This window comes from Artemia sp. Qi Xiang Cuo, chromosome 14 (genome assembly GCF_049724085.1).
Source record: "Artemia sp. Qi Xiang Cuo chromosome 14, ASM4972408v1, whole genome shotgun sequence".
Taxonomy (NCBI): domain Eukaryota; kingdom Metazoa; phylum Arthropoda; class Branchiopoda; order Anostraca; family Artemiidae; genus Artemia; species Artemia sp. Qi Xiang Cuo.
In genome coordinates this window covers 15,979,303-16,123,481 of record NC_142807.1, presented here as the reverse complement: position 1 = coordinate 16,123,481, position 144,179 = coordinate 15,979,303, and the positions used below count along the sequence as shown (strand labels likewise).

Sequence of the window (144,179 nt, the reverse complement as noted above, 5' to 3'; positions counted from 1 at the left end):
AATTGGTATTCGACCAGGAGAATTGTTTCCGGGGCGAAGTAATTAATGTCTTTGATGTATTTCCGGGCGAAGTTTATTAATGTCTTTGGAGTTCTTCCAGGAGAATTGTTTCCGGTTGAAGTTTGCAGATGCGCATTAACGGTGCGGAAGAGATATTTTGATCTTAGAGATGAAGAGATTAACGCGGGAAAGTGTTTCTTAGTAATTTCAAAATGTGACAGCGCAGGGAGGACAAAAACAAAAGGAACACGCAGAAATTACATTTAGGGGTTATTTGGGCGAAACCGTTTTAGACATTTTAGGGAACTATTTCAGCGAAATAGTTAGAGACATTTTAAAAGATGATTTTAGAAGATGTTTTAGAAGAGGATTTGAGGGTGAAACTCTGTGGTCGTTATAATACACAAGTTCCATTTGAACAGTGTCGTGAGGTCCCCTACCCCAACCCCAAATGGTTACGCTCCCCCCACCCCCACCCCGAAGGAAGCCCCCGGTCCCCAAAGGTCCCCCGGGCTCCCAAAGAGCCCCCGGCACCCAAACGGCCCCGGAGCCCCCATTTTTTAATATTTTTTAATTTGCACATTTTGGGACACGAAAGGGCCCCACCCCCCAACTTTTGACTCCCCCTCACAACATTAGTGTTTTGTCATGGTTTACCATGTCACAGTTACTTTCTCTTGATTTTTCAAAGTTCATTTTGGATTTGTTTCGTTGAAATGCAAGAGTTGGAATATTTCAGTAGTGTTTTGTCGTGGTTTACCTTGTCACAGTTACATTCTCTTTATTTTCTAAGTTCATTGTGGATTTCTTTCATTGAAATGCAAGAGTTGGATTATTTCAGTAGTGTTTTCTCGAGGTTTACCTTGTCACAGTTAGATTCTCTTGATTTTCAACTTTCACTGCGGATTTCTTTCATCGAAATGCAAGAGTTGGAATATTTCAGTAGTGTTTTGTTGTAGTCTACCTTGTCGCAGTTAAATTTTCTTGATTTTTCAAAGTTCATTTTGTAATTCTTTCGTTGAAATGCAAGAGTTGGAATATTTCAGTAGTGTTTTGTTGTGGTTTACCTTGTCACAGTTACATTCTCTTGATTTTTCAAAGTTAATTTGAATTTCTTTCATTGAAATGCAAGAGTTAGATTATTTCAGTAGTGTTTTGTTGTGCTTTACCATGTCAAACTTACATTCTCTTAATTTTTCAAAGTTCATTTTGGATTTCTTTCGATGAAATGCAAGAGTTGGAATATTTCAATAGTGTTTTGTTGTTGTTTACCTTGTCACAGTTACATTGTCTTTGATTTTTCAAAGTTCATTTCGAATTTCTTTCGTTGAAATGCAAGAGTTGGAATATTTCAGTAGTGTTTTGTCATGGTTTACCTTGTCACAGTTACATTCTCTTGATTTTTCAAAGTTCTTTTTGAATTTCTTTCATTGAAATGCAAGAGTTGGAATATTTCAGTAATGTTTTGTTGTGGTTTACCTTGTCACAGTTACATTTTCTTGATTTTTCAAAGATCATTTTGAATTTCTTTCGTTGAAATGCAAGAGTTGGAATATTTCAGTAGTGTTTTGATGCGGTTTACCTTGTCACAGTTACGTTCTCTTGATTTTTCGAAGTTCATTTTGAATTTCTTTGAAATGCAAGAGTTGGAATATTTCAGTAGTGTTTTGTCATGGTTCACCTTGTCACAGCTACATTCTCTTAATTTTTCAAAGATCATTTTGGTTTTCTTTCGTTGAAATGCAAGAATTGGATTTTTCAGTAGTGTTTTGTTGTGCTTTACCTTGTCACAGTCACATTCTCTTAATTTTTCAAATATCATTTTGGTTTTCTTTAATTGAAATGCAAGAGTTGGAATAGATCAAGTTTGGTTAGGTTAGGTTAGGTCAGCCTACGTACGCGCGCGTACGTAGGCTAACCTAACTTAACCTAACCTAACTTGATCTAGCCTAACCTAACCTAACCTAACAAAAATCAAGAAAATGTAACTGTGTCAAGGTAAAGCACACCAAAACATAATTCAACGAAAGAAATCCACAATGAACTTTGAAAAATCAAGAGAATGTAACTGTGACAAAGTAAACAACAACAAAACACTACTGAAATATTCCGACTCTTGCATTTCAACGAAAGAAATCCAAAATGAACTTTGACAAATTAAGAGACTGTAACTTTGACAAAGTAAACCACGGCAAAACACTACTGAAATATTCCAACTCTTGCATTTCACGAAAGAAATCCGAAATGAACTGTGAAATATCAAGATAATGTAATTCTGACAAGGTAAACCACGACAAAACACTACTGAAATATTCCAACTCTTGCATTTCAACGAAAGAAATCCAAAATGATCTTTGAAAAATCAAGAGAATGTAACTCTGACAAGGTAAACCACGACAAAACACTACTGAAATATTCCAACTCTTGCATTTCAACGAATGAAATTCAAAATTAACTTTGGAAAATCAAGAGAATGTATCTTTGACAAGGTAAACCAGGACAAAAAACTACTGAAATATTCCAACTCTTGCATTTCAACGAAAAGAAATTCAAAATGAACTTTGAAAAATCAAAGACAATGTAACTGTGACAAGGTAAACCACAACAAAACACTATTGAAATATCCCAACTCTTGCATTTCATCGAAAGAAATCCAAAATGAACTTTGAAAAATTAAGAGAATGTAAGTGTGACATGGTAAAGCACAACAAAACACTACTGAAATAATCCAACTCTTGCATTTCAATGAAAGAAATTCAAATGAACTTTGAAAAATCAAGAGAATGTAACTGTGACAAGGTAAACCACGACAAGAGTTGGTAAACCAACTCTTGAATTTCAACGAAAGACATTCAAAATGAACTTGGAAAAATCACGAGAATGTAACTGTGACAAGGTAAACCACGAAAAAACACAACTGAATTATTCTAACTCTTGCATTTCAATGAAAGAAATTCAAAATGAACTTTGAAAAATCAAGAGAATGTAACTGTGACAAGGTAAACCACGACAAAACACTACTGAAATAAACCAACTCTTGCATTTCAACGAATGAAATTCAAAATGAACTTTGAAAAATCAAGAAAATGTAACTGCGACAAGGTAAACTACGTCAAAACACTACTGAAATATTCCAATTCTTGCATTTCACCGAAATAATACCAAAATGAACTTTGAAACATCACTATAATATAAATCTGACAAGGTTAACCACAATAGAATGCCACTGAAATGTTCAAACTCTTGCATTTCAATTATTTAAATTCAAATGAACTTTGACAAATTAAAAGAATGAAACTGTGAGAAGGTAAACCACAACAAAACACTACTGAAATATTCCAACTCTTGCGTTTCAACGAATGAAATTCAAAATGAACTTTGAAAAATCAAGAAAATTTAATTGCGACAAGGTAAACTACAACAAAACACTAACGAAATATTCCAACTCTTGCATTTCAATGAAAGAAATCCACAATGAACTTTGAAAATCAAGAGAATGTAACTGTGGCAAGGTAAACCATGACAAAACACTACTGAAATATCCCAACTCTTGCATTTCAACGAGAAATCCAAAATGAACTTTGAAAAATCAAGAGAATGTAACTGTGATATGGTAAACCATGACAAAACACTAATGTTGTGAGGGGGAGTCAAAAGTTGAGGAGTGGGGCCCTTTTGTGTCCCAAAATGTGCAAATTAAAAAATATTTAAAAAATGGGGGCTCAGGGGTCTTTGGGGCACCGGGGGCCCTTGTGGAGCCCGGGGGACCTTTGGGGACGGGTGGCGGCCTTGGGGGTGGGGGTTGGGGGATCGGAGCCCTTTGGGGTTGGGGTAGGGGACCTCACGAAACTGTTCAAATGGAACTTGTGTATTATAACGACCACAGAGTTTCACCCTCAAATACTCTTCTAAAATATCTTCTAAAATCATCTTTTAAAATGTCTCTAACTGTTTCGCCGAAATATTTCCCTAAAATGTCTAAAATGGTTTCGCCCAAATAACCCCTAAACGTAATTTCTGCGTGTTCCTTCTGTTTTTGGCATCCCTGCGCTGTCACATTTGAAATTAGTAAGAAACTCTTTCCCGCGTTAATTTCTTCATCTTTAAGATCAAAATATCTCTTCCCTACCGTTAATGCCCATTTGCAAACTTCGCCCGGAAACAATTCTCCTGGAAGAACTCCAAAGACATTAATAAACTTCGCCCGGAGACAATTCTCCTTGGAAATAAATCAAAGACATTAATTACTTCGCCCCGGAAACAATTCTCCAGGTCGAATACCAATTTCTCAGAAACGTGTTCTCCCTGGGGATTCCATGCCCATATATGGTGCGGGATCGGGACTGACAGCACAGGTGTTCTCCCTAGGGACTCTATGCCAATATATGGAGCCTTCGTCACGTGCTCATGTGGTTAGGTTAGGTTACGCAATCAATTTCTCGGAAATCAATTTTCCCTCTCGAGTCCTAGATCAATATATCTCTTCCCCACCTTCTCCTTAGAAACAAGAAATTAATTCCCCTTTCTTGAATCAATAATTCCCCTTAGAAACAACAAATTAATTCCCATTTCATGAATCAATAATTCCCCTTAGAAACAACAAATTAATTCCCCTTTCGTGACAAATCAATCAACCTTTACATCACCTGTCAGACATTAATAAACTTCCGGAAACAATTCCTCTGGACGAATTCCAAAGACATTAATAAACTTCACCCGGAGACAATTCTCCTTGGAAATACATCAAAGTGAGAAATTTCTCCGAAACGTGTTCTCCCTGGGGATTCCACGCCCATATATGGTGTGGGATCGGGACTGACAGCACAGGTGTTCTCCCTAGGGACTCTATGCCCATATATGGTCTTCTCGTGGGACCTCCTGACCCCTTTCTACTTATGTATTTGTTTATAAGTAATTAGTGCAGTTATTAGAACACAATAAAGTTCGTATAATTATAGAAAACACAAGGAAAACAACTTAAAAATGGGCAATTTCGGTAAGAATATGCTGTCAACTTTTGCTTGCATTGCAAGAGTATCCATGGGCTGATATATGAAGACACTTTAATCAGAAATGATTCCCCTGAACGGAATGCTAAGAACTTCTCTATTTTTCCCCTGAACGGATACGTTTTTTGTGTTTTGTTATCATTTTTTTTTCTTTCTAGAAATGATTGTATTTATCTATTTTTCACTTTGAAAAAGAATTAATTTTTTACAGTTAAGAAGTACAAAGCTGTCAAATATAGGCTACTGACTTTTGGCATTCAAAATTAAATTAAAAATATATAATTAAAAATTTTTATTTGATTTTCTTAATCTTAGTTTTGATGTTTTACTTTGAAAAAAACTATTTTGATAATGCGATACTTTTTATAACACCCTGAGTCTAAAGGCATTAATATTTTGATAAAATGTATGCATACTTTCCAATAACAAATAAAACAAACGGCGATTTTCATAGCTTAAAAACCTTTCCCCAGGGGATGTAGGGGGTCATTTTATCTCCAAAGACATAGTTTAGATAATTTCGGAGACCACACTGCCTTTGCATGACGATAAATGAAAGTTCAAATAGGGATAAAATTCTTTCAATAGACAGCGTTTCACAAACAGTGATAGATATTGACAAAAAAACACCAGATATTTCGGTCACACATGCAGTGACCGTCATCAGTAGTAAAAATACTGATGACGGTCACTGCGTATGTGACCGAAATATCTGGTTTCTCTTGTGAGTTTCTATCACTGTTTGTGAAACTTTCTATTAAAAGGATTTTATCCCTATTTGAACTTTTATCTAAAGACATAGTTATTGGGCCTTTCAACTATGCTGAAGAAAAAAGATATCTCGAATTGTTAATCGGACGATTTTGGGAAAAAGGGGGCGTGGGAGGGGGCCAAATTACCCTCCAATTTTTTTGGTCACTTGATCATGACAGTGTTGCTCCTTAAATTTTAGTCAATAACGAGCAGAGATTAATTTAAAAAAAACGAAGTTTTTCCGAGGGAAGTAAAGAGCGAAGTTGAAACTTCAAGCAAAAAAAAAATTATTACTTAAGAGGCTCTCTAACATATATCAATAAAACTAGTGCAAATAAATTAATTGGTGATATTTCCCTATTCTTGTAGGATTACAGAAAACTAGCGCTTTACTGAAAACACAAAACAATAAGAGTTTTGGTATGGCAGAAATAAACATTTAAGGCCACTTTCAACAGTAAAAAAGTAAAGTGTTTTTAGATCCTTGCATTATTTATTTATTTTTTCGTTTAGTTTGGCATAACTTCTGCAAAATGAGCTCAGTTCAATGATTGACTGTTATTTTGGATCTGAAAGACATTTCATGATATTTTGTAGGCAAGTTCGAAGTGAAGGAATATTATTAGTATTAAGACTACAGACCCGCTTTAAAATTTGTATCACAACTAGAAATTCTCCGTTTTATAGAAAGAAATAACTGGATCTCCAGAGTCCATTATTGTTGATATGTTCTTCATTTCGAGTAATTCTGGGTGAGACCAAGATGTTACCCGATAAACCAATCCATTACTTCTTATGCTGTTTAATGACTTTGTACTTATTAAAATAATGTTTATTTTTATGCCTAAGATTTTAAGATAATTTTAATTGTATATTGAAAGTTACTGATATCACAGCTCCTGTAAGACTACGAAAAGCGTTATGGATTAGTTTGTTTTTGTGAGAAAACGTATTTACTTTTGACTCCTAAATCAATATTCTTGTTTTTATACTTGGCTTTTGTGTTTTCAGTAAAGCGCTAGTTTTCTGTAATCCTACAAACATAGGGAAATATCACCAGCTGATTTATTTGCACTAGTTTCATTAATATATGTGACCTCGGAAAAACTTCGTTTGTTTTAAATTAATCCATACAGAAATGTTGATCGTCATTGAAATGTTGATCGTTTTTTCTGCGTTGCCAAAAGTATTGTATTCATAAAACTTTAGTTTCATGAAATGTAATTTAACAAATAGAAAAAGTTTTTCAACTAAAGTAAGGAGCTAGTTTAAAACTTAAAATAAATATAAATTACTCTATATATAAGGGGGACTGCCCGCTTCTCGTTACCTTGCTCATCAAAAAAAGTGTTTTAGTGATTTGAAATAATTTTTGTTTTCCAATTTCAAATTTTCTTACAAACTTTGGAAAATTGCCAAACTTCACAGTAAAGAATAAGGAGCTAAGGAGGAGACAGCCCCCTTCATACAAAGAATAATTTTTTCAAATAGGTTTCAAATCTGTTCCGTACTTTCACTTGAAAAGTATTATTTAATTAAATTTATTATTTAATATATTATTTAATTTCTGATTGTTTTTCAAATCATACCCAGGCCTAACCAAAAAATAATTTGAGGCAACAGTCCCTTAAAATCCTGATCAATTGCTTTTCAAATGTGCAATTCAATAGTTTTACGTTGATTAGTAACGTTCTACGTTCAAATTTGCAATTTAAATTTTAGATAAAATTTGAATATACCTAAAACATTGACGATGAATAGTAATTTCGGTGAAAAGTCCTTGTTAATATTACAACTAAAGAATTTCGGTTGGATGAAAAGGAGGATTATTGTTTGCATGGATGGAAATTCTGTGACACTTTTTATATTCTACATAACTGAAGCCAACACAACCTCTACAATAGGATTTTCTTATCGATAACCCCGGCCGCCCATAAGAAAGGGCGGGGGGGGGGCGCCCACCTCCCCCTGGCTGAATGATGTTGCCTTATTTTTATATTTTTGTTCTGAGATTTCTGTTTTATAGCATTAAAAGTTCCCATTAGACGAGGTTTGCCCTCCCCCCCCTGAAATTCAGCTTATGGGCGCCCATGTCGATAAATACATTACATATATATATATATATATATATATATATATATATATATATATATATATATATATATATATATATATATATATATATATATATATATATATATATATATATATATATATATATATATATATATATATATATATATATATATATATATATATATATATATATATATATATATATATATATATATATATATATATATATATATATATATATATATATATATATATATATATATATATATATATATATATATATATATATATATATATATATATATATATATATATATATATATATATATATATATATATATATATATATATATATATATATATATATATATATATATATATATATATATATATATATATATATATATATATATATATATATATATATATATATATATATATATATATATATATTAAATACATTGAAGTATTTCATATATATGAAAAAGAAAGATATTACCATTTAACATTGCTGAAAACTAAGTTCCTAGCACTATTTGCCACCCCTCAGAAATTTAATGGCGGGGCTGAGACCTGCCTTGCCTTTCCCACCTCTGTGCTGGTAGATATGGAAATGCCATATTAGCTGTATAGAGAAACATTTTAATTAATTCCTACTCCCCCTTCCTCTCTCAACATTTATCTGAAGCCTCATGAAGAGTAAGCAGTTTGTCCATTAAATGTACTTTTGTAGGAATCTACCCTACCCCCGCCTAAACAATGACTCACATCCCCCTCATTATAGCTGATATGCAATTACAGATCACCAAACGTAGCATAATTTCATTACAAATAAAGCGAATCAACTTGGTTGAATCCAGTGCTACCGCCGTGTGGCATTGCTTCTTTTACAACTGGGAAGCCTAAAATATAGTTACTGATACTTTTAAATCAATTAGCTGCTCAGAATTTTAAATTGATTGCAAATTAGTCCTCGTCAGGGTAAAGTCGTAGTTGAGTGCCATAAACCACCTAAACTGTCACCCAACCACCACTGCTGTTTTGGCGTCTGCCCCCCCCCTCGAAAATCTTCTAACGGCGACCTTGAAAAAAACAAAGAATTATGGAAAGCAGGCCGCCCAAAACGCATTATCTAACCTTACCTAACCACCTCTATATATTAAATATTTAACTAAAATCTAGAAGTATCGTAGTTTTTCTCATTGAGACTAAGCTAATCATAACCGATTAATAACAAACAAACCGGTTTTTCTCAGATTAAACAGAGCAAACTTCCTGGTTGTTGTCAGGCTAACACGTAAGTACCTTCGTTTCTAACTATATAAACGTTATAACTGCATAGCTATTAAAGCAAACGTTTAAAGTATGGGACAGTAATCTCTTTTTTTTCTCTGAGGGCTTTACCTTAGATTTATGCAAATATATTTTTGCCAGAAAAAATACTAGTATTTGTGTTTTCAGCCACATGTCATTCCTTCAAGGGTGCAAGCTTATTCGTCATTTTGGTGAAATGGCTCTGATTATTTTGCCGGAAGTTTCAATGACACAGGAACTATTTTATAGCCGAATATAATACTTATTTGATTGGTGCCTTTTTATCACAGTTTATATAATTATCCAGCATGATCTTTCCCTATCTCACCCATTATAAAAATCCGGACTGAGGTGCGAGTGCACCAGAGAACGTTTTTGCAGATATAAACATAAGCGGCATTAGATCTTTTCACGAGTAGACAAAGAATAGTCACCTACGGAACAAGTACTGACAAAACCACTTGGCCGGCTCACCAATAAGTGGACAATAAGCGGGAGGAGCTTTTGTTCGCACCGAGAATGAAGGGCCAGAAATCATCTGCGGTAAACTTACTGGATAATTATTTAAACTGTGCTTTTTATGCACAATTGTAGAGCGTCAAAGACATCTATCTGTAAACGATTGAAACACATTTCCCTGTTTCGATTGGAACATGTTTATCGAAACACGAAACACGATACACGATTGAAACACGTTTACCTGTGTATCTGTAAACACGATAGAAATGGGTTGTCAAGAGCAAACACGAAACACGAACATTGAAACACGAAACACGATTGAAACACGTTTACCTGTGTATCTGTAAACACGATAGAAATGGGCCGTCAAGAGCAAACGGCCAATATATTAAAAACAAAATTTCTGGAAATAGTTACAATGTTAATACTGAATAGGGGCAATGGATAAATAAGGACCATGACTTTCATTTAGAATTCCATATTGTCTTAGTGTAACAAATCTTAAGCTATAATTCAAACACTGAGCTCCTTGTGGGGCAACCGTCTCGGGTCAAACGAAAAGCAGGTCACCCCCGCATGGGGCGGGAGAATGTCGTAATCTTTTTTTAAGGGAAATGGGAGCTTCTTGGGAGTGTGTAAAACGGAGACTTCAAATAGATTGAGAAGGAGCGTGCGAAGCTGTGACGGCTTCAGGCGGCTTGATGCTGCAGTGAAACGTTAATAGTAGTAGTAGTAGTAGTAGTAGTAGTAGTAGCAGTAGAGAATCTTGGAAAAAACAAGAAGGCACTGGAATGGAATAAACGTACGGATATATAGAGGATTAATCACCCCTAAATTAAAGTTATGCACAATTGTCTTTACAAAGCTCAAAAGTAGGACTCTAAAAAATTCAGCGCTTGAAGACAAATCATATTCTTTTGTTATGAAATATCAGACCCCTCCCTCGTCATAAGAAACCACTGTATCTAGCTAAATCAGTCTTTCATGAAAATATTATTTGCGCACATACGTTTTGTTTATAAATAACTATATAACGTGTTTATAAATAGCTTTTTAAAATAAATATGAATAAAATTCATGTACCATATGCAGACAGGAGAAGGGGCTCCATTAATCCATTCTCCTAGATATTAAAAAAAAAAACTCCTCTAAATACCAATAAAACAGGGCAACATAAATCACTGTTATCAACATATTATACCCCCACCCCCAGGTTAAAACCCATCTCATTTACCAAATCTTCATACAGATAGCCAGGTCTTAGGTAAGAATGTCCTCAGATTTTCACATATCTTTCATGTTCTTATGCTTACAGTTTTGTAATAACATTCTATGCATTGTTAGATAATTTCCTCACTTTCAGAAATTCCTTTGAATTTAGGTAGTCTTAAATCGACACCCTCCCAAAGTAAATCCATACAAGTCTACTGAATACTAGCCTAATTACTTTTTCGTAAAACCCAAAAGCTATGATATATTGTTTTTGGAGACAGTAGCATCAATTGGGGAAGGGACAGGGTTGGTCTGTGACCCTATATTTTTTGCCCCTGTTCAGAATTTGAAGGTACCTTTTGGGGTGTATTTTGGCTGAAGAATGTCTGTTTTTGGTTGGTTTGTATTGTTTTTGTACTTATCATCAATGGTTGGTTTGTATTGTCAAAGAATGACAATTTAAAAAAAAAACAAAAAAAAAAAACAACTCAATCAATAAATTTTTTAGACAAAGCCTAGGGCTATTTCCATGCATTAGGGGAGGAGGGGCCAGGATACAGTTAAACTGTGAGTGACTATACAATAAAATCAAATTTTCTAAGTAAAAGGAAGAGAGAATGTTGCTATTTTAGAGTGTAGTTCAAAGCAGGACATACACTCCATTGTTGCCTAAACATTTTCTGTGAAGCATGCAACAGCAAAAAAAAGTACCTTCAAGGCTCAAAACAGCTGCTTTTCAGGAAGTTCCACACAAATAACTTTAAAAACAACGTTAACAACTGTTAATCCAAACTAGAAATGCAGTAGAAAAACGCAAGGCTACCCGACTCCGCTTAATTTGGGACCAGTTTGCCAATCAATTAGGGAAAATATTTAAAGCTGTTTAATCTTCACTTCAGTAGGCTTACGTGCTTCCCACTGTATTACCCAATGAATCTGATAAAGCTATTGGTATTCGGTTCAGTTTTTAACATAAAGTTAACCCAAGGGCTCAGAGAAGGGAAGGCAAGAAACGCAAAATATTTTATATTATTTGGCTAGTTTAATTTTTTATTAGTATCTTGATAACTACTTTAAGTCAACGATAATAACATAATTGTGATTTTTATAGAATCGGTGAAATAATCAGTTTAAAAATTGCCTTTTGTAAGGCCAATTTTCTTAGGAGGGGGGTTTATAAAATGATTTCTTTAGGGGGTGGAGGATTACAAAAAAAAACTTTGAAAACGCATCAAAAAATTGTTTATATTCATTTTTTTTACGTTTTTACGAGTCGGGGTAACATTTCAGAGGGTGTTAAACCCCATAGCTCCCTTTGGATATGGCCTTGACTAAACTGTTTTTCCATTTCAAATTAAATTAATAAAAATTTACGAATAGCAAGTAGAACTTTTAACTAAGACAGTGACAAATTCACTTTAACTGACTTGATATTTCTACAGTAGGGTTCTCTGATATGCTTAGTCTGATTGTGGGGTTTTCACTAAGACCCTTTAAATTTTTGGGGATGTTCCCCATGTTCCAAAATGAGGCAAATGTTCTAATGTTCGTAAATTTTTATTGTTAACAGTTTAAACAGCTTTAAGAATTTTTTATATCACATAGTGGCTTTTTATATACCCTGCTTCTCAGACGTGATTATATTCTAATTCACAGTGGAACTTATTATGTAAAAGCTGTCAGGTGGATCGGAGACATAGCACTTTTAGCCGTTCATCCCTCTTCCCCCTCCCAATAAAAATATGCCAAGCCACTCCTAAGATATTGCAGATATGATATTTTGATAGCCTGGAAACCCGAAGTGTCTTCATATTTATCTCGGCCCACTCTTCCAAGCATGGGCGCCCATATGAGGGGGCAGGGGGGGCTCTTGCCCCCCCTGGCTGAATGATGCTGCCTTATTTTTATATTTTTGTTCTGAGATTTCTATTATATAGCATTAAAAGTAGCACTTAGACGCAGTTTGCCCCCCCCCCTGGAATTCAGCTTATGGGCGCCCATGCTTCCAAGTCACAGCTTGAGGTCCACTTGACTTAGCAACGTCTGAAACCTTCAATTAAATCTCCCAAGCCCATCCTGAAATGCAATGGATACCCTATTTGGTGGATACTCTTGGCGCAAAGCATTACAGGTCAATATAGGCTACTGATTGACAGGAAAAAAATTTTTGGCAGTTTTTGGGAAAGCTATACCTCTAAACTAAATTTTGTTTAAGGCATGAGAGCCCCTGACACGAAAACTCAAAAGTATTTCAAGCTGTTTAGACAAAAACGTCATTTGGGCATTAGGTACCCTTTAGACCGGGAATTTAGGAGGGAGGGGTAAGTCTCAGCTTGATTGGAAAAAATATTTCGGGCTTTTTTCTGGAGGAACTATTTTTATATCTTAATTTTCCTTCTGCATTTGGGGTGCCCTTAGACCGCGATTTGATGATTAGGCTGTAAGTTTCTACCCAATCGGAGAAAAAAGATTGTTCACGTTTATCTAGGGGGCCAGTAAACCCAAAAAAAGTGTTTGATACATTAGGTTGCTCTTGGTCCAAGGATTTATGGATACACGTTATAAATTAGAAATAGGGCAATTCTGTGACCCCCCACACCCAGCCGCTCCCCCCAAAAATGCGCCGTCGTCTTGGCCCAGGAATGATCCATGAAAGTTTTTAGCCAACTGGGCACCCACGAACAAACCTCCAACCCCCTTTTTATATTCTAAAATTTACCTGCCCTCAATTGGCAACTGGCCCAATTTAAAGCCCTTGCTTCAGAAGCTTTTGGGGCATAACATCCCCACAGACACAAATACTGTAGCTTTCGACTGCTTTGAACAAAATTACCGCCTTAATTTTGATTTGGTATCACGAAGTGTTACTGGGGGACCAGGAACAAAAAAAGGAACGGGAAGAGGGTGGCTGCCCTCCAATCACTTTCAACTCTTAGAAGTGGCACTGAAACTTTTAATTTGGAATCGAATGAGTCTTCTCTCAAGTTTCTGTGACCACGCCTTTCCTACAAGTGGCGTGGAAAGGAAAAAAAAGAACACATGATAAATGGAAAGCATATGGGTCTTCACTCTATTTTTTTTTTTTTTTCGTACTGCTATAACGTTGTCTCTGATGTCAGTCTATAGTCGTTTTGTATAAAAATAATAGGAACGTGTTTTGCTAACTAAGTGGTTTGTGGGAATGAAACCATGGCTATGATACTAAACAGGCTGGAGATACTAGGATGTCAACGATATGTTTATCATTTTCAAAATTTTATTTTATTTTCAAATTTTTATTTTCGTGTCCAATGCCCTAAATCCTAGTACAAAATATTAAGCGGTATTCAAAACATTGTTGGCTTTATCTATCTGAAGCTCAGGGGCGAATCTCCAGCATTTTTGTTGGGGGGGGGGAGGGTAAGAGGGGTTCATATCCGGATAATCAAGGGGCATTGGGTATATAATAATTTTCTATCCAAATTATTGGGGGAAGGGGGTAACTTCCCCCCTTGCCCCCAGGCCCACATGACACCCCCGCTGAAGCTTATCTATCTGAGTAGTCAGAAATTTAAAGCTTATGCATTTAATCTGCATCTTATTGATTAACTTTTAAGGCAATTCACACTAGTTATTTCCTACCAGACCATCCCAAAGGAGAGGAGCTTAGTATTTTCTTCCCAGGGTTCTGCACCAAGACAAAAAGTCCATTTACCTCCAGATGTGCCAATTGGAAGGCTGGGGTGAGTGATGGTCTCCTAGATTAAAAACACAACTTTTTAAATATTTATTTCGAAAATAAAAAATAAAACCCGTGCAATCTACGTTTCGTGAATTGACACCCTATTCACCTCAAACGGGCTAGAATTGTAAATTATAGTGTCAGGATTTAACAGCAAAGCTTCCTGGCTTATTGGTTAAGAAGGGCTGAAGACCGACGCCTAACTAGGACGTTTATAGGTGGGGGGGAGGAGGGCTCATAGTTACAGGGTAAGACCCAAATTCATATACATCCTTCCAAACAGGTTGGCTATGCAACGAATGTAGGGAAACCAAAAAAATCTTAAGAATGAGAGACTGGCCCGTTTGCGTTTCAGTTTGCGCTTGAGAGAGTTTGGAGAACAAAATTAATCCCAACTCACCAAAATCCCCTGTTTTTGGGCAAATAGCCAAACAAAATTCTTTTTGAGTTGCATCTTTGAAAGACAATCCTGTTTACTAGTCTAGATTATTGATGAGAACTTTCACTCTAATCTGTGTCATGGAAACTCTATGACAGATGCACTTTCGCTAAATTTTCGGATATGGGTATCGAAGAAAAATTAACAGAGCTCAAAGGGGTATATATTTTCAGCCTTATATTATTAAATACAAAAAAAAGAGTTTTTTCAACTGTAAATAAGGAGCAACTCTAGAACTTGAAGCGAACAGAAATTATTCCGTATATGAGGGGGTTTGCCCCTTCGTCAATGCCACGCCCTTCACGCAAATTTCTCTTTTAGGTTTCTTTTATGCCAGCTTTGCCTTTCACTCAGACTATCTGTCTGGGCTTTCTCTTCAATTAGTCATGGCTTGATGGCAACTTGATTTTAATTCAAAAAAAAATTTCTTGAATTAATTAGACGACCCTTGTGTTTTACGAATAGTTCTTAACGATTTAGGACAAAAGTGAAACTTCAGCGTAAAGAGCGAAGTTTTGAGTAGGGGAGAGCCCCCTCTTATATTGAATAATTTCGGTTCGTTTTAACTTTTAATCTTGCTCCTTACATACAGTTGAAAAAACTTATTTTTGTTTTTCTATTTAATGCCTGTTCTTTTCAAATAATGCCAGGAAATCCGGCTCCTCCTGCATGAAAACTTATCTCCCCCCACGAAAGATTTTTCTATGGAAAGTCCCTCTTACGTGAAATGCATCTCCCGAACAATTCCATCCCCGGTGAAAATTTCCCCCGGAACATTTCTTGCGGACGATTCCGCTTGAAAAATTCTTCTTAGTACACTTTCATTTGACAAATAATTGTAATCACTGACCTTTTTCAAATAATGCTGGACCCTCCCCCCTCAGTAGAAATTTCTTCTCGAAAATCCCCTCCAGTGGAAAGGTGCTCCAACGGACAATTCCCTCAGGGAGAATTTGTCGTGGAAGATCCCCCCTATAAAATCCTCCAGAGAATCCCATCTCAACTGAATATTTCCCTCGTAACATCTCAACATGAAAAATTTAGTCGACAAAAAGAAAGTAAGACACATAAAAATGATTTTCATATAAGAATTCTGACAAATTCCCACTGTGTAAAGTTTCTCCTGGAAAGTTCACCATCCGGAAAATTCCCTCCCCATAAAAAATTTCCAGCAGAAGATCCCCCACCCCGAAAATGCTTGATGTGAGTTTTGACCACGATTAGCGACGATTTTCCCGTAGCCTATTTGAAGCTTTTTTTTAATGTCGATATGAGCTTTTACATGGAGTTCTGACAGCGTACTACGGATTCGTACTACGAATTGGAATCGAAATACGGGTTTCAAGCCACTTAATAACATGAGCATATCGGATTGAAGGAGATCCACATTGCTTTGCAAAACTGTTGATGACGATTTTACATTAAAAGCTAGATATTCACTTTTACCAATATTCAGGGGTAATCCAATGTTAGAAAAAAGACGAGAAACAAGATTAAACGAGCGGACCAGACCCGATCTTGTTCTACTAATCAACAAAAGATAATCTGCGTAAGCAGCATGGGAGATATTGTTGTAGCCTAGAAAGCAGGTAGAATCTATATTAGTCAACACATGATTAACGAATATCTTGAATAAACACGGGAATAAAACTCCACCCTGCGGAACGCCTGACCTAACAGAGAAATTTCCAAAAGCACCTGACTGCATCTTCAGTCTATCATAAGATTCACCATACCAGAAACGCAGCAATAAAATAATTGACGAATTAACTCCTGCACCATCGAGAGAATGCCAAAGCTGGGCATGGCAAACAGAATCAAATGCCTTAGCTAAGTCAAGTGTAAAAATGTGAAGTTAATGACCATTGATCTTAACCTCTGTTGCCATGTTGGTCTATTTCCCGCCAATTGGGCTATTAAATTATCAGCTTCGCGAGACAAACGGCTAAGAACCCATGAGGCGGGTTTTTGGACCACAATGTTTTAAATCTCGCTACTTTTGGGCTAGAAATTGAATTCGTTTAACCCCCTCCCCCCCCCAAAAAAAAAAATCCTGTTTGTTACACAACAAAATCTTGGACTTGGACCACAATATAATTATAATGCGTCTTGGACTGTGGGCACCTCCTTCTCATTTCTCATTGTGGGTACCCCATCCTATATCTTTATCACCAATGCTTGAAAATAAAAGTATGTATACTGTTTACCGTCCCAATAAAGATAATAAATACGCATAATTCGGACACCTTTTTTTGTGAGCATTCACTTCTGGTCTCAGATTGAAAAGTTAGCAAAAATATAATGGAACTTCGCATTCTGAATTTTATCGAACCCCAACGAAAGTAGCAACTCAGACAGGGTGAATTTTGTTAGGTTTCAAAAATTCAATCAAACAGTTCGTGGTAACGAACTGTAAGTAAGGAGCGACCCGGCTCAATAGTAACCAAAACTCTAAAAAACGGAAATTTTGATACCAATAGATACATTGAAAAAAATCAGATTTTAATGCTGATTTCAAATATATAAGTTTTATCAAGTTTAGTCTTACCCATCAAAAGTTAAGCGCCTGAGAAAACTTGGCTGATTTTAGAAAAAGGGGGAAAGACCCACTAAGAGCTATAGAACCTTAATGAAAATCACACTATCATATTCAGCGTATTAGAGAACCCTACTGTAGAGGTTTCAAGTACCTATCTACAAAAATGTGGAACTTTGCATTTTTTTGCCAGAAGAAAGATCACGGATGCGTGTTTATTTTTTTTAATTTTTTTTTTTTTCCAGGGGTGATCGTGTCGACCCAGTGGTCCTAGAATATCATGGAACGGCTCATTGGAACAGAAATTAAAAGTTCTAGTGCCCTTTTTAAGTGACCAAAAAAATGGAGGGCAACTAGGCCCCCTCCCACGCTCATTTTTTCCCAAAGTCACCAAATCAAAACTTTGAGATAGCCATTTTGTTCAGCATGGTCAAAAATATGATAACTATGTCTTTTAGGATGACTTAATCCCCCGAAGTCCCCGGAGGGAGGGCTTAAAGTTATGAACTTGGGAGGGGGGTCGGGGTTTGTATGGGAGGATCTTTCCATGGAGGAAGTTTTCATGGGGGAAGGGACATTGCTATGAAGGGGGTGCCGGATTTCCCAGCATTATTAAAGAAAAAGATCAGAAATTAAATAAAAAAAAAAGTTTTCCTTAAACTTAAAACGAACAGAAAACATGACGTATATGATTGGGTTCACCCCCTAGTCAATACCTCGCTCTTTAAGCCAAAGATTTTTTAGTACTTTCATAAGAGCTATTTATTCCCAATTAACGGCCTTTGAGATTAAGGGGTCATTTTTAAAGAATTGGAACAAAATTCGAACTTTAGCTTAAAGAGCAAGGTATTGGCTAGGGGGCAAACCCCCTAATATACATATTAAAAATATATGAATATAGAAGTTCGTTACGTAAGTTAATTCGTAAGTAACGTATATTAATTACTAATGAAAAAGTTGGTAAATAAAATTAAACAAGTTTCGAGAAACCCATTTAACCAAATAAAAGTAAAATTAATATGCAAATTTTGTTTTAATTATTCATGTACGGTGAGCCAAAATCAAAACCTGCATTAATTCAAAAACGTTCAAAAATTAAATAAAAAAAACAAGTTTTTTAACTGAAAGTAAGGAACGACGTTAAAACTTAAAACGAACAGAAATTATTCCATAAATGAAAGGGGCTTTCCCCTCCTCAACGCCTCGCTCTTTACAAGAAAGTTTGACTTTCTCACAACTCTGTTTTTCTTAAACAATAAAAAACTTTAGCGTAAAGAGCGAGGCGTTGAGGAGGGGACAGCCCCTTTCATATCCGAAATAATTTCTGTTCTTTTTAAGTTTTAACGTCGTTCCTTACTTTCAGTTAAAAAAAACTTTTTGTTTTTTAATAAAGGAAAAGGATCTTGCAGCTGCGTGCACTTTTACACGAAGCTCGTCACAAGGTTTAGGTCTTCCTGACGTCCAGCAGCTTCGACATGGTGGTATGTTGAGGTTCTTTGTCTTTCGTGAGAGACGCGAACATATCAAGCTAAAACTTGTCCCATCTCTTCTGAATTGTCTAGTCGGTTCTACGTCAGCTTTAACGACACTTAGTGGAGTTTTATAACTCCACCTTTCCATTCGTCTCTTCTCCACCCGGATGGTGGAACCAACTTGGTAGCTTTTTTGACAAAGGTACTTTCAAGCCATCTCAGAACGTGGTCGAACCACCACAGTCGTCTTTGTCTGATCACGGTACCAATGTCAAACTCAGGTTTCTTTCGCAGGTTCGTATTTCTCATTAGATCATTAAGCGTTTTTTTTTTTTTTATTTAAGCGGGTCTGAGGATTTTTCTCAGACAGATGCAACCAAATACACTTAGAGGTTGCATATATTTAGAATGGTGTGCGCATAACTTAACTCATTCAAATCAACCCTCCTCACCCTCATTCAACTCAACCCCTATTCAGTTCAACCGTATATAATTCAACTTCTACCTGACTCGACCTCCCCTTCAAATAAACTCCTTTCATCCCAACCCAGATTCAACTCAACCTCTATGCAGCTCAACCCCCTTACAAATTGAACCAAATTTAATTCAAATCCTATTCAATTGAACCCTTTGTAACTCAACAACGGTTTAACTTCAACCAACTTCATTCTAATCAACCCCTGCTAAACTCACTCCCCGTCCACTCGTTTGCACAAAAACATGGTTCAATAGCTTTTGAAGAAGTATAAATTAGTGGTCGGCCTTTGACCAGACCTTTAACCTTTAAAGATTTAACTAAAATAAGTTTTTGCGGCAGAATCCTTTGGTAAAACTATTAAGACGAGAAAAAAATAAACAGAACTTGGAATTAAAAAGTATTAAGTAGACAAATAAAAATAAAATTAGAAAACGGAAAGAAATGGAGATGACAAAATCTTTTTCGTGTCTACAATGCGTTTTCTCTTTCTACGACTACTGTAAATCTTGACAAGTTCTTATGCCTACATATTTCATCGCATTATTTTTTTTTGTTAGGAGCACCCACAGGGGAAGGAGAGGGATACAGAATATTTTTACTCACATTGGAGCACCTAAAGGTGGAAAATTTGTCCAAATTCCGACGGATTCACTAGTTCAACCATAAACACACTATCCGGTTTACCATCGAACGATCTTTCCAATATTCTAAAAATAACAGTCCGTAGTTGCATCCCGAATTTTCTATTGGCTGGACTCAACACTATATAGTCTAGTCGCTTAGTCCACAAAACAGGATGGTTCGTGCAAATTTGGAAAAAAGGATGAAACTTGGTCAACATTGGCAGTTTGATGTACTCTTTCGAATGAGACACAATCGATCCGACAACCCTAAGGGAGGGAAACAGGGGGTAAAAGTCACCCAAAGGGGGAAAAATGCAAAAAAGTATCTTTTTGCCTATTTCAGCTTGGTATTTGGTAAGTATATTCTTTATTAGAAAGAAACTGAAGGGAATTCATGGGAAAAGTACTTGGATTGTTCCACCACCCTGGAGGGGGGGGGGGAGGGGTGAAATTCAACCAGCAGGGGAAATGGGAAATCTTTGTTTTAGCCATTTTTAAATCGACATTCGGTTTTTATTCTCGGGTATCAGAAAGAAAAAGAAGAAGAAAGTAATGGAAAGTTCTCGGATTGCCCTAGTAACTTACAGGGGGAGGGGGGTAAAGGGGATGAAAATGGTCACGAAGGGCTTCGATTTTTATCTTTTTCTTAAACAAATTTTCCAGTATCTTAAAAATTCCAATAGAATTACTTACTAAAATTACTTTCCCCCACGTCAACCGTTTGGTTTTGGGTGAATCATATTGATTTTTGTAGTTAATTTTTTGTTAAAGTTAATTAAATAAATATATCACTATATCACTAATGCCAGAAACATTACTGCTGTTTCTCCATTCACCCATATTTCTGAACCCAGGTCAGATCCCAGTTTTGACAGCTGATCAGCCGCTTTATGTGCTGGCCAAATTAATACAGTGGAACTTTTCAGAAATACATCCGGAAGATTCGTGTATCTGCGCTCTAAGTAGCCTGCACCTATAAACTAACATACGGATAGTGCTAGGGGTCATGATGAAAGGATTTAAATGGGACGAGTATCTCGTCGAAGGTGATGTCACAGCAAGAGGAAGCACAGATGCCATTCTTAAAGGGTCGCATGTTAATAGGTCCCGTTACGGTCACCAAGTACTGCTTCAGTCCTTCATATCCTTAGGTGTCGAGGATATGATGAGTATGCTGCTTAGAATGAATAGAGCGAAAATGAGGTGCTATATTTCGATGAATGGTATGAATCAAGATAAGAAGTCAGCGTACATTTTAATTACTGGTCAACTGTACTTGATATTGAACTGATTTTCTTGATGTTCGTACGATGCATCCGCCAGGCAAATTTTATGCTTATGTCGATGCTCTGCTAAATATTCTACCGTTGATGTTCTTCTTGGAGCGCACGAACTACGCCAGATGGCTGTCGGTGCACGTTAGAGACAAGATTGCCCTCAGTACACAGAACCCATCTGTATTTTGTGGGTTTATGAAAGGAAACTTCACAGTTCGAAAGACAAAACATACTTTTTCTTCCATGGCAAAGGATCAAGCGCATGAACACATGAACGAGAAAATGACAGGAACAGCCGGTTTGATTTGAATCACCGAAAACCCAGATGCCATGCTTCGATGGATTATATCAGCTCCCGATGTTCAAATGTCCGTTGAGGAGTATGGAGAAAGTTTCACAAACCCTTCTTCTGAAGAAAACTTGTAGCATCATGAGGACACACCAAAATCACAGATGCGATTCATGTACCATGTTCACGACTTTCTTCCAAGTCGTTGAAGGGCAATCCATTTGCTGAACTAGTAAAAGAACTTCGTACTCTCGAAACAAAGAAGATAATTCCCAGTTACGTAATACAAAGCACCAGGAATGCTTACAAAATAGGACTTAGACAATATCAAAAGTTTACAGAAGAGCGACTGACAACATGCTCCACGCCAGTTACAGAAGCTATTAAGAAAAATAATCTGCCACTATCCACAAGTGTGATAGCCAAGAAATCGTCAAAGGCAAAACAAGAGATTTCTAGCCTGAAAAACGGTTGATCTTTGTTTGTTAGATTGTACACTGCCTGCCAGTCTCATGACGGCGACATGGACGAGTTTTTAAAAGCACGAGAACCAGCCCACTCCCTCTGAACTGTCCGACAGTAGATTCTTCGGAAAAACAGTAAAATCTGACCTTAAAGCTTATTTAGAAGCATTGCTAGATATGCCATCTACTATTCTTCAAATCAGTGGAAAACCATTCAATGGGTCGGTCTCGGGTCATGTGCTTGCACAAGATTCTCGCAAATTTTTCAAAGATTACACAGACGCAGTTTTTCTACCGTACATTCATAGCCAACTAGAGACGGTCAGTCGGATCGACGTTATATGTGACAGGTACAACAAAAGCAGCTTGAAGAGAGTAGAAAGAGAAAGGAGTGTTTTTAGACAGCAGGTCAACCTAAAAGGATTAACTCCTATCCTTCGGAACTGTGCTGCTTTTCTCCGGAACGAAGAAAACAAAGAGCCACAGTTCTTGCTTTTACTACACCACTCGGCAAGCATGAATTTGGTTGGAAAAGATGTTTACAGCAGAAAGGATTCAGATCTTGTGCCTTCGGTGTCAGCTGCTCTAGATGATTTGGTCTCTTGCGATCATGAAGAGGCAGATACGCGAATTATCCTCCACGTTCGTCACTGCTACCTGTCTGGTCACCAAAAAGTTACGATACGAACCGTAGATACAGATATGCTCGTGATAGCTATGGCCGCTTGCTCATACGTCCCACTTATTGAGCTCTGGGTGGACTTAGGTGTGAGGCAGCAGCGCATAATCATCCCAGCTCACGAAGTTCATCATACACTTGGCCCCCAAAGTCAAAAGATTTGCCTGTTTTCCACGCGTTTACAGGCTGCGATACAGTATCTTCCTTTTCTGGCATTGGAAAGAAGAAAGCGTTTGATGTCTGGAGTAGTTATCCCGATGCTACTGACGCCTTCTTGGATTTGTCGTCTGCGTCGACTGCTACGAGACCACGAACGCAAGAGCTACTGGAGAGATTTGTAGTTTTATGCTATGAGCGGACAAGCGAAGTCCAGGGTGTTGACAAAGCGAGAAAATTGCTTTTTGCCAAGGGACGGCAGATTGACCGTATCCCGCCAATATCCGATGCCCTTCTTCAGCACACCAGACGTGCATACTTTCAGGCTGTCCGACTTTGGGGAAGAGTAGCCAACCCCATTCAGAATCCTCCTTCCCCCTCTGAATTTGGATGGAAGCTCGTAAATGATGAGTGGCATCCTGTCTGGATGACGCTACCTGAGACTTCAAAGGCGTACAAAGAACTGGTCAGATATGGCTGCAAGAAAGCCTGCAAGCCACCATACAAGTGCAAGAAGGCTTCACTACCGTGCACTGATCTGTGTGCCTGTAATGGAGCGTGCTACAGATCTGACGCCGGCAACGAATAGGCTGCTAAACAGGGCACCAACTGCGTACCAGTTTTTCTTTTTTTTTCTTATTTTTACCTCTTTTTATTTCTTCTTTCAGTGATGAAAGTCATATCTTTAAACGAAAGTTATAGTAGTACGTTTGACTCTTAAAGGAGGGGAAACACGGGGGGGGGGCAGTCGTAGTTTTGCGCGTCACAGCTGTCATCCCCGGTTTCCTTTGCCCAGTGTTTGCCACCTACTCTCAGTAGTCATCATAACCGTCGCAGCCAAAATTGAAAAGAAACTCTGTTTGGCATTTCCCCCCCCCCCAGTTTCCCTTATCCAGGATTTAGGATGTAACACTGTACCACTCGATCTTGAGAATGCCTCCTGAAATGACAAGAACAAACTTAGAGACAGCAGATCAGAAATTTCCCTTCTTTAGCATTTCCCCCGGGGTAAATATATACCCCTGTTTCCTCCCTCCCAGGACATCCTCTGCACTTTCGCCAAGGCATTAAATAAGTGACTATATAAGATTGAATAAAAAAACCGAATACCAATTTGAAAAAGGCAAAAACAATCATTTCCCGTGTCCCCCTGTTAGGTAAATTTCACCCCCCCCCACCCCTCCCTTTGATAGTGGGACACTACAAGCCCCTTATCCATCACTTTGCTACAATTTCTGTCTAATGCCGTGCAAACACACCGAATATCAAGCTAAAATAGGGAAAAAGACTTTTTTCGCTTTTCCCCCTTTTGGGTGACTTTTAAGCCCTGTTCCCCCCTCTTAAGGTGGTCTGATCGCTTGTGTACCAGTTTCATTCGAAAGAGCACATCAAACAGCCCCTGTGAACCAACTTTCACACTTTTTTCCAAATTTGCACGAACCTTTGACTAAGCGACCAGACTACTACAGTGTTGCAAGAGCTCAAAACAAACAACGTACACCTCAAAACAATGTACCACAAATTGCATGAAGAGGTAAAGTACTATCGACGAAGATTTTGCATAAGACATTTTCATTCACTTTCTTTCTCCATTCCTTTGTTTTTCTTTCTCTTCTAATGCAGTACATTACTCCTGATAGCACTTGAAAAAATTGTTCGTAATAACATATATTGCTACAGTAACATTTTACTACAGGCCAACAAAAGTCGTTGTTTTTCGGCCATTTACGACTATTTATAAACTTGGCATACTTTAACAAACTTTTTCAAACTCAAAACGAGCAGAAATTAACATGAATAGGGCTCAAAACTCCTATGCCTTCCCAAGGCCAAAGCATAGCTTGCACTTTACTGAAAAAATATAATTTTTTTAATTTTTATAACTTTAACAAATCAAATAATATTAATATTTTGACCACTAAATATCAGCATATGTATATTAAACTGACAATGCACATTCATTTGTATTTTTTTTTTCAGTAAAGTGTAAATTATGTTCTGGCCTTGGGAAGGCATAGATTATTTGATTTTTATTTTTGCTCATTTTTGGTTTAATGGAGTTCTTTAATTTTCTTTGAAACTTATTTTGTGGAAAGTTTTTTTTTTTAATTAATTTCTGTTCGCTTTATATTGACATAGTTTTTCAGAGAAAAAGAAAATGATAGTTTGAATCTTTTCGTTTTTTTAAGACTTTATAGTTTGGCCTTCTATTTGTATGCCGGAGAAATTTGTTTTAGCAATTTTTAACAACATACACCCTTTTAAAAATCTGGACACAAATAGAAGTGTTTAATTTAGTTTCATACCTCCTCTAGTTGACCTGAAATAGAAAACTTGATACCATTCGCAAAAAAATCTTTTTACTTTTTTTTTGGTAGCTTGGATACACTTACGCTATTTTGATTTGGCTAAATTTTAAGAGCAGAAGTAGCCCCGAAAGTTCGAACATAATACCAGTAGTAATCAAGATTATACTTTGCTTAGACATATAGGAATTACCATACTATTTGCTTAGACATATAGGAAATACCATGTTATTCTATAGAAGCTATAGGAAGACGTTTCTATAGAAGCTTTACACCATTTCAAAGAGATTCAGAGCTCCCTCACATGATGTTACGAAGGACAAGTTTTTCTGACACAATTTACATAGACCAGATTTCTAGTTCATATATTTTTTGATAACTTGATAGGTGATTTGAATAAAAGGAATTCAAATATTTTGCCTATGACATAGAAGCTAACTCAATTTGCGAAAAAGGTATTCCATTTGCACAACTCTGATCTGATTGAATCATCGCCCGGAAATGAGATATAATCACTGCTAAGCCTTTTGTTATTGCGAGAGGGTTACCCAATTTACATCTTAGTGTTAACTGACAGAGTTCCAAATACGAACATTTTGAAAAGCAGACAAAAAAATCGGACCCTATAATCGGAATTATTTGAATAACATTTAAAAAGGGGTAATGAGATATATGATCTGTATAATACACAAGTGATTTTTGATAAGTACTGCCAATTAAAATAGGATCTAAAGTTCCCTTCGTTCCCCCATTTCTGAAGGTAGGGAGGGGAGGGGTCAATTTTGGAGGCCCGAAGGAGTTGTTAACTCAGGTAATTTGTTACTACTCTCAAGATCATACAACAAGGCTTTCGAGGTTGACAGTTTTAGGGTTGTAAGTTTTACTCCAGGGGCATATGAGGTTTTTATGGAAGGGTGGTTCTACAAACTTTAGAGGAGGCTCCTTTAATTCGAAATTAAATAGTTCTAGCTCCTCTTTAAGAGTCGAAATTGATTGAGAGCAATTGTCGCCTCCTCCAATACCCTCTTTCTCCAAACGAATTTGATAAAAAAAATAGGAGTTCACGCTTAAAAAGTTCTATTAAGAGCTATTTTTATGGAAATGGTTCATTTTTGAACCAAAACCACGCTTTTCCGACTGAAAATATTCATTATAATCAGAGAATTATGTATTGAAGATGTTTTCTATAATTTCGTCTGAAAAATAGGAGTTCACGCTTAAAAAGTTCTATTAAGAGCTATTTTTATGGAAATGGTTCATGTCTTTAGCAAAGTTAGCCATAGCTAGTTGAAACTCTGCATAAATATCTTCTTTTTTAGCCTAATTGCGTAGGTACTAAAGGAACATTGAACATTTTTTCTGATTTTGTAAGTTTTCGCAAGAAAATAGCTGGTCTTTAGCAAACTTAGCCATAGCTAGTTGAAACTCTGCATAAATATCTTCATTTTTAGCCTAATTGCGTAGGTACTAAAGGAACATTGAACATTTTTTCTGATTTGGTGTGTGTTTTCGCAAGAAAATAGCTGGTCTTTAGCAAACTTAGCCATAGCTAGTTGAAACTCTGCATAAATATCTTCATTTTTAGCCTAATTGCGTAGGTACAAAACGAACATTGAAAATTTTTTTCTGATTTTTTGTGTTTTCGCAAGAAAATAGCTGGTCTTTAGCAAACTTAGCAATAGCTAGTTGAAACTCTACATAAATATCTTCATTTTTTAGCCTAATTGCGTAGGTACTAAAGGAACATTGAAAATTTTTTCTGATTTTGTGTGTTTTCGCAAGAAAATAACTGGTCTTTAGCAAACTTAGCCATAGCTAGTTGAAACTCTACATAAATATATTCATTTTTAGTCTAATTGCGTAGGTACTAAAGGAACATTGAACATTTTTTCTGATTTTGTGTGTTTTTTGCAAGAAAATAGCAGGTTTTTAGCAAAATTAGCCATAGCTAGTTGAAACTCTACATAAATATCTTCATTTTTAGCCTAATTGCGTAGGTACTAAAGGAACATTGAACATTTTTTCTGATTTTTCATGTTTTCGCAAGAAAATAGCTGGTCTTTAGCAAACTTAGCCATAGCTAGTTGAAACTCTGCATATATATCTTCATTTTAGCCTAATTGCGAAGGTACTAAAGGAACATTGAACATTTTTTCTGATTTTGTGTGTTTTTTGCAAGAAAATAGCTGGTCTTTAGCAAACTTAGCCATAGCTAGTTGAAACTCCGCATAAATATCTTAATTTTTAGCCTAATTGCGTAGCTACTAAAGGACCATTGAAATTTTTTTTCTGATTTTGTGTGTTTTCGCAAGAAAATAGCTGGTCTTTAGCAAACTTAGCCATAGCTAGTTGAAACTCTGCATATATATCTTCATTTTTAGCCTAATTGCGTAGGTACTAAAGGAACATTGAACATTTTTTCTGATTTTGTGTGTTTTCGCAAGAAAATAGCTGGTCTTTAGCAAACTTAGCCATAGCTAGTTGAAACGCTGCATAAATATCTTCATTTTTAGCCTAATTGCGTAGCTACTAAAGGAACATTTTTGTTGTATCTATTGGTATCAATATTCCGTTTTTTAGAGTTTCGGTTACTATTGACCCTTACGTGCCTGAAATCATGAATTAGAATATTTAATTAGCTGTTTGGGTTTTCAGACATAGTTTTTTAGATGTTCATGGGTGTTAGGTTCCTGGAGGGTTTTATGACTCCTCCCTCCAATAAATTCACCTGTTCTATAAACAAAGACATTCCATTAATAAAATTATGATAAAATTCAAAATAAGTACCAAACTGTTTATTGTTTACACGACATAAATACAAGATGTTGAAATTTGATTCAAAAAATTATAAAAAAATTCTTAGTATGCAAGAATTTGTTTCTTTAAGTCAACTCTTGGACACACAATACGGAAATTTCATTCAAGAAATTATGTAAATATTTGTAAGTAAGTAACAAACTCTTTATTAATTTCACCTCTTGAATATACAGTACAGATACTTACATATACACAGTACAGATATACAGTACAGATTCTCAGTAAGGATACACAATACGGAAATTTCATTCAAGAAATTATGAAAATATTTGTAAGTAAGTAACAAACTCTTTATTGATTTCACCTCTTGGATATACAGTAGATACTTCATTCAAGAAATTAAGAAAAAATCGCAAGTAAGTAACTTTTTTTTCTCTTTATCACAAACAATTTTCACTTAGCTACATGATGTAGAAATTTAATTCAAGAAATTATTAAAAAATTCTCAGTAAGTAACAATTTCTTTCTTGAAGTCTACTCTTGGATAGACAATACGGAAATTTCATTCAAGAAATTATGGAAAAATTGTAACTAAGTAACAAATTCTTTCTTGAACTCACCTGTTGGATAAACAAAAAGACATTTCGTTCAAGAAATTATGACAAAATTCTAAGTAAGTAACAAACTCTTTATTGTTTTCACGAGTTAGATATACGATGTAGAAATTAAATTCAAGAAATTCTGAAAACTTGCGATTTTTTCATAATTTCTTGAATGAAGTATCTGTACTGTATATCCAAGAGGTGAAATCAATAAATAGTTTGTTACTTACTTACAAATATTTTCATAATTTCTTGAATGAAATTTCCGTACTGTGTATCCAAGAGTTGACTTCAAGAAAGAAATGGTTACTTACTTAGAATTTTGTCATAATTTCTTGAACGAAATGTCTTTTTGTTTATCCAACAGGTGAATTCAAGAAAGAATTTGCTACTTAGACTGAGAATTTTTTCATAATTTCTTTAATTTAATTTCTACATCGTATATCTAACTCGTGAAAACAATAAAGAGTTTGTTACTTACTTAGAATTTTGTCCTAATTTCTTGAACGAAACGTCTTTTTGTTTATCCAACAGATGAAATCAAGAAAGAATTTGCTACTTAGTTACATTATTTTCATAATTTCTTGAATGAAATTTCCGTATTGTGTATCCAAGAGTTGACTTCAAGAAAGAAATTGTTACTTACTGAGAATTTTTCAATAATTTCTTGAATTAAATTTCTAGATCATGTAGCTAAGTGAAAATTGTTTGTGATAGAGAGAAAAAAAGTTACTTACTTGCGTTTTTTTCATAATTTCTTGAATGAAGTATCTACTGTATATCCAAGAGGTGAAATCAATAAAGAGTTTGTTACTTACTTACAAATATTTTCATAATTTCTTGAATGAAATTTACTTATTGTGTATCCAAGAGTTGACTTCAAGAAAGAAATTGTTACTGATAATTTTTTCATAATTTCTTGAACTAAATTTCTACATCTTGTATCTAAGTCGTGTAAACAATAAAGAGTTTGTTACTTACTTAGAATTTTGTCATAATTTCTTGAATGAAATGTCTTTGTTTATCCAGCAGGTGAATTCATTGGAGGGAGGAGTCATAAAACCCTCCAGGAACCAAACACCCACGAACATCTAAAAAACTATGTCTGAAAACCCAAAAAGCTAATTAAATATTCTAATTCATTATTTCAGGCACGTAAGGCTCAATAGTAACCGAAACTCTAAAAAACGGAATATTGATACCAATAGATACAACAAAAATGTTCCTTTAGTAGCTACGCAATTAGGCTAAAAATGAAGATATTTATGTAGATTTTGAACTAGCTATGGCTTAGTTTGCTAAAGACAAGCTATTTTCTTGCGAAAACACAAAATCAGAAAAAATGTTCAATGATCATTTAGTACCTTCTCAATTAGGCTAAAAATGAAGATATTTATTCAGAGTTTCATCTAGCCATGGCTAACTTTGCGAAATACCAGTTATTTCCTTGCGAAAACACACAAAATAAGAAACACATTGTCAATGTTCATTTAGTGGCTACGTAATTAGGCTAAAAATGAAGATATTTACGTGGTGTTTCAACTAGCTATGGCTAAGTTTGCTAAAGACCAGCTATTTTCTTGCAAAAAACACACAAAATCAGAAAAATGTTTAATGTTCCTTTAGTACCTTCGCAATTAGACTAAAAATGAAGATATTTATGCAGAGTTTCAACTAGCTATGGCTAAGTTCGCTAAAGACCAGCTATTTTCTTGCGAAAACACGCAAAATCAGAAAAAATGTTCAATGTTCCTTTAGTACCTACGCAATTAAGCTAAAAATTAAGATATTTATGTGGAGTTTCAACTAGCTATGGCTAAGTTTGCTAAAGACCAGCTATTTTCTTGCAAAAAACACACAAAATCAGAAAAAATGTTCAATGTTCCTTTAGTACCTTCGCAATTACGCTAAAAATGAAGATATATGCAATTAGGCTAAAAATGAAGATATTTATGCAGAGTTTCAACTAGATATGGCTAAGTTTGCTAAAGACCAGCTATTTTCTTGCGAAAACACACAAAATCAGAAAAATGTTCAATGTTACCTTAGTAACGTACGTAATTAGGCTAAAAATGAAGATATTTATGCAGAGTTTCAACTATCTATAGCTAAGTTTGCTAACGACAAGTTATTTTCTTGCGAAAACACACAAAATCAGAAAAAATGTTCAATGTTCCTTTAGTACCTACGCAATTAGGCTATAAAATGAAGATATTTATGCAGAGTTTCAACTAGCTATGGCTAAGTTTGCTAAAGACATGAACCTTTTCCATAAAAATAGCTCTTAATAGAACTTTTTAAGCGTGAACTCCTATTTTTCAGACGAAATTATAGAAAATATCTTCAATACATAATTCTCTGATTATAATGTATATTTTCAGTCAGAAAAGCGTGGTTTTGGTTCAAAAATGAACCATTTCCATAAAAATAGCTCTTAATAGAACTTTTTAAGCGTGAACTCCTATTTTTTTTTTATCAAATTCGTTTGGAGAAAGAGGGTATTGGAGGAGGCGAAAATTGCTCTCAATCAATTTTGACTCTTAAAGAGGAACTAGAACTTTAAATTTCCAATTAAAAGAGCCTCCTCTAAAGTTTATACAGCCACCCTTCCATAAAAACCTCATATGCCCCTGGAGTAAAACTTACAACCCTAAAACTGTCAACCCCGAAAGCCTTGTTGTATGATCTTGAGAGTAGTAACAAATTACCTGAGTTAACAACTCCTTCGGGCCTCCAAAATTGACCCCTCCCCTCCCTGCCCTCAGAAATGGGGGAAAGAAGGGAACGTTAGATCCTATTTTAAATTGACAATACTTATCAAACATCACTTGTGTATTATACAGATCATATATCTCATTACCCCTTTTTAAATGTTAATCAAATAATTCTGATTATAGTGTCCGATTTTTTTGTCTGCTTATTAAAATGTTCGTATTTGGAACTCTGTCAGTTAACACTAAGATGTAAATTGGGTAACCCTCTCGCAATAACAAAAGGCTTAGCAGTGATTATATCTCATTGTCGGGCGATGATTCAATCAGATCAGAGTTGTGCAAATGGAATACCTTTTCCCCAAATTGAGTTAGCTTCTATTTCATAGGCAAACTATTTGAATTCCTTTTATTCAAATCACCTATCAAGTTATCAAAAAATATATAAACTAGAAATCTGGTCTATAAAAATTGTGTCAGAAAAACTTGTCCTTCATGACATCATGTGAGGGAGCTCTGAATCTCTTTGAAAAGGTGTAAAGCTTCTATAGAAACATCTTCCTATAGCTTCTATAGAATAACATGGTATTTCCTATATGTCTAAGCAAATAGCATGGTAATTCCTATATGTCTAAGCAAAGTATAATCTTGATTACTACTAATACCCTCAGTCGTTCTTGGGATACTGTTGAGATGCCTTGTTGGGAATTAGCATTAACACAGTTCATTTTGATTTAATCTTAAGGCAAAATTTATTTTTAAAACATAATGGGCAAATGGGATTGGTGGGTGTGGGAGGGGGATTAGTTGCCCTCCAATCACTTTCCACTATTAAAAAGGACATTAGCCATTCCAATTTCTAATCGAATGAGCCCTTTTCCAAGTTTCTATGACAACTCCTTCGATACGAAGTGCCCTGGTCTAAAGGAAAAAAAATAATAATAATAAATAATACATTGTGCCAGCATCGTTCTTTACTTAGGCAGCGCGATTGCGCTGTCTATGATAATTTCTGTTCGTTTCAAATTTTAATGTTGCTTCTTACTTTCAGTTGAAAAAAACTTGTTTTTTTTAATTTAATCACTGATACAGGTACAGCCCAATATTTACATGAGTCTGTAATTTGCCTAAAATAGGACGCCTTTCCTGTTGCAGAATCTGAAAAATCAAATGCCGACTGAAACCAATGTCATCTCATTCAGAAGAGAAGAGGCACTCAAATTCACAGTATTCACATAACACACTGGTCAGCAGCCATTTTAGTTAAGAGACTCAAATATAAACAATGGGACGATTATTTAATATCTGACAACAATATACGTTTATTAATGTATCAAATCTATATCATAGCTTTAGACCTTGACTCAATCGCGAGTGGCCCTACCCACAAATATTACTATTTACGTTAATTCTACCCTAGGATGAAAGGATGATAAACTATCTATCTATAAGTAAAATGAATCATTTTATGAAATTCTGAAAAAAAGATAACTTTCACTGCTTTCAAAGTTTGGTAACTACATTTACCAATAGCTATATATATATATATATATATATATATATATATATATATATATATATATATATATATATATATATATATATATATATATATATATATATATATATATATATATATATATATATATATATATATATATATATATATATATATATATGTAGTTGAGCTAGATCACCTTATTTTAAATTTCTACTTACTTTTAATTTCTCTTAGCAGGCTCTATTTTCCTTAATAAAAATTTTCAAACTAAGGAGATTCACTTTGGGCGGTTGGCTTTTGTTTTTATTCCACTAGATTCCCAACCATCACGAATCCAACTGTCATTATAGCTTCATTTTTAGTCTTTCATTTTCAATTGGCAAGACTTGATGCACAGTAAGATGTTTTTGTTGACATATGGACGCCAGAAGTGAAGTGTTTGTTTCCGAAAAAAGGAAAGTCGCTGACTGCTTGTCTGTCTCTTTATCTTGACTATGCTGAACAGATCAGGGTGAAATAAAACGTTTGTAGATGAAAGAATACAAACATAGGTACAAAAATACTGAATTGTACCGTAATTTTTTTAAATGTTCCATATTTTATGGGATTGTACTAAATTGTACCAGTAGAGGTGAAATGTACCAAAATGGTACAATTGTACCACGTTTGGCATTACTGGACTACTAGTGTAGTTAGGCAAAAGGTTGTGTTTTATGGCATTGCTTGTTACCATGAAGCAGCTGTTGACGAGAGATAAGTACAGAAAAATCAGTAAATTTTTGTACATGCCTTGGGGCTATATCCTGAAAATATGATATGAATTCCTTGAATCCATAACAATTTTTATTTTTCAACGACATAATGATAAAGAGGGTTTAAAATAAATTAAGTATATTTGGTAAACATATAAATATATAATAAGAAATATTATAATTTTAATATACATTTTTCTTTCAGTAAAGCGCAAATAACTCTTGGGCCTTTAGAGTTAAGATGGGAGGCAACCTTGCTTGTATTTATGGCAATTTCTGCTCTCTTTTCAAGTCAAGTTTGACTTGACTATTTATTCTCATTTCTGTTCGTTTTAGATTTTGACACGGCTCTTTACTTTTCTCTGAAAAAGATCTTTTTTGAAAACATTTTTCTTATTAATAAGAGAAATGGTTTTGGTTTTATCAAAATCTATTTTTTATAATTTTTCTCCGCAAAATATCTTTTTGGAAAATACTTTTTTTTAAAATTAATAACAAAATTCGGTTTAGTTTTATCAAAGATCATTTTTTCATACATGGTCATCTAAACCTATTGTTTAACACATTCCTCCATATCTGCTCCTGACAAAACCAGAATATAAAACATAAATTAATCAAACGGTTCGTGGAAACGAACTGTAAGTAAGGAGCCACTCGATCCAAGTAACCAAAAGTCTAAAAAACAGAATGTTGATAATAATAGACGCATCAAAAGAATTGAATTTTTATACTGATTCCAGATATATAAAATTCATCAAGTTTAATGTTACCCATCAAAAGCTATGAGCCTGAAAAAATTTGCCTGATTTTCTGAAAAAGAAGAAAAGCTCTCCAAAAAGGTCAAGTAATCTTAATGAAAATTCCAACACCAGATGCGGCATATCAAAGAACCTTACTGTAGAGGTTTCAAGCTCCTATCTACAAAAATGTCGAAGAAAGATCACGGAAGCGTGTTAATTTTGTTATTATTTTTCCCTAGGGGTGATCTTATCGAACCAATGGTCCTACAAGATCGGAGAGAGCTCATCCGAACGGAAATCAAAAGTTCTAGTGCACTTTTTAAGAGACCGAATAGATTGGAGGGCATATAGCCCCCTTCTAGTGCTAGTGCACTAAAAGTTCTAGTGCACTTTTTAAGAGACCAAAAAGATTGGAGGGCATATAGCCCCTCCCCCAATTTTATCCAAAAGACATCCGATAGAAATTCTAAGATGGCCGTTTGGTTCAGCACAGTTGAAAGGTCCAATAACTACGCCTTTGATGACATAGCCCTCAATAGTCTACGGGGAAAGGGCTGTAAGTTACGCAATTTCCCCATATTGTTCAAATACAGTGTTTGATATTGGGAAATATACAGATTCTTTTTTTTTGGGGGGGGGTTTCAGTTTAGGGGGATTTTACACGGGAAGAATTTTCTGCGGGTAGGAAAGTTTTTTGGGAGGATTTTCACGGGAAAATTTTAAACGGGAGGGGGGAGGAGGTTATTTTCTGGTGTGATTTTAAAAACGGCAAGAAACTAAATAAACAAAAGTAGTTTCTCCAACTGAAAGTAAGGAGCAACACTAAAACTTTAAACGAACAGAAATTATTCTGTATGAGGGGGATGCCCCTTCCACGGCCCTCACTCTTTCTTGACTACCTAGTGGATTCCAGATGATTGACAATCTCACAGATTATACAGCCGTCAAAACAGATATTTCGCTCCTATTTTAATCCTTCTTAGGAGTATAGAATATTATTATAGCACATGAACTCATGGGCGTAGGGAGAGGGGGACAGCTGCCCCCCTAGACCTTCAAATTTACATTATATATGGCTGAAAAGCAAATGGTTTGAAAAGCAGTTGATAAAAGGCCCTCCATCCCACTAGCGACTGCCCCCCCCCTAGACCATCTGCTGCCTACGCCCCTGCATGAACTGGCATAACTTACGGCCAGGGTGGTAGTTTCAGCCACACCTATAATATGTAAAACATTTAAAATGACACTCAACCATAATCCTCAACCGCCCAAACATTATATGGCCCCAATATGATGGCCTTAACATTTGACCAAACCTCTTGAATAAACCCGGCCTTAAAATTTTAATGTTTTGAAGCAAGTTTTTTCTGATAAAAGTAAAGAGCGAATTTAAATCTTAACATAAACAAAAATTAGTGCTTCGTAGTTTATAAAATATATTTTTGAAAACTATTTCAAATAAACTAGCTCGTGAAATTTCCCTATAATTTTTGAATTCTAAAAGACTAGAATTTTGTTACCAAGACAATGTTCTTATAAGAAAAACTATGATACAGTTATCAAGGTGAATTTAGAAAAAATATGCAAGTATAGAAATTAGCTTTTTCAAACGAGACCTTAAGCAACTCTCTATGGTCTTGCAGTAGCCTGCTATTTCTGTGTCAATCGACGATTTATGAAAGCTATTAGGGTAACTGGGAGGGTGAATATACAAGTGAGGGGGAATTTTAAACCTCGCATTTAGGATTTTTAACCATTGAGATAAATCTATGGTGCCTTTTCATTCTTCCTATTCCAGACATGGTGTCCCAAGTACACTATTTGGGTGCCATATGGCACATTATGATGACATTATCATGTCAAATTTTTGAAAAACGATTAGATATAAAATTAGCTTTCAAATAAGCCCTCAAACAGCTCCCTACGATGTTCCAGCACCCAGCTAGCTGAGAAGAAAAAAAGAGGACATCAGTGCTACCCATACAAAGCGATTTTCCTTTTTGTTCAAGGTGGGAGGCCGTGAAATTCTTCTGTAGGGTTTTTAACGATGGCAGTTTTAATCACGCACTTTTCATTTCAATGTGACACCATTTTAAAAGGGATTCCTGTAAATTTACTTTCAAATAACATTTAATTTTTTAGATTAATCTAAATAATAGTTAATATTCTTATAATCAGCTGCAATTGACAATTTTTTCTCAGTATACAGTTCTTTTTAAATACGTTTGAAAATGTTCGGTTATTATGAGCTGTGGTTTGCCCTTTACTAAGTTGCAGCTTTCGCTGCAACCATGATAAAAATGTTATTTATGCTCAAATATATTTTTATACACTTGCTAATTAATGTTTTTTGCAATTAAATAAAAAAAAAACATTTTTTTTTTAACTGGAAGTAAGGAGCGACATTAAAACTCAAAATGAAAAGAAATTATTCCGTATATGAAAGAGGTTGTCCCCTCCTCAACGCCTCGCTCTTTACGCTAAAGTTTTTTATTGTTTTAAAAAATAAAGTTGTGAGACAGAGTCAAACTTTAGCGTAAAGAGCGAGGGGACAGGCCCCTTTCATATACGGAATAATTTCTGTTCGTTTTAAGTTTTAATGTCGCTCTTTACTTTCAGTTAAAAAAACTTGTGTTTTTATTTAATTTCTGAACGTTTTTGAATTAATGCAGCTTTGATTTTGGCTCACCGTACATGAATAATTAAAAAGAAATTTGCATATTATTTTTTTTTTTGGCTAAATGACTTTCTCAAAATTTTGAACTGACGTAACTTACGAATTAACTTACGTAACGAATTTCTATATTCGTATAGTTTAAGTATATTAGGGGGTTCATCCCCCTAGTCAATACCTCGCTCTTTACGCTAAAGTTCAAATTTTGTTCCAATTCTTTAAGATGACCCCTTAATCACAAAGGCCATTAATTAGAATAAATAGCTCTAATGAAAGTACAAAAAGAAAACTTTAGCGTAAAGAGCGAGGTAATGACTAGGGTGCAAACCCAATCATATGCGTAATAATTTCTGTTCTTTTAAAGTTTTGATGTTGCTCCTTACTTTCAGTTGAGAAAATTGTTTTTTTTATTTAATTTCTGATCATTTTTCAAATAATGCTGGAAAATCCGGCGCCCCTTCATAGCGATATTCCTTCCCCCATAGAAAGATCATCCCACGTCACCCCGACCCCCCCCCCCCCAACTATCAGTAAAAATCCCCCCTGAAAACTTCTTTATAATTCCCAATAACCAATACTTTATGTAAATATTGGGTAAAGTTCATAACTTGCATACCTTCCCCTGGGGACTGTGGTGGATTAACTCATGCTCAAAGACATAGTTACTGGATTTTTCGACCATGCTGAACAAAATGGCTATCCCAAAATTTCGATCGGGTGACTTTGGGAAACAAATGAGCGTGAGGGGGGGGGCGCATAGTTGCCCTCCATTTTTTGGTCACTTAAAAAGGGCACAATAAACTTTAATTTACGTTCGACTGAGCCCTCCCGCGATATTCTAGGACCACGGGTTCGATACGATCACCCCTGGAAAAAAAAACAAAAATAAAAAAACACGCATGCGTTATCTTTCTTCTGGCAAAAATACGAAATTTCACATTTTTGCAGATAGGAGCTTGAATATTCTATAGTAGGGTTCTCTGATACGCTGAATCTGATGGTGTGATTTTAATTAAAGTTATATGAATTTTAGAGGGTGTTTCCTCTTTTTTTCGGAAATAAGGCAAATTTTCTCAGGTGCGCAACTTTTGATGGGTAAGACCAAACTTGGTTAAACTTATATATTTGAAATCAGCATAAAAATTAGATTCTTTTGATGTACAAATTGGTATCAAAATTCCATTTTTTAGAATTTTGGTTACTATTGAGCCGGGTCGCTACTTACTTACAGTTCGTTACCACGAACTGTTTGATGTATTTTTTGAATGAAGCCAAGGTCAATGTAACACAAATGGTGAGAAATAGTTTTAAAATTGAGTCTTTAACATGATCCGTCGAATTTCATTAAAACACGAGCAACATTGCAAGCTTACTTTGAGTACAACCCCCCACCTTAATTTTCTGAAAACCAGTTTTTTCAACTGAAAGTAAAGAGCAACATTTTGCAAGTTTGATAGTTTGTCCTAATTTCCTAAGAACGACTTCTGAACCACAAAGGCCGTTAAATTAGAATAATTTTGAAAAGTGCTAAAAAGTCCTAAGTGCTAAATTAGAGCACTTTTTTGAAAGTGCTAAAAACTTTAACGTGAAGGGCAAGGTATTGAAGAGGGGGCCAACCCCTTCATATACGGAATAATTTCTGTTCGTTTTGAATTTTAATGTTGCTCTATACTTTCACCTGGAAAACTTGTTTTCTTATTTAATTTCACTAAAACACTAAGAATATTGCAAGCGGGGTTTGGGTACGACCTCTTCCCCCTTAATTTTCTAAATTCTATGATACTCCATCTATTTTCTGAGAGACTTTATATGATTCGTTTGTTTTTAAGAATCCTTGACAAAGTCCCACGGAATATTCAATACTCAAGCATCTTAACGTTTTTGTTTAATTGTGACTTTACTCCTTAAGATCCCACAAACTTGGAGGAACAAATGCTGGCATTTTGCCAGCATAAGAAGAAAATGTACTTTAAATGTCCGTACATAATTCAAAGCAATGTTTTTTTTTTTTTTTTTTTTTTTTTTTTTTTTTTTTTTTTTTTTGTAAAAGATTGCAGATATACGAGGGGAGAGTGGTAAAAGATGCAAGATCTTTATGACACCCCCCCCCCCTCCAAGAAAAAACTGGATGTTTAGAATTGAAAATTTCTCACCAAAACTGGGCACTCTTAAGCCTAGAATGATCGACGAGTCTAAGAAAACAGAAAAAAGGCCCTCAGAACGTAGAAATCAGAATGGGAAGGAGAAGCTGAAGTGATTCCATAATTCTTACTTGGTAAAAACAGGTTTTGAGCACAGCTTTTGGTTTTGAGTTGTATTTTGAATCAGGCTTCATATCGTCTTGTTAGGATTTGTATCCAACCACCAGCAAACTACTTGCTACTTCAAAACAATCTAAGTAAACATTGGTTGGTTTATTTTCTTTTCAGGTGTCATGTTTCTAGCCTACTAGAAAAATGACTACAGTTCTAACCTACTTCAAATGTCATGTTTTGACAGAACAAGTTAATGCACTCCAGAACAGTCAGTTTTCCTATTCACAGTTTTAATTTATTCAACGTCATAAAATTCATGTAGTTTTGTGACTTCTAATGGTTGCTAGTTAATTGGCATTATGTGTTTTTTTTTACTGTGTAAGTTTTGTCGGCCTAACACACTTTGTAAATAAATTTGTCAATTTATCTGTAGGGCACCCCTAAATCTCTCTTCTAGAATTTGGTCATTTTATAGATGAGTTAATTTTTTAATGAAGCACAATTTTGGAAGACTCTTAAACAAAAGTCTGCGTATTTTGAAAATAGTGGGAAGGCTCTTTAACCTTGGGGGCCACCAGGCTTCACCCTATAATAGCGTATTGGAAAATGGATGCACTCAAGAGCACTTCAGCTGCATTAAGTCTAAAGATGTTATGCTACCAAGGCCGTGTCTAGGTTTTTAGTTTTTGAGGGGTTTTTACAAGGGGATATTTTTTTTGGGGGGGGGGGAGTTCTACACAAAAATACCTCAAAAACGCATAAAAAATTTGTCTATATTCATTTTTGTTACGTTTTTCCGAGTCGGATAAAAATTTCGAGTCGGATAAAAATCCCCCCCTCCCCTGGATACGGTCTTGCATGCTACACATAACAAATTTTACATAAAAGCGGAAAAACTGAAAAATAACGTTAAATTTTTTTAGCCTTTTTTTAATGTGTAACTGTGTGTAAAAAAAAAAAAAGATTTTTTATAGGTATTAAAGGTACCTAAAACATAATTATGTAAAAAAATATTGGTATCGAAAGTTGCTATTTCGAACTTTTTCTGTTGTGGAATTAACACAATTTTGGAAATGTAAGAAACTTTTAAGCATCATAGGAACCAAATACGTAGGAGGAAATGGATTAAGCAAACAATCGAAGTTGCTTTGCTTGAAGATATACCATTAAAGAAAAATTCCACGTTCAAATTGCCCCTTGATCGAAACGCTATCGAACATAACAACCCATTTGAAGGTTTCCTACTCTAAATAAAAGGAGAGAAAAAAATAGTTACTGATAAAAATACAGATATGGCAATTTATTGGTGTTTATCACTTTCCTCCAAGTGATTTGGAAGCCTTCGTAACTGTAAAAATTGGTAAGATTCTTGGTGTGAGGAACCTGAGGCCGTTGACACGGATATAATAGATGGGAGAAGAATAGCAGAGTTTATTTCACTAACAGAGTCTGCTTTACTGTTTGCGACTTCAAACGGTTCAAATTTAACAGGAGTAATTATATTTTTCCCTTTGATTGCATGCGTGAAAAGAAACTTCGAATCACGACCTAACACTCGGATCTCAGGAAGTCTTACAAGTGCTGAACTAAATGAAGCTGAACTTGCATGGTCTTTTCCTTTCGTTTCATCAATTTTTTTAAGTTTGGGACTAAATGGAATATCCTTATCACTATGGGCAGACTGTCTATGCTCCTCTAATGTATTGATGTTTGTGAAGCTAATCCCACAGCATTGGAGTAGTAAGCTATCTTCAACTTTTTCAGGGAAGTACGACTGACCTTCAGTGACTTTGTACTCGTTCGCAACAACATATTTTGATTCAAATGTGTCAACACTGTGGAATTGCAATGCAGTTTCTGAAGGAGTATCATCGTTAAAAGTTCTAAGGTCTTGCAGGTTTTCTATCTCCGGTTGATTAGATGCAACTTGTTCATTCAATGATGAAATTTGGTAACCACCAGGGAGTTCAACTTCAATATTCTGAGGAATTCCTTCCGTTTGAGAACTTGATCCTTCCCCTTTGGAGTCTGGATGGAGAGAATTCTTGTGCTTCTGCAGCTGGTCGTTTCGCATAAAGCCCCGTCCGCATACTTCACAAATAAATTTCTTTCGGCCAGTATGGATTAATCGATGCTGCTGTAAATTATGCATCAAAGTAAATGCTCTTCCACAAGTTTCACAAGTAAAAGACTTTTGGGGCAAGTGCCCAAACATATGCTGTTTCAAATGTTTTCGCAGGTAAAATGCTTTTCCACATGTTTCACAGACAAACTGTCTTTGTCCCTGATGCCGAATCATGTGATTCTGATATAAATCTTTCCTATTAAAGGTCTTATTACAAGTATGACAAGTCAAATCTAACACATTTGAATGGGTTTTTTCATGGCGTTGAAGATCTCCGTAGGTCAAGAAACCCCTGCCACATTCTTCACAACTGAACGGGGTTAAGCCCCAATGAATTGTTTCGTGTTTCTTCAGATACACTTCTTGTGAAAACGCTTTATTACAAGTTCCACAAACGAACGCTTTTTCACGTTTATGTGATTCATTTCTATGCTTTTTGAGATCATCTACATGTGAAAACACTATCTCACACTTATGGCACTTAACCTCGGCTTCCTTTGTATGCTTCTCCATATGTTTCTTTAATGCAAGTTCATAAGTAAATTCTCTTCCACATAATGGACAACTATCTGTATTGGTAAAACAATCGTCCGGTGTTGACTTGTGATCATACAACTGATTTTTGGTGGAAAAGCTTTTTCTGCATTTCCCACAGCGGAAAAACTTCATATTCTTGTGAGTTAATTTGTGGCGCACTAAATGTTGCTTTGATCCAAAGTTTTTCTCACAGATACCACACTCAAATTCCTTAGTCCTATGAGCACGGCTGTGCCTGGTTAATTGAACTTTTTTACAGAATCGTCTACCACAAACTTCACACACGAAAACAGCTTCGTCGGCGTGCAACACTGATTGGTGTTCAACTAGCTCAGGTTGGGAGGTACAATTCCACTTACAAAGATTACAATTCCAATTATCACTTTCCGGACTTAACGTTTGTTTGCCGCTGCTAATATCGTACATTTTATCTTCAACGCTGACTTGGACAATTGGTTCGATTTTTCCTTCACTGATAACTGATATCAGCTGTTTTGCAGCTTGTGATTGTAACTCAGGTTGTGGATCTGGAGAGACTGTCTCTGGTGGATCAGGGTAAACTGTCTCTGGCGAGCTCAGAGGGATTATCTTAGGCAGCTGCTGAAGACACGCCTCCTTGGAAGGTGGCTCTTCATAAGTCACTGAAAGCTCACTGTTTTTTACAGTAGTAGCGGTTTCATTTTCCGTCACTTTATTTTTTAAAACAGGAAGAACAATTTTCCAGGAACGTGAATCTTTTGTTAGAAAATCACTACTCTTCTCTTTACGCATTTTCGCGGACGTTCCGATTTTCTTAGAAGAATCATGTGAAGATATATGTGAGTGAAAAGCTGACCGTCGGACAAATGCTTTGTCACAAAGAGGACACACAAAAGTGTCCTTCTTCAAATGCATTGTCAAATGTCTTTTAAGAGTATCTTTACCTCGCAGAGTTTTCCCGCATCGTGGACATGAATATTGGTTTGGAAGTGGAATCAAACGTCTTCTTTTCAAATGGATTTCCCTCGTCTTTTTATCCACTTTACTTTTTCCGCTTTTACTCTTACAAGTATGTTGAGTCACTGATGAACAGTGATGGCAGTATATTGAAGAATAGTCGCTTGCTTCTTGCCTTTTACATTTTTTGATCGCCAAGTTAATATCTTCATCCCCTTCGTCAGCTTCAATATTCTCACTTGGATGCGTTTCAGGTGTCTCGTCTGTTATTTTGAATCCGTAATCATGTTCAATTTGTATTCTTTGGGGTTCACTAACTGCTGATAAAGTGTTTTCTTTGACTATGTTATCTGTCCTTGAATATTCTCTTATATTACAGAACTCAGAAATTGTTTTTGCTGCTACTTCTTCTAAAAAAGCTAACCTTTGTGAGTCAACAGTATCCGAAGGAATGTTAATCATGTTCGTCGGCTCTTCATCATCTCTAACGGTGATGGAACTTCTTTCATTTGAAGATTCGAAGGAAATACCATTAGTATTACTAATCTGATCACTCGACTCTTCTGTCGGTTTTAATTCTCTTTGCCGAATTACAAAATTTTCACCAACAACAATAGGTATTGGGACCAGACTATTAAGAGGCAAATGATAAATTGAATCGGAGAGAAGACGTTGGCTTTCATTTTTTAAAGAATCAGCTGTGTACAAATCAATACTCTGTCGTGGTTGACTCTTTGTGGCAAATAAAAGCGGATCAGATGAAAAACACGAACTTGAGCCTGAAATAGTTGCATTGAAAGCAGATAGGAGTGATTCTGTCCCTGCCACCGAGACCATAGGTGTCCCAAGTTCGGCTAAAAAAGACGAGGAGCTCGGCAAAGTAGAAACGACATGGCTGTTCTTGGTTTCATGTTTTCCAACTTTTTCACTTGGCTCCATCTGAAAAAACAAAACATAAATACATAGCCAAAACTAAATGGAATGTATAACATGTTTTTTTAAAAAGGGTTCAAAAGTGAGCAACATTCCTCAAATGCACTTGTCAAACTTGTACAGGTATACAGAGGCACCTATAATAGTCTACAGAGGCGTTGGAGAGGTGTCAATGGTCGAAAAATATGTTTATATGCGTATAAAATAAAATATATATATATTTATAAATATATATATATATATATATAGAGAGAGAGAGAGAGAGAGAGAGAGAGAGAGAGAGAGAGAGAGAGAGAGAGAGAGAGAGAGAGAGAGAGAGAGAGAGAGAGAGAGAGAGAGAGAGAGAGAGAGAGAGAGAGAGAGAGAGAGAGGTATATATATATATATATATATATATATATATATATATATATATATATATATATATATATATATATATATATATATATATATATATATATATATATATATATATATATATATATATATATATACATATATATACATATATATATATATATATATATATATATATATATATATATATGTATATATATATATATATATATATATATATATATATATATATATATATATATATATATATATATATATATATATATATATATATATATATATATATATATATATATATATATATATATATATATATATATATATATATATATATATATATATATATATATATATATATATATATATATATATATATATATATATATATATATATATATATGTATATATATATGTATATATATATGTATATATATATGTATATATATATATATGTATATATATGTATATATATATATATATATATATATATATATATATATATATATATATATATATATATATATATATATATATATATATATATATATATATATATATATATATATATATATAAAAATATATATATATTCCCCTAAAACTTGGACAATTCTCCAGGCAAAATAGTGTCAAGTATAAGAGGCACTTAAGCCCTGACTAGAGTTAACGTTTTTAAAGTAAAAACGGGTATATTTCATAAAGACGTATCCATTTAACCCAAGCCTTCGACCTAAAATTTTTCCGTAGCACAGGTTTCACCGTTTCTTGCACAAATTTATTGAAATTTGAAAGTCCGGCTCTACAAATATGAATGCGTTAAACACTGAATATAAGAAAATATTATGGAAGTTTAACCCTTCAATCTCAATTAAAATTCTTAATGATAACATGGCCGAGCAAACTTTCATTTTTGAGGAAACACCCTTTATAAACGTGAAATATTCGTAAAGAAAACGCTGACCTTTTATTGAAAAAGTCAGTTAATCGGCCGTACGACTACGTTTTAAAACACAGTAAGAAAACATAACCTCAGTCTATCCCTTCAGCGTTTTTACGTGGCGTCTCAATTGATAAGTGTTCAAGCCACTAATGGAAACTAAAAATTAACCTGAAAATATCCTATGAACGTTGTATATTCGAACGAATAGCACTAATTAAATCATGCTAGATACATAAAAATATTATAAATACTTCACTTTAAGCCCTATTTTCATAATGCGTTAGAAAGGAAACGCTGGAAGACAACTAATGCACAAGTATGCTACAACTTCCATCAAACTTAGTCATCATACGCAAGATGGCACTTGTGACTTATTGGATCCTCATACTCTTTTGTCCAATTTCATTTCACAGACACAAAAAAGCTAAATCAACAAATTAAAATGCAATGGAACAACCTTTTAGCACAACTTAGTTTAAACAGCAATTTCAATTGGCTGATTCACTTGACGAGTTGTCTCTAAAACGCCAAATAAAAAGTGGGCTGTGCCGAAATGAAGGGTGCCTTTCAGAGATTGGCAGTACTGAGCCATTAAAATGGATAGAAAATTGGACAAATGAATCATTTGAGCGGGTCCTTTTGAGGTTACACCTGCCATGCAAGTCTGAGGATGGTAAGTCTGCCCGTTTATTCTTATATATACAACATAATATCAAGGTATACTACCCAAGCACTACTACCCAACCCATTATCCATTCCCTGCTGGTTCAGTCAAGTAGAGTGTGTGATCGATAAGCATCCTAATCACAGGGCAGTGGATTCCAGCTTCGTATGAGCTTTTTTTCTATAGGTAAATGGTACAGATGTTGAGAATTATACGCTTTTTGGGATAAAAGTTGTAATAATGGAGTAAAGCAGAGATGTTTTAAAATACGAGTTTTGTAGTTTTGATGGACAAAGCATTCAGATAAAGGTAGAGGCAGGGGAGGGGGTACCTTCTTTTAGTGAGTGACTATTTCCCAAGTTATAGTTTTGGCAACTATACTCTGTTTGGACTCCTGACTGGGGATCGGAATGAAATTTTCGCGGAAAAGTTATGTTGAGGGGGGAAGGACAACTTTCAATTTTGTGTTGAGGGAGGGGAGAGAGGAGGACTGACTTCAAATACTTCATTGCGGGGGAGGTGGTTGGGGGGGGGGGGAGTTAAATAATCGTTTTTTATTCGTCAAAAAGGATCAGATGCTCTTCTTTTTGTAGAAGAATATTTCCAAAGTTACAGTTTTGGTAAGTCTACCCTCTTTTATCTCACGACTGGAGGATCGAATTAAAACCTTCTTTGGAATTTTTATTGAGGAGGGCGGGGCAGGGCCATATCTAGGACTTTTTTCAGGATAGAGGGCTTAAAAAAGGATTTTTTCTCAGGTGGGGTTACAAAAAAAGTTTTAAAAACACGCACCAAAAATTTGTTTGTATTCATTTTTGTTATGTTTTTACAAGTCGGACAAACATTTCAGGGCGATAGGGGGTCAAACCCCCTAACCCCAACCCCCCGGATAGGCCTTGGGGCAGGGCAAGGCAACTTCAAATATCGTATTGGGGAGGGATCAAAAAACTTTAAGTCTGATCCCCACCGGAGAGTATAAGCTATGTTTTTCTTTTATTTTCATTCCTGTCGTTCGACAGGCTGTGTTACTAGTTTTTGACTATTCGAACACAAGTTGATTTTCTAGAACATCAATTCACAGTGCACTCTTCTCTGCGCAAAGATCTGAAAATTAAAGGAAATTTGAATTTTCAACCGAAATTTTAAAGAAACATTCTCAATTCGAAAAACCACTTTTTAGTCTGATTGTCTCTTGAATTACGTAATTTACTTCACTGCTTTACCTAAGAAGTATGTTTTGTTCTTTTTATTCCTGCTCATACTTATTTAAAAGCTCCTCCGTCACTCCCTAGAACTCCTAAATTTAACCCCTGGAACGAGGAGACACCCAGTTCCCGCCACCTGGTGTACGTCTCAGAATGCCGCGTGTGCTGCACAGCTCCGCCATGCTCAGAACGTTCTCCACCACGTTTTACACGCGTTACCTGCGGTACATGATTTACCCTTGCCCAGATAAAGCACGTAAGTACTGTGCAAATTCATGGGAAAGTAGGTCCACACCTTAAAAATGTGCGGATGCCTCCCTCACCCCCCCCCCCCAGTTATCCCTGAAACGCTCGTTTCAGTGTGCCTCCGCGTGTGTTTATGTGTGTTTGTGGGCATTTTCGCGGATTTGAATGGTTTTCAAATATATTTCTAGAGAGTCCATTTGGGGTCCTTTCTAGGTCTGTTTCGAGCGCAACAACTTGTAACCCTCTAAAATACTGTCAAATAATTAATATTCCTATGTTCCTTATTAATTGGTTTAATAAGGGTCATAAGGATCCCTATACCTTAGACAGCTTACACACTGTGGAGAAAGGGTCTTCTTGGTTCATGTAAAAGCAGATTAAATGAGACGATGCCTTCCTTTCTTTCAATAGCATCGTTATCAGCAGACAAGAATACCCAAAAAGCCATGCACCTTTCACACCAATGGTAATTCCAATCCTACCCAAAAAGCCATGCACCTTTCACACCAATGGTAATTCCAATCCTCATAACAGGTCATTGCTCAAAACAAAGATTGATTTTAAAGAACAAAGTTTTTCCGAGGGAAGTTAAGAATGATGTTGAAACTTAAAACGAACAAAACATTATAGCTTCATGGCCTATCTAGCATATATTGGTGAAACTAGTGCCACTAAACCAAATGATAGCAATTCCCTATGTTTGTATGATTATAGAAAACTAGCTCTTTACTGAAAACACAAAACAATATAGGAGTTTTGGTACAGTAAAAGTAAACCGATTAAGGATACCTTTAAAAAAATCAAGAATTTTAGGATTGTTGCTTCATTTTTTTTTTTTTTTTGTTCGTTTAATTTGTTATCACTTCAGGACAATGAGCTCAGTCCAATGATTGGATCTTGGTTTGATTCTGAAAAGGACACTTCAGGATTAGTTTGTAGACAAGTCTGAAGTACAGCCATCTTGATAGTATTAGGACTACAGACTAGTTGTTTAGAATTTGTATTATAGCATGAAATTTTCTGTTGTATAGAGAGAAATAACCAGATTTCTGGAGTTCATATTTTGGTTTATTTATTGTTCATTTCGAGTGATATTACAGCGTGTTTTTTACAATTCAAAATTGTATATTACTCACTATTGGTATTATAGCTGGTGATACCAAAATGTTACCTGGTACATCTATCCATTATTTTTGTATGTTGTTCAATGACTTTGCATTTATTAAAATAATATTTATTTTTATGCTTAAGTTTTAAGGTAATTTTAATTGTATACTGAACCTTACTGTTACCACAGCAATATATGTTAGATAGACTGTGAAGCTATAATTTTTGTTCGTTTTAAGTTTCAACTTCACTCTTCACTTCCCTTGGAAAAACTGGGTTTTTAGTTAATTTTTGCCGGCTTTTAATTTAAGTTTAATGTAGAAACAACACTGCCATGATCCTTTTTATTTTTTCTGGGGTGAGGGGCAGCTCCCCTCATATACAGAATAATTTCTATTCGTTTAAAGTTTCAAAGTTGCTCCTTACTCCCTGTGGATTTTTTTTACATAACTTGTGACGGTTTTTAAACTAATGGGTGGAAATACCCCTCCCCATCCGTGTAAAATATCTCTTGGAAAGTTCCCCCAGAAACTTTCGTGCCCATGTAAAACTCTTTCTGTGGAAATCCCCCTCCAAGCAAAAATCTCTTCCTAAAAATATGTCCAAATATTTCCTAAGAACAAATACTATATGCGAACACAATTTCCCAATAACTAAATGCAAACCATGTGAAAATTGAGTAACTTACACCCTTTCTTCGTAGACTATTGAAACCAAAAGAAACGATGAATTAACAAATTCAAATAACTTCATTAAATTTTTTCCGAAATACTAATGTAAACATATGTGAATCCGTTTTTTCCAAAAAATAATCAGAAAAACAATCAAGCTCAAAATCACTCAAATTTTGGTGGTTAATGATATTTTTTTAGCGTAAGAGGCAAAATAGAACTGGTTAAGAACTACCGAAGTCACCGTTAACAGTAACAGCGTTAACAAAGACAGGTTTTCCATATAATTGTTTAGAAGGCACAAAACCATGATTGAAAAAAAAAAACCTGCAAGGACTTGAACCTTCGATGTCCTAATTCAAACTCCAAGCTCTACCGACTCATCTACGAACTCTAATAATCTAATTTAATCTATTGGATTTTGTAAGACTATAATTGCTTAACTTACGGCCCCTTTCTCAGGGACTAAGGAGGGTCATCACTAAAAGCAGTTATTGGATCTTTCAGCTGAAATATGGTTATCTCAAAAATTTTGATCAAACGACTTTAGGGGAAGGAGGCCTTTTAGGGAGGGGGTTAGCTGCCCTCAACAAGGGCAGTATTTTAATTTCAGTTCTAATGAGCCATTAAACATCATTCTATGATGTTCAAGTAACCAACTAGCCCCAGTAAAAAAAAACGAGACATTAGTGCTACCCATGCAAAAAAAGTGAATTTCCTTGTTGTTCAAGGAGGGGGATTCTAGTTACTATATACATGGTTTTTAACCATTTTTAACCCCCCATTGGAGTGGGGGGACACCATTTGGAGTGGGGGGGCAAGTTGCCCTCCAATCTTTTTGGTCACTTAAAAAGGGCACTATCAAAATGAATGTCCTTTTGAATAAGCCACTAAACATCACTCTAAAAAAAAGAAGAAAAAGACACATCAGTGCTACCCATGCAAAAAAGTGATTTCCCATGTTGTTCACAGTGGATGATTGTAATTATTCTGTTTAAGGTTTTGAACCATGTTGATTCCAAGGGTCCCCTTTTTATTTCGAGCCAACACCACTTTCGAGGGATTTCAGGCTCTTTTTCGAAATCACCATAAATTTGATTTCAGTGTCAGATGGCAATTTTTTTCAAAACAAGTTTTTCCACTTTTGGTTACCATGAGCTGTGGTTCTCTCTTTTCTTGGTTACACCTACTGCTGCAACCATGATGATTAAGAATATTAGAACAGTGTTCTGTTTTAGCATTATTTGCGCTATTAACCTTATTCACGATATTGTCCAAAACTAATGGATGCTTATTATCGCTGTTCACCCATTAAGACAAGCCACTGGATCAATTAAGACCAAACATAAGCGAATATCCATAAAGACAAGGACAATAAGTTATAATTCTTCGGCGAAGGGTGAGGCTATTAATTTTAAATTTCAACACATCCCAATGCCAACAATAACCCTCATCATTTCCTAGTAGTATTTATAGATTCTGCAGTGCCCCCTCTAGCCTATTCCGGAAAGTTCTGACCTCTCAGTAAACATTCAGAGAAGGTTTTGTCCCTAAGCCCCCCTCCTCCTTCCCAAGTTGCCTTAAAACGCACAAAAATATGAACTACCTTATGGCATTTCAACCTCGCTTTTTGATGAAGGGCAGATTTAGTGACTCGTAAACAAACTTCACTTAAATGTTTCAGACAGTATGCACATCACCTAAAAAAATGTTAATAAAGTATTAAAAATGAAATTAAAGCAGACGTGAGAAAGAGCCTACTATAAAATAATGTCACAATAACTGTCAACTTTATGCCCAAGTCACACCATAGTTGCACCTGTTGACAAAAAAAAAATATTGATGTTTTATTTTTACAGTTCTAGTTTATTCTTTCTATTTGTCTAGTTTTCTAGCCACACTTCTACTACAAAATCGTGAAAGCAAATGGCAAAAAATTGGTCTGACAAGCCTATTTGGTCGCTGTTACGCCTTAGGTACATATCTGACATTTTGACCATTTTGAGATAATTACCCAAAACGTTTGCTAAGCTGCTCTCAAAGGGTGGATCAGCATAGTAATGTAGATCAGAGGGTTTAAAATGGGAATAAACATACATTGCCCTGCTTATTCTCTCTTTAAATGCAGCTCGGCAAATGGTTTTTGGCAATTATTTCAGAAGTTTGAAAATGTCAGATATGATTTTTAGCCATAACAGCCATATATGTCAACACCAATTTGTTCCAGGTATTGTCTGCTATTACTACATATTTATACTTTTTTCCGTTTAGGAAAACCGTTGTTCCAAGATTCCATGTTTTTTAATTTCAAACAATTGTGCCTTAAGTCTTCACTCTGATTAGTCATTAAGGGCAGTAAGCCATTAAGTTTTTTTTTTTATTTCAAACAATCATGCTTTAAATCTTTACTCTGATTAGTCATTAAATTCAATAAGCCATTAGGTTTTAAATTTCAAACAAATGTGCGTTAAATCTTCACTCTGATTAGTCATTAAGATTGACACTTGAAAGTTTAGCATAGCTCTCAAATAATTACGAACGCAACGCAAATTTAAGATTGGCACTGTAATTTCTAATCTTGATGTTATTCACAAACGTGACTATAATCGTTAGGTACATAAACGCCAATTTCCATAAGGTTTGTGCATTTTATGGTAAAAGCACGAAACTTGACACACATATGTAGAAAAATACGGAGAATCTGACAGGGGGCAGAACCACATTTTCTGAGCACGATTTTCCTTTTTTCACCGCATTTTTCCACACGGAAAATCGTGTATTTTTTTAAATTGAAGGATTTGGAAATTTGACGGGTCGTTTCTGGTTGATTCGGGTCTGCTGATTCTGAACATATGCCCACTTATGAAATCAGATCAGTAGTTTCCGAGTTATCGTCATTTTCATCACAGCTGGTCTTACTCTTTTCTGTATAATGAGGTAGTAGATGCGCTTAGGGTATCTTTTATGGCTAAATCGAGTATGCTGAGTCTGAAAATGTGCTTACTTTTAATATCCAACCATGTTTTACTGAGTTATCATCAGTTTCATCATCGCCAGGTGTAGACTGTCTTTCATACTTCTACATTACAAACTTGGGTTCACCATAATGTGCAAGTGACGACTATGGTCTGAATGAATGGACTATTTGCGGGTTTAAAAACGCGACTCGAAATACTTTACTTACAGGCCCAGACATGGGCATCATCGTGTTGTCTGGAACTTTCCCCACTGGATCCAGGTTTATACGGCTGGGTGAAGCATGACGGAAGCTGGGAGCATTTCTGGACTAATCTTCCTGAGGCAGCGACAATTTGCAAAGAACTGCTCAAATGTGGCTGAAAAACAAAGTGCAAAAACAGGTTCAAATGTGCAAAAGCTTCCCTTAAATGCACAGATCTCTGTTCGTGCAAAGGTTGTGATAAGCAGTACAATCAGTAGTGCACTTTTTGTAGCTTTAATCGTCAGAAGCCGATTTCGACCTGTTTCCTATCCTTGAGAGCATCATTTTCTTTTTTAGCAATCTTTATGATGAAACAAGTCGAAATCGGCCATTTCATTCCTATGATCCATGTGATTGTTTAACTATTTTGAAATACCTGAAGTAGTTTAGTATTCTATATTTTATCATAATAATAGTATGCTTCTTATGTCCGAAGTTCCTTAAGTCAAGCTGTTTGAGTTGAATAAATGATTTTTTTTTTTTTTTTTTACTGAAAGCTTATTGAAGAGATCTGAAACGGTAATTAATTACTTACAGTCAAAAACGTGTGATCTCCTTCGGAATGTTATAGGGAGGGTAGAAACCGTGGTTATGAAACTAGTAAATCGTGAACCACGAATCCAATTGTAAAAATAGCCACATTTTTGGAATCAAGAGACACGAATTAGTCAGAAAAGAGATCTTAAATTCGGTCATCGCTCATTCTCAAAATTCACGTCTTTTTCTTCACGTGGAAAAACGCAAAGTAGCGTGGAACCGCGGAAACAAATCCGCGGGGGTCGGGGCGCACCGCCCCTCCAAAATTTTTGGCATTCGGTAAAATTTTCACTAAAGGTGAAAATTTTACAAAATTGCCCGAAATTTAGCAAAATTCTTTATTTCTGCAGAAAATTCGGCATAAATCAGGTAGCAATTCGGTAAAATTTACGAAGATTGTCCCCCCAATGAAATGAATCATGGGACGCCCCTGGCTCTAAGTCCTATTTTCTTGTTATTCTTCAATGATTCTATTTCTGTCCTATTTGCATATGTAGAGGGTGTATTCATTTCCACTTTTAAAAGTTTTAAAAAAGAGGATCTTATCTTTAACTGACAGACTTTAGAAAGTAAAAGCACCTTAAATATCAGGGGGAAAACATTGACCTGAGCAAATTTGACAAAGCAGGAAGTATATAACATTTTTCAATTTTGCCATTAACTAGGCTCACATTTTTATTTGATGATAAGGTTGGAAAGGCAGTATATTTGGAAAAATATTAATGTGGAACATATTATGAAGTGTGCTGGACTGCTGTTTTTCTTGTTTTCCTTATGTTAAAAATTAGCATAGATTAACAAAAAAAAATGTATCTGCTCAAAATGGAGATTATAGCAGTGAAAGATCTGGGCAAACAGAAAGGAGGAGGGGTTTCCTGATCTCCTTTCACGGATAAATATCAAGAAATAGGAACTTTCTGAACAATTAAGGACCTCATAAATATACGTAGTCACAGGAACTAGAGATTCTTAACAGTGCTGTTTTGTTTCAACTTGTTCAGCTTCAACAAGTGTTTTTCTAGTTTTTATTCTTATAATAATTGATGCAAGTAGGCTGCTCAATGGTGCATCCAGGATTATTTTGCAGGAGGAGGGGGCTTACAAAAACACTTTAAAAAACGGACCAGAAGTTTTTTATATACATTTTGTTAGGTTTTTACAAGTCTGTCAAAAATTTTGGGGGTGGGTAAAACCCTGTACCCCCCCCCCCCTGGATACAGCACAAATTCAAAATTTTTAAAAACTTTGATATATCATTTAAAAATTTAGTACTAGTATAAAATATAAAACACACTTGAGAAATTGTATTGCAAATACCCAGTTTTTCACACTATCTACACCAGACAATAACTTTTGGCTTGTTGGAAAACCAAATTATAGCTTTATTTAAATTAAATATTTAGCTGGTATTTTGGTTAGGTTATTTTTGGTGACATGCTCTGGGCACCCCCCTTCTGTAATTCTATGTGGTAGTTTTCATAATTTTGTTACTAAAGCATTTTATTTTCACCATATTTTATTTTATTTCATTAGCATTCCCCAAACTTTGCTTCTCAAGTGTGTTTTATGTAACAGACAAGTACCAAAAACTCTGATGTTTTTTAAAAATCTTTAGAAAACATCAGAAACTTTTTTTATGTGCATTTTTGTTAGGTTTTTACAAGTTGGACAAAAATTTGGGGGGGGGGGAGAATTCGAACCCTGTACCCCCCCCCCCTCTACATATGGCCCTGAAGCTGCTTACCTTGAATTTTCCTGGTACCTCTCTAGTATATCCCAAGGTCCCCCACCCAGTCTGTGGGGGTTTGTAAGTAAAGATAGTTCTTTGAGAGTGCCCCCCCCCCAAAAAAAAAGTGGGCCCATCCATGGATGTCCTAATCATTAAAATTGATTTGTAAACCACAGAATGGGTTAATTTTGGGAATTGGGATGTGAGGAGTCAGCACAGAAAACTAAAGTGTTTCTTTGTGCCTTCATCTGGACTTTTAACACATTTTTTCCTTGTTCCAAAACCCAACATTTTTTTAAGTAACTCTGATTTTACACACTGTAATATATAGAAAGAATAGCTATATTAAATCAAAGTTATTGAAAATCTGCTAAACTGAAATTTATTTCCCAAAACAAAGATTTCCCCATTACCTTGACCACTTAAAATTTCCTGGCAACCATGCCTACAGATCTTTTTCCAGAATTGTTAGGGCCTACAAATTCTAAGAAGGTTTAACAATGTCTTCTGCCCCTAAAAGCCTAACAGTACTTTTAAACATTGGCAAATCTTGTACTTTGATAACCCCCCCCCCCCATTCAGTAAAGGGCAGAAATCAGATACAAGACACAGCCATGGGCGATACCAAAAAGTTTACTGATTTTAAGGGTTTCCCATTGTCTCCTGTGCTTGTTTCTTGTTCATGGCTGTTCCTAGAGCTGGTGGCACCCAGGGCTGGTGGCACCTAGGGTAAAAGTAATTACAGACCCATCCCCTCTCAACCAAAACATAAATAAAAAGGTAGAAGGAGCCACAGCTTCCCCCTAGCCACAGCACCCAGGGCAGCTTGCCTTGGTCATCCTCCCCCCTGTAAATGGCTCTATGTCAACAGTTGAATCACAATACCAAATAAAGCCAATATGAAAAGAGCAAAATCTGCAACATTTGTATGTAGCATAGGGCTAAAAATGGCCCCAATAGGGGAGAGGGGAGGAATCTGGGATGTAATTGCAACAAAACTGAATATTATATTTAGTAGGCTAAGAGCATTGAAGGGAGGATATAATTGTAAATTTTTTATCCTATCTGATTTTTCTCCTAAACTATAACTTTACATCCACCCCCCATACACACAAAAAAATATACTAAAACTTATACATTTTTTTTTGTAAAAACTGTTCTCCCAATGCAGAAAAACTGGGAATTCCTATCCTCCTCCCAATTTCCCTTTGGATTATCAAAAATAAATTGAGCAATAAGAAGAAACTTTATAATCTTGGGAGAAAAATATGGTATTTTCATCATTAAAGCTATTTTCGATATACCCTCTTTTCAAATCTTTCCCATTTATAGATCCCCCTGGGCCCCCTCCGCTTCCTGAAAAATAAGGGTTTTCCTCCTGCTACCCTGCCAAAAAATTCAACCTGTGTCTTTGCAGCAAGCTGCCTGAAAATATACTTATAGTTATAACCTAAGCAAACACAGTATTTCCATTTCTCTATTCAATCACACGCAATAAATAAATTTTAAATTAAAAAAAAGGTATTTATGTACATTTAAGCAGCTCAAATATTGGAATTATGATTTATACGACGGAGTTATTGACCCCTTATTTACATAGCTTGCTAAAGAGAATATGATGTTGTAAAAGTCCTGACAAAAGAATTAAAAAACTAAGCAAATTTAAGGATTTCCGAATATAAGAAGGAAAAAATCGTCTATCATAGTAAGTGAACAGCAATTTTTTACTTGCCCAACTACAGAGAGCTTGCGTTTATCCACCACAGTCAAGAAAAACACGCAAAATTAATTTTTAGAAAAACAAGTTCCTGTGTATTCTCGCTTATGGAATTTCAATGGCGGAGTCAAAATAATCTTAAACGCCATCTATAAAAAAACATTAGTGTTGAAATAGGTAGTGCTTCATTATCCTTTTTATAAGACTAGTACTATAACTGAAACTAGATTAAACACCGAAATTATATGCTGGACCAAAGAGTATGGGTAACATATAGGTAACTGTGAGTTACCCATACTCTTTATGCTGGACTCTGTCTTAGTTCTTAAATACTGTGATTTTTAGAAAAGCTCAATTTGAATAACCCATTTATTTTGCGAAAAAAACACATAGAGATATTCATAGAATTGCACACATGATGCGGAAAAACTGCAACTTCTTTCAACTTATCCTGCAGGTGTCAAGTTTTAATCCACTTCCTGCTGTTGAAATCAGAGTTGTTCTTAGGGTTGGTAGTGCCAGGGGAAGAAGTAATTACAGGGCCTCCTCCCGACTCAAATATAAGCAATAAATAGAATCAAAGTGAACAATTTGATCTAAGTGGGCAGACTCCCACCACGACGCTCGGGGCAGCTGCTCCGGTTGCCCCCATCTCCTTGAACGGCTCTGTTTGAACTTGTATTATTATTACAAAGAAGTGGCAGTTTAGAGACCATAGTACATAAATCATTGAGAAATCAACTGTTCATTTCATTCCCGAGGACGTTTTCTCGCATGCGTTGAAAAATTTCAACGCATGCGGATTTGCGTTTTTTTCAAAAAGAGCTCGTAAGAAAATCATCCACAAAGCTGTTGCTGTTTTCGGCAAAACGCAGTATGTGGCAACTGACGCTCAAAACAAGTACCTGATACTTCTTCATACTAGCAACTTCAATAATGAGGCTGAGGCTTCAATCCAGGTTTTAAATCGCAGTAGCTATACATTAACTACGGAATTGACAGAGAGTTGACCATGGGCGCCGGCAAGGAGGGGGGGGGCAGGGAGGCCATGCCCCCCCCCCTGGAAATTTGGGATTATCAAGCAATTATAAGGAAAACAAAAGAAAGAGAGCAGAATAGGAAAAAACAATGAAATAATATGTTTGTTGCCCCATTGCTGACTACCTGCCAATAGATTTTGACCAATAATAATTAAAACAATAGTTATGATTTGTAACTGATTGACTCCTATGCATTTTATACAAAGCATTTTTCCTACATTATGTTGTTAGATCAAATAAAAAAAACAACAACAACAAAACAAATTCTTAATAGTAATGAATGACAAGTAAATAACGATCCTTGTCATTAACAAAAGTATAAGAGCCTAACTATTACTAACATTCAGTCAAAGAATCAGCTTTTTATAGTGATCCTTAATATGTATTGGCCTATTAGTGATTTGTGCAATTATTGGAACATAAGAAGAATCGTATAAGAAGAGAAAACACAATTAAAACAAATTAATAAGGGGCAATTTTGGTAAGATTATACCATCAATTTTTGCTTGCATTGTAAGAGTACCCATGAGCTGATATACGAGATGATTTTTAAGTAAGTACCGTTTTGCGATTCCGCCGCCGCAGTGCTACAGTCGGCGTTCTGCGCATGCGGGCTGGTTACTTACATCTCTTGTCTAGGCACTGACGCCATTACAGTCTGATTCTTCATTGTATACGTTGTTTACTGAGTGTTTAAGATGCCTCCGTCAATCGTGAGTCCTGCAGATTTGAAGTACGGGCTGTTATACGATTTCTTAGTGCTAAAGGCGCAAAACCAATCGATATTTTTCGTGAGATCTGTGAAGTTTACGGACAAAACATTATGAGTGATGGAACGGTAAGGAAAGGGGTGTGAGCATTTAAAGATGGCCGCACAAATGTGCATGATGAAGAACGGAGGGGACGTCCTTCGGTCTTTAATGAATATTTGGTGCAGAAAGTGGAAGAAAAGGTGAGAGAAAACAGACGCTTTACAATTTCTTCAATGTGCGACTGGTTTCCTCAATATCCTCGTAATGTTTTGTATCGCATTGTGACTGAGAACTTGAATTACCGTAAATTGTGTTCATGTTGTGTTCTAAAAATAATGACGAATTTGCACAAAACCCAACGTTTAGGCAGTGCATCGACTTTCCTTGAGCCGTACCACAATGAAGGTGAAGATTTTTGAAACCAAATTGTTACTGGTGACGAAACATGGGTGGCCTATGTCACATCGGAATCAAAACAACAATCCATGGAATGGCGACATTCATCATCACCCAAAAAAGTGAAGTTTAAGCAAACAATTTCTACCCGGAAAATCATGTCAACAATTTTTTGGGACAAAAAAGGAGTATTGCTAATGAAGCTTCTGCCTCTTAATGAGACAATCAATGAGTGTCTTATTGTGAGACATAGAACAATCTGTTTCGTGCAATCCAGAACAAAAGACGTGGCAAGTTCAGTAAGTGTATTGTTTTGCTGCATGACAATACCCGTCCACATGTGGCTAATCAGACCAAAGATCTCATCAAATCTTTTAAATGGGAAACTCAGGATCATCCTTCATACAGCCCTAATCTGGCGCCCAGCGACTACCATTTGTTCCTGTACTTGAAGAAACACCTGGGTGGTCAGCGTCTTCAAGACGATAACGAAGTCAAAACAGTTGTGATACAGTGGATAACAAGTCAGGCGGAAGAATTTTATGAGGAGGGTATTCAAAACCTGGTGCCACGTTATGACAAGTGCATCAATATTCACGGAAATTATGTTGAAAAGTAGATTAAGGTACAGGCTTTCATGTAAAAATAAAATTATTGCGATATCTTTGCACGTCTTTTTTTAATTCCAAAACGGTAATTACTTAAAAAACATGCCTCGTATGAAGCCACTATAATCAGAAATGTTTCCCCTGAACGTAATGCTAAGAATTTCTGTGGTTTCCCCCTGAACGGATACGTTTTTTGTATTTTATTATCATTTTTTCGGTTTCCAGGAGTGATTGTATTTATCTGTTTGTCACTTTGAAAAATATTTAATTTTTTACAGTTATGAAGTATAAAGGTGTCAAATGTACTGGCTTTTGGCATTCAAAATTAAATTAAAAATATTTATTTGAAACTAAAAATTTTTATTTGATTTTCTTAATCTTAGTTTTGATGTTTTACTTTGAACAAACTACTTTTATAATGCGTTACTTTTTATAAACACTAAGTCTAAAGGCGTTAAATATTTCGGTGTTTGATAACCAAGTTCAAAACTGTCGATATTGTTAAAAAATTAATAAAAAAAAAACTTTCCGAAAAATAAGTTTTTCAAAGAAAAGTAAAGGCCATTTTAAACTTAAGCTCAGAGATACAAATACCTGTTCATATTCAAACTCAAAACGACCAGAAATTACTATTAAAGAATAAATGAAGCCCAAAACGAACAGAAATTAAATAAACAATCATAGCAAAAAACATACAACAAGTAATAATATAAATGAATAAATAGATCTTAAAGAGAGTAATGCTTAAATTGAATATGAAAATCAAGCTTAAAACAATAAAAAAATTTTGCTCTTGAAACTTAACCTAGGCGTAAAGCGAACATAAATTAAATATCCTATTGATACGAGATAGCATGCAATACCTGTCAATGTAAATGAATAAATGAACCTTGAAACGAATTAAACCCCAATTTATTATGTGAATGAGGCTTGAAACGAACAAAAATCACTACAAACAAGAGTTTGGGTATTGCCTCCTTCTCTCTCTGTAAAAGTCTAAAACCTACTGCGTCATTGGCACTTTATTGAAAATCAATTTTATTTCAAATAGTTTCTTTTGTACTTAATATTGAAAATAAACATTAAAATTATAGCAAAATTTTGAACTGATGAGCTTTCAGCAATTAATATCATTATACATCAAATATTCAGTTTAATTTAATAGTTCTTTCTTAAATTGATCAAAACGAATGTAGTTTCACTAGAAACAAGAGTTTGGATACGGGAAGGCGTCATAACATTTAACCGTTAGGAGCACTAACGTCCTTTCGTCTACAAAACCTGTCATAACATCGACAATCAATCCATCGACATAATATCCTTAACTGTAAAAACCAAAAGCCTACTGCGTCATTGGCGCTTCACTGAAAACGAATTATATTACAAATATTTTCTTTTCCAGTTCTTACAGAATTGAAAATAAAAATAAAATTACAGTGAAATAAATTCTTGAACTGATGGATCGTTCAACAATTAATATCATTATATACCAAATATTCAATTTGATGTTGTTTATACTTTCTAAAACTGTTCAAGTCGCATATAGTTATCAGTAAAGCGCCAATGACGCAGTAGATTTTAGACTTTTAAAGTGAGAGAAGGAGGTGATTAAACTCTTGTTTGTATTGATTTTTGTTAGTTTCAAGCTTGATTTGCATATTAAATTTATGTTTCACTCGTTTTAAGATTTATTTATTCATTTATCTTAATATCTATTGTATGTTTGTTTGCATTGATTGTTTATTTAATTTCTGTTCGTTTTAAGTTTCATTTATGCTTCAATAGCAAAATATTTTTTCGTTTTAAGCTTGATTTTTATGTTCAATCTAAGCATTACTCGCTTTAAGATCTATTTATTCATTTATATTATTACTTGTTGTATGTTTTTTCCTATGATTGTCTATTTAATTTTGGTTCGTTTTGGGTCTCATTTATTCTTTAATAGTGATTTCTGGTCGTTTTGAGTTTGAATTTTAACAGCTATTAGTATCTGCTGAGCTTCAGTTTAAACTGGGCTTTAATTTTCTTTGAAAAACCTATTTTCGGAAAGTTTTTTTTAAATTAATTTTTGTTCGTTTGTGATTGGAAAATGTTTCAAGTTTTTAAAAATTCCTTTTTTCAAACCAAACTTTTTTTAAAATCAAATGTTCAAGAAAGTATCGAAACTGGTATGAAAGTAACAATATCAAAGTGAAAAAATGAGTTCGTGTCAACCTCGGAGTTTTTATTATCTGATGTTTGAACTACTTTGAGCAAAACGGCTGTCTCAAAATTTTTATCGGAGGGGTTTGGAGAAAAAAGGGTGTGGAGGGGGGGGGGCTAATTGCCCTTCGATCTCGTTTGACTCTTTAAAAGTGAGCTAGAATTTTCTATTTTCAATAAAATGAGCCCTCTTGAAGTTTATACGAGCATCCCTTCAATAAGAACCATATATACCCCCAGAGTATAACTTACAACGCCTGTCCCTGTGCCCTGGGGGGTTGTGTCGAACCCGGAGTCTTAATAAATGATGTTTGAAGTATTTTTAACACAATGGTCACCTCAAATTTTATCGGATGGGTTTATCCATCCGATAAACCCAAAAGCGTGGATGGTGGGAGTAGGGAGCTATCAATAATTACTGGGCGCACACCACTGCTGCCATCTACAATGGAGTCTAACGCCAAGCTAACATAATTTATTCAAGGATTATTGATCGAGTCTAATGTGGTCAATGTCCCCTTTTTCAAGGTCGATTTATTTGTTGTTTCTAGGTGTAATGACTATATTCCCAGTGGCCTCAGGAGCCACTGGGCGCACACCACTGCTGCCATCTACAATGGAGTCTAACGCCAAGCTAACATAATTTATTCAAGTTTTATTGATCGAGTCTAATGAGGTCAATGCCCCTATTTTCAAGGTCGTTTTCTTTTTTTTTTTTATGTGTAACTAATTCGGGATAAAGTTTGCGCCTGTAGATTGACAGGTAGCGATGTATTGATTCATTCGAAGGGGAACTAGCTTTACGACTAATTGATTGTGTATTTGGCTAGGACAAGAGGGGAAGTAGATTTCTGAGAAATTGATTACATAATCGACTAGGACAAGAGGGAAAGTAGATTTCTGGGAAATTGAGGACCGAAACGGTGGTGAATGTATTGATCGAGTCTAACGGGAACAGGATCAGGTGTCTCTTTCTAAGCCAATCAGGGAGTTGGAAATATTAGCAGGACAGGTTTGTAGAGAATATAAAGAAAAGATTTTTGCTATAGTTTTTATTAGTGTGTGAATAGAATTCACTAAGTTTATAGTTAGCAGTGTGATAACATGAGTGAACAAGTTGAGTTAGACAAATCATTTTGTTCAACTGTTCTATTTGTAAAGGACATTTTCATGATTTTGAACATTCTCATGAACTTACCGCATGTTTAGACAGCATAGAGGCAGAGATAGATGAGAAGAATCTGGATGAAATGGGAAGAAAAATCATACATGGTACAGAGAGAAATTTATACCGATTGCAAGTAAGCTCACATAAAACAAGGTTTGATGTGACAGAAAAGGAAGATCAAAAGAAGAGACTGGGAAAAGATGACTTTCTCTATTGAGATATCTCAAAATATAGTGTAAAAGACAGCAGTGAAAACCCAAAGAAAAATGTGTATAGTGCAAGATATAACACTGAATATTATGATGAATATGTTCTAAGAGAAGAGAAAACGTGAACCTTTAAGAGAGAACATAAGAGGTTATTCTATGGAATGGATTTTAAACAACGAAAACCGTGGTGGAAGAGTTCTCGTATATCATTTAACGATAAATCTAATTATTGATATGCATAATGAGTTTTATATTGTAATCATACAATAAATGTGTTTATACTATATTTATTTTCTCCTACTAGATATGTATAGAATTAGGATACCAGCAGAGACTTTTGTACATGAATAGTTCAGTTTGGTAGAATATTCCTTTGATATATCTATTGATATCAAAATTCCGTTTTCTAGAGTTTCGGATACCATTGAGCTGGATCGCTCCTTACTTACACTTCGTTACCACGAAATGTTTGATTAATTAAAAAAAAACTTTCCAAAAAATAAGTTTTTCAAAGAAAAGTAAAGAGCTACTACATTAAATCAAAGATGAGCAGAAATAAAATTGAATAATTACTTAAACGTAAATTTTCTGTAAACATACTTCTAATTAATCACTCCTAAAAACGTAAGTATAGACCACTCCTCCTCTGTGGTGGACTATAACTTTTTTCCTTTCTTTGAGAAAATTTACCCCTATTTAAATCTTTGCGGAAGTGATAAAGGTTAGGTTGACGGCTTAAATGGAATCGGCATATTAATAGCTAATTGTTGACAGAAGTCAGTTGTAACTCTTAGCTAGAAATACAGAAAGAATGAATTTAACGAAAAAGAGAGTTATTTCTAATGAAAGAATTAAAAACGTTAACGGGGCGGGGGGTTTACATGGTAAAAAAGAGTGTATTTTACGCATTCTATCGACTATAAACAACACATAGTGGAGTTTGTATTGGGGGGAGGGGGGATTTACCTGAATTTGAATATATTGGCGGGGGAACTATGTAAAATGATTTTATTTGTAAATAAACTAAGAAAATTTACTTTGACTCAAATGTGAAACTTTGGTTAGAAAGAAGTCGAGCTGGGTGCTTTAAGTTGCATATAAAAAAAAATTGATTAAGATTTTTTTTTCTTCTAAAAGGTGTAATATTCTCAGACAGATGTGACCTCACTCAGTGTCCAAACGGATCCTCTTGCTTTTCTGACAGATGTGTCAATGGTGCTTTTTCCCCTTACTCTCTTTGTTCTGATTGTCAACCAATGTCAAAGGGAGTTTGTTCTCCAATTCTATGCTTAGAATAGAGACAGACAATTATGAAATAATTTATTCCATCATTTACGGTGAAGAAAAATTCAAGTTCTCTTCTGAATTTTATCAAAGAAAGGAAAAAAGTTATAGTCCACCACCGAGGAGGAGTGGTCTATACTTACCTTTTCAGGAGTGATTAATTAGAAGTATGTTTACAGAAAATTTACGTTTAAGCAATTATTCAATTTTATTTCTGCTCATCTTTGATTTAATGTAGTAGCTCTTTACTTTTCTTTGATAAACTTATTTTGTGGAAAAAGTTTTTTTTAATTAATCAAACATTTCGTGGTAACGAAGTGTAAGTACGGAGCGATCCAGCTCCATGGTGTCCGAAACTCTAGAAAACGGAATTTTGATACCAATAGACATATCAAAGGAATCGTATTTTTATGTTGATTTCAAATATAAACATTTCATTAAGTTTAGTATTACTCATCAAAGGTTAGGCTCCTGAGAAAATTTGGCTGATTTTCGAAAAAAAGCGGAAACAGCCCATAAAAGTCAAGCGATCTCAATGAAAATCACACTATCATATTCAACGTATCAGAGAAGCCTACTGCAGAGGTTTCAAGCTTCTTTCTACAAAAATGTGGAATTTTGCATTTTTTTTGCCAGAAGAAAGGTCACGGATGCGTGTTTATTTGTTAGTTTTTTTTCTCACGAGATAACGTATCAAGCTAATGGTCGTAGAATATCGGTAGATTACTCAATCGAATAACTTTCCACAGAGCTTTTTGATCATAGTGTTCTCAATCTTTTTAGTATGTATGGAGCGAGTGGGAGCTCACAGTTGAGGAGGAGCTTCTTTTGTGCGATATAAGCATTGATGGTACTGATGATCATGTAATCGAAGTTCATTATACGTTATTAGGACTATCATACACATCTGATGATTTAGTGAGGAGGGAGCCGTCTGGGCGAATGTGAATTGAGGACGATGAGCGGTTGTCTGCTAGTTTACCTATAAGAGTACGTGATGATTTATTTCAGGAGATGCCCCCTTTGATCAATATAACGGGAAATGATGAACCGGAGGTTGAATGTATACCACCCCCTCTGTGTAATATAGCGGTATTGGAAGATAGTGATAGTGATTTAGAAATAATTGAACCAGACATTATATATTTAAAAATCATTGTAAATATTGATTTTTCAAATGAGTAAATGATTAGAAGAAGGATTTATTTTTTATTCTTGATAGAAAACTTGACTGTGGACTGATAGTACTCTATTGGGATGATCTAATCAATCTGAACTATTCATGTACAGAAGTCTCTGCTGGTATTCTTTTTCTATACATATCTAGTAGGAGAAAATAAATATAGTATAAACAAATTTATTGTATGATTACAATATAAAACTGATTATGCATATCAATAATTACATTTATCGTTAAATGATATATGAGAACTCTTCCACCATGGTTTTCGTTGTTTAAAATCCATTCCATAGAATAACCTCTTATGTTGTCTCTTAATGGTCCACTTTTTCTCTTCTCTTTGGACGTATTCATCATAATATTCAGTGTTATATCTTGCACTATACATATTTTTCTTTGGGTTTTCACTGCTGTCTTTTACACTATATTTTAAGATATCTCTATAGAGAAAGCCCTCTTTTCCCAGTCTCTTCTTTTGATCTTCCTTTTCTGTCATATCAAACCTGGTTTTATGTGAGCTTACTTGCAATCGGTATAAATTTCTCTCCGTGTCATGTATGATTTTTCTTCTCATTTCCTCCAGATTCTTCTCATCTATCTCTGCCTCTATGCTGTCTAAACATGCAGTAGGTTCATGAGAATGTTCAAAATCATGAAAATGTCCTTTACAAATAGAACAGTTGCAATAAAAGGATATTTCTAACTCAACTTGTTCACTCATGTTATCACACTGCTATCTATAAACTTAGTGAATTTTATTCACACTCTAATAAAAACTATAGCAAAAATCCTTTCCTTATATTCTCTGCAAACCTGTCCCGCTAATATTTCCGACTCCCTGATTGGCTTAGAAAGAGACACGTGATCCTGTTCCCGTTAGACTCGATCAATACATTCACCGCCGTTTAGGTAATTAATTTCCCAGAAATCTACTTTCCCTCGATTATGCAATCATTTCTCAGAAATCTACTTCCCCTCGATTATGCAATCATTTCTCAGAAATCTACTTCCCCTCTTGTCCTAGTCGATTATATAATCAATTTCTCAGAAATCCACTTCCCCTCGAGTCGATCAATACATCTCTTCCCGTTAATGCGCATGTGCAAACTTCACCCCGGAGTAATTACACATAGAAACAACAAATAAATCGACCTTGAAAAAGGAGGCATTGACCCCATTAGACTCGATCAATAATCCTTGTATAAATTATGTTAGCTCGGCGTTAGACTCAATTGTAGATGGCAGCAGTGGTATGTGCCCAGTGGCTCCTGAGGCCACTGGGAATATAGTCATTACACCTAGAAACAACAAATAAATTGATAACAACAAATAATTAGCTTGGCGTTATACTCAATTGTAGATGGCAGCAGTGGTGTGTGCCCAGTAATTATTGATAGCTCCCTACTGGTGGGAGGGGCTAGTTGCCCTCTGATCTTTTTTTACTCTGAGAAAATGAACTAAAACTTTTAATTTCCATTCAAATGAGCCCTCTCTGAAGTTTATACGAGCATCCCTTTCGTAAGAACCATATACGGCCCCAGGACATAGCTTAGAATGCCTGCCCCCCGGGCCCTGGGGGGGGGGGGGTGTTGAAACCAGAGTTTTTGTTTTCTGGCCTTTGAACTATTAAAAAAAAATAACTATCTCAAAATTTGTATCGGATGGGTTTTGGGAAAAAGGGCATGGGGAAGGGGGGGGGGGACTAGTGGCCCTTGGATCTCTTTTGACTCTAAAATGTTGAACTAGAACTTTCAATTTCCATTCAAATCAGCCTTCTCTGAATTTTATACGAGCATCCCTTCCATAAGAACCATATATGCCCTCAGGGCATAAATTGCAACGCCTGCCCTCAGGCCCTGGGTGGTTGTGATAACACTGGAGTTTTTTTTTTATCTGACCTTTGCACTAATTTTAACAAAATCACTATCTCATAATTTTTATCGGATGCAGTTTGGGGGAAAGGGGCGTGGGGGACTAGTTGCCCTATGATCTCTTTTAACTCTTGAAATGTGAAATAGAACTTTTGATTTCCAATCAGATGAGCCCTCTCTGAAGTTTATACGAGCATCCCTTACATAACAGCTATATATTTCCCCAGGCATAACTTACAACGCCTACCCCGGGCTCTGAAGGATTGCTTCGACCCTGGAGTTTTCCTTACATGATCTTTGAACCATTTTGAAAAAAAATGGCTCTCAAAGTTCTTATCGGATGGGCTTGAGTAAAATAGGGCGTGGAGTGGGGGGGGGGCTAGTTGCCCTCCGATCTCTTTTGATTCTTAAAAAGTGAAAGAGAACTTTCAATTTCCAATCATATGAGCCCTCTCCGAAGTTTATACGAGCATCCTTTTCATAAGAACTATATATGCCCCCAGAGTATTACTTACAACGCCTTCCTCCGGGCCCTGAAGGGTTGTGTCGACCCTGGAGTTTTCATTATATGATCTTTGAACTATTTTAAAAAAAAGTTCTTATCGGATGAGTTTGAGGAAAAACATGGGTGGAGGGAGGGGGGCTATTTGCCCTCCGATATCTTCTGACTCTTTTAAAGTTAACTAGGACTTTCAATTTCCAATCAAATGAGCCCTCTCCGAAGTTTATACGAGCATACCTTCCATAAGAACCATATATGCCCCCAGAGTAATACTTGCAACGCATGCCCCGGGCCCTGGGGGTTGCGTCGACACAGGATTTTTTTTATCTGACCTTTGAACTATTTTTAACGAAATGGTCATACGTAAAGTAGTTTTGTTATATGATCTTTGAACTATTTTAACAAAATTTCTACCCCAAATTGGTTATCACATGTATTTGGGGGAAAGGGCTTGGGGGGCTAGTTGCCCTCCGATCACTTTTGAGTCTTAAAATGGGCACTAGAGCTCATTCGATCTCTAATCGAATGACCCCCCTTTGACGTTTATGCGACGATACCTTCTATATGAAGGTCCTCTGGGGAAAAATGGAGGCTAGCTGCCCTCCGACCACTTTTGACTCTTAAAAAGTGAATTACAACTTTCAATTTCCAATCAAATGAGCCCTCTATGAAGTTTAAACGAGCATCCTTTCCATAACAACCATATATTCCCCCAGGGCATAACTTATGCCGCCTACCCCTGGGCCCTGGGGGGGGGCTGTGTCGATACCGGAGTTTTTGTTATCTGACATTTGAACTATTGTTAACAAAATGTCTATCTGAAATTTTTTATCTGATGTATTTAGGGCGTGGAGAAGGGGGGTTCTAGTTGCCCTCCGTTCGCTTTTGACTCTTAAAAAGTGAACGAGAACTTTCAATTTCCAATTAAATGAGCCCTCTCTGAAGTTTATACGAACATTTCTTTCATGAGAACCACATACGCCCTCAGGACAACACTTACAACGCCTACTCCCGGGCCCTGGGGGGTTGTGTTCGACACCGGAGAAGAAACTGACTATCTCAAAATTTGTAGCGGATGGGTTCGGGGAAAAAAGGGCGGGGGGGGCTAGTTGCCCTTAAATCTCTCGACCCTTAAAAAATGAACTAGAACTTTCAATTTCCAAGCAAATGAGCCTTCTCTGAAGTTTATACGAGCATCCCTTTCATAAGAACCATATATGCCCCATGGAATAACTTACAACGCCTGCCCCCGGGCCCTTGGGGGGTGTGTCGACACCTGAGTTTTTGTTTTCAGGCTTTTGAACAATTTTTAACTTAATGGCTTTCTTAAAATTTTATCGGATCATTTGGGGAGACAGGGCGTGGGGGGGGGGGGATTAGATGCCCTTCAATCTCTTTTGACTCTCAAAAACTGAACTAGAACTTTCAATTTACAATAAAATGAGCCCTCTCTGAAGTTTTTACGAGCATCCCATCCATAAGAACCATATATTCCCCCAGGGCATAACTTACAACGCTTGACCCCGGGCCCTGGGGGGGCTTTGTTGACCCCAGAGTTTTTGTTATAAGGTCTTTGAAGTATTTTTTTTTTAAATGGCAATCTCAAGTTCTTATCGTATGGGTTTGAGAAAAAAAGGGGGCGGAGTTGGGGGGGGGATCGGTGCTCTAAAATCTCTTTTGACACTCAAAAAGTGAACTCTAACTTTTAATTTCCAAACAAATGAGCCCTCTCTGAAGTTTGTACGAGCATCCCTTCCACACGAACTATATGCCCCCAGGGCATAATTTATAACGCCTGCCCCCGGGCCCTGGGTTATTGTGTCGACATTGGTGTTTTGTTATATGATCTTTGAACTATTTTTACTAAAATAGCTATCTCAAAATTTTTATCGGATGCATTTGGGAAAAAGGGCGTGGGGGGGGGGCTGGTTACCCTCCGATATCTTTTGATACTTAAAAAGTGAACTAAACTTTCCGTTTCCAATCAAGTGAGCCCTCTCTGAAGTTTATACGAGGATTCCTTCCATAAGAGCCAATATATCCCCAGGGCATATCTTATAACCCTTGCCCTGAAGACTGTGGGGGGAGTGTCCCGCTCAAAGGTATAATTTCCAGAGCTTTCAATTACGTTGAATAAAATGGATATCTCAAAATTTTGATTGGATATTTTAGGGGAAACGGTGGGCTTGGAAGTGGTGTTAGTTGCCTTCCAATCACTTTCGACTATCAAAAAGGGCACTAGCCCTTTAAATTTCCAATCGAATGAGCACTTTTTGAAGTTTCTACGACAACGCTTTCTATAAAAACTTTGTATGCCCCGAAGTCTTAACTTACAGTCCTTGCCCTGAGGGCTGCGAGGGGGGTGTCATTCTCAAAGGCCTAATATCCAGATTTTTCAATTACGTTGAACAGAATGGCTATCTCAAAATGTGGATTGGATGTGTTTGGGGAAAAGGTGGACGTGAGAGGGGGGTTAGTTGCCATCCAATCGCTTTTAACTATTAAAAAGGGCACTAGACCTTTGAATTTGCAATCGAATAAGCCCTTTTTGAAGTCTCTACGACAAAGCTTTCTATAGAAACCTTATATGCCCCCAGGGCATAACATATAACCGTTGCCCTGAGGGCTGTGGGGGGGGGGGGTGTCCTCCTCAAAAAAATAATTTCTATCTGGAAATCAACTACTTAGAACAAAATGGCTATCTCAAAAATTTTGATTTGATGTGTTTGGAGATATGGTGGGCATGGAAGGGGTGTTTGTTGTCGTCCAATCGCTTTTGACCCTTAAAAAGGGCACTAGAATTCTCGTTTTCCAATCGGATGAGCCCCCTTTGAAGTTTATACGATGACCCCTTCCATGTGAAGTGCCTCTGGGGAAAAAATAATAAATAATAAAACATTGGAGCCGTAATTAGTGGGACCACTCTGCTTTCAAACGCATACCCTCCCTTTTCCCAATAGAATTCAAACGCATGCCCTCTGACGTCACGCGACACACCTGTTTCTAGGCAAGATTCTACCGGAACCCTCTGACGTCACGGCCACCATAGGAAAAATAACATTGGATTTCTAGCGGAGCCCTCTGACGTCACTGCATCCCTGTTTCTAGGCGACATTCCCGGCCTTCGCAAGAGTTCAAATGCACAGGTGGCAGGAATTTCAAACGCACAGATAAGGAAATTAACACAGGGGAAACAGCATTGGATTTCGAGTACGCAGATAGGGAAAATAACATTGGATTTCTAGCGGAGCCCTCTGACGTCACACGGTACACCTGTTTCTCGGTGTCATTCCCGCCCTTGGAAAGAGTTCGAAGGTTAGGTCAGGTAAATACAATGTGGTCAGCTGTTTCTATCGGACCCCTGCTTCTAGGCGACATTCTCACCCTTGGCAAGAGCTCAATGGTTCGGTTAGGTCAGGTGTTTTTCTATGACACACCCTCACTGGTTTCTGTGACAGTCATGCCAAAATTCCCAGTCCTGGCAAGATTTACAGGATTTCAGTTTTATATTGTATGATTACTTGGAATTTGGTCTGTATAAGACACAAGTTATAATAACAACTGAAGCTCCTAACCCCTCACCCCTGTTTCTAGGGGTGCCCTCTGACGTCACGGTGCATACCCCTGTTTCAAGCGCATGTTACACCATGCGACAAACCTTCGCCTTTAAAGGGTCAGATAAGTGGAGCTACCAACCTCTCGCACCTGTACAGTGCAGTCACCTGTTCTATTAAAGGGAACACACTTGGCAAGATTCCATGATACACCCCTCTGGACTCCAATGACGTCAGACATCTTACCCCATTTCAAACAGACAGGTCTAATATGCTTGACGCAATTTTGCGTAACCCTACCACTAGAACCCATAGGGGAATCCTCGCTTGTAGCTCACACCTTACGTAACTATTTTGCAACACTGTCACATAATACTTTTTTTGTTAACTTAATGGTGGTACAGACTTTAAGTAATGATTGCGCATCCATCACTGCCAGATAATACCATTTTGAAATTTTTCGCCGGAAACCCTCAAGACATTTTCTTTTTCGAAGTGTACCGTGAACAAAATGCGATATATTTAAAATACCAAAATAAAGTTCCTTCTTTCTAAAGATAATTCCGACTTCCTCTAATTAAGTTAAATCTAGTTTCAAAAATGAAAAGTCCTTAATCAGCAAAGAGAAAAAGTGCAGTCACTTTCACAGGAAGTTTAAACGATAAGAACTGTGTGAACATCTAAATCATCCAAAATATTTAAGACCTATTATCGGACGAAGGGTTCGCATTCTTTGGGCCACTCAAGCCAATTGTGAGCCAGTTCTCACGGCGCAGAAGGAAAAAACTACATTTGATAGAGAGTTAAAAGTGTGTTATATATATATATTCGTAATTAAATATCAGGACCGTTCTGACGGGATTACTCGGCGCACGATCTGAGCCTTTCTTTGATTTTTATATCTCTATCACCATTGTTGTCGTTTGAAGTGACTCACTGCTATGCACCTAAATATGTAAGTCTCAATAAATCCATTGTTTTTTACCTGTGTTTATTTCACTTTACGTGTCTGCATCTAGTCTAATAGCAGGTAATTAGTTCGCAAAATCTCCAAGGACGTTCCCAGGGAATCTGATCTCCAGATATCTCAAGAAAAAGAGGTCACATGTATATTTCTAAACATTTAATTTTCTCCCATTAATTGAGGGCGGCGCTAGCCTAGTTGACACAATATTTAGCGCTATAAGCGGCGCTATCGGAGAACCTATAAAGTGTAAGTTCGGAGCTTTAAGGTACGATATTACATTTGACGCGGTCAATATTTATGACCGCAATTAAGCCCAGTCCCTTTTCTTTTATAACCACAGCCCTAAAGCTTCCATCGTACAGATGGCACAGTCGGAATAGGAACGGAACTTGTGAACTAATTGCGCTATAAACTTTGTAAGTTGAATTTGATTGTTAGAGAGATACATACATATAAGTAAAGTGATTAGACCTATAACCGCTAAGTTACGACAGGAAACTCTTTAAAATATCTCTTAGGAGATAAAAGCCTCCCCCAAAATAGGTTAAGTGAAAAAATAAAATTTATAAAAGTCTGAAGATTTAGAAGAACAATTAATGGCACAAAAATTGGTCGCGAAAAATATACAAATAGCAAAATCTATCCCGGAGTATAATGGTCACTCAGATATTGACGAATTTAATATCCAATTAGCCCAGTTTGTACAACTAACAAAAACATAGCTAGAAGCGTTAGTCGACATGCTCCGACTACGATTAAAAGGCCAGGCCTTAACCTTTCTAAAACAGATTGAACATACCATAGATAATAACGCCAACTTGCCAATAAATACGGTTGGTAACTTGTTAAAAGCATTTAAAGATAGATTTATAGAAACCAGTTCCATAAATAAATTAAAACATGGAACAGTGAGCTCTGACTTTTCACAAAATATAAGAGAATACCTTGATAATATACGCATTTCTCTAGAGGCAAAATACGGAAGTGGTTTGGGACAACTTTATGAAAAAGTCATACTAAATACCTTTTTGCAAGGGCTACCCCCAAAACTATATAGAGTGGTAATATCCAAAAATATTCAGACGTTGGATCTCGCAGTTCAGGAGGTAGAGCGATTGATCGAAGTCGACATGATGGTTGCAAATCATAGTAAAACAAAAATAAATAGCCTAGGCGACTCAATTGCGAACATAAACTTCAAGAGCGATCAGGCGTCCCCCAATTTCTTTTCTAGGGTTAACTCCCCAATACCACAAAGAAACAAAACGCAAGAACCTGCTAGGCAGAAAACAGTACGTTTTCAGCTTGTCAAACAATCCAATTACGAAATTTACCCTACCATAATAAGGTGCTATAATTGTAATCGTGTTGGGCATATCGCGAGAGAGTGCCGTTATGTCCCCAATCGCATACCAAGAATTGCTGTCGGTAATACGCAAAATTACGGCAACCATTTATTCGTAAGAACAAACTTTAGAATCAGTTGTGAACCAGGCTATAACAAAGGGGGATTACATCAATCAGTTCCTTACAATAGGTACAAACAACACTTGTACGACCCTCCCCCCAATAGATAAACTAGTTTCTGATTTAAAACTCTAATGCTTATCAAAGCCATTATAAGCCAATATGGCAGTCAGCGCCAGCAAGTAGCACCGACACAGGACATCAACGTTACCATAATAATACATGGCGAAGAAAGACTGACGTAAATAATTTAGATATGCCCTCCGAAACTCTGACGTCTGAATATCTATTACAGGCACCGACACATGAAATAAATCCTCAGGGAAACACGTCAAGCCCTTCAGAAATACAAATAGGACCCCGAGGGTTTTCAAAATATTGATTACGTTCAAGACGATGTTAGTGGCGTCTTGTAGAGATATTAACAACAAGTAACCTATATTTAATCATTTTTGTGTAGAAAACGTTTATTTTAAGGCTTTGATTGACTCCAGTGCAAGGATTGGTATCATATACTTTTGTGTATTTAATATGTTGCCTCTCCATATTAGGCGACAGAGGAACCATAATGATCCCAATTTAACGAGTGTGACAGGGCATAAATTAGATGCAAAAGGTTCAATTTGCCTAAACATAAAAAGAGACGATAGGATCTTTACGGCAAATTTTATAATATGCGATAACTTTCCATATGAAGCAATCATAGGTGCAAATTTTTTAATGTCCAATAGAATACTATTAGACGTAGCAAATGAGGGGCGTGTATACCCGGCTAAGGTGGGGGAAGAAATTTCTACCTTAAGAAATCGTAACAGAGGATACGAAGGCAACATAACAGTAAACAAAATTACTGACGGAATAATGTCGCAATCTTTTGAACCTCATGGAATAATCAGAAACTTCTCCAATTATTCCGAAAGACATTGCAGAGATGAAGTAAACTTAAATAATAAAAGCATTGAATCTACAAAAATAAAAATAGGAGATATGCGACAGTACAAGTCAAACGAAATCAAGAAAATAGTGGAACTATGGGAAAGTATAGTAAAGCCCACCATGACACCACAGGAGACCATAATAGCGTAGCATAGCGTCATTAGGAATCTAATAAACAATAAAACAAAGAGCAATATTATAGATTTTCGATAAGGAAAAAGAGTCCCTCCCAAAACGATAAGAAAAATTCAAATATCCTAGATGATCGAGCCAGTGGTTAGCAAATGTAAAATATGATTTGCTACCCCATCAGAAATACCCGAAAATCTGCTATGCGAGGAACAGATTATATCTTATGACAAAGGAGAAGCTTTTATTTGGGTAACTAATAACCACGAAAATGATACAATTACAATTAAAAAGGGGACGTGTTTAGTTCAAATCCAGGTTTTAACGGAGATTGATTTAAATACATAGGAAAATTCTAAAAGAATTCTAGTTAACGGTATTAAAACTTAAAACAATAAATATCCTTTAACTAACTCGCAATTTTAAAACAAAATTAATATTGATCATATTACAGACTTGGAAATTAAGAAAAAAGTATGCGACTTATTATGGAATTTTAAAGATGTGTTTTCGGCATCTAAATATGACATCGGGCTGTTACCATTTTATGAGCATTCAATTTTAACGACTGGTAATCCCGTAGCAAAACAGCCATATCGTGTGCCATATAAGCACAAAGAATGGTTAAAAAATAAAATTCAGGAATTAGAGAAAAATGAAATTATACGCCCGAGTATAAGTCCGTATAGTGCACCAGTGATATTAGTACCAAAGAAGAATGGTGATCTTAGACTTGTAGTAGACTATAGAGCCCTTAATAAACAAGTAGTTAGCGATAAATTTCCTCTACCAAGAATAGATGAAATTCTTGACTCAATTTCAAGCAAAAACAAAATTTTTACTTCTTTGGACCTTACCCAAGGCTACCACCAAGTGAAAATAGCCGAAAAGGATGTCCATAAAACTGCATTTTCAGCATCTGAATGTGGTTCATATGAATACTTAAGGGTAGCATTTGGACTGAAAACAAGTTCAAGCGCGCTATAAAGACCCCTACTGCACCTCTAAAAAGGATTAAAGAATATCATTCATTTCGTCGACGATGTCATTTGCGTGGGGAAAACACTGAACAACACTTAGCGACATTAGCTAAGGTTTTCGAGAAGTTCAGACAAGGCAATTTAAAATGCCGGCCTGAGAAAGTACATTTATTTCAACATAAAATTAAACTTTTAGGATTAGTAGTGACACAAGGAGAGATATCCCCAGACCCTGATAAAATAAAATGTGTTGAAAACCTCAAACCCCCTAGAACTATGAAAGAATTAAGAGGAATACTAGGTCTTACTGGCTAATTTATAAAATTCGTACGCAATTATGCCCAAACTGCGAAACCCCTCACGGAATTAACTAAAGGGAACTCCCAAAATGTTCCATGGTCCCAGGAAGCTCAAACTTCCCTAGACCGTCTCAAAAAGGCACTCACTTCTGAACCAATATTAGCACTTCCTAATTTCGAAAACGGAAGATTCGTGGTCACAACCGATGCTAGTTCAAAAGGCATTGGGGCTATACTTTCGCAAATAATTCCTATGAGAAACCCTGATCCTTTACAAGGACCATCTAATAAAAAAAAATTGAAAAAGTCATATTCTATTCGAGTAGAACCTTATCAAAAGGTGAAAGTTGTTGTTCAGCCACAAACTTAGAATAATTATCTATAATACACCACTTGGACAAATTTAGACACTATTTATTTGGTAGAAAATTTATACTACGATCAGACCATAAAATTTTGTAGTACCTGCGCACATTTAAAAACCCCACGGGCATTCTAGCTAGATGGATTATGAACATCCAAGACCTAGATTACGAATTTGAACATTTAAGAGGTAAAAAAACGCAGCTTGTGACTTTTTGAGTAGATACCCAGAAAATATTTCGTCGGAAGCTGAAGAAAATGAAGTTACCGCTATCAATGCTAAAAGCAAACATGGACGTAAGAAAAACAAAGTCAAAGACGCAGTAAAGGAAAATAAAGTTAACCATTGTCTCTTGTCGTTAGAAAATATAATAAGAAAACAGACAACGGACAACCTGTGTTCGGCGCTAATTAAATATATTGAAAATGAGGGTGCGGTACCGGTTAAATTCAAAACTCTTAGAAAAGAGATAGCTCATTTTTACTATAATCTTGATGAAGAAATACTGTGTAGAATCGTGACTTCTGAGACAAAAAGAAATCAAACTTCAATAATACCTGTATTACCACAAAACTTAATAGTGCCTGCACTTAAATATTTTCATTCAGATGCAGGTGGACATTTAGGAGTGTTAAAAACGTTCCATAAATTAAAACAATATTTCTACGTGCCGTCGGCAATGAAAGAACCTAAAGAATTTGTAGGTACATGCAAGGCATGAAACTTAAAAAAATCCTCCAAGCTTCTCCTAATCCTCCAATGGAAAGGGTCTCGGTAGCAACGTACCCCTTCGATATCATCTCATTTGACTTATACAGAACAAGTGGAGCCTTGCCTGTTTCCAGCAGAGGCCATACTTGTATTCTTTCGGTCATAGACCATTTTTCAGGATTTACTTTTGCAAAAGCATTGAAAAATCAAGGTGCTTATGCCACCAGTAAGGAGTTAGCAAAATTATTTTTAAAATTTGCCATTCCTAATAAAATTTTGAGTGACATTGGAGGTAATTTTGTTTCAAAAGTAACAAAAGATTTAGTGAGTTTTCTTAATATAGAGAAAATGGTGACAGCTCCGTACCACCCACAAGCTAATGGTAAAATATAAAATAGGAATAAAATATTTTCTAACGTATTAAGTATTTATAAAAAATAAAATAGAAACGACTGGAATCAATTCTTACCTTATTTAACTAACGTAATCAACACTGCTTATTCAGAAACAACTAAAGATAATCCATTTTATTTACTTTTCGGTCGTGATTTTAGAATCCCGTATAATGAGATTATTGAATCTCGGCAGTATTATAATAGCTCGGAAGATTACAAACAAGAATTCATAAATAGGATAAGGAAAACTTATAAAATAGTTAGGAAAGAGTTGTAAAAATGTAAAATAAACCAAGATCTAAGAAACCAACCCAAAGTCAAGGGGAGTATAGATTTCAAAGTAGGAGATTGCGTCTACCTAAAGAACGAAGCAAAAACGGAAGGAAAAAAACTTTCCAACAAATGTTCTGGACCGTACAGAATAGTCAAAAAGTACGATAACGAATATACTTTTAAAATGGAAAACCCTGATGGCGGAAGAACTTACAAAGCACAGGTTTACCGAATAAAAAGAGCCAATTTTTCAGAGAGATGGGTATCACATCCCTCCTCTACTGATTCGTCAGATGCAGAAAATGAGCCCCCTAGATCAAGATTGGCAGAGCTAAAACCCTTTAATTTCAAGCAAGGCCTCAACGAGGTTGAGGCCGAAGGCCTCGACCGAGTCCGGTGATTTTGAATTGAATTTATCAAGTATTTTGGGCAATAGGTTGCATCAAGACTGGGCTGGGTAATTGTAGATAGAGAAAAGCCAAGACAGATAGTCCAAGTAATTGAGAGGCAAATGTTTAAATGGCTGGGGCACGGGTAAATGGCAGGAGTATGAATGACTCTCTTATTGGACACATACTTGTCAGGTTAGTTTTTGGAAAGGCATGCCTGCCTAGAGCCTTAGGGAATGACAGTGATGAGGAAAACTTTGAAGAATTTTTAGCTATGAAAAATCTAGTTATTCCAAAGAAAAATCCCTAATACCAGTAAGAATAAAAATGCCAAAAAGCTCAAAAAGTTCATCACCAGAGATTGCGGGAGAATTAGATTATACAATATCTCCAAAAACCTAATTTTTTCCCGGTAGAATTTCGACCCTATGTCCCCCCAAAAGATTTCCAGACGATATGGTTTCCCCTGCAACACCGATAGAAAGGCCTCTGTCCTTACAAGAGCAATTAAACAGAGCTATAGAAACCCCCGGTATTACTGTAAAGAAAACTCCCCCCCCCCCCCAAAGATTTAACTAAAACAAACCTGCGAGAAGCTATGGATTTAATAAATTTTCCCATAAAAACGAGTCAAAGTACATTGCTCGAGAGTAAAACTCCCAAAGATGACCAGCAAGGACAATATCATGATATAACTGTGTCAAAGGTCAAGCCTAAACAGTGGACTTCATGGAGGGAAACCTTAGTTTAAAAAATGCCCCATCTCCCTGAGGACATGGCCTTCAAACAGTGGAGGAACCCCGCAAAAACTATTGATTCCTCCCAAAGCTCTCAAAAATCTTTCAAATCTCCCGAGTTGAAAACTCAAAGCGAGGACTTAGAGAATAAACCTTCTACTTCCAAAGGAGTAGAAATTTACGAAGGAAGGGCAGGTGATACCTCAAAAAGTGCCACCTCTAAAAGTTCTAATCCGGATTCGTCGGAAACTAGTTCTGAAGAGTCTGACGGCGAATCAGACCATATAGTAGCTAAAGAAATAGGAAAATCAAAACCGACTTCAGCCGCCGCAGACGCTAAACAAACGAGATTAAAAGGGCAAGAATTTTTGAAAAAACAATACAAAAAGTTTGATCTTATTCCGCTAGAAAAACCGAAAAAGAAAAAACCGCAAGAAAGAGAGGAGAAAATAACGACACAGTCAGGCAGAACGGTTAAAAACCTGACAGATGGAAATATCCCTAATTAATGTAAAGACAAATTTCAAATCCCTTATGAAAATCAACTTATGATCCATCATAATAAATTTAACAGTGTGCAAGTAAAGTTAACCAAGTAAATATTAATGAAAAAAAAATGTAGTACGAGTGATGTCAAAACATTGGTGATCAGAGAGAAAGGTGGGAACAGAAAATAACCAAAGGTAGGAAGCTCGTGGTCTACTGAGGAAGACAACTGGCGTTGGACCACGTCTTGTGGGAAGCCTTGGGAGGAACTCAAGGCCCATGCAGCTTTTAATTTGTTGGGTTTTGGTGGTCCCCTCGGATTTTCTATGAAAAATCGACCCATGTCCTAACAAAGATTGACAGAAGCGTCTAATTATGAGTTGATCCTGTTCATATTTATGAACACTATCATGTTTTCTGTTCCAAGAGAAACTGTTGGAACTTTGTCTTGTTACAATAATAAAGAAGGAATAGACCCAAGTTACAAAACATAATTAATATTACAAAATGTGGTACGATAACCATAAAACAAGGATGTCGACTGGTAACTAAAGAGTCAACCGTCCGAACGTAGTTAATTACAACGAGATCAAAGATAGTAAGTCCCAAAATAACTAACTTCCAGGCGATCAACCTGTCGTACACTATTCCCAATATAGAAACGAGGAAATAAAAACCTCGATATGGTCAAAATTAGAAAAGAATAAAGGGACAATAAGGCTTACAAAAATAAGAGAAGCATTAGATTCGCAGATTCCCCTATTTACAAATGAAGACCAGAGATTAACGTATGTGGATAATAGATACGGATTGTTCTCAACCAATTTCTGATGGAACATACCTGTGAACCCTATGACCATAAGAACCCTATTGACTTTTAATTACGGAAAAATCTTAAGACTAAGATGACGAAAACCAAGAGAAGAACACGGGGAAACAGCTGAAATGCAGAGGTTAAACCCGGAACCCCAGGAGAACGTCTAAGCCAAGAAAAAGGGAAGACATTAGAAAACGAGTGGGTATAGAGGTCTCCACTCGTCCTTGCTATGTCTTGTTCCCTCATTGTAGTATCGTTTACGTAAAACCGTGTGGTTATGACGCTGCAACATGCTCTTAAACAGCACGGACGTGCGTGAACAATGCAGGCATGAAACATGTTGTAAAATTGGACCTCAAAATTAACCATGTAGCATAAACTCTGTTTAAATTATTATTTTAAATCTAATGTAAAATTAACTGAGTGTTGAAAGAGTGTTGAACACGATAAAAATTTAGTTTTCTGTACTAATATTAGTGTATTCATTTAACTCTGTCTCATAGCGTAAAATTCATGAACCCGATCAATACGTGACTCATTTGTACTATAAGTATTTACTTTAAAAAACGTGTGATTCTGCCTCGTTATTTTAATACAGGAAGTGGATTGACACATTGGATATCGAGCATTACAATGAGTTGCCCAGTGCAGATACAACCTAGTAGCATCTATTTTCATCATATCTCAACGAAGAATACTCAACATACACTCCAGGCAATTTTCATCCCAGCTTCGTCTACGAAAACAACAGTTACCTTTGATCATTGTTTCTTCGACCACAAACCATATTACGTATCAGGTAACATTATATTTGAATCTCAGTATCCAGTGCTTTATCGAACTATATAATCACATAAATGCTGAGAACCCCATCGATCAGTACAAGATATAAATACATAAATATCGCCTTTGACAATCATTATGGACCCCAGAACCATTTGACTGTATAGTGATGATATTTGAATATCCCGAAAATTATTTATATAACGCAGATTCACGCGTCAAATCCCTTTCGACCATCTCTCAGAATCCATCCTATCCCCTCTGTGTGGAAAGTTCATATCTCTGTTATGCCATAAATGTACGAGATAATTTCTTAAAAAAGGACCTAGAAACCAAAATTCGCCCCAGTGACCAAGACAGTGACCATATGCCCCTCCCACAAGTTAAATACAATATGTTGAAGGAGTCACTATAGTTTGATGTCAACCTATTCCAAATCCAAACTTCAGTTCCCCCGTGATTAACCTAGGAATCACCGCAAAGGTTAATAGATGCAAGCCATGAGCTAACAATTTTATAAAAGACACAAATGAATAATTTTATACGAGAATACATTCTCTATGTGCCTCAATATATCCCAGGAATGATATGTTGAGAATAAAATAAACGCACTCCTAGTGTTCGACCCCTTAATGATAAGGCATCCTATGAACTGTCAAAAAGCAGGTGAGAATGAACCCTAAAGCATATGCCAACACCTGTAGTGGGAAGCATTACTTCCCAGTTGACAATTAGAGAAAGCTTGTCGTGTGAACACAATCAGGCTCGAACTGTTCCATGAAGAACCATAACGTAAGTGCTTTAAAAAAACTTTTGCCAAGACGAAAAGAGTGAAGGACAATAATTTACAACAGAAGGATTGAGTACACTAAAGACTCGAATCATGATAAAATAGATGTGAATTTACATATGTTACTTCTTAATAACTTTGACAACTCAAAAATCCCAATATCCCATCATTAACGTTGCGTAGCAAAACATCCGCAGTGAAAGTGTTTTAATTTTACCAGTGAATATGATAAACCCAATATTGTGTGTTTTAAATCGTTTTTGTATGTTGTGTTAGATGTCCAGATAGAGTTATGTGTAGCGTTGTAGAGCTATTCATTTAATGTAGCGTAGATAGAAAGTAGTGTGCCATATAGACAGCAAAAAAAAGCCTTGTAAAAAGTGAATTCAAAGAAAAAAATCTTATTTGAAGGTAGAATAGCCCCAACCTTGTTGGAAATGTAAAAGTAATCAGTGTTAGATGTAGTGAAAAAAAATCTTTAGTATAGTACTTAGCCTAGAAGATTAGGCCATAACATAAATATAAAATAATTATGTAGAAGAAATAATTAATCAATTGCGAACATTCAAAAGCCCAAAGGCAAGCAAGTCATTAATGACGGGACGTCATTAATTAATGGGACGGGTAATATGTACCGTGAGCAAAGTACGATATATTTAAAATACCAAAATAAAGTTCCTTCTTTCTAAAGATAATTCCGACTTCCTCTAATTAAGTTAAATCTAGTTTCAAAAATGAAAAGTCCTTAATCAGCAAAGAGAAAAAGTGCAGGCACTTTCGCAGGAATTTTAAACGATAAGAACCATGAGAACGTTTAAATCATCAAAAATATTTAAGATGTATTCTTGGACGAAGAGTTTTTATCCTTGGGGCCACTTAAGTCAATTGTGAGCCAGTTCTTACGGCGCAGAACGAAAAAAACTACATTTGATAGTGGGGTAGAAGTGCTTTTTATAAATATTCGTATTGGAGAATCACGACCGTTTAGACAGGTTTACTCGGCGTACGGTTTTAGCGATTTTTTCATTTCTGTACCTCTATCACCATTCTTGTCGTTCGAAGTGACTCATTGCTATGCCCCTAAATATGTAAATCCCAATAAACCCACTGTTTTTACATGTTTTTATTTCACTTCATGTGTCTGCATCTAGCCTAGTAGCAGGTAATTAGTTCGCAAAATCTCCAATGACGTTCCCAGGGAAACTGATCTCCAGATAGCTCAAGAAAAAGAGGTCACGTTTATATTTCTAAACATTCTATTTCCTCCCAACAATCGAGGGTGGCACTAGCCTAGTTGGCGCAATATTTAGTATTATAAGCGGGTCAATCGGATAACCCACATGATATATTTTCGTAGCCTCAAGGACTGATATTACACTTTACACGGGGAATATTTACAACCGCAATTAAGTCCAGTCCCTTTTCTTTTATAACCACAGCCCTAAATCTTTCATCGCTACAGAAGTTTCATTTTTCACACGAAATACCTTTCATTTTTTTCTATAGTTCATGACCTCACCAGAACTAGAAAGGTCATTCCGTTCCATTGGAACACGCTCTAACCTAGAGAACTAAGAAGACATTTTCAATATTTTGTATCCTGAACCATATTCTAAAAATAAACTATTGCAAGACACCTGATATTCCTCATTTTTTGGCACTCGTTAGAACAGCGTATTTACTGCCAAACTTGGCAAGCAGTTTGAAAATATCTATTTCCAGGGGAGATTTGCTCTCAAGATATTAATAAAGGGGAAATGCATGTCTTACTCGTTCTAAAGACTACATTTTAAAAACACAGACAATGAAAATAAAAACAAACTGACAAGCAATAAAACATAGAAAAAAAACACAACAAAAATTAAAGATGAAAATGTCATATTATCATATCATAGGCAGCACGCTAGCGCTGCCTAAGTAAAGAACGATGTGGGCAAAATGTGTTTATTTTTTCTCCATACCCGGCACTTCGTATCGAAGGAGTTGTCGTAGAAACTTCGAAAAAAGCTCATTCGATTGCAAATCGGAGTGGCTAGTGCCCTTTTTAATTGTCGAAAGTGATTGGAGGGCACATACCCCCCCCCCACGCCCATCATTCCTCAAAGCTCCTCAAGTAACTAGTTTGAGGTTGCCATTTTTTATAGCATAGTAAATTTACAAATAAAAAACACGTTTTTTAGGAGGACACTCCCCCAGTACCCTTGGGGGCATGGTTTTAAGTTATGCCCTGAGGTCTTATAAGATCAATGTTGACCCAATGTACAATTTATTATTTTTTTTTCTTTAAATCAGGGTCCTTGATATAGATGGGGTGGTCGTAGAGACTTCAAAAGGGGTTCATTCGATTGGAAATCGAGAGTTCTAGTGCCCTTTTTAATAGTCGAAAGTGATTGGAGGGCAACTAGCCCCCCCCCCCACCCCCCCGCCCATCATTCCCCCAAACACATCCAATCAAAATTGTGAGATAGCCCTTTAGTTCAGCGTAGTTGATTTCCAGATAGAAAATACGTTTTTGAGGAGGACACTCCCCCACAGCCCTCAGGGCAAGGGTTTTAAGCTATGCCCTGGGGGCATATAAGGTTTTTATTGAAGGTGCTGCCGTAGAAACTTCAAAACAAGTTCATTCGATTAGAAATTCAAAGGGCTAGTGCCCTTTTTAATAGTCGAAAGTGACTGGAGGGCATCTAGCCCCCCTCCACGCCCATCTTTCCCCAAACACATCCAATCAAAATTTTGAGATAGGAATTTTGTCAGCATAGCTGATTTCCATATCAACCCCTATGCCTTCCCAAGGCCAGAACAAAATTTGTACTTTACTGAAAAAATGCAAATGAATATGCATTGTCAGTTTAATATACATATACTGATATTTAGTAATCAAAATGTTAAAAATTATTTGATTTATTAAAGTTATAAAAGTAAAAACATTTTTTTTTTCAGTAAAGCGCAAATTTTGTTCTGGCCTTGGGAAGGCATAGGGGTTTTGCGCCCAACTTATGTTAATTTCTGCTCGTTTTGAGTTTGACTCGGTTTTTTATTGTAATTTCTGTTCGTTTTGGGTTTCATTTATTTATCGATGCTGATTTGTGGTAGTTTCGAGCTTGGTAGATTATTTGATTTTATTTTTGCTCATTTTTGTTTAATAGAGTTCTTTACTTTTCTTTGAAAAACTTATTTTGTGGATTTTTTTTAATTAATACACAAAAAGAACTATCTATTATAGAAAACTGGGTGGCTTCTAGCCTGAAACCCTGGGGGGTAGGGTAGAGGGGAGTAATATTAGATGCAATTTAAACCATATTAAGAGCTTTTAAAGAAATACCCCTTTTTTCATTTAGATAAATTTATGGATATTAAAAAATATCCTAACAATAGTTTCCACCTCCTGCCTTATCTTTAAGCTCTAGAGTATAGTAGTCAATGAAAATGCATACCCCTTTGGTAAATTATGGATGATATTAAACACCCCCATTACAACGCTACATCTCCCCCAAGAAATCTTTCATCCGTTTCCTAATAAAACTTATGGTGCTGATTCCCGTGATTCAAGTTTTTTGCGCCCCAAGCCAATCATAATGCCCCACAAAATACTCCACACTGCCAGGGCATTTCACTCATGTGACATCGCCCCTCTCCCATCCCTTGGGCGACCTGATATTAGTGAGATTTTCCATTTTTTGCCACTTGTTAGAACGATGCATTACTCTCCAAAGTTGATAGACTCCAGGGGGAGGGGGATATTTGCTTTCAAGATATTAATAAAGGGGAAATGAGTGTCTTACTCGTGCTAGAGACTAACAACTTAAAAACACAGACAATGAAAATAAAAACAAATTAACAAGCAACAAAACATAAAAAAGACAGCTAAAAAACACGACAAAAAATAAAAGATTAAAATGTCATATTATCATATACGCAAAAAAGAACCATCTATTATAGAAAACTGGAGGCTTCTAGTCTGCAACCCCGGGGAGTAGGGGAGGGGGGAGCGATATTAGATGCATTTTAAACCACATTAAGAGCTTTTAAGGAAACACCCCTTTTTCATTGAGATAAATTTATTAATATTAAAAAATATCCTAACAATAGGTTCCACCTTCTGCCTTATCTTTTAGCTCTAGAGTATACTAGTCAATGGCAATGCATAACTCCTTGGTAAATTATGGATGATATTAAACACCCCCAGGACAACACTACATCTCCCGTAAGAAATCTTTCAGCCATTTCCTAATAAAAATTATGTTCTGAATCCCGTGATTCAAGTTATTTGCACCCCAAGCCAATCATAATGCCCCACAAAATACTCCACACTGCCAGGACATTTCACCCATGTGACATCGCCCCTCCCCCATCCCCTGAGCGACCTGATATTAGTGAGATTTCCCATTTTTCAGCAGTCGTTAGAATAATGCGTTACTCTCCCAATTTGATAGACTCCGAGGGGTATTTGCTTTCAATATATTAATAAAGGGTAAATGCATGTCTTACTCGTGCTAAAGACTACATCTTAAAAACACAGACAATGAAAATAAAAACAAATTGAAAAAGAAATAAAACATTGAAAAAAAAAACACGACAAAAAATAAAAGATGAAAATGTCATATTATCATATACGCAAAAAAGAACCATCTATTATAGAAAATTGCGGGCTTCTAGCCTGCAACCCCGGGTGGTAGGGGAGGGGGAGTGATATTAGATGCAAATTTAAGACACATTAAGATCTTTTAAGGAAATTCGCCTTTTTCATTAAGATAAAGTTATGGATATTTCACACTATCCTAACAGTAGATTCCAGGCTCCCACCTACTAGCATTCATTTTCAGAGGGCGCATTGATAACAGATGTAGTTTTTAGGTGCTATTGTAGCTTTAAAAGGATAAAGAATAACACACCTAATTTAAAGAAAGACCGAGGGAGAGGACTTCAGGGGAGGGGAACCGTTTTCTCCATCACCAGCTCAATACTGTTTTATTTTTTATCGTTACGCAAAGCGCTAATTCTCAAGTGTACATTTATGGTTATCCTGCCTCCCTCCACTAATGTACCGACCTGTTCCCTGGTTGCCACTGAGGAAGTGTCCAGTCCCCCCCCCCCCCCGAGCAGTTTCTCTTAGCCCAGGGTATATTTTTCACTAAAATATCAAAACACGCAAAGGAGGGGAAGTTCTATTTCGAAAAATTCTTGTTCCCGCCCACTGAATCCGGGAATCCAATCCGGGCTAGGCAATTAAAGAGGCTAAAAAACGGTCTCGCTCGAGGTAATTTAAAGGTAGTTATAATAGGGAAATTATCTCTGAGTTTCTACAGCAACCATCTAACGTCAGAGCTTTCCTGTACGAGAAGAGTAGGTGTCCAAACCGATAAAAAGTATACTTATGGTCCAGAGCAGAATGGCGCTACAACACTGTTTTCACACTAGCATCAGCTCTCCACATGGCACCCCCCCCCCTTTGAAAACAGAGAAGCCCTCCTCTTTTTTTCTTTACTAGTGTTTAATGCTCTAAGCATTTCACCTCGCAATGTTACACTATTACTGTCCCTGTGACATTCCCTCTCATCACCCATCTCCCCAAAACACTTTTCCGACAATTCTAGCTAAAATTTTTGTTTTCAAGGCATTCATTCGGGTTTTTGCAAGCGATTCAGGCCACAGTACAGCACTGTAACTACTCTAAGACACCCCTCTGCCATCATCTCATCCCCCCTAAAAGCATTTTTCAGACGTTTCTTGTTAAAAATTGTATTTCACGTCATTCATATGGGTTTTCGCAAGCAATTCAACCTACAGTACCACACTATAATTACTCTAAGACACCCTTCTCATCGCCCCATCTCCCCTCAAAACTTTGTTCAGACATGTCTTTTTAAAATTTTTATTTCAAGTCATTCATTCGGGTCTTCGCAAGCAATTCACACCACAGAGTATTTAAAACACTTCTCGAGCATTCTTTGTTTTGATAATGATTTTACAGCTTGACAGCGATATCTACACTTTGTCATTGATTTCTATGACTTGGTCCGGAGTTCTAGGGTTGACTCCATCATCTATATAAGTACCGTATGATTTTTCTGGAACACCAAGCATTCTTGGGTTTAATGTTTCTTGATAATAGGCAATAATCAAGTCCTGTTACCACTATGACAGAAGTCATCATCAGTGTAAGAGGGTTCTAACATTTGAAAACTTATCTGCTAGAAGTACCAAACTTTCTGTCAAACACTCAATTTTTCATAGAAGTAACAATTTTTTCTTTATGATAACAATTTTTCTGCCAGAAGTAGCAAGTTTTTCTTAACACTAACAAATTGTCTCTTCGAAGTAACAACATCCTTCCTTAAAACTAACGCACCTTTGCGTAAAAAACCAGAATGTCTTGTAGAAAAGATATTTTTCGTCATTCTAGCAAAGTTTGTCTGGTCAAAGAAGGAATTTTTCTATCATAGATACCAATTTGTCTTAGAATTACCCATTTTTTAATTGTCATAGCAACTTTTCTGTCAGAAGTAGCACGTTTTCCTTAACACTAACAAATCTTCTCACAACATTCTTCCTTAATACTATAAAACTTTTCCTAACACTAACAGATTTTCTCTTCGAAGCATCAACTTTTTCCCTTAATACTAGCATACTTTTACTTAATACACTCAAATTTCACTTAGAAATAACACTTTTCGTCAGTGACAAAACGTTTTTTGCATGAACTAGCAAGTTTTCTGTCAAAGATACCAAATTTTTTTGTTAGAAGCAGCCATTTTTGATTTTGATAACAAATTTTCAGTCAAAATTAGCAAGCTTTCGTTAACACTAATGAATTGTCTCATCGAAGTAACAACATTCTTCCTTAATACTAACAAAATTTTACTTAAGATTAAATTTCTCCTAGAAATAACAAGTATTTTCTTAACACTAACAAATTTTTTGATAACTCTAACTTATCCGTCGAAGATAACAAATTTCATCTTAAAATTAACAATTTATCGTCACTGATAACACGATTTCTGCTAGAACTAGCAAGTTGTCCAGCAAAGATAACACATTTTCTCAGAAATAACAATTTTTTCGTTTGTGATAATATCTTTTCTGTCAGAAGTAGCAAGTTTTCCTTAACTCTAACACATTTTCTCATCGAAGTAACAACATTCTTCTTTAATACTAACAAATGTTTACTTAACACTATCAAATTATCTTAGAAGTAACAGGTTTTTTCTTAACAGTAAAAAATTTTTCTAATAGCACCAACTTTTCCATCAAAGATAACAAATTTTTCTTAAAAGTAACAATTTTTGTCAATGATGACAAGTTTTCTGTTAGAAGTAGAAGGTTTTCAACCAAAGATAATAAATTTTCTCATAGAAGTATCAATTTTTTTTCGTTAATGATAACAAGTTTTCTGTCAGAAGTAGCAAGTTTTTCTTAACACTAACAAATTTTCTCATCAAAGTAACAAATTTTTCCTTAATACTAACAAACTTTTACTTAACACTATCAAATTTCTTCTAGAAATAACAGACATTTTCTTAACAGTAACAAATTTTCTCTAATGGCACCATCTTTCCCCGTCAATGATGGCAAATTTATCTTAAAAGTATTAATTTTTCCCCAATGATAACAAGTTATCTGTTAGAAGTAACAAGTTTTCTGTCAAAGATACCAGATTTTTCCATAGAAGTAACAATTTTTCGTCAATGATAACTAGTTATCTGCTAGAGGTAACATGTTATAGGTTAGATATGCAAAATTTTTCTTAAAAGATATAGTTTTTTTTTAGACGTAACAAATTTCTTATTATAGCACAAAGCTTTCCGACAAAGAAGACAAATCTATCATTGAAGTAACGATTTCTCGTCAGTGATAACGAGTTGTATGCTAGACGTAACATTTTTTCTGTCATACATATTGAATTTTTCGTGGAAGTAACAAATTTTTTTTATGATAACAAGTCTTCTGTCAGAAGTAACAAGTTTTTCTTAACACTAACAAATAATCTCTTCGAAGTAACAACATTTTCCCTTAATACTAACAAACTTTTACTTAACCTGCTCAAAAGTTCTCATAGAAGTAACAAATTTCTTCTAATAACGCCAAGTTTTCCGTCAAAGGCAGCGAATTTCTCATAGAAGTAATAATTTTTCATCAGTGATAACAAGTTATCTTTTAGATGTAACAAGTTTTTTGTCATACATACCAAATTTTTCTTAGAAGTAATAATTTTTTTTGCTTATTATAACAAGTCTTCTGTCAGAAGTAGCAAGTTTTTTCTTATAACTACTAAATTCTCTTCGAAGTAACAACATTTTCCCTTAACGCTAACAAACTTTTTACTTAACACGCTCAAATTTCTCATGGAAGTAATAACTTTCTTCTAATAGCGCCAAGTTTACTGTCAGAGTTAGCAAATTTGTGAAAGAATTAACAATTTTTCATCAGTGATAGCAAGTTATCTGTTAGACTTACCATGTTTTCTATCAATGATGCCAAATTTTTCTTAAAAGAAACAGGTTTTTCTTAGAAATAACATTTGTCTTCCAACAACACCAAAGTCTCCGTCGAAGATAACAGATCGTCTCTTCGAAGCAGTACCTTATTTCCATAGTACAAAAAAAATTTTCCTTAACAAACCGAAATTTATCATGGAAGTAACATTTTTTTTTCAGTGATAACATGTTTTCTGCTAGAGCTAGCAAATTTTCTCTCAAAGATACCAAATTTTTCTTAGAAGTAGCAATTTTCGTTATGATGACAAGTTATATGTTAGAAGTAACAAGTTTTCAGTCAAATATACCAAATTTTTCTTGGAATTAACAATTTTTTCGTTTATGATAACAAATTTCTCTGTCAGAAGTAGCAAGTTATCCTTAACACTAACAAATCTTCTCATCGAAGTAAGAACTTTTTCTTTTATACTAACAAACTTTTACTTAACACTATCAAATTTCTCATAGAAGTAACAGGCTTTTAACAAGTTTCCTGTCAAAAAGATTTTTTTTTCATTGTGAAACTTATTTTATTATGGAACTTTTTGTGTGGTGATTGTTGCTCATTTTTTCATGAAATTTAATTTATCATTATATACTAGTAGGTTAACCTAACTTAACCTACACAAGCTTGGTTAGGTGACGCGTCATTAGGTACTATTTGAAGAAATTTGTTACTGCTAAGCGAAACCTGTTACTTCTAAGAAAAATTTGGTATCTTTGACAGAAAACATGTTACTTCTAACAGATTGCTTGTTATTATTGACGAAAAATTGTTACTTTTAAGATAAATTTGTTATCATTGACGGGAAGAGATGGTGCTATTAGAGAAAATTTGTTGATGTTAAGGAAATGTCTGTTATTTCTAGGAAAAATTTGTAGGGCTAAGTAAAAGTTTGTTAATATTAAGGAAAAAGTTGTTACTTTGATGAGAAAAGTTGTTAGTGTTAAGAAAAACCTGCTACTTCTGACAGAAAACTTGTTATCATAAACGAAACAAATTGATACTTTTATGAAGAAATCTGTTATCTTTGATGGAAAACGTTCTACTTCTAAGAGAAAACTTGTGATCATTGACAAAAATTGTTACTTTTAAGAAAAATTTGTTATCTTTGAGGGAAAAGTTGGTGTAAAAAAAAAACTTGTACCTTTTTTTTGTAAAAAAAAAAGTTGGTATAAAAAACTAGTATTAAGAAAAAACTTGCTAGTTCTAGCAGAAATCGTGTTATCAATGACGAAAAATTATTACTTTTAAGATAAAACTCGTTATTTCTAGGAGAAATTTAATGTTAAGTAACAGTATGTTACTATTAAGGAAGAATGTTGTTAATTCCATGAGATAGTTTGTTAGTGTTAATGAAAACTTGCTACTTCTGCCAGAAAATTTGTTATCACAATTAAAAAAATTGTTACTTCTAAGAAAAAAATTTGGTATTTTTGACAGAAAAGTGTTATTTCTCAGAGAAATTTGAGTATGTTAAGTAAAAGGTTTCTAGTCTAAAGGAAAAAAAGTTGATACTTCGAAAAGACAAAAAATTAGCGAAAGTTAAAGGTCGGTTGCTGTTTGAAAGGAATGTAGTGAGATAGATGAAACTATTTGTTAGTATTAAGGAAAGCTTACTACTTCTGAGAGAAAAGTTGTTATCATAAGCAAAAAATTGTTACTTCTAAGAAGAACTTCGTATCTTTGACAGAAAACTTGCTAGTTCGAACAGAAAACGTGTTATCACTGACGAAAAATGTTATTTCTAAGTGAAATTAGGGTGTGTTAAGTAAAAGTATGTTAGTATTAAAGAAGGATGTTGTTACTTCGAAGAGACAATTTGTTAGTGTTAACAAAAAATTGCTACTTCTGGCAGAAAAATTGTTATCATAAAGAAAAATTGTTACTTCTGTGAAAAATTGTGTATGTTTGACAGAAAGGTTTTTACTTCTAGCAGATAAGTTGTCATCATAATGAAAAATTGTTACTTCTAATAAAGTGTCTGTGGGTGTTTGTAAGTTTTAAATGTTTGAAGACTCTTACACTGATGATGACTTGTGTCATAGTGGTAGAAGGACGTGTTTATTGTCTATTGTCAAGAAACATTAAACCCAAGAATGTTTGGTGTTCCAGGAAAAGTCATATGGTACTTATCTAGATGATGAAGTCAACCCTAGAACTCCGGACCAAGTAATAGAAATCAATGAGAAAGTGTAGTTATCGCTGTCAAGGGTGTAAAATCATTACCAAAACAAAGAATGCTCGAGAAGTGTTTTAAATACTCTTTTGTGTGAATAGCTTGCGAAGACCCAAATGAATGGCTTGAAATAAAAACTTTAACAACAAGTATCTGAAAAGTGTTTTGGGGGGAGATGGGGAGATGAGAGGGCTGTCTTAGAGCAATTATAGTGTGGTACTGTAGGTTGAATTGCTTACGAAAACCCAAATGAATGACGTGAAATATAATTTTTAACAAGAAATGTGTGAAAAATGTTTTTGGGGCGATGGGATGATGGCATAGGGGTGTCTTAGAGCAGTTATAGTGCTGTACGGTGGCCTAATTTGCTTGCGAAAACCCGGATGAATGATTTGAAAATAAACTTTTTAGCTATAAATGTCTGAAAAGTGTTTTGGGGAGATGGGCGATGAGAGGGGATGTCACAGGGGCAGAAATAGTGTAACATTGCGAGGTGAAATATTTAGAGCATCAAACACTAGTAAAGAAAAAAAGAGGGGCTTCTCTGTTTTAAAAGGGGGGGGGGGTGTCATGTGGAGAGCTTGTGCGAGTGTGAAAACAGTGTTGTAGTGCCATTCTGCTCTGGACCATAAGTATAATTTTTTTATCAGTTTGGACACCAACTCTTCTCGCACAGGACCGCCTTGACGTTTGAGGGTTGCTGTAGAAACTCATCGATAATTTCCGTATTATTACTACCTTTAAATTATCTCTAGCGAGACCGTTTTTTAGCCTCTTTTATTGCCTAGCCGGAGCCCAGATTCCGCCCCAGGAATGAGTAGACATAGACCAAACTCCCCCACTGTGCGTAGGATGGCCGGATTCCATCCCTCAAAAAGAGTAGACACAGACCAAACTCCCACACGGCATACGGGGTGGGCGGGAACAAGAATTTCTCGAAATAGAATTTCTCCTCCTTTGCGTGTTTTGATATTTTGGGGAAAAATATACCCTGGGCTAATAGAAACTGCTTGGGGGGGGGATTAGACATTTCCTCGGAGGTGACCAGAGAACAGGTCGGTAACTTAGTGGAGGGAGGCAGGATAACCATAAATGTACGCTTGAAAATTACCGCTTTGCGTAACGATAAAAAACAAAACAGTGTGGAGCTGGTGGCGGAGAAAACGGTTCCCCTCCCCCCGAGACTGTCCCCCCTCCCCTGGAGTCTTCTCCCTTCGTCTTTCCTTAAATTACGCATGTTATTCCTTATCCTTTTAAAGCTACAATAACGCCTAAAAGCTACATCTATTATCAATGCGCCCTCTGAAAATGAAGGCTACTAGGTGGGAGGTGGAATCTATTGTTAGGATATTTTGAAATATCCATAAATTTATCTTAATGAAAAAGGGGTATTTCCTTAAAAGCTCTTAATGTGTCTTAAATTGCATCTGATATCACTCCCCTGCCCCCTGGGGTTGCAGGCTAGAAGCACCCAATTTTCTATACTAGATGGTTCTTTTTTGCGTACATGATAATATGACATTTTCGGCTTTTATTTTTTGTCGTGTTTTTTCTATGTTTTATTGCTTGTTAATTTTTTTTATTTTCATTGTCTGTAATTCTAAGATGTAGTCTTTAGCACGAGTAAGACATGCATTTCCCCTTTATTAATATCTTGGAGGCAAATACCCCCCGGAGTCTATCAAATTTAGAGAATAACGCATCATTCTAACGAGTCATAAAAAATGGGAAATCTCACTAATATCAGGTCCCTCAGGGGATGGGGGAGGGGCGATGTCACATGGGTGAAATGTCCTGGCAGTGTGGAGTATTTTGTGGGGCATTATGATTGGCTTGGGGTGCAAATAACTTGAATCACGGGATTCAGAACCATAAGTTTTATTAGGAAACGGATTAAAGATTTCTTGGGGGAGATGTAGCGTTGTATTGGGGGTGTTTAATATCATTCATAATTTACCAATGTGGAATGCATTGTCATTGATTACTAAACTCTAGAGCCTAAAGATAAGGCAGGAGGTGGAACCTATTGTTAGGATATTTTTTTATATTCATAAATTTTTCTTAATCAGAAAAGGGTATTTTCTTGAAAGCTCTTAATATGGTTTAAATTTCATCTAATATCGCTCCCCCTCCCCTACCCCCCCGTGTTGCAGGCTAAAAGCCCCCAATTTTCTATAATAGATGGTTCTTTTTTGCGTATATGATATTATGACATTTTCATCTTTTTTTTTTGTCGTGTTTCTTAGCTGTCTTTACTATGTTTTGTTGCTTGTCAATTTGTTTTTATTTTTATTGTCTGTGTGTTCAAGTTGTAGTCTTTAGCATGAGTAAGACACGCATTTCCCCTTTATTAATATCTTGAATGAGATTTTTGAAAAAGGGGAAGTACCTAATGATTTTAGGAAAACCTTAATTAAGCCACTTTATAAGAAATGTGATAAAAGTGAGTGTGGTAATTATCGAGGGATTAGTCTGGTCTTTGTAGGTAGTAAATTACTTAGTAATATGATACTTTTAGACTAAGAGATGCCGTAGACAAAGCTTCAAGAGAAGAACAGTGCGGTTTTAGAAAAGGTAGAGGATGTGTCGACCGAATTTTCTCTCTTGGGTTAATAATTGAGAAGTGCCTGAGTTTTCAAACACCTTTGGTCCTCAGTTTTATAGATTATGAGCAAGTATTTGATTCTGTTGATAGAAGAGCTTTAGTAAAGATTTTATCCTTGTATGGTATACCAGACAAATACATTAAAGTGATTAGTGCTATGTACGAGAATAACACTGCTGCGGCTAAGGTAGGAAATTAGGTTAGCTGCTGGTTTTGTATTAAATCTGCAGTTAAACAGGATTGTGTTCTATCCCCCTTTATATGGATTATTTTGATGGACTTTATCTTAAGGAGCACAGGAAACGCAATGGGAGACCACGGAATCAAATGGGGAGGAAAAAGTCTCCTGGACTTAGATTATGCTGATGATTTAAGCATCCTAGATGAAAGTGTGAGCAAAATGAATGAAGTTTAAGAGATTTTGCGAATTCAGGGTGCAAAAAAAGGGTTGGAAATTAATGTTAAGAAGACTAAGTGAAAAAGGCTAGGAATTAGTGAAGGTGAAAAAGTGAAGTTGGGAAATAAAAAGATTGATCAGGTAGACAGCTTCACTTACCTTGGTAGTATTATTAGTAAAGATGGTGGGAGCAGTGAAGATGTCAAAAGTAGAATAGCTAAGGCTCAGGGTGTTTTTTCACAGTTCAAAATTTTTTGAAAGAATAGGAAAATAAGTCTGCAAACCAAGATTAGAGTATTAGAAGCTACGGTGATGACAGTGGTCAAATATGGCTCTGAAGCATGGGCGCTCCGAAAAGCGGATGAAGATTTGCTAGATGTTTTCCAAAGAAATTGCTTAAGGATTGTTCTGGGTACCCGGCTGACTGACCGTGTTTCAAACAACAGGCTATACGAAAAATGTTGTTCAATACCGCTCTCTAGGGCTATAATGAAAGAAAGGTTGAGGTGGCTAGGGCACGTTTTGCGGATGGAAGATGACAGATTTCTGAAGATTGTCCTTTTTGGCCAACCGTCTAGGGCTAAACGGAAAGCAGGTCGTCCTCGTCTGGGGTGGGAGGACGTCATAAAGAAAGATTTAAAGGAAATGGGAACTTCCTGGGAGGATGTAAAAAGGGAGGCTTTGAATAGATTGGGATTGAAGAGGAGCGTGCGTAACTGTGTTGGCCTCAGGCGGTATGGTGCTGCGGTGAGTTGTTAGTAGTATTAGTAGTAGTAGTAGTAATATCTTGAAAGCAAATACCCCCGCCCCCCGGAGTCTATCAAATTAGAAGAGTAATGCATCATTCTAACGATTGGCAAAAAATGGGAAATCACACTAATACCAGGTCGCCCAGGGGATGGGGGAGGGGCGATGTCACATGGGTGAAATGCCCTGGCAGTGTGGAGTATTTTGTGGGGCATTATGATTGGCTTGGGGTGCATGTCGGTTACTATTGAGCCGGGTCGCTCCTTACTTACAGTTCGTTACCACGAACTGTTTGAAATAGGGAATAGATACCTATTTTTTTTTCTTCGAAAATGGCTTTTAAACTTAAATTTCCACAAACTGAATTTCGCAAATACAAACAGTAAATTTTACGTTATTTTTTTATCATCACCATTTAAGGTTTTACGGAAAATAACTTTTTTTGTGTGTTCCTAGGACATCCTCCAAATTTAAAGAGCTTTTCAGGAAATACATCTATTTGCAAGTGGATAATAAGCGATGGTCTTGTCCTGAATTTTTAGAAATGATAAAGAAAAAAACTTTGAAAAGTTTTGTTCGGAAGCAAAAAATAAAAAATTATTCCCAAAGTACAGGTAACCATGGCATATTACAGCCCCCCCCCCTCCCCCTTCCCGGTGGTTCTACTCGTTGGTATGCGTATAATAGCCATGCGATCTGGTTTTGGGCTACGAATCTATCTTGGAAATTACTAAATAATTTAAATAGTTTCTTAGACCACGTTCCCTTTCCATATGTATTTGAAACGAAAATATATTAAAAACTAGTACAATTTCTAATAAGACAGTTAAAAAATAAAAATAAAACTGTGAAAAAGTCAACAAGCTTATGTCAACTTAATAATGTAATAGACTCATTCAACTTTCTAAACATTATAGTTCTTTAATCTGTTTTGATTTCGCCATGGGGCATACGTAAGATTTTCTAAATTAATAGACTGTTTGTTTTTAATGGAATTCTATATCAGAAGGTATTTCCGACGTATAATAGTACAAATATATCAGGTAACTCACTTTGTTGGCTTAGTGTTTTGTGCTTTTGATCTTTATAATATTAAATTATGTTTAAAAGTAAATTTTTCCTTTGGCATATTACAAAAAAATTTAATGATAGAAATGAAGAATTTCATTGAGTAGGAATATGAAGAAGACACAATGCCAGTTGTTTACTACCTAAAAGATAGATTCTTGCTGCCCCTCATAAAGGTCATATCTGACATTTTCAGGTTTCTGAGATAAATTTCAAACAGGATTTGCTAAGCTGTTCTCAAAGAGAGGATCAGCTGAGAAATATATATTCAATCAGACTTTGGTCCTTCTGCTCTATACTCTCCTGCTGATCTTCCGTTTTTGACAATTGTTCCAGATGAGCAAAAAATGTCAGATGCTACCTTTAGGTGTGGTTGCGACCAAGTAAACAATTGATGGTTATGAAAGCAACTCAGTTGTTTATTTTGGGAGATCCAAGTTTTTAGGGGGGGGGGATCTTAAGTAACACAAGAAATTTCGCTAATTATATGGAAAAACACAACAGCAAAAATCTCCAGTTCTCAGCAGAGTTTTAGGCTCATGGTGAGACGGATTCAATGAGACTTACTATTTGAGACTGACCGTATCTCAAACAGTAGGCTGTACGAAAAGTGTGGTCAATCCCACTTTTTAGGGCTATAATAAAAGAAAGGTTGAGATGGCTAGGGCACGTTGTGTGTATCAAGGACGACAGACTGCCAAAGATTGTCCTAGTCGGCCAATCGTCTAGGGCCAAAGAAAAACAAGTTCGTTCTCGGTTGGGGTGGGAAGATGTCGTAAGGAAAGATTTAAGGGAAATGGAAACTTCCTGGGAGGGTGCAAAGTGGGAGGCTTTGAATAAATTGGGATGGACGGGGATCGTACGTAGCTGTGTTATCCTCAGAAGCCTTGGTGCCGCAGTGAGTTTGTTATTAGTAGTTAGTATGTCTTCTCCTCTCCCCCCTTCTACTCATTTACCCAAGTATCTGATCAAATGTATCTCTAAAATCTATCTCTAATTTTTGGCATAGATTTTTTAAGATTATGTTTTATAAATTTCAAGGATTTCTTGAAAAGCCTTCACGACAGACTGCAAAAGATTGTCCTGGTCGGTCAATCGTCCAGGGCCAAAGAAAAAGCAGTTCGTTCTCGGTTTGGGTGGGAAGATGTCGTAAGGAAAGATTTAAGGGAAGTGGAAACTTCCTGGGAGGGTGCAAAGAGGGAGGCTTTGAATAAATTGGGATGGACGAGGAGCGTACGTAGCTTTGGTATCCTCAGAAGGCTTGGTGCCACAGTGAGATTGTTATTAGTAGTTAGTATGTCTTCTTCTCTCCCTCCCCCTACTCATTTACCCAAGTATCTGATCAAATGTATCTCTAAAATCTATCTCTAATTTTTGACATAGATTTTTTTAAGATTATGTTTTATAAATTTCAAGGATTTCTTGAAAAGCCTTCACGACAGACTGCCAAAGATTGTCCTAGTCGGCCAATCGTCTAGGGCCAAAGAAAAAGAAGTTCGTTCTCGGTTGGGGTGGGAGGATGTCGTAAGGAAAGATTTAAGGGAAATGGAAACTTCCAGGGAGGGTGTAAAGGGGGAGGATTTGAATATATTGGGATGGACGAGGAGCGTACGTAGCTGTGTTAACCTCAGAAGGCTTGGTGTCGCAGTGAGTTTATTAGTAGTAGTTAGTATGTCTTCTCCTCTCCCCCCTTCTTTTCCTCTCTCTTCCGCCTTCACGGATTAATTCTTAGCAGTGTGCAGACAGTTTTATCCAAAGTCTGTGATATTATGTAACCATGTTTCACACAGTATTACCAGCTTTGTACATTTCTTTACATTTAGATTTAATTGAAGAATATTATAAGAAAGATTTATCAAAAGGCTGTTAGAGGTTAAAGTTAGTATATGAAGATCCATATGAAGACCCTGGCTCTAGAAAAACCCAAAAAGTGTCACATTTTGCAAGCAACGACGCCGAGTCAGGCTATCGAGTTCAACTGTAGATTACTGATGAGATCACTAGATGAGCATCAATCATCATCGCAGTTGTACTTACAACAATGCAGGAAGATTTTAGAACTCTCAAAACTCGTTTTAGACAAAAGGTTTAAAGGTCAGCTTGTGAGTACAATCTTTACCAAACTGTCTAAGTATCCAGTCGCAATGCAAATAGAAACCATTGAAGATGTCCTAATAGATGTATGGGAAGCTCTTTCTCATGGTGAGTTTATTTTGAAATTAGATGTGTCCCAAACTAAATACCATTAATCCATTATACCATTAATATACCATTAGTATGCGGATTTCTTTTTCCTTTTTTTTTTGTTGGTGTCTGCTAAGAAACATAGATGGTGTTAACTCTTTGTAAGTAATGTATTAATGTCATTGATATTATGACGGAAAACGAAAGTCCCACTGCAAATAGAAACCATTGGAGATATTTTAGTTGGTATGTGGAAAGCTCTTTTGTTTTTGATGCATTGAAACTAACCAAATTATTCCAAATTAAACAAATGAAAATATCCTAGAAAGCCTTTCACGCTCGATCACACTTTAAGTCTCCATCACCATTCCACATTTTTAATTTTCGGATTAGTTGGCTTTTGATGATGGTGGGGATTTTAGACGGTGATTATGATGGTTTTATGGATTTTTCAGTCTAGTGTAACTGAAACCTTTACGCTTGTTTAAGTGTAAAGGTCATAAATTTAAATTACTCAATTTAGCCACTTAGCATAGAAAATTATATAGGTAATTAAGTATAAAATTATGCAGGTAGTGTGAAAGCCGCTTAAAACGTTTTGCTGTTATATTCCTGGTGGTAATTACGATAAAGATTAAATTGACTGTGGAAAACATGGGAAACTTACTTTACTTACTTACTTAGTACTTTACTTACTTACTTACTTACTTACTCCTCTTGCTAGCTCATGCGTAAGGGCTCGGTACATTGCTCTATCTGGTGCGATACGTGATAACTGGGCTATCTTGACGTTGCCGAAGTGGAAGTTCTCCATCCATCGTTTTTGTGGTCTGCCTCGTGGCCGAAGGCCATGGAGGGATCCTTCAAGGGCGATTTTCGGAAGGCGGCTCGGCTCCAATCGCTTGACGTGGCCGAACCAGCGCAGTTGTTGCTTCTTAATTTTACTGAGTATGGTTTCAGTGGATTGGAGCCTTTGACGTACTTCCACATTTGTGATTCGGTCAGTGTATTTGATCCTAAAAATGCGACGGAGGCATCTCACCTCAAAAGCTAGAAGTTTTATTTCGTCTTCGGTTTTCAGAGTCCATGTTTCACATCCATAAATAACTATGGGGCCTACTAAACTGTTAAATAGTCGCATGCTGAGTTTGTTTGCTAGGTGGCTGCTTTTACAGAGGCTGGCTAGTCTTTGGAAGCTAAAGCTAGAAAATGCAAGTCGATGTTTCACTTCAGAGCCATTGCAATTATCTGAGAAGAGTATGCTACCAAGGTAGAGGAAGTGGTCGACCGTTTCAACCAGCCTCCCGCCTATGGTGATCATGGGCGGGCTGTCTAGTTCACGTCTCGTAGTTACCATGACTTTGGTCTTGCTGGCATTGATCTCCATCCCGAACGGCTTTGTGGTATCGTAGAGTTTATCAGCTTGTGCCTGCAATTCTTGTGTAGAGTTGGCTACCTCATCAATATCATCAGCGTAGGCAAGATTCTCTATTAGCACCCCTCCTATTTTTGCGCCATATTCCGACTGCATCATCGACAGAACGGCATTTAGAAAGAGGTTGAAGAGATGTGGTGATAAGATGCAACCCTGGAGTACTCCTGACGAAGTTGTAAACTCTTCTGACAACCCATCAACGGTTATTACTTGGCCTTGGAACTGGTCGTACAGAATCTTGATTATTTGGACTATCTCATAAGGGATACCGTAGTGAAGGAGGATATGCCATAGTCCTTCGCGCCATATCAGGTCAAATGCCTGACGGAAATCAACGAATAGTTGGTAGAGTTCTTGGTTAAATTCGATGTGTCGTTCCATGAGTTGCCGAACGACAAATATCTGATCGATTGTTGATCTTCCAGGGCGGAAGCCGGCCTGATATTCTCCAATGGCAAAGGCAGTTGTTGCTTGTATGCGTCAGAGTAGGATTTTTGTCAGGACACGTGACTGATGGCTCGTGAGGCTGATTGGACGGTAGTTTCCGCACTCTTTCTTTGACCCCTTTTTGTGAATGGGTACAAAGGCAGCCTTGCACCACTGACGGGGTACGTGGCCGGTTTCCCACACCGCAGACACAATGGCATGGTATTAAGTTGAGTTATCTGTTGAGTTATTAAGACAACTATGCCTTGAGATGAAAGCTACACCTTTTAGATTCCATGCGTTTTTACCTTTGTTTCTGATTTTTCAACCTCGTTTCTTCTTTTTAATTTAACGCTCGCTAGTACCAAAAATTGCGTATGACCCTTGACTCTCTATGCAAGAGAATAATGAATTATTTAAATAACCCCTGTCATTTCATATGCTGCACATGGAAGTATTATCATTACAAATTAAACTCCCTGGTTTTCCTGATTCTTAAGATATAAATATGGTTTTGCAAATTTCCATTTAACCAATTCAATCAAACAGATTTCATTTTCACCACCTTTGGCAAGCCCGTATCCAGGGGGGGGACCAGGTTTGACCCCCCCCCTAAAAAAAAAAAAAACAAATAACCCCTCCCCGAACAAAAATCGTGGATACGCCCTTGAAATGGGTAGAATTTAAAAAGAAAAATATGAGAGGTACCACATCCGTATATTCATTCGTCTATTGCCTAAGTACATGGTATAAACACAATATTCTACATACCCTTAAAACTACACATGGCGTGCCCCAGAGCTTTTAACTTTTAATGAGCTGTTATATAGTAATAATTTTTATATTCCAGTGACACAGAGAGCAATTCAAGGGCTTTCCCGGAGATTAGTCGAGACGGACTAAAGTCCTGAGCTACAAACATTTCACTTATAATGCCTGTATGAATTAATGAAGCAAAAACCAAAGCAACATTTTCAAGTACGACATATCCCTCCCCCTATTTATCCCTCCCCCATCTCGAGCCAAAAATTAGACCCTGTTATGTCCTTTAACCATCAAGGCCTCCTAGTGCCAGGAAGCTATAATATAATTTAACATGAATTCTGTTTAGAGACATTTTCGTACTAGAGATTGCTTAGAATAGCCTGAGCACTGCCGTAGCACAACTATGGTAAAAATGGGAGGGGGGGCTAAAAAAGAATATTTATTTTCAAGGAATCATGCGGTATATCTTTATATATACAATCACACTAGTCTAAAATTTTAAAGGAAAATTTTCTATTTAAAAAATAAGAAAATATCCCATTTTTTAAATGAAAAATGGGAAGTATAGTTCTAAAAAAAAAATTCTATTCGTGAGAGGATAGCCTTAAAACCCTGGTTATGCCTGTGTTAATGCCAATTATTGTTTTATTTGCAAATGATGGTTTAAATATTATAATTTTCAGACGAGTTCGTGGTGGATTTCAGAGCCATCTGTGATTTGCTGTCGAGATATAGCTTTCTGATGGAGAAGATATTGTCAAAATATGGACCTGAATCAAAAGAGGCAACTGCGCTTTATAATTATATTTCAAGAAGTCGACAACTATTGTTGTCTACTTGGGAATTATGCAAAACAGCAATTTCGACGAAAAAAGATACGACACAATTGATAAATATTGGTAAAAGATTAAAGGTAAGGCCAAACGACATTATTTCAACGAATGTTGTTATGCAAAACAACAAAAAAAAAGATTGAAGGCAAGGCCAAACAACTTTATTTCGACGGAAGTTGTTATGAAAAACAACAACTTCGACAAAAAAGGATACGACACAGTTGATAATTATCGGTAAAAGATTAAAGGTAAGGCCAAACAACATTATTTCGACGGATGTTGTTATGCAAAACAACAAAAATAAAAGATTAATGGTAAGGCCGAACAACATTATTTCGACGGATGTTGTTATGCAAAACAACAAAAATAAAAGAGTAAAGGTAAGGCCAAGCAACATTATTTCGACGAATGTTGTTATGCAAAACAACAATTGTGACGGAAGAAGATACGACACAATTGATAAATACATGTAAAAGAATAAAGGTAAGGCCAAACTTTATATCCAACTAACAGCAAAGCCTTAGGAGGGCAGTCATAAAAAATAACTGTAACGCATAATCTCTCATAAGTGTAGCGTATAATCTCTGAAAATAATCTCTCATGCTCCTTCCCAGAAGGGTGGAATTCACACTGATTACAATGGCGGATGGGTGAAGATTCTAACGGAAATCCGAAGTTTCGTCGGTGCCCCAACCCCCTAAACAAAAATTCTTTTCTCGCCCCTAGCTCAGTTTGTGTAATGAGGAATCCTCAGTCATATCATTCTTGTCAAATATTGTCCCTTGAATGGAATAAATCTAAAAAATGAATAACAAAATCAATCAATTAAAAAATACCATCGAATCTTAACCACATTTTCTCCAGTTACAAAAGCAAAGACATAAAAAATAGTCCCTTGTATTTAGTCTTCGTAAATATCTTTCAGCGAAAGCTGCAGTATTTTGTGTCATCAAAGGCCTGGCAAAGGTAAGTCCAAGCCCTTCTCTTTGCTACCTTGGCAACGCAGCTCAGATTTGAGAAGCATGCGTCAACTTATCTGTGAAACGGTGAGGAATATCCATGCAGTATATGCTAAATTTGTTTATCTGAACTATGGTTTTAGCGGGTATATTCTCATTAAGCTGTATTTGTCTGTTGCTTCAGTACATGTTTTGTAACATGTAGCCTACTTGTAACCCTGTGTTGTCAATTTCTAAAAATTAAGAGAGGGGGGGGGGGGGGGGTTAAAGGTATTTTTCAATACCAAAAGGTGTGTAATGGGTAGTTTTTCAATTGTTTCCATGAAAATACCAAAACGAGATATTTTTCAAAATCTAGGGGGGGGGGGGGAGAAACAAGGGGGCACAGGCTCCCTGCCACCATCCCCAAATTGACGCTATTGGTATTTCCGCCTGGAATTGGTTTGGTGCAACCGATAAGCAGAGAGTGCCATCGGTTTCTTGCAAGTATCTTAAATTGCTTCTGAGACTACTTCTTTATCAAAGAATTACGGCCATGCCATACAGATTGGATGTAGCTGACGGTGGCTTCGATTGAGGGAGTAGATTCTCCCCTGGTTTTGAAATAGCTGTTTTGGTATTTCCATTAAAAAAATGTTTTTTTGATATTTTCACTAAAAAACATCAAAATTGCACACTCCTCTAGAATTTGGAAAATATTTTACCCCCCCCCCACATTTTAAAGGCACCGATACCTGACCCTCTATATGTTACTAAGAACAAAGAAGTAGTGGCCGGTAAAAGAGCGTTCGAGGTTCTGTCGGAGTCTCTACAGACGCACATTATTAACAAGAACTGGTGGTGTCCACATTTGTGTGAGGTGTGCTCTTTCTGAGCACATTTCAATCAAAATATAAAAAAGTTGAATTTTTTTTTGTTTTATTACTCCGCTCTTTTCTTTTAAGCGCGGGCTAAACTACGCACATCTGCGAGTTTTGGATCTGTCGGTGAAAGACAGCCTGCAAGTCAGAATTCCTTTGAGTTTGCAAGATATTTGGAACGGGAAGTGGCACGATTCCTGGCTACGATGAAGTCAAGCTCAAGCGGGATGGATGAGTTTTCCCTGAAACTCATAAAAGCCGCAAAAACAAGTGTCTTATCTGTCTTGACGCACCTCATCAACTTTTCTCTAGATCTTGGAGTCTTCCTGGAAGCATAAAAGATTGCAAGAGTGGTTCCTCTTCATAAAGGAGGGAAAAAAGATGACCCATCGAATCGAAGACCTATATCTATTCTCCCATTTTTCTCTAAGTTATATGAGAAAGTGGTACATGCCCAGTTAAGTTATTATAATAATAATAATAATTTATTATAAGCCAAAAAACAGGCCATAGAGAACAGCATTCTTAATTACACTCCACAATAAAAATAACATAAATATCAAGTTTCACTCATTGATGTCAACGCTTCATTTACATATTTACATAACTGCCTGATTGTCCTTTTTACAGTCGTTTTAAGGATCACCCGGTACTCCAAGTTAACAACCTCAAAATACTTTTACCTTAATAGATAAACTTGCTGGAACTCGGCGAGAATATGGGCCACATCCTGAACACCTAGGGTATATCTGGGGAAAGAGTAATCGCATCTGCATCTGGGGCCACCCTTTTTCTTTCAGATACTCTTTGTCTATTTTTTAGTGGCAGGCAATTCATTTGGATTTAAAAGCACGCTCTGCCTGTCTCCCCCGGTAATGTTAGTTTAAAATAATATTCAAATCCTAATATTTCTGCGACATTGGAATGAAACTTCAATGTTCCAGATGTTTTAACTGCCTTGGTCCTTATTTGGACTTCCTGGTCTTTTATTCTTTCTATAATCATAGCCAAAAACGGCTCACCCCGATCTGAGGGTCCTCATTCCAAATATATGATAATCCTAATCCATCTAAAACATTTTTTATTTGGTACGGCCACGATCTTTTACGTTTCGACCGTAGCATCTCCACATAAGCTGCTTTTGCTAACCTATCTTCTGGCAGACTTAGAACTTTTAGCCAGTACCGGATCATCTGTGCTAATCTGCTCATTCTCAGCGAAAATATACCTAGGTCACCTTTTATTGCCTGATTGTGGGTCGTTACGTGAAGACCAATTAATCTCTTAAAGTGTTGCAGCTGAATTGATTCCAATTGTGGTGCCGGGTCATGCCCCCAGAGTTCAGCTCCGTAATGGATATTAGGCAAAACTTTAGAATTAAAAACATATTTATGGATTTTTAGATCTTTTATACTTAAAAGCCTTGAATTACGTAAAATGGTAGCTGAAACTGCTTTCCCTCTCTTAATCATCTCTTTTACATGATCTTTCCATCCTCCATTTGCTGAAAGTGTTACTCCCAAATATTTAAAATTTTCGCTCTCTTTTACGTTTTCACCTTTATAATAAAATTCTATTTTTTGATTATTATTGTTCACGCGAATTCCTCTAAAAACCACAATCTTAGTCTTTCTAATATTCAACACTAGTTTCTTTCTATCTAAATATTTTTCTAATATACTCAATAAGATTTGGAGCTCCTCTGGTGACTTGCCTATTAACACCGCATCATCAGCGAAAAGCAACAGAGATAATGTCAGGTTCCTAGTGATACCGTAAGGACCAATACCTTTTTAAAATGGTCAACAATATCATTTATATACAACGTGAACAACCTAGGCGAAATACTACTACCCTGTTTTACTCTTTTTCTAATTTCTAACGGTGAGCATAATTAGTTCCCTAAAGCTTTAAATATATCGAATTTATTTCTATGCATATCAGCTAAAATCCTAACAAAACGTCTCGATAAGACTACTTTCAACCGTTATAAGTACAATAAAATCCTATTAAGACGGCCGAAGGCCTTTTCTAAATTTAAAAATGCAACGTATAACCTATTCATCCCTTTTGCATATTTCTCTACAAGCGCCTGTAGGACTAACACCCCATCAATAGCATTATATCCATCTTGAAATCCTGCCTGCTCCTCCTTCAAAATCCTATATTTTTCTAACCAGTGAGCTAATCTAACATCTAGTATTCTTTCTAATATTTTGCTAAGACTAGGTACTAAATATATCGGTCGATAATTACTGTGATCCGCTGGGTCTCACTTTTTTAATAATGGCAAAATCAAAGATGTTTTTCCCGGTGAGGGCCATTCTCCGGAAGCCAAAACTGAGTTAAAAAGAACCAAGAAAATCGACACAGATGAAAGTTGGAGTTGTTACAAAACCTTTGTTGGGACTACTCCACTACCGGATACTAATCCACTTTCCATGGCGCTTATGCCGTCTTCAATTCCTTCTTCTGACGTAGTATTTATCAGATCATATTCGTGTTCGTTCTGTGGTCTCATTCTCTGTATTCGATAATTCGTCGCTGAACCAGCAGTCAAACGAATAGTCTTCCTGAACCGCGTCGTTGTAGTATGTAGGCCATGTTTTTGGGTCAGGTACTTTTGGCGAAGCTATAGAGGCGCCTTTTTTATCTTTCTCCAGAAAGACCACATATCACTCTTTTCATAAAACTGGATCAGCTCCTCCTTACCTTTTTGAATAGCTAGTCTCTTCTTCTGTTTTAAAAGGCGTTTATACTCCCGGCAAACATTTTTAAACCTTGTTACTAGTCGAAGTCTATTTTCCTCTTTTTCCTCTTCCCTCAAAATCTCCATTTCATCAATCAATTCTAATTTTTTTTATTCTACAATCCTCATCAAAAAATTTTATATCCTTACAGCCTCCTTTATTTCCTAGAACTGGGCCTGCTGTTTCATGTAAAATCTTAGTGAACTCTTCTATCAATCTATCTTGGTTATTTATCTTCTCTAAATCATTTAGCCTTATAGCTACATCATCCTCTGAAAACGCTTCACTTAATTTAACATTTTCCTCTGTAGACCATTCCCTAGGTATCTGCCGTCTAACATTATTATTATAAATAAGACTTTCGCTTGAAATATCCCTCCTTTGGGGAGCACTCCTTGATCTAATTTCTAAAAATACCGGTAAATGGTCCGATCCTACTAGCTTAAGCACATCCACATTAAGGTAATTCGGATCCCAGCGAATATCCACCAAAACATAATCAATTAAAGTTGCTTTAGCCACAGACACGCAGGTAAACTCATCCCGACTTTTATCCTTTCCAAATCTTCCATTTCCAATCATCAAACCCGATTCTGCGCATAGTGTCAGCAACCATCTACCCCATTGATTTATTCTTCTTTTTTGATCCCTGCTAGCTCTGGGAATTCTGTAGACGGCTGGGACTGCTGACGGAATGCCTGGAATTAACACATCTTTTAATTCAACTCATCACTAGTATAAGCATTAAAATCACCCATTAATATCAATCTATCATTTTCAAAATTAGCTCTTTTTTCATCTAATTCTTTTACCAACAAATTCCACGTATCTTCATTTCGGTACGAGCTATTTTGAGGCGGAATATAAATCGATCCTATTACAATGCGAAGTCCATCCCAACATCCTATTCTAATCAAAATAACATTTTCTGATTTACTTTTCAGCTTTGTATAACTTTTGAATGACTCATCTTTTATCAACACTACGATGCCGCCAAAATAACGATTGTTCAAAGCTAACTCTTACGAGACACTTTCCACATTTAAACCTCTTACTTTTGGAGTTTCCCTAGGGCAATGCTAGGTTTCTATTAATGCTACAAAGTCAAAATTTGACAAATCACTTTCTACAGAACTGAACTTATTTTTTTATACCCTTTACATTTCAAGATACAAACCTCAGGGGTTGTGTATGGCCTTGGCTAGACTCTTGGGCTCCGTAATTACTCGGGTGGACAGCTAACCGGCAATAATCATTACCCTTAGGCCTGTGAGAAACCCTTAATTGCCAATACTGGCTTTACTGTAGGTGCTTTGCCAGTCGTGTGTTTTGTCTGTAAATGCGTGTCCAAGTCCATTAAGTAACCCAACTTTTCAATGACTTTTCATTTTTTTGACGTACATATCGAGATGTGCAACTGTAATTATTATCGACGAGGATAACTTTGCTACTTTTACGACCTTTCCCTGTTTCTATTGTTTTCGGCAAGTTGCTGTTTCTTTCAACTATCGTGTTCGTGTCACTTTCATTACCAGAACAGTCCAACTGATCTGAAGGGCGATTCTGTACTGAGCTCTGGTTATTTTCATTGACATTGGCGGGATTTATGCCTCTTATCTCTGAGTTACTTTGCGCCGGTTTAGGGGCCCTAATTGGTTGGCTTACCGTCATTTCTTTTACTTTTTGACATTCACGGTCGTATGTCTACGTTTTATCTTCAATGATAAGTCTATCACCTTTGAGCTGCGAATTTTGACCTTTTAAAAGGGCTTGGGACAGCACTGGCTTCAAGTTTTGTCTAGCCTCCTGTTGATATGTAGTGTAGTCCGGAGCAACCCCTACGCCATTCTGTTTCAATACAAAACTTTTCCTGAGAACCTCATTTCGTAATTCCAAGTCGTGCCACTTAACTATTACAGGGCCTGATCTCAGGCGGAAAGCATCCTTTATGTCCCTCCGAGAAAGCTGTAGGTTCGGGAGGCACCAGCTAAGAAACTCACAAAGCTCATCCTTCAAGCTCGACTGGAATGGACCAGTCACAGGGAAATTGTAAAACACGAGGTTATAACGCTTTATTTCTGCCTCCAATGAGTCAATTTTCAGTGTGGACTCCCTGAGTTTGTTCCTCATTTTAATTTAGTTTAATTGAAGACCGCCATATTGCATGTAAGACCATCGCTATGAGCTTATATACTTTTTAATTCTACTAAACACTTATCTGTCTTCAAAACATCCACTTTATTCACACAACGATAGGCCATTTTGGTGAAAAAACCGCTTAGATGGCTTTATGGGCGTCCAAAGTAAAAAGCAGAGGGGAGGATTCAGCCCCCACCCCCTGAACAAAATATTCAAAAAGAATAAATTTTGTAACATTTGTAGTAAACATGACAGCTTTTCTGGCATTTTTTTTTTTTCAAACCTCAGCCCCATGAAATTTCTTTAGGTGTCCTTGGATGGCTGATTTCCTCAGGATGCACAAATACTCCATCCTTCAGTGGGGATAATTTATCTTTCAAAATATTAAAGCTGAAGTGTAAATGAAGTATCTTTGTTCTTTTATATTGTTAAGAATATAAATGGCAATTTGTAATTTCGTCTATCTAAAATACCGGAATATCTTTCAGGATTATTTCCAGCCAGTATTTCTTTTCTTTTTCTAAGGGTATCAATACTGATAATCTAACAAATGCTAATATCAATGCATTGACGGTTCTAGGGCTTGGCAGGGAGGTGGGGCAACTGCCCTCCCCTCCCCCAGTTTTTCTCTGATCTGACATTAATTTCTTTTACTTTGTATTTTTACACTCCTATTAAGGTACCTTGCCCCCCCCCCCAGATCCTGGGGCCTAAAACCCTACTATCGATGTTGATAATAAATTTTTTAAGTACATCAATGCTGACAGTTTATATCTTTCAGGAAATCAATGCTGAAGTTTGGATGAAATATCCGAGTCATCTTCAGCCAATTGTTCTTTTATCTGATTCTGAGGAGGATAATATCAGCCTGATTTATGAAGGTCTTAATCACAACTCTTTTGATATTGTTGTTTTATTTCTTCATTTCCCAAAGATATTGAGAGAAATCCTCAATAAGATAAATTCTAGTGATTTAAGTGAGCAAAGAATGATAAATCGTATATTGGGGAGATGTTTTGGTGTAATTGTTTCTGGGGTAGACAAAACAGAGATTTTAGATAAATTGAAGAAATCCTCAGCTTTCGCTCCGTTTATTGTAGTGAGCCAATGATTTAGAGTGAATGAAAAATTGTAGCGATCGCCGTTAGTATTCGTGGAAGAAACAAACGAATTCAAATGAAATTTTTCCTATTCTACTGGGAACCAAGTTTTGAAAATGTTTCGGTATATTATAGCATTCTCCTCTCTGTGTCAAACAATGCAATATTTTGTTGTTATTTTGGAGTCCATGGGGGGCTTTCAGTCCCTGGCCATCCCTGATACTACCAAACCTGTTTCGATTATTGCTATAGTTTGCTGTTTCCTATGCCATTCTCTCTGTATTATGTTTTAAAAACTAGTTAAAGAAGATTTTTTTAACTCATAATATACCAGCCAAAATGCTAACTTTCAGCTTGCTTCTTCGGCCCTTGCTAATTACGAGATAAGGCCTTTGACCTTTGGCCCTCACTGATAACAAGCTCGAACCTACGGCACTCGCCTTCAGAGAACTAAACGGCACTGAATTCAGTATATTTAATCGTGTTTCTAAGTGGTAGGACAATTTCACTCTTCGGCCAAAATAGGGTAGTTTGTCAGTTTAATGCCGAGGTTGGCAACTCAAAATTTTGTATTTATTTTTAATCATTTTTTTTCTACTTTAATACGATTTTATCACTTTCAGGAGAGATGATTTTACCTGAGGTACTAGAATTTGATTTTCCAAGTTCTTCTTTGACTGTTTCCTGTATGAACTTAAGATTTTTAACTGCAGTTTATTTATCTTTTATCGTCACACTTAATTTATAAAAATTTATCATATTTTAACGTATGAAGCTAAGAGAGGAAAGGAAATAATAAATGAAAAATAAAACCCAGAACGGATCAGAAAAAGAGGATTTTGTCAGCCAGTGTTAAAATATGAAGATCGAAAAACAAGCAAATATTTTAACAAGGACCGCAGTCAAGGCGTTCTCAGTGCTAAACAAAATAGAAAAAGAAAGAAAGAAAACAAAAACAACAACAAGAATCTAACCTTTTGGAGTTTACTGTACAAAATCCGAACAGACACTGTCACTGTGTGTCTGTTCGGATTTTGTACAGTAAACTCCAAAAGGTTAGAATCTTATTGTTGTTTTTTTTTTCTTTCTTTCGCTTTCTATTTTGCTTAGCACTGAAATATTTGCAAAAGGTTAGATTCTTGTTGCTGTTGTTGTTTTTTTTTTTTTTTTTCTATCTTGTTGAGCACTGAAATATTTGCTTGTTTTTCGTTTTCATATTTTACCACTGGCTGACAAAATCCTCGTTTTCTCACCCTTTTTTGGTTTTATTTTTCATTTATTATTTCTTTTCCTCTCTTAGCTTCATACATCATGTATAGCCAGTGTGGTCTTAGAAAGTATTTATCATATTTGTTTTTTTTTTTAATGCAATTCTTCTTACTGCTATTAGGTCGTTATTACTGTATTGTCATAGGTATGTAACTAAAATATCATGAGTCGGTTGATTGATTTGGGGTGAATAAAAATCGTATCCATGGGGGGGGGGGGGGGGACTGGGTTCGAACCTTCTCTCCTACCAAAATATTAGTCCAATTTGTAAAAAAAAAATAATAAAAATGTATATAAACAAACATTTGATACACTTAGAAGCTTTTGTAAGCCCCTATCCGAACAAAATCCTTAATAAGCTCTTAATAAATACCAAGTATCATGATGATCTTTCGTTTCTTTTTTTATATGAAGGTGTAAATTCGTGTTTTAAAAGTTCTGTTTTTTTTTTTCATTTAATATTGGTTATTCTTTAATCTTGTTCGAGCGGGCATTTTGACTACAGCCTCATACTGATGGAAAGCTAGGCACCGAAAGTTATTCTTACAGTAATGTATTCCTCAAACTAATCCTCAGTGTTGAAATTTTGACATACAGCCATGTGCGGCATCAGGGACACAGTTTTGTTGGGTAATCCTCTGGGTTATGTCCCTGGAAAGTGCTAAATTTTAGCATTCATATCGAATATGCCCATTCCCAGTTTTCTACGAGCACCTGCTCTATACAATAAGGTCGGGAAATGTTACACTTACTTCTGGGCACTGATACAGGTTTCCGGGCTCCAGGAAATGATATACATACCTCCGGGTTTAGATAGCATATATATATACCATACATTTTATGAAAGTTCGACCCACTTACGTTGTTCAAGGGGGAAATGGGCACAAAAATGAACCTGCCTCCGGGTGGTGAAACGCCTACCTATTCTTTTGGTTCATATTATTGTGCAATTACCGTATAACGTTCCATCCATGCGATAAAACGACACATGACCACAAATGACAGGCTTATTTATAAACATCTTTAGTCAGACTTTTATGCTGAGTCGATTGTCAAAGATCATTATCTATATTTTTCAAAACTCAAATGGAAACTGGAATTAAGACCTTGAAAGGTATTCTTTATTCATGTTTTACAGTTGAATTAGTTTGGGAGATCTCCAAAATAATTCATCAAAATAGATCATTTTTTGGAGAATTATTTTGTGAATATTTTCCAATAAATTTTACATAAAGAAAATCAACATTGTTATGACCTCATTATGAAGTTCATTACAACACTCACCTTTCTCCAGATTCTATTTTTTTCCCCTTACCAGGGACATCTATTCACAAAAATGTAAAAGGGGGAGGGGCAAATGTATTGTTCAAAATCTAGAGGCAGGGAGGGGGGTGGGCAATTTCTTCGTTTTTTTTCAAGGAGAACACCCATAAAACAGTATTTTTCAATGAAAATAACAAAAAAGGTGTTATCCAAAACTGAGGGAGAGACATGGGAGAAAAATCAGACGGGGACAACTCTCTCTCCCTTGACACGACTGCTTCTTACAGCACGAATGTCTTCACTAAGAATTTAATTTTGGGTGCTGCGCGCCTTTTTCCTTTGAAGTTATAGGTTAATTAACTAAAGATGTCTCTAGGGAAAAGAAGAATATGGGCAGTTACGCTTCGAAAAATACGATTCTAGCCCTTAAAATTTGGATTTTACCCAAACTTGGACCAAAATAAGGTGGGAACAGTTTTCTGCAAAAAACAAATATCAATTTTGGTTTTATATTTATAGTTAGTATTTTTATATTTTTAGCTAGAGTTTTTATTAGGCTTGTTCTGTAAGTTTATTTTCAAGATTATATGCATATAAGAATTCTGTGGAATATATTTATAGTTGGAATTTCTGTTGTTGCTTATAAATTTATATCAGGACCAGTTTAATTACAAATTTACAAATCAACGTTACAAACGAACAAAATTTAGTTAAACGTTATAGACATTTAAAAAAAAGTCATGACCGAATTTAGCCTGTAAACTGGAAGAAGAAACTTTACTGCTCAAATAGCTTTCCAATTTATTGATAATTCCTGGTAAAAACACAAAATAGTTTATGATCACGCATTTCACGATTTCAAAATTTTATGATTTCTAAATCTGATGTGAACACTAAAAATGATGAAAAAATAACAAAATGCATAAAAAATTAGTTTATGTGCATTTCTGTTACGTTTTTACGATTCAGACATTTTTTCAGGGGAAGGGGTCAAACACAGTATCACCCCCCCCCCCTCCCCCGGAAACGGCCTTGCCTCCAGGGATTATAGTACCAAACCAGTTCATAGAATGTCGAGAGAGCGCAGTTGAATGAAAATTTTGCACATCAACTTCTACGAGGAGGATTAGCAGATGTTTCTTTTGGTGGGAAGGGCCATGGAGCACGATTTTAGCTAAAACATAACAAGACCAAAAAAAGCAAGAAAGCCATTCGATTTAGGTGTTGAAGCGTCTTATGAGTTATGAAGGGTTCAAGTTTCTGAGGCTACACTATCAAGCGGGGGCGCGTTTCATTCCTAGGCACATTATTGTACAGTCCATAATTACCTAATACAAGCAACTTAAAAATAGACAGAAATAAGGAACAAAAATTATTTTTGTTCACATGAAAGTAATTAACGACATTGAAACAGGAAACGAACAGAAATTTAAAAGAGGGTGGAATTCTACCACCCCCTGCTCTTAGCACTAAGCTTTTCAAACTAGCATTTTACTGAAAGCTTATTGGAATGTATTTCCAAGTACTTTATTTAACTACTTTCGTTGAAATGATCTGAACCGATAATGTTTCCATTTCCAATCTCACTGAAGACCTTGTATTCAGTTTTTTTTTTCTTAGACGAAAAAGTTTAAAAAAAACCTTTGAGGTCTTTTTAACAACCGTACGGGATATTTTGAAAAAAACAAAATTAAAAATAGTGACAAAATCCTTAGAGAATTTTTTCAAAATTATATGCACTTTAACTTATTATTAGTAACAAGCTCCGTTTACTAGCTCCAAATTTAAAATTTTCACAAAAACCTTTGGTCAGGTATTTTTTTTTCTAATGCAATTTGTGCAGATATCAAATTTTATATTCTGGACATTAAGCCTTTAGTAACTTCCGAATTACTTAGAAGCAACTTGCACTGGTTGCTGTCTTCAATAAATGGGTGTTCCGTTACCGTAAGTAGATTTCTCTCAAGTGATAAGCCCAAACTTAAAGTGCCAAGTGAAACTGAAATGTGATTGTTTGTATTGGCTAAGGGACAACTTACAACCACAGGTATCTTAAAAATTAGGAAAAATCAGGAACTCAAATTTTAATGGGAAGACCTCTATATGCTGTTATGCAGTTTTTGGTAGTATCTGACACGAAATTAAGAAAAAAAGGAATGCGAGTGAAAAAATAGAAAAAAATAAGCTAGAAACATATGCCACCAAACAGCAAACATCTAGTTAGTTATGCTTGTCTATTTTCACGATTCAACGTTGCAACACTGCCGAAAAAGTGATTCCGCCCTAAAAGCCTTCATACGTTAGAAACAATCAAAAGAAAAACCTCTGAAAATCCCAGTTTTCAGGTATGAAAAGACTTAAGATGAGCCCAGAGGGGCATACACTCTCTTGCAATCAGTTCCAAGTATGTTAGAAGCTTTAAGGCTATGCAGGCAAACCCTCCCTTAAACATGTATGGCCCAACTTCACATTTTGTGAAGTTGGATGAAACCCGAGGAGGAATTTGGATGAAATTGGATGTGATGTTGAAGTTGGATGAAGTTGAATTGGATGTGATGTGAAGTTGGATGAAACCCAAAGGAATTGGATGAAACCCGAGGAGGTAATTTCTCGAAGAAAAGGTTGTTTTTTTTTTAGACACCCGAATCTTAATTTGACACGAATACAAAGATGCTGAAGTGGGTATGGAGGGATCTCAAGGCATATCAGCATTAATACAGCAGGGTTTTAGGCCTCGGAATCTAGGGGGGGGGGGCAATGTACCTTAATAGGAGTTTAAAATATAAAATAAAAGGAACTAAAGTCAGATGTAAGAAAACTGGGGAGGAAAGCAGCTCCCCCGCCAAGGCCTAGAACCACCACTGGATTGATATCAGCATTTATTAGATTATCACTCTTGATTGCATATGCAGAAGGAATAAACAATACAAGAGGCACGCTTAACATCTTCAACAATACAGCTATCTAAATAATTAAACCAATCGAATATTTCAATTTTTTATTCATTTATTTTAAATTGACTTTAGTAGTGATAGACGCAATTTTCGACACAGCACAAAATTTTGAACTGAAAACTGGAAACAAATTTCAAATAAAACAAAGAATAAGAACTGATTAAAACAGGAGGAGAGAGGTCTTGCACCTCCTCGCAAATGAAAAAAGCGAATATCACTGCACACCAACTCAATACAAATCCAGTTATTACCCATTTGTCTGCTTACAAATCAATTAGGCCAAAAATCAAGGAAAATCATGTCAATTTTAAAAAGATACAAACGATTACAATTCTAACTATATCTTTCTAGTAGAACCAGTGGCGCACCCAGAGTTTGGATTAAAAAAGGGACCACAGTGGCAGTCAAACTGATGCCACCACCTTTTAAACCCACTTCTTAGTCTCAAAGGGGCTGATAGTACCAAAACTTTTATGCAGATTGAGGACAACAATGTTTAGCCCCAATAGTATTGAGGGATATGGTTTATAACACCCCAATGACTTTGAGTGAGTTTAGCAGATATATTTGATGGAGAGTGAACTCTCTAAACGTCATTGATATCACTGGAATGAACGACCTTGAGCTAATTCCCTGAATGCCATTGGCATTACTATTGTTACATTCATACAAGAGGGGATTTCCCACATGCTAATTTTCACATCTTAGGATTGGATGATTAAATAGAGATGAAGCTTCTGTAGTTTCAAAGCTTTTATACAGAATAAAGTCAAGAATTTTAAGCCCCTCTCCTTCAGACCCCTCCCCCAAAGTCAAAATTCAGCGTCCACTTTCCGGTTACATACTACGTCTTAGAATGCCCCTTATTTGCCTTTATCATAAAATAGTTTTTTTTTGGCTTTCCTTCAAGCAAGGTCATACCCAGGATTTTTTTTAGAGGGGATGGGGGGAGTAGGATTTAAGGAAACAAACGACTGGCGGAATAAGGCGTATCCCACAAACAGATAAGATTCAGTTAACCAAACAGACATAATGATTTAATTAAAAACAGAAAAATTACATTTATAGAAGATATCTTTCCCTTTTTGGTATCAAGAGCATGGTCATTAATTTTTTGAAAAGATCGCTTCTAATGGGTTTTCTTTTTTTTTTGGGGGGGGGAGACAAACATCTTTATTGGCTAGATATAATCTTGGCTAGTAGGAATATAATTAAATTGACATACAACATTTTTACCTTTAAACATATAGTACTTCTACGTCAATTTTCATTTTTAAAGAAAATGAACCATGCACGTCTCAAACAAACTAGTCTTTGATGTCGATTTCAATTTTTGATGGGAATGAAACACCCATTAGTCAGTGGCTACTTTTCAGTTTTAAGTGGTAATTTGTTGCCGATTTCTATTATTAATGAAAATAAAGCATGCATTTCTCAATGAATTAAATACTTTTTTGTTACTAGGCTTTGTTACCGATCTCCATCGGTTAATGAAAATGAAACATGCATTTCTCAAAGAAGCATCCATTTCCCAATGAATTGGCTACTTTTTGGTTACTAGTCTTTGTGGCCGATTTCTATTATTGATGAAAATGAAGAACAAATTTCTCAATGAATTGGCTACTTTTTAATTACTAGCCTTTGTTGTCGATTTCGATTATTCATGAGAAGAGCCATGTATTTCTCAGTGAATTGGCTACTTTTTAGTTACTAGTTTTTGTTGCCGATTTCCTTTATTGATGAAAATGAAGCAGGCATTTCTCAATTAATTGGCTACTTTTTACTTATTAGTCTTTACTCGCATAGCAAGACATGGAATTTCATACCTTAACAAAGTTTTAAAACATTTTACGCATGCATACAGAAGGGTATTCAACCTTATTTACAAAGACGAGGGGGCTATTATTATTTTTTTTTTTTTATTTTTTTTTATGAACAAGATTTGGAATAATCAATATCCAAAAGATTCGAAATACTGGTTGTATAAACAGAAAGCAATCTTAAAAATGGCTCTGGGAGGAATGGGTAGTGTATCTTGTCCCTTTCACCCATCTCAGTGTGTGCGCCAATGGTATGACAGCATATATCTGTGCGAGACCTTCTAACAGCTAAAGCGAAAGACAACCGAGAAAATTTCATCATTAGATTAAATAATTAATTAACGGTAGACAGCACAGCCACTCAATTTTACATTTTAAACTAAATAGTTGCGTTTAAACTGTTTTTTCCCTATTGCTCACCGTAAGCAAAAAAGTGTCTTATTGTCCCAAAGATTAAATAAATTTTGAAACAGAATCTCAAAATTTACCAAGGGTAAGCTATTCATTTAGAGAGGTAAAACTTGTAAACCCCCCCCCCAACAAAAACAACAAAGTATATAAGAGAAACAATAAGGGAAGTACCGACTTTAGATATCAATTGTAGTTAAAATTAGGTGTAGGCCAAACAATGAGCATATTCCTCTTCCTTGAGATAAAACATAAAACAAGAATTACAAAAATCTGACCATTTTAGGGATAAATGAAGGTGGCTTCAGTTTCTTAAAAAAAAGTATCGATTCTTTCTCCTCATGTTCTAAAGTTTAAATAAACTATTCTTTCTTTTTTTTTCATTCCACTTACGCCAAGAATGGACACATTGATCATCAGGATATATCCTTGTCATATAAAATGTTTGTTCCATTATTATTTTGTTTTTTCTTTTTCTAGGATAAACATTATTTTGTTTCATTGCCAAATATTTAAGCAGGTCTCTTCTGGACCAATCAAATTAGTTATTATCCTATAATTCATTTCAAAATATAATTATTCTATTAAGCCGAATACCATAATTTAAAAATTTCTTTTACCCAGGTTCACAAGTTTTATTTGGGTTGCTATTGAAACCTTCGTTGGTACGTCCAAAATTTCATCAATAATTGGTTTTTATCCCCTAACGGCCAATTGATGAAAACCTAGCCTCAATTACACTCAATTTAAAAGGTCTACAATTAATTCAACAGACAGAAATCTCTCGTCAAGTTGCGTTTGCATTTGGGGTTTTACAAACCAACTGGGAAACAAATCAACCAATGAAACTGTGAGAAAAAATTTTCTCGCAATATGATTGGTTGATTTTCCAGTTTGTCCGTAAAAAAAAATCAAATAGACACACGGTTTAAGCCCAACACACTTTCCGAATAGCTTTGATAAAAACATTCCTGTCTGAGCAAAATCAAAAGTTTTTCTGTATTTTTTTTTTTTTTTTAATAGAAACTAACTGATTTATTATAGTTCAAATTAATCTGAGATCAAATTTAGACTATAACTTTTCAAAGGAAATTGTAAGGTCCTTGTTAAAATTACGCAAAGTCTTATTTCAATCTCATTATTTTTGCTTTTTTCTCTCTTATAATTCTTTTTCTTGATATTTATTTTTTCTTTTCAAATTTTTTCTCATAATTTTTCTTCCCTGTTTTGCCGCTTTATTGTTAAATAATTACCGAGCCATTTATTTCTTCACTTCGGTATATGCTGCTGATACTTTAAGCTTTACTATCGTAAAATCTGATCTGAAATATACACTTCTTACAAAATAGACAGATAAGTGCTTGCGCTATCCCAAAATTGTACAGGGACTCCCAAAATACCCCCCCAATAAAATTACATTTTTAGAAATATCCCAAAAAACTAACATTAACCAAAATTACCGATTTGTATTTTCGATAAGATTTGTGTATATACAGGGGTTTATTTCCGGGGACATTTCTGAGAGTCTGGTTGTCTTTTAGAGGAAATCCGGAAAATTTAGCGATACTGAAAGCACTGAGATAAGACCAACAAGCTTTTTAGATAAGCAGGGGCGAATCTCCGGAACTTTTATTTGGGGGGGGGGGGGGCAAGAGGGGTCCATATCCGGATAGTCAAAGGACATGGGATGTATAATAATTTTTCCTTCAGATTATTGGGAGGGGGGCAACTTCCCCCCCCCTGTAGATAAGGATAGTTTATAAGCTTCCCTAGAGTAATCCAAAATAAGTAAATATCACCCCAATTACAAGTGAATTAATTAGATGTTAATCCTTCACAAAGTTCTTGTAGATTACTTTATTTAGTAAATATACTAAATCAAGTAAATATACTGATCAATTACTTAGTTCTTATAAGAACTTTATTATTTTATATAAAAGTTCTTGGTTCTTAATTAGTTTTTATAAATTAGTTCATAAGAACTAATTATAAGAGCTAATTAGGTTAGTTCTTAATTTCCTACTCATAAATTGAAGTGCCTATTTCATACATCTAGTCATTTCTTCGAACTAATAAGATTTTTATCTATTATCAATTTTGTTGTGTGACAAATTGAGGGTAGGGGTCTCTTGTGGTAGAAGGGCACCCACTGAACGGGATGAGGATCTTTTAAATATTCTAAAACCCGTTGCAAACAAACTACTTGCCCTTTCTACAAAATATGTTTGTTCAGATTCTTTTCAGGTTCCAAAGTCTAACCCAATGATAAATTTTTTATTTCTTATTTTGTTAATCTATTTTTTTTTTCTTGCATATGGGCTTGCAGGAATCAACGACAAACTATATTATCTTATTAATTCATTAAACTACAACCGAAGATTTTTTTTTTATAAAAAGTCTAGCTTCATGCAAGAGTAACAGCTCTTTTCAAAAACAACCTAAAAAAAACTCAATACAAATTAAGCTAAAATATATTAAGTCAAGAGCGATTAAAACTTGAAAATAGCAAAATTTGTCTCGGATTAGCAGGGGGACTTATTGACAAATTAGAAATTAGGAGACCAAGCCCTATTCTAGAAATTTTCATTTTGAGCGGTGTTTTTGAGAAGAATAGACCACAAATCAGATATTCTAAAGAATATAACATAAATAATTGTATTCTTTCTTTGTCGTAAAGTCACCCTCGGTATTAAACATAAGATTTTCTCTTTGCAATAGTTCCCTATTGTTTTATTTTCAATTTGAAATAATCCCTTTTATCTTCTACTTCTTTCCCAAGGTCAGCGTCAAATAAATTCAAAAGTTGAGTTTTTAGAAAGGTCCAATGCTCATTGATATTGGCCGAAGTATACTGGAACTAGACAACAAGCCTGTCCGGCGACAGACACAAAACATAGAAGAAAACTCTCGTCACGTATATCCTTTTGACGATTAAAAAAAATTATTTTGCCCCTTCCCCCGTTCACAAACTTAGAAGTCCAAGTCTTTACCCCCCCCCCCACAATAAACAAAATTTCCTGAAAGATTTAACTTAATCCCCCGCAGCGATACAAAACAGAGTAGTCTCTTGTGGTCACTGGAAACCAACCGATTCTGATTGCATAAATGCTATGGAGCACTTATGATGGCCTTAGCTACCCGTTGTATAGCCTCCATAATTGGCTAGGTGTTACGCACACTTACCAATTGAAGATTTGTAGGAATCGTAATCTTGTTAGTTTGAATTATCTACGGATCTTCTTCACAAGTAACAAAATTGGACTTGTTCACCTTTTCAGTTAACGGTTACAACAATCCAACACAACGGTTACAACAACGGTTATTAACAATCCCAAATAATAATTTCTTTTTATCTAAAATCTAATATATATTTATGCAGCTGTGCGAAAGACAATGGAGGGGGATTAATTAAACATGAAAAAAATTACATATTTCTGTAGAATGTTAAGGCAATAACTCACAGATTCAATTGGCTCTTTCACAACCAAATTTAGCTAACACCAGACCTAATCATATCAAGATTTCAGGTGAAATCCAGAGCTTTCCTGAATTTTTCAAGAGTGTTTCAAAATTCAAATAATTCCAAGAACTTTCCGAATTCCAAGATTTTCACGAGGGAATCCAGGGGATTGGGAGGGGGGATACACCTAGAACTGAATTCCAGAGCTGGCTAGAGCCTGTACGAAAGTTCACATTATTTTTACTCTTTGGAATTTAGCAAAGGCCAGTCATTCATTGAGCTTCATTATAAATCTTTAGGATCCAAAAATGGGTTAAGGATCCTACAATTCCATTGCTGGCACATAGGATGTCGATAATTGTCTAACGTTAATTTTCAAGAATAAAATAACGTTAATTGGACGTCGATAATTGTATAACGATAATTGTCAAGGACGTCGATATTTCATCTGCTGGGTCTTTTTTACGGCGACAGGTAGTAAATATGTCACCCAACCTTGCACCAAATAGGCATTGATTCTTGCTTGTATAGCCAAGCAAGGATCAATCAACCGTGCTATCACAGGTTATACGATCCTAAGCTATATAGAAAAAAACTGAAACAAATAACGTCTAAGAATTTCGGACCCAGGGTTCCATGTCAACAGATCCTGGAAATACATGGAGATTATGCATTTATGTCACCAAACAATTGCCAATGGAGAAAGATGAAGCAAAAGCAAATGGTGAAACATTTTTCTATCTAAATGTTTAAATGGCTGGGGCACGGGTAAATGGATAGAAGATAGAAAATTGAAGTTACTTAAAATTTTGAATTGAAGTTATCAAGTATTTTGCAGTAGGTTGCATAGGCTACATCAAGCCTTGACCATTTCTACAAAAATAAAAACTAAGTGCCATAGTTAAAGTATTTGAAAGGAAAAAGTTTAAATTACTAGAATACAGGTAAGTAGCGGAATTATGCATGGTTTCTCTTATCAGACACATACTTTAATCAAATAATTCTTACTGCAAATGGGTCCAGCGTTGACTAAATCTCGTTGTGAATGGGCATTTTAGCGACCAAAAGGACTGTTTATGGAAATAAAAAAGCGTCAACTACTTAGGAATAAACGATACTTGGATAAACACTCAACAAACCCAAAGTAAGACTCGGCTCTGTCACTGCTGTGACATTGTAATAGTTTTAAATTTGTAATAGTCTCATTTCGACCAATCAGAAGCTAAGTAGCTTAAGTCCGTGAACAAACAAACGAGAAAACGTCAAGAATTAAACAAGTAGTTTGATGTTAGAACCTTAGAAAAGTCAAATGTGGACTTAGTCATATTGGTTTCTGAGAGGCTAAATTAATAAACATACAGAATCACTTCTATTATAGCCACTTTTTTTCTACTAGATATCAAATGAAAAACTAACATTTTTCCCAATTTTTTTTTAATCAGGAATTAGTTTTTTTCACTAAAAATTTTTATTTAGAAACGTTAGAAGTAGCTAGAAAATGTGAACTCTAAATAACAATAAATTTTGAACTAAGACATTATAGATAGAGAACACTTAGAAACTAAAATATGTTTTTTCTATGAATATATTTTTTTTCGATTAGACAAATGCTCAAAGATAATTAATTTCGATGAACTATAAAACCAAAACTTTGCTTCCAAACAGTAATGAGAATAATAACTAGGTTTTTTTTCCTATTTACTTTTCAAATTCAAAAACTAAAATGTAACTAAGAATACAACATCAAAATAAGTTGAAATAAAATAGAAATAAAATCAATATAGAAATAATGAAAATAGAAATAAAGATAAAATCAGTTATTAAACCAGCAATTTCAAGAGGAAAATATGAACAGTAACTTGATTCTAAAGCGTCTATTTAACAAAAAAAAAAAAAAAAAAAAACTAAAATGCAATTAATTAAATCACTTACAAAAGAGGGCACCCAGATTCAGAAATTCAAATTTTAGTTGATGACAGGGTCACTAACTGGAGGGGGAATTGTCCCACGTCAATTTTATTGTCCCCTGTTCCCCTAGTTTTCGAAAACTATATTTTTGACATTTTCATTGAAAAAATTCCTTAAATTTTAAAATATACTATTTTTGTGTCTTCATCAACAAAATATTTAAAAGAAACCCTTGCCCTTCCCATACATTTTAGCAAAATTGGCGCCCCTGTAAGATTAAGAAACAATTATTTTTATTTGGATATCTGAAATCCCAAAATACACCATATATGCCCTAAATTACAAATATTACTTAGGGTATTTTGAATTATTTTTAGATTCTTAGAGAAGTCCCAACAGAAAACTGCTTTTGTTCGTACTATAAAATTTAAACTGTTGATCACCTCTTAAATTAAATTTAGTGTAAACTGACATGGCGATGTCAAAACTAACAATACTGTTTCGTTAATATAGATTGGAAACAGTATAGTAGGAAAGATAAAATACTCAGATTTGAAAATAAACAATCTTTTTTTGTTTAATTTGTTTCTTATGTTGAATAAATTTGACTTATTTGAACGCTATAACAATTGATCACCAAAAAAAATCGCATAATTATGCCACACTCACAGATTTATTTTTATCATAAAAATGGCAGTGGTTTGGCTGTCTCTCCCCGACGCGATTCTCCACATTTTCGCCAAAGAGCTAGTATATTTGTTCACCTTCTTCTGATTAAGGCTGTAAGGTTCGAAAAAGCTAGACTTGCTTTTGATATTTTAGAATAGATAAGTCACATCTTCCTAATTTTATAAAAGAATGATTTAAAAAACGAAAATAAAAAATGAAATATAAGCTAAAAAATAATTATAATAACAACAAAATATCATTAAACAAATTGTATAGTAAAAATGAAATGTTTTAGTAATAAAATGTTTAGATCCCATTCTTAATAGTTTTCAATGCTAAATTCTCCCTAGCAACTACAGTAAAGAAAAACACTCAACAAAAATTGAAAAGGAGTTAGAGGAGGAGATAGAGGGGATGAGAGTGACAGAACATTTTTTCATCTATAGATTTCGCAGAAGACCTCAAGAATTGCCTAAAAGCAAAGTAAGTCGAGCTTCCAAAAATTTGAAAATATAAACTAGTTTTCCCCATACTTCTCTCCTATGCCCAAAAGATTATTTCAGTGAAGCGAATATCAGGTCAAATTAAATGGTGCAATTCAAAGAAATCTCAGAGTTCTTAGTGAAAAGATTCCCCTAAAGGGGATTCGATATATTTCCTTGCTGCTCTTTTTCTTCATTTGTTTTCGGGTCTCACTATATAGGACAGACACTGGCAGAAATTGAAGGAAGGGCTTATTTGATTGCAAATGCTGAGATGTAGCACCCTTTTTTAGTGACGAAAAGATTTAGGGGTATATTTTAGGGGTAAGATTTAGGGGTAAAGATTTAGGGGCATACAAACACCTTGTTTTCTCGTGTCCCGCATGGCACCAGACTTAACGCTGAGGTCTAGTTTGGGGAACGGCATTCCTACTCAGGAGCTCAACCACATTGACCCATAGTCAGGTTAGGATACAACTATTTAAATAAACCCTTTAGGCTTAGGAGAGGAGTAGGGCGATAAAGATGTCTCTAAATGAAATTTCTCAAACAAGTCTCTTCAATTCGCCATTAATCCCCCTGAATTTTCGGTGCCTAGCTCTAAGGCGATATGTTGCCGCAGTCCAAATGCCCACTCGAAACAAAATTAAAGAATATCCAACACTAAACGAAAAAAAAGAAGTACAAATACATTAAAATACACAAAAATAAAACACCCTCACAAAAGAAAAAGAAAGATCATCATGACCAAAGTGTCTATCCACTACAAATCAGTTAGTTGAAACATAAAATAGTAATACTACACAGAATAGAAAATTATATGTGACATTAAAAGATAGTTAAGACTAGAATTAAAGAATTGAATTCAAACAGTAAACTGCCAAAGAAGTCTGTAGAAAATCAATTCTAATATCTCAGGTAAATTTTCCTTGCAAAAGTCAGACATAATATTAAACTAGAGATTACGATAAAATTATATCAAATTAATAATTTTATATAATAAAAATATAAATTTTTTTATTTATTTAATATTAAATGTATTAAATTATTAAAAAAATATAATAAAACTAGTCAGAGCTTATAATATAAAACCAGAGATTACGACAAAAAATGGACAAATATAGTCTGCTGGCTTCTTTTTGTTTATTTTGTAACTTATTACATTTAGAAAGAAAGAAACTTGAATTAAACAATAGGGACTTGACATTTTAAAGAAACTTACGCAAGCCTTCTTCCACATTACCTCGACGTGTTATACGTTTTTTTTCATTCCTTTTAACCATTTTTACAATACACACTTTGCAAAAACCCATACAATCAAAGATTTTCTTGTAATTCCCTGCTAAGATTATTCTAATTTTGATTTCAACTTTGTAATATATCGGGGATTAGAATTATCTCTGAGAATTTGGCAGAAAATTTTCAAATTTGCGATTTTTGATCACAACATCTACAACCCCACTCCTTGATTTGCTACCAACTCGAAAAATAGTGGATAGCCACTATCATGATGTAATTATTTAAACAAATCTAATTAAAAACAATGAAAAAGTCGCAGACGCATCAAAACTATGCTAAAAAAAACAGGATTCGCATTAAAACACTATTTCAGTTTAGCATATGCGTCAGACGCTAAATTGAATACCGGGTCGCTAAACAGCTAAAGCCACCGGGTTGTAAAACAGTATTCCCATTCATCATTCAAACACAACTCATACGTTTTTTTTAAACTACAAAAAAAGAAGAAATCATCACAGTATCATTCCAACCTTTGATGTCACCGGGTAACATAGAGTGACCGGGTCACCGAGTACCCCAGAAATAAACCTTGTCAAAGACATATCCACATCAAAAAGATTATCTAAACATGGTGTCCTTTCAATTTGAAACAAGGGGGGGGGGGCCTAAAACATCTGCCATTTTGTATCCTACATACTCTCAGATCCAGCAGTCCGTTGCTGTTGCTGAGCCATTTCTTCGCTCATCTTGTCACAATACTCGCTGAAAATGTCCCGAAATTTTGACCAGGATTTTTCGGGGATTGTGATTGCAGTCCTATAGTTCGTCTTTACCTAAATAAGTTAGAAAGCTTTAGTTTTCATGTTAACAGCCTCTTCCACAAAATTATAATTTTAGTAAATATTTTTCAGAAAACGGCAATGGTGTTAGAAGTAATATTAAATATTCAAATAAACACTGGCAAGTATAAGTAGATTGTTTCTTTTTCGTATTCTCTAACTAGGTTATTCTCTTACTTTTAGTGTTCAATTTTCTATACTCTAGTTCTCTATCACTTTTATTTACTTTTTACATCTCTCTTTTCTATATTCTCTTTTCTTATTATCTGTGAATAAGACATCTTAAACATGAAAGTGCTCATAGCATAATTTTTCAGATTTTGCAAATTAAATTCAGACTTTTCAAAAAAGCTAAAAATTTGCGAAGTAAGGACGCTAAGACTCTTTCAAAGTTGATTTTAAACGCGATCTTAGTTCGAACTTTTTTTTTAATCTTATTTTTCTTATTCAATACTCTTGTTTTCTATCTCTTTTATTTACTTTGTACCTATCTCGAATCTATCTGGACACAGATTTTGAGACAGACACATATCTAGTCAGGGAAGTCTACACAGACATACATTTAAACGCTGCTGTGACCCAGACAGATGCTATTTTATACAAAATGGGATTCGCTTCAAAAAAGAAGTGTCGTTTTCTGAGAAGACATTCTAACCATTTATTTTAACTACTGTTACTATAATCAATAGCTCCATATAATAGACACTACCGCCCCAAAGGGAATGGCTTTAATGCCATCAGGAGAATGGTGGGAGCCCTTAGTGAGCTATGAAAGATCCTGAAAAAACGTAAATTAAAAACTAACAGAAAGTTAAATTAAAAAAGAAAAGATAATCACATGAGGGGGGGGGATACCTATTTGATGGGGACCGAGCCTTGAGATCCACAATATATGCCTGGTTGTAACTTTATCTATCTCAAATACTTTAGCCTTTTACAAGGTAGGGAGGGATAGAAATATATAGAGAGAGAGGGAATGGGGGCGAGGGATAGGAAGAGAGAAAAAAGATAGAAAAGAAGAAATAAAGAAAGAGAGAAAACTGTTAAGACATAATTAACACAGCTAAAAAGTTTTATGCTCTTTTTCTTCAACCTATTCCAGTTGATTAGTATACCTCAGAAACACGCATATAGATGCCTCTGTTGTTCTGTCCGATGTCGAAATAGAAATTCTTATTTTCAACGCGCATATGTCTGCCTTCAGGAAGCTCGCCTTTAAATCCACCATCGTCTGTACCGAATTCTTCCAATAAATCTGTCAAGGCGTCTCGGAATTCAATCATGCCTTGAGCAGGAATCGCGATTTGGGCACGAGGCCCTCCGCGGGCAATTGTCTGAGACACCTAAAATGGACACAACAGAAATCAATATTTTAAATCAAAAGTGTACTCTGAATGTTCCACATGTAGCAAGTCTTGAAGAAGACAAAAAAAGATAGAAAGCCTCCCCCCCTCACACGCTAAAAAGGTGCTAACTTTATATTTGCATATTAAAAACTAGCTTGAAATCATTTTTTATAGACACTAGATTCCTTCTTTTCTTCAAGCATCGTTCAGGACACATCCAAAGGCTGAAAGACAATAATAATGATTTTTTTCACCAACGGATACATTTTTAAACATATAATCGTAATTTTACTGTAAATGACATTCACCTCAAATACAATAAATCAATGACTTGTACTAAAGACCCGTACGCGATTAAGTATTTCCCATGGAGTAACATATATTACATTTTATACATTACATTTATATTATATACTAGAATGAAATATATATAATAATCTATAAATTAGCATATGTTTTCTTTAACCGGTGAAATCTCAATTTTGCCATTTATGATCGCTTGATAGAGCAACCACACGGCAGTATAAAGTTAAAAAAGTAACCTGTATCAAGATTAGTTGTTCAAGTCGAGAATATTATGTAGCGAATGATGCTGGGAAACCTATGATGTTGGTGTTTCCACAGGATCCAACTACAAAAGGTCTTTTTATAGCCAATACACAATAAGAAGCACAGTCTTACATATTTTTTTACGTTTAGAGGGGTGGGGGTCAATTGAAGTCAGGCTGGAAATCTAACTTCCTGCGGAAACCGAAAAAATTAAAATTGTGTAACTGATTGAGAAGACGTGAAACTTTTCTGGAAAAATAACGTTTTCACGCCTTTGGCTGTCCCATTCCAAATATTCTTGTAAGCTTCCTCCCACAAATTTGGGCAATTATGGTAGGATCTGGTCCCTCAACCCTCCCCTTCCCCAATTATAAACCACCGTGGAGCCTTCAACATGACTGTATGAACTACTTCAATTAGGCTAGTTGAGCCAGAGTGGCAGGCCCGGATCAAATAGGTGCGGGGCCTTTTTGGATTTTCTTTTGCGGGACCCTCTCTATATATTATATATTTAAATAAAATATACCTGCATAGTAGTGGAAATACGTAAAGTAGTTCACGTACGTAGTGCAAAACTTCTCTAATATATACGACTATCCCGATTAAATTTGATAAATTTGACAAGAACTTATACGGGTGTCAGTTTTCTATATTATAAAGTATATGATATATAATAATAAAAATATTAATAGATTTCATCCAGCAATGCAAAATTAAATTAAATATATTTTTAATTATTTGAATATCATAATTTATCCCTTACTGTCAAAAACAATTTTCTTTCAATTGCAATGATTTTTAACTTTTATGATAACGCGAGGCCCTTTCAAATGCGGGGCCCGATTGGTCCCAAGAGTGTGTGACAACAATCATACACCTAATCAATGTTCTAGAGAAGCGGAATAATTTTTCCAATCAAAACCAGACTCAATCAGCTTAAAAAAAAGAAATGACCGAAAAATTATATTCGAAAAATAAAACGACCGAAAAATAATATAATATATTATATTATATTATTATAATAAAAATTATAATTATAACCTGAGACACGAAAAGCACAATAAATATGTGACTCGATTCATCGTAAAACTGTCCAACAGTTTCAAGTAATTTAGGCTGCCATGACTTGTCAAGGACAAAAGGTAAAGCATTCTTTGAAGCAGAATAAACTGTTGTTATTAAGCTGTCATTTCAGTGGTAGACGTTGGGTTGGTTTAAAATATACCCACAGACAAATTTGACGGTGGAAAAGATGATTCCCGATCCTGTACACATAGAATACAGTGCGATACCCGGGCACCAGTTCCATCGCAATCGTAGTGATCTGATCAATACCTAACGTATTATATACAATATATGCAATGGTGATGTGCACCAACACTTCAATTTCTCTTACTTTAAATCAACAAGATACTTCCTTAACTCCCATCCGGCCAGGCTGGCCAACTCGAGGCTTCTCCTCGGGTACCATCATGACAGTATGAAATTGAATTAGCAGCATAAAAGAAAGACATGGGTAGCCTGTTCAAGCCTCTTCAAGATCTTACGACAAATAACACTCCAACATAGGACCTGTCCTATCCCTGGATGGGAAACTTGTCTCTGATGAGGATACTTCTGGCACATGGTGGCACAGGTGGAAGGCCCAGATGAGGGTACAGGTGGAAGGACCACTTCTGATCGCTCTTAAATAATACTAGCCCGTCTGTCTCTCCAAACAATAGTCCCAGCCAATCTACTAGTCAAAGACCCAAATCAGCTGTTCCTCCATATCAGCCTTTCAGCCCCTCAGAAATTGGAAACAAGGTTAAAAAGCTCAATAATAACAAAGCTACTGATATTTGCGGCTTAAGCTCTGAACTGCTAAAATATGCTGGTCCTACACTGCTCTTGTGTCTCCACACTCTGTTCTCCACAATTTGGCAAACTGAGATAATTCCTGAAAATTGGTGGAAAGGTGTCTTCATCCTTTTATGGAAAACGAAAGGCTATAGAAAGGACTGTTGAAACTACCGTGGAATAACTCTGCTGTCAGTCCGAGGAAAACTTTTCTAAGTGGTCCTGCTGGATCCTTGTCGGAATATAGTTCGTGGGATTCGACGACCGGAGCAAGCTGCTTTTATGTCGGACCATTCCACCATTGAGCAGATTTTCAAAATTAGACAGATAATAGAAAAAGCCACGGAGTTCCGCCAGAAGGCTTTTTTCGCCTTCGTTGACTCCGTGCTGCGTTCGACTCAATGGACCGAGAAGCACTTTGGAAGATTTTAGCATCGACTGGCCTCCCAGAGAAATAATGCAGACTCTTCAAAGTTTTACACCATGGCACAGTGAGCTGTGATCAAACCAATAGCCGGCGCAGCCCATTCTTCCGAATCCCAACAGGGGTGTGTCAAGGATGTATAGTAGCCCCAGAGCTCTTCAATGTCATCATAGACCACGTTATGAGAAAGACGACTTCACGTCTCAACTTTGGAGATCGCGTCATCTCAGATGATGATTTTGCTGACGACCTGGCCATCCTAGCGGAATCCATGAATCAGTTGCTGGAAGCGCTTCAAATCTTACGAGAAGAGGCCGCAAATGTGGTACTGCAGATAAACTGGAATAAAATGTAAATTATAGACATAGACCCGTCTTCTCCTGCTGTCATTTCTCCAGTCAGTTTGGACGGAACAACTAGCATAGAAGTTGTCCAAAGGTTCACCTATCTGGGATCCACAATTTCTTCAGATGGCTCCTTTCTCCATGAGCTGCAAGCAAGGCTATCCAAAGCATCTTCCGCCATGGGCAGGTTGAACCGTCACCTTTGGCGAAAACCGAATATCAGTCGTTCAACCAAACCGCGAATTGCGTCGGTTCTGTGATGCTTTATGAAGCTGAAACTTGGCAAGCATCAGCCGCAACCCTAATGGACATCGATAGATTTCAGTCGAAGAGTCTGAGAAGCATAAAGGGTCTACGGCGGGTCGACTTCGTGAGAAACAAGAAGCTGCTGCATCTCATCAAGCAGTCCCGGTTTTCCACCCAAGCAGCTGAGCGTACCTTACGGTGGTTTGGACATCTACTTCGAATGCCCCCACATTTACCCGCAAAGACGATCTTCGACTTTGACCCTATTAAAGCCGGTTGGAAGCGACTTCGCGACCGACCAAAGAAACGATGGTCCGACAGCGTATCCGTGTTCCTAGCGTTGACAAATATCAGACCGAGCGAAGCGCAAACCCTTGCAATGGACCGAAGTGGATGGAGGAGGTAGACGTCACTCTCTATGGCAAGTAGCACCCGGCAGGAGACCTAAGTCAAGTAACTGTCTCGTAGTCCTCAGCAGCGCTGAGACGAGATCGTCAGAAAAGTTTTTCCGTCAGTGCTTGGACGGTCGTCCTCTGTGACGGAAGGCATCAGTTCTTCCTTCGAAGGCTATTTTAGGCAGTTTAACTGATGACATACGCTGGGTGTGTCCTAACCATCGAAGCTGCTAGGGTTGAAAGGTCTAGATGGTGATTTGATGGTAATTTCTAGAGGACAGTTGTGGTTTTTTTTTTATTCACAATCGAGGTACGGATTGCCAGCAAGTTTTCGGAGCGATTTCGTTCCAAAAGCTACCAGTCGGTGCTTTTAGGTCCATATCTCCGTTATATACAATGCAAACGGAATCACTAAAGCACGATAAGGTTAATTGACAGGTCTTGAAATTTATTGATAGCTCTTTACTTTTCGAAATGAAGGGTAGCTGCTTGAGGGAAGAGCCAGGCGTCGTTTGAAGTCTTAAGGAGTCGTTTGTAGTACTAAACTTGTATCATAGGCATACGAATAGATAGATCCACTCTATTTCCTCACGCTGACTAATAATTTCACTGTGAGAAGGACCTGTCTCTACGTGTCGAGTTGCTCTGATTGCCTTGATCTTGCTAGCGCTTATCCTCATGCCAAAAGAGCTAGCTATGTCGTCAATAATGTTTGCACCAGCTTGGAGCTTCTCTATTTTCTCGTTTAGACAATGAATGCTACCAGCATGTGCAAGCGGGCCGAAAAAGCACCCAAATAAAAATCCCTCATTATCATGAGGGACAATTACGGGCAGATCATTCTGAAACAGACAAAACAAGACAACGTCTATACGTGAATCGGTAAACGTAGCTTTTTTTGCAAGGGTTTGCGGCCAGTGGCGGTTCTAGGTCTGGGCGGGGAGGGGGACAGCCCCCCTCCTTTATGAAATCTGACATTAAATTCCTTTTATTTTATATTTTTACACTCCTTTTAAGGTAATTGCTCCCCTCCAGATTATGAGGCCTAAAACCACTACTCTTTGCGGTCCTTGGAATGACTTTCATTTACTGTAACTACCAAAAACATTCGGGAGTCCAAGAGAAAAGTGTCAGCTAAAGATTTTAAGAGAAATAATTCCGTGTTTAGTTCGTTTCAATTTATTGCTGTCACCTTATTCTTTTTAAGGTTTTGCTTTTCACCTGTAACAAGCTATCTTTCACACACTTCACATTTACATTGGTCGATCTATGGCATTAGATTTTCAAGTACCAAGGACAGTGAAATCTGACTGTTTGAATTAGTTAAGAAAAAATTTGACAACCATACGTATTTAAAAAATTTGGGAAAATAGGGAACTCAGTTTAACGAAAAAGATCCTCATATCACAGTAGAGACAATATACAGTAGCGACTTCTTTTTCAAAACATGACACACATTTCATACCGCGCGTAAAGACTCTAAGCCATGTCGTCACAGCCTAGTTCAGTTGCTATAAGCTCATCGTGATGTGTAAATCGGTAACGTGCGTGCGCGAAGGCGGAGCATAAATCTTGCGTGGCTTTAAATATGTGTCACATATTTTTAATGGAGAGTATAGCCTTTGTCGATACTGTATATTCTCTTTACTGTGCTTCATATTCAGTTATGTATGAGACAGAGGAAACTCTGTCTTGTTCTAGTTCACTTCAAAAGGTTGATGTTTTTTTTTGTTTTGTGTTGAGCACTGAGGATGGCTTGACGGAGATCCTTGCCGAATTATCTGCTTTTATCAACTGGCTGAAAACCACCCTCGTTACCTGTTTTCTTAATTTTTTCTTCTTCTTCTTTTTAAACCTATTGTTGTGTATAACCAGTATAGTCTTAGAACGTGTTTACGTGAAGTAACCAGGGGGGTCGTATTAAAGATTGTTGGGGGGAAGGGGGGGGGGGCAAAAAAGCTTCATAAATCACAACAAAACTTGTTTACATATGTTTTGGTACTTTAAGTCAGATGAAAATTTCGGGGAGGGGATTCATATCGAGTACCCCCCCCCCCACTCTCTTGATACAGCCTTGGAAATAACCCTTGTATTTCTGATTCGCCATTAATTTCATTCAAACAGTAAAGCCTGTAACTCAACATAATAATTCATTAGTTTCTATACGGAAATTCCCGACAAATTATTCACCAAAGCAGACTTCTTATTGATTTATAATTCCTAAAATTTGCAGAGACGCGCTTCCACCAAAATTCTCGCTTCCCAACTGGACTAGACGAAGTCAAGAGATAGCAACAAGAAGATTTGCCAGGATAAAAATCGATTCCTTAGAAGAAGTATCCATTAACCCGTGCGAATTATGAATTACCTTCATCTAAGGAATTGAGGTATCGAAGACGTGAAAATGAATTCTTATTTTTTGAATTGGTTAAGAGAGAACTTGCGCAGCCATATTTATCGTGAAAAATTAACACAAATCGGGAGTTTAATTTCTTTATGAAAGAAACTCCATATGCATTCATTGTTGATAAGTTATATAAGAGAAATTGGGATTGAATCAAATTTGGGATGAGGGTATTTTTGTTTTCCTGCGTTTACTGGACTACCCCTTTGGACAGCCATGAATCAGGCTGTTGGGCAGCCCAGAAGAGTATTATATTATAATAGTTTTGTTTAATAAATGAAATAAAATAACAATATATATATATATATATATATATACACACACACACACACACACACACACACACACACACACACATACATATATATATATATATATACTATACTATACACACACACACACACACACACACACGCACACACACACGCACACACACACACGCACACACACAGACACATACACACACACACACACACACACATATATATATATATATATATATATATATATATATATATATATATATATATATATATATATATATATATATATATATATATATATATATATATATATATATATATATATATATATATATATATATATATATATATATATATATATATATATATATATATATATATATATGTATATATATATATATATATATATATATATATATATATATATATATATATATATATATATATAAATATATGTATATACATATATATATATATGTATATACATATATATATATATATATATATATATATATATATATATATATATATATATATATATATATATATATATATATATATATATATATATATATATATATATATATATACATATATATATAAATATATATATATATATATATATATATATATATATATATATATATATATATATATATATATATATATATATATATATATATATATATATATATATATATATATATATATATATATATATAAATATATATATATATATATATATATACGTATATATTATCACGTATATATATATATATATATATATATATGTATATATATATATATATATATACGTATATTTTCAGATATATATATACATATATATATATATATATATATATATATATATATATATATATATATATATATATATATATATATATATGTATATATATATGTATCTGAAAATATTAAGAAAAACCGGATTTTAATTTTAATAAAAAAAAACTACATATGCACTCATCGTTGATAAGTTAAATTAGCAAAATTTGGATTGAATCAAATTTTGAGTGAGGGTATATTTTTGTTCCATGTCAACTGGACTGCCCCTTTGAACAGACCAGAAAAGAATTATTTTGTTATGTATGTTGTAAATATTTTGCTCGATAAGTAAAATTAGATTTATTATAAATTAATAAATGTCGTTTTTGGAAGTAGTAGGCCTAGGTGTACAAAAAAAAAAGAATAAACACGAGGGAGAAATCAGCCATAATAAGCTTAAAAAAAATATGGCACTACACAGCTTAAACTGGTGTAACTTTCCTTTGAGGGTGTAGCTGTCTTCGGGAGTTAACAGTTAGTTAATAAATGATGTTTACCCGGAAAAAAGGGTTGTCAGATTTAAATAGAATAATTTTGCTTAATTATTTCCGGTCCAATGTGGCAACACTGACGAAAATGTTGTACGATCTTAAAAACAACCAGTTTTTTTTTAATTGTGGTTTGCGGGCATGAATAGAATTAAGATGGGTCCAGGGGAGGAATTTTTTTATTATGATGTCCTTGGTATTTCAAACATCTGCAGCTGGTCAAATTATTTATTTTTCTAAAATTCCTAATTCTTAGGAAGCATGAAAAATATCCCCGTAAGGATTGGACTGAAGAAAAATTTTGAACTTTTATCTAATTGTAAATAAACACGTGATTGTGATAGACATTTACACTGAAATTTAAAATTTTCTTCCTAGTATCCCCAGTTTTCAAATTTTAAACTGCACTGGATGAAGAATGAAACTTTTCTAAGCCAAACACAATGTCTATCAGTGAATATGACGAATTATAAATAAAAAGTATTAGAAGAAGAGCGCTACTCCAAGGACCAATTTCTTGTTGCATACACAACAACTACCCAACTAGTGAACAGTAGTCAGTGAACAGACTGCGGTTGTCACAGAAGAAATCTAAAGTTATAAAACGTGACACTACAGATTTTTTTTATTTGTTTTTTTTTTTTTAGTTTTTATTACGACTAATAAGGGTCACTCTTTATTTATCATCTATTATCATGGCGTTCTAAAATGTAATGATTTTCAATAAAGCTAGAACTTCCTTGACTTTCAAAGGTAATTTAACATCCCCCTCCCGTTTCTAATAGGTTAAGTATTGCCTTCCAAAATTTAAAGATATATTCCCCAAGTTCATAGCCTTCACATTTTGAGGCAATATCCACTTAGTGAAACAACACAAAAATAAGGGGAGGGGGAGAAATAGAGCTTTGTAGGTTCAATGCCTTTTTTAATCGTATTACAAACAAAGGCAAGCTAATTTCAACGCTAGTACCAAGAAATATATGACGGGTGAAGAGAATTTGGGAGGCACTGCACTGCCTGCAGTGTCAAATATGCACTGCAGTGCATATCTTTTCAGGCATGCAGATAGTTCTTAGCCTTTTCTACTTTTTTCTGACATTCTACTTGATTATCTTTATGCATCTCATTCCCTAGGAAAAATTATTTGCGGAAAGTTTTCTATTGATTGCATTACAAAGAAGGTATCACTTTCTATTTGCTGGATAGTATAAAGATTTATAAATTATATATTGGATTTGGAAAAGTTTCCACATTGGGAGCAATGAAATGAAAATAACGAGCCGTATAATAACCTCTGGTCTCTTGTATCAAAACCAAGCTGACAGATACGAAACGAAGATCAATCGCTTATTCAGGACATAAAAAATTTCCTGTATTAGACAGGGCAGGAAGTTCATCTGGACTGTGGTTAATAAACAGGTATAAATGATAAAGGGAGAAATAAAATGGTTATGCACTAGGCACCTCCGTTAGATACTGAAGGCATTAAAACTCGGGTGTAAAAGTAAAGGGGGAGGGGGGAGGATTCCAAGGTGCAGTGGCGAGTCTAAGGTAAGGGCTTGGGGAGGGTGGGGGGGGGGGCTTAGATCCGCAAGATGAGAAGAATAATATAAATGTATGTACTCTTTTTCAGTAAATAGTGCTGAAATAAATTCTGTTTTCATGCCCCCCCCCCTCCACATATTCTGAAAAATAGCTTTTGCCCCTCGTCCATTACATTATTGTGAATTAAGGCCCTTGTTAAAGTTAACGTTCACAGACGTTACACAGACGAGTAGATTTAGCTTTTTTTAAAATTATAATTGATTCCCTTTGATTAAAATTCAAAGTGTTGGAGTTCGTAAGTGTCAAGGCTGTATCAAGGGTAGGGGGAAAGGGTTGAGCCAAAAATAAATTATTTGTCCAACTCGTAGCAACGTAACAAAATGAAAATAAACGCATTTTCGATGCACTTTTTAGTTTTTTTTATCCCCCCCCCCTCCAAAAAAAATCCTGGATACGGCTTTGGTGCATATTGTTAAAACACGTCTCATGCATACCGAAATATGTACTAAAAAAAATTCTGCTAATTCATATTCCGCTGATTGGATATAAAGAGATTCTGGCCAATCAGGAATGAATGGCCACTTCATCCCTAACACCCGAAAGGATGAGTGCTGCCATGGGGGGGGGGGGGGGTATTGTCGTGTTAACGCTTTAAATCAACTCGCATTAACAAGAACAGTAGGCTGTAAGAAAAGTGTTGTTCAACCCCGCTTTCCAGGGCTATAACGAGAGAAAGGTTGAGATGGCTAGGGCATATTCTGCGGATGAAGGATGACAGATTGCCAAAGATAGTTCTTCTCAGCCAACCGTCTAGGGCTAAACGGAAAGCAGGCCGTCAACCGTTGAGGTGGGAGGATGTCATAAAGAAAACTTTAAGGGAAATAGGAACTTCCTGGGAAGGTGTAAGGAGGGAGGCTTCGAATAGATTTGGATGGACGAGGAGCGTGCGTAGCTGTTTTGGTCTCAGACGGCTTGGTGCTGCAATGAGTTGTTAGTAGTAGTAGTATTAACACAAACACCCAAGAAAACTGATCTCAAGTAGCATCCAGCGATGACAAACTATTTCCATTATATTAGTGGTAGGAATAAGCACTAATAAAGGAAATTGTTTCCAATTCTTGGCTTAATTAATTGGAGCCAATTTGGAGACAATGGAGCCAATGGAGACAAAATAGTTTGTAAGAAATGGATAGTACTTATTTATAATGCAAGAATATCTGCTATTTTTTTCTCTCCAATTGGCTTGAAAGTGACGTAAGCGATTTTTATTACGACGAAAAAAAAAAAAAATGGGACACCCAATATAGCCCCAGATTTTGTTGTTGTAGTCTCCCATTGGCTTGCAACTTAGTGGGCAAGTGGACTGAGTAAAACGAACTCACGAGTGTAAATACTTTGAAAAACTGGATTGTATCGATTTTAGACTCCTCAAAATGAGCCTAATTTTTTTGTTATCCAACTGAATTGAAACTAACGGGAACAGGGTATTTTGGCTGGATCAACGTCCAGTAATGAGGACGAAACGTTATGAAAAAAAATTTGGTAGCATCAATTCATAATCGAGTATTCAAGTTTCTTTTGCCAATTGATTTGAAGTTAATAGGGCTTTCTTTCTAAACTTTGGTTTCACTGAAGCTATCTCTTGACCTTGCATGTAGACAAGCTCGAGGGAACTTCCGTGAAGCAGCAAAAAAAAAAAAAAAAAAAAAAAAAAAAAAAAAAAAAAAAAAGCTGTAATGATTCTCGGTGCCCGAAATTGTTTTGGAGCCAATTAATTGGCTCGAATTAATAGCAAAATTTAGAGAGGTAAGGATTTTTTAAGTGTATCGGGCTCCAAATAAGTACTAACATGTGTTCCACAAAGCAGTAAATATGATAAATTGCCCAAGAAGCGTCCAAGAACCACATGAGAAAACACAGGATAATCTATACATTTGTCCCTAAAATTGGTCTATTTCAACTAGAATTGTGCTTGGCCTTGCAACCAAGGCCGTATCCAAGGGGGGGGGGATTAGGGGGTTTGACCCCCACCCCCGAAATGTTTGCCCGACTCGTAAAAACGTAACAAAAATGAATATAGTTCACAAGTTCAGGGAAATGGAGTGATCAGGTGCAAATAGCGAGTTGGAAGGGTCAGAAGGCTTCATGGGCGTTCTTGAAGGGTCCCTTTAGGCATCTAGGACCGGCAGATATTAAGCTACAGAATAGAATTTTTGAGACGAAGGTAGGCCCAGTATTGAGTTACGGTGGGGAAGTTTGGGGTATTGAAAAAAGGGGAAAAAAATAGAGAGAATTTATTTAGGACATTTCAGGAGACTTTTAGGGCTAAGCGGGAAATTTAATAGCCTGGTGTTAAAGGGTGATCTAGGATTGTTTTCATTGAGGGTAAAAAGATTGTTTAGAATGATAGGATACTGGGAAAAGGTGATTGGTTTACAGAATAATAGTTTAGTAAATGCAGCTTATCTGGAGGTGTTGCAGGATAGAAGGAAATGTTCATGGGCTTCCCAGGTGAGATCAATCTTAAATATTTGTGGGTTATCAGGTGTTTGGAATGAAGGGAAGGGGATAGGACTGGAAGTAGGAAATGTAGCAAAACTAGTAAAGGGAGTGCTTGAAGATCAGGAGATTCAGAAATGGCAGTGTGAAGTCGCGGCCTCGGTGTCCCTCGGCGTTTACCGGCAATGGAACGAGGTCTGGGGATATGATAATTATTTTAAAGCGGGTTTAAATAGTGAAGAAATTAAGTGGTATATATAAGGGAGGGGTAATTTTCTAGCACTTGGAGAAAGGAGGAAATATTTAGGGAGGGTAAGGGTAAAGGACGGTCCTTACTCATGCCCTATGTGCGGAGAAAATGGCGAGGATCTGCTTCACTTCATGGCTCTTTGTCCCGAATTACAGGATTTAAGGAAATAATTATTTTTTGTTAATGTGGGGACAAGTGAGTGGTTGGTTTCAGTAATGGGATCAAAAAATTATGGGACAATAAGAATGATAGCAAAGTATATAAAATTGGGTATGTCACATAGAGATAGATTTTTGTAAAGGGGGTGGGGTGAATGTGGAAAGTATTGTTGTATGTGTGTAAGTTGTTTTCTTGTTTGTTATTTTTGTAGTCATGGCCCTTGATAGATGTAACATACATCTATCTATTTATGTTAGTTTAATGGTATTGTGTGCTTTATTATGTTTTTGTAATGTTTTGTAATTTTGCGTAGTTATTGTTATGTAGGCTACCATACTTTGCTATGAGTGTTATAATCATGTGCTATTATTTTGTGTGATTTTCCTTTTTTGCCATGGCCGAAAGTGGCTTTTATTGCAATATCTATCTATCTATCTATCTATACAACAAATTTTTGATGCGTTTTTGATAGTAAAAAAAAAAAACAAAAAAAAAACCCTTTTGTACCCAACCCCCCCCCCCAAAAAAAAAATCTGGATACAACCCTGCTTGCAAGCTACTACATAAAACTTAGACCGTAGAAATTATTCAACTTCTCCTACAAAACAAAATGATCAATTAGGCTTTTATTGCAATATCTATCTATCTATCTATCTATACAACAAATTTTTGATGCGTTTTTGATAGTAAAAAAAACAAAAAAAAAAACCTTTTGTACCCAACCCCCCCCCCCCAAAAAAAATCTGGATACAACCCTGCTTGCAAGCTTCTACATAAAACTTAGACCGTAGAAATTATTCAACTTCTCCTACAAAACAAAATGATCAATTAGGCTTTTATTGCAATATCTATCTATCTATCTATCTATACAACAAATTTTTGATGCGTTTTTGATAGTAAAAAAAACAAAAAAAAAAACCTTTTGTACCCAACCCCCCCCCCAAAAAAAAATCTGGATACAACCCTGCTTGCAAGCTTCTACATAAAACTTAGACCGTAGAAATTATTCAACTTCTCCTACAAAACAAAATGATCAATTAAACTGTAGGTACAAAAGATTATTTGAATTATTAATCAAACTTAAATTATTTCTTTCACTTAACTAATTAATTAAACTTATATAAATAAATTAAATTGAATAAAGTTTTATTTATCAAACAAATTATTAATTAACAAATATTAACTAAACTCGGAACCAATTAAACTGTAAGTACAAAATATTAACTGAATTATTAAACACAGAATTTAAAATACTCAATTAATTAATTAAATTTAATAAATTTTAATTTGTTAAAAATTATAAATTAATAAATATTCAGTACACTCTGGACTACTCAAACTGTAAGTACAAAATACTGTAAACTGTAAGTAGCAAGTAAATTACTAATTAAACATCAACCTTAAATTATTAAATTTAATAAATTTTGAACTTGTTGAGAATTTAATTATTAATTAAAAAGTATTCAGTACACTCCGGACTAATTAAACTGCACGTACTAAGAACAGCCAGTTTCAAAATGGATAACTGGTTCCTGTTCAATAGTTACACTGACGATCATTAAGCAGACTACGATTATAATTGCTTCCTAGTTGACATACTTCCAAAACAAAAAACAAGTAGCCAAACAGCATCATTGAAAATGCTTTAAATGCAAAGTATTTTGCCTTTTTCGGCTTTATATCCACATTTTCAGAATTCTAACCTGTTTTCCCAAAAATTCTCGAGGAGAGAGCAAGGTAGGGATATTTTGAAGACATATACAAAGAAATTTATTTCAGGGAGAGGAGGTGACAATACAGTACGGCGGGGCGGATCCAAGATTTTTTTTTTGGGGGGGGGGGGGCAAAATAGTTTGATCCGATAAACATGCGTTAGGAGCAAGTTTAATTAATGCAAACTTGCGTGAATTAAGTAAATTACACTACTTTAGACTATGTTAGGGGGGACCCTCGACCCCTGGATCCGCCACTGCAGTAAGGGGGGGGGGAGAGTTCTTACAAAACACAAAAAGGGAATTATGTAGAAAAAACAAAGCGATAAAAAGGGGGAGGGACCAGGTCCAAATCCCCACGTCCTTCCCTGAGTAAGTGCCTGATATTCCTTCTACTGTCCCCTGTGCGCAGGCATATTAAAAGAAAACTGATATTTACATTTCACATTTTATTAAGAAACACTAAATTCTCAACAAAATTGGCATTTCAGGGGGGGGGGGCAAGGGGGAGGCTTAGCATTTGTATAGGTACGGCCCTAACACTGCATACTGTGGAGATAACTTTCTAAGGATGAGAAAAGGGAGGAAATTTCTTCGGCTGGGATATGGCAGCATTCTAGTAACCGTAAAAACAAGGAGTCACGCGGTAGATTCATCCGTTAAATTTAAAAAACAAACTTATATGATCTCCGATTAATCTTCTACCTCCTCTCCCCCCCCCCCTTCAGAAAATATTCTGCTTCACCTCTAAAGGTCAAACCTAAGGGTCAAACAACTGTGTATAATTTCACAAAGAAGGCAAAAAACAAAAAGTTACTAAGGTTTTGTAGGTGCTTTATGTGATTTTATTTTCTACCTTTTTCTAAGCATAATCAAACCATTACGTAGTTTTTATATAATTCTACCATTTCTAAGTTGTTGTCTAAATTGCTCTATTTCCTGTCTATTTTCTCCAAATTTTATTCAAAAAATCAAAATTAAAAGGGATTTAATGCCCAGGGCACTTATAGGGGCATTAGAAACATAAGAGCTTACCCTAAGAAATCGTCCCCTAGAATTCTCTTTCAAGTCTAAGTAATAGCGGCGATTATCTTTCGTTATCATTTCTGATTTGAGCTTGCCATCTTCAGGCAAATTCTCTGGATTGGGTGGTCCTGAAAATTGAGAAGAGTCTTTAAGTAAGAAATCTATATAAGCATTGACACTAGACATTTATCTAGGAGGCTCCCCTAACGGTGAGATCAAAACGGCAAACAGAAAACTGAGATCAACACCCACTTACATATCTGTTCAAATACAAAAGTTGAATTACTTAGATATAAAATATAAATGCTTATATGACCTAATTTTACGCGTAAAAAATGCATCCCAACTATATTAGCGTTGTTTGGCCTGAGATCAACAGTCACCTTCATCTCTGTCAAAATGGGAAAAAAAAGTTGCTACATAGCCTATTTTTATCTTATTTTACATTAAAATTCAAACCTGTAGTAGCGCAAATGAATTGATCGCTACTTCGGGAGTTCAAACCCGGCTGCAGGGCCCGTGCCACTGTAGGGCCCGGAATTTGATTCCCGTCATGAGATCATGCGAGAGCATCTCCACAACAACGGAAGTTCGTTCAATTAAGCAAACCGGGCAACAAATTATGTGAAATTGGATGACCTTGAACATACATGGTATTTCAACTAGTTTCTCATCATATATTTGAAATTTAGACTCAACAAATCTAAACTAGAGATTAGCATTAGAACCCTTAGGATACGGTAAATGTGCAAAACATGGAAACCAAAAGACAATTGGTTCCGTTAAGCTACAAGGCAAAATATTAGGTGAAATTGGATGAACCTAACTCTTTTAAGTGTTTCAATTTGTTGTTCAATTAAACTTTATTTTATCATAAATTTATATATTATTCACATATTTATTGTATTTTTAATTAAAATATATAATATCAATTAAATTTTAAGCTCATTGAATCCTTAGAAATTTTCCCTTGAGCATTTTCTATGTTGCGTAGCAAGGAGCTCATTTTGAACGGTGGCCGGAGTTTACCCCCGGAAAATACCCCCCTCCCCCCGTGGATAATAAGACTTTCCAAATTTGAGAGTTTTATTTGAATTTCATTTTTTTTAAATTTCCATAGGGGGAAAAAATTTTGGTACTTGTGTATTA

At 35.7% G+C, this 144,179-nt stretch overlaps 3 protein-coding genes across 15 annotated transcripts in view; 1 reads left to right on the top strand and 2 right to left on the bottom strand.

Moving 5' to 3' along the window:
* Positions 1 to 39,115: 39,115 nt before the first annotated feature.
* Positions 39,116 to 56,280, bottom strand: LOC148944201 (uncharacterized). Of its 12 annotated transcripts, XM_089100580.1 has the most exons (4): positions 54,475 to 54,595; positions 52,158 to 52,308; positions 50,580 to 50,673; positions 39,116 to 43,792 (listed from the first exon to the last, which is right to left on the bottom strand). In XM_089100580.1, the coding sequence occupies exon 4, from the start codon at positions 43,790 to 43,792 to the stop codon at positions 40,556 to 40,558; it is 3,237 nt and encodes a 1,078-aa protein (XP_088956706.1). In that variant the 5' UTR covers positions 50,580 to 50,673; positions 52,158 to 52,308; positions 54,475 to 54,595; the 3' UTR covers positions 39,116 to 40,555. The 12 variants fall into 12 exon arrangements, with proteins under 12 accessions (XP_088956706.1, XP_088956709.1, XP_088956705.1 ...); XM_089100583.1 differs by lacking the exons at positions 52,158 to 52,308; positions 54,475 to 54,595 and adding an exon at positions 56,192 to 56,280; XM_089100579.1 differs by lacking the exons at positions 50,580 to 50,673; positions 54,475 to 54,595 and adding an exon at positions 56,192 to 56,268.
* Positions 55,986 to 111,184, top strand: LOC148944200 (uncharacterized). Of its 2 annotated transcripts, XM_089100592.1 has the most exons (5): positions 55,986 to 56,164; positions 98,760 to 99,138; positions 102,430 to 102,659; positions 110,069 to 110,168; positions 111,011 to 111,184. In XM_089100592.1, the coding sequence occupies exons 2-5, from the start codon at positions 98,823 to 98,825 to the stop codon at positions 111,133 to 111,135; spliced, it is 771 nt and encodes a 256-aa protein (XP_088956718.1). In that variant the 5' UTR covers positions 55,986 to 56,164; positions 98,760 to 98,822; the 3' UTR covers positions 111,136 to 111,184. The 2 variants fall into 2 exon arrangements, with proteins under 2 accessions (XP_088956718.1, XP_088956717.1); XM_089100591.1 differs by having other exon boundaries at positions 56,016 to 56,164; positions 110,069 to 111,148.
* A 13,970-nt stretch (positions 111,185 to 125,154) lies between these two features.
* The window catches only part of Pur-alpha (Purine-rich binding protein-alpha), a 32,039-nt gene continuing 13,014 nt past the window's right edge, over positions 125,155 to 144,179 (bottom strand). The window contains exons 2-4 of the mRNA XM_089100842.1: positions 143,040 to 143,158; positions 127,814 to 128,041; positions 125,155 to 126,692 (exon numbers count right to left, since the gene is read on the bottom strand). Of these exons, the coding sequence (XP_088956968.1) occupies positions 126,549 to 126,692; positions 127,814 to 128,041; positions 143,040 to 143,158 (491 nt within the window). The 3' untranslated portion in view covers positions 125,155 to 126,548. The remainder of the gene's footprint in view (positions 126,693 to 127,813; positions 128,042 to 143,039; positions 143,159 to 144,179) is intronic.

What these genes read in the sequence shown, in the direction of transcription:
- LOC148944201 (XM_089100579.1), bottom strand. Translation starts at nt 52,178, where the DNA reads ATGATGCCCATGTCTGGGCCT. An exon ending in TGATGCCCATGTCTGGGCCT is followed by an intron (nt 43,793 to 52,157) that starts GTAAGTAAAGTA and finishes TTGTTTTTTCAG; the next exon opens with ATGGAGCCAAGTGAAAAAGT.
- LOC148944200 (XM_089100591.1), top strand. Translation starts at nt 98,823, where the DNA reads ATGAAGATCCATATGAAGACCCTGGCTCTAGAAAAACCCAAAAAGTGT. An exon ending in ATGGGAAGCTCTTTCTCATG is followed by an intron (nt 99,139 to 102,429) that starts GTGAGTTTATTT and finishes TATAATTTTCAG; the next exon opens with ACGAGTTCGTGGTGGATTTC. An exon ending in ATATTGGTAAAAGATTAAAG is followed by an intron (nt 102,660 to 110,068) that starts GTAAGGCCAAAC and finishes TATATCTTTCAG; the next exon opens with GAAATCAATGCTGAAGTTTG.